Source organism: Gossypium arboreum, chromosome 7 (genome assembly GCF_025698485.1).
Source record: "Gossypium arboreum isolate Shixiya-1 chromosome 7, ASM2569848v2, whole genome shotgun sequence".
Classification (NCBI taxonomy): domain Eukaryota; kingdom Viridiplantae; phylum Streptophyta; class Magnoliopsida; order Malvales; family Malvaceae; genus Gossypium; species Gossypium arboreum.
This window is the reverse complement of record NC_069076.1, coordinates 2,148,282-2,292,460: the sequence shown is the minus strand read 5'-3', so window position 1 is coordinate 2,292,460 and position 144,179 is coordinate 2,148,282. Positions and strand designations below refer to the sequence as shown.

The window sequence follows — 144,179 nt, the reverse complement described above, 5'->3', positions numbered from 1 at the left end:
ACAAACCAACTTTGCATGTGCAGAATCATACTCCACAAAACTCATAAACATTAACTTCTCCTAACCAGAATACCAACTTTATATTTACAGAGTCCTTGATGGAAACTAACATAACTGTTGATATATAACTTATCTAATAAGAATCACAGAATATGCAGAAAGTACCTGAGTATTTAGTATCAAGAGAACCATGTATTCAAAGGAAAAGAGCCAAAAATTGATCAATGTATGCAAAACTTGGTCTATATTTCAAAACTGGAATAAAACTTTCATCTAGTACCAAATACATACATATATAGAGACACAAACACATAGGCATACATCTTCCATTACCTAAATCTGTTTCTTGAAAATAAAAGTTAAGTACGCTTCAACAGGAAACTTAACGAAGGAAGCCAAATCGAGACAAAACACAAAAAAGAGTGGATGAAATAAGCTTAAAAATTTAGGAATGTAATTAAAATGTTAATTAAATGTTAGGAAAAACATTAAAACTTTAGGAATGTAATTAAATGTTAATTAAACATTGAAAACATAAAAGGAAAAACATGTTGAAAGAAACATAAATGTTAGGAAAAAAATGTTACCTTGATTGAAATGGAAATGTTTTCTTGAGGGTTTATTTAGAGATGCTTGGGATTGATCTCTAATAATGTTGAGAGACTTCCCTACTCGTTGCATTTGAAGAACAAAAGTCTGTTTCTGGTCGACAAAACAATCAAATGAGTTCTAAAAATAAACAACATTTAATGATTGGTATAATATTAATTATATTGCATAATAACAGGTGGGAATAAACAAATAAAATGATTACAAAAAACAGCTAGCAATATGGTATAACATTAACAGGAGAAATAGGACCAAGCTCAATACCATTAAAAGACAGTAAGTTACATTGTATACATATTAAAAGACAAGAAGTCGTTGTTGCTCCAAAGAATTTGAAAGCTGTCCATATATTTGGGAACATAGTAGATCAAATATATATAAGTACTAACAATATTATCATTAATGCCAAAGACCGTTTTTACTCTCCGTGAGAGGAGCTGATCCTCAAACACCAAGTTATCCACAGTTTGTCAGAGAGAAAAGTGAATAACAGGAAAACCAGAACCAAATGAAGACCAAATATAATTCAAAGCAAAGTCTAAAACGAATTCCCGATTCCTACCAAAATTGGTCAAAATATCACCTTTGAGCTCATTGTATATAGGTTGAACAATGAAATGGCAAACATATGCATTAGTCATAATAGGATAACTATTAGTAAATCCAAAATTGCCATTTTCGATCCAAAATCTAGGCTCCTCCTTGGAGCCTCTATCTTCCTTCAATAAGCTTAATGAATGCAACAAACAAAGCAAACCACAATTAAAACAACAATGAGAGCTATCAAGCGACCAAAGTCATGCTCAATGAATCAATCCTATCTAACACGCAAAGTGGAGCAAGAAAACAACCATAACAACCAAAACCAATAACTTCCTATGATCCCCAAAACTAGTCCTAACCAACGATCGAGAACCCCAATATGACGAACCGAACCGGACATAACATCACCCGGACATTACGAACCGAACCGGTCCTAACCACGATCGAGAATCCCTAAAACAAGCCCTAGAACCTTCATAGTAGCAGGTAAAGCCATGATTCCAACACCAATAATTGTGGTGGTTCAGTTCAAAATAGCACCAGAAACACCAGACCCGGTATTGGGTTTACTTAAAACAAGGGTATAATCATCGAGATCAACATTAACATCAGTATCAACATCATTAATCTAAAATCCCAAAAAAAATAAAAGCCAAGTAATACAGTAACTACACATTAATCTAAAGGGACTAAAAACTAACCATTTAAAACCCATGAACCATCGACCGTCGACGAGAGGAAAGGAAAACAAGTAAGGATTTGGGAATGGGGAACAGATTAAGGGAAAAAAGGGACTTGGGGAAAATGTTAGGGATTTCGGGTTTGGGGAATTAAGGGATGATTTGGGGAAAAAAAGAGAGGTTTTGTTTTAGGGATTTGGGGAAGGAAGACGAGATGGGGGAAAAGGACTTAGCAAAAAATGAAACCGATTTGGGTAAAGGGCATAAACCTCGGAGAGAAAAAACGACGCTGCTTCAAATAAGCAAAATTTGTGGCCTTTTTAGCAACGCGCCGCTAATAAGACCTTTTGCGGCGTTTTCAGCAAAGCGCCACTAATACCTATTTTATGTACATAATAACACGACGCCGTTCTAATACGCTTTGTGGCGTTTATTATAGAAATGCCGCTAAAGCCACTACTATTCAGAGGAAACGACGCCGTTTTACTGTAATGTATAATGAAATTTTGTGGCGTTTTCTAAAAAACGCCGCTATTTTCTATCTTTTATGCGTTTTATGTATAAACGCCGCTAATACGAATAGTTTATAGAAATTGATCAAAATTTAAAACTATATATTTAGAATTTCTTTTAAAATATATATAAACCCTAAAACCCTAACTATAGTTGAAACTTTAATTTTGATTTAATACATATTTTAAAATACATATTATGTATGCATATAAATTAATTAATTAAATAAAAACATGATCTTTGTTTATTATATCAATAACGTGTAAATTAAAATTTTATAAATCTAGATCAAATTACAGTTCATGTACACAATTGCACACTAAACCACTTTCCATATATATATATATTTATATATATTTTAAAATAATATTTTCTATATATTTATCTTATATACATTTATCTTCTAAATTAAAATCCAAAATTATACTCTAAATTTGAAACCCTAAACCCGATACTCTAAACCCTAAACCTTAGACCACAAACAAAAGACCACTCACCCCAAACTTTAAACCTCAAAACCATTCGGTAACCCCTAAACCAACCATAACTCCTGGACCATAAAGCCCAAACTATAAAGTATATATACTCTTAAAATTGTTAACCCTAAACCATAATAAACATATTTTTGGGAATTCGTGGCCAATGTTAATGTAGTACAAATTAAAACACACACACATATATATATATATATATATATGTTTATATTCTTATATTAAATAATATTATGAGTACGTATATACAAAATAACATGAATCTTAGTAAAATCCAAATTATGTTCTTCGATTAATATCTAGCTAATAGTATCATTTCCTTAAACCCTTCTAAACTTAATTTTAACATATTTTATTTCAGACATTCTATTTAATCTAAATATATTTAAACAAAAAAATAGATAATTAAAAATACACAATAGCATTATTATTTATATAAAGTTACATAACTTTAATAAAACAATTAATTCTCTATTGGAACACTCTAGTTATAATGTCCACTCTGTAAGATATTTCTATGTTATATAAGCTTGGAATTTATACATAGTTCAACAAATGCTAATTCCACATTCAAAATCACCCTTATATAGCATCCCAAGTAAGAATCTGGAAAGGAAATTATCTCTTAAGAAGATAATAATAATTGTCCCACTCTAAACTTTAACCCTAATTAACCTTTAAACCCTAAATCATAATCCATAAACCCCGAATTCATCATAAACTTTCAAATACTAGTTAACTCCTAAACCTTAAACCATATATAGTTAACGATCATAATTGAACCTGCTTAAACCATAAATCTTAAACCATAATCCTTAAAATATAATGATAATTAATTTAATATTTTAAATTCAATACTATCTCTTTTATGATTATATAAGAAAATATTCAATATATTGTATAATCATAAATTTTAATAATTATTGTTTTAGAGGTTAGAGATTAGTGTTTATGATTCTGTTTGAGGTTTAGGGGTTATGGGGTTTTTAGCGGCGTTTTACCTAAAGCGCCGCTAATGCTCTGCTTATTAGCGGCGTTTTACCTAAAGCGCCGCTAATGCTCTGGTTTTTAGCGGCGTTTTTTTTGGAACGCCGCTATTGCTCTGAATTTTAAAATTTTGGCGGCGTTTTTTAATAAAACGCCACTAAAAACGCCGCTAAAGCCCTATTTTCCTGTAGTGAGGTCATTGTACTAGGACTTGGATTGCATTTTGTCCCATGTACTTAAAAAAATGAGAAAATTAGTACATGTACATTAGATCAAATAGTAAATTGGTCATTTTGTTAAAAATCACATCCACTTCTATTGTTATTGGTCCTTGTACGTTAACATAAGGTGCATTTTGCACGTCACATAACATTGTTTGGTTATTTCGTCAATCATGCCAGTTTTTAGCAGTAGAAATGGATGAAATTTGTAATATAAAGTACTAGTTTACTCTTTAATCTAATGTTACCGAACTAATTTATATATATTTTAAGTAGACCTGGAGGAATGCAATATAACAGTTAATACAAATACCTTCATGATATTTTTACAAAAAATAGTCCAATTTAAAAAGGAACTGTTTTATTACTTCATTTTAACAATTGGCTTTCCCCCGCTAGCCTAGATGATTCACTCCTACTCAAGAACCATCTTCGATCTCGCTCGAGCTCTCCTTGGGGAAGAAAGGATAGGATTGTTAAGGTCTATAGTTCTGCCTCTAAATCAGATGTGGAACATCCCTCTGACACTGATTTTTTTGCGTCCTGTACTGCCATCTCAAGTGTTAAACTCTTGTAGAAGGGTCCAAGTCTATAGGAGATGGACTATGTAGATGACCTAGAATGGATCAACATGCTGATTTCCATGTTCAGAACAGGTAGAATAGAGATTCATCTCCATGGCGAGATCCCTACAGCCTAAGTGTTGAAAGCTAAGTCGTCAATTGAGAAATTCAAAACCTGTCTAAACTCTTTCATTTTTCAAGAGAAGGAGAAATTTCTTTACAAAATGGAGCTGCTACGATTCCTGCTGTTGGAACCAAACAAGGATGCAATGAGATTTGTGACCGTTACCAGATGTGCGAATGTCTAGACTGGAAATATTGCAACAAAATAGATAATAAATAAAATAGTGGTGTCTACAAATATAAGGGTCAAATTGTAATATAGAAAAATGTTGCAACGAAACACTTCGGGAAGTATTCCAAGGATCATACCTAAGGGAGGTTGAATTAAACTTAAATTAATTTTTTACACTAATAGGGCTAAATACTAATAATCTAAAATTATATTACGAACAACCAAACTAGAAGTGATTAACCAAAATAACATAAATTGTCTAAAATTAAGACAACCAAATAACAATAGAAATTAAATCCAATATAAGCAATCAGAAGATTAACTCACTTCAGTGTTCCTAATTAACTTTAGAACTCGAGTTTTATCGAGTTAACTATTAATTAACTAGTTATTACCTCTCGACTTCTAACTAATCAACTAATCGACCAATACATGTTTATCTCTTGACCTCACTTTCTTGACTCGGATAAATTATGATTTACTCAGTAAACTTATCGCTCGATCTCGTTTATCCTAAATGACTTCCTAGGGTTTAATCAAACATAATTTAAACCAACTAACTCAGGTCTAATCCCTAATTCATCCATTAATTATTCACACATTTGCTCGTTAATCTCCCTAAGCAATCTAGCCATTCATGGATCTAGATGTAATTATCCCTAGTTTCGTATTTAAACATACAAAGCAGTAAATTAAATACGAAAATGGCATAAGAAAATAAATTCGTTTTGATGTCAATTTGCGCGCGAAAGCTAGATTTCCTTTAACAGTTATGAAGATAACTTCGATTGCAATTGGAAATAAAAAATAAATAAATAAAAACTATTTAATTAAAAGCTTGGATCAAAATTGAATCCAAGTTAAATAAGAGCAAAAATTGTTTAGGACTCAATTGAAAGAAAATAAAAACCCTAAAACTAATTAGGTGGCTCACTTGATCAAGCCTCCCAAAATGAGGATAAACACACACATTTATAGTCAAAATTGTCTGACCTAATTAGGTTAAATTAATAGCCTAAAATTGATAAATATACATCGTGCAGACTAAAATGCCCCTGATTAAGTTAGGCATGTTCGTTGTCTGGTGTTGGAACACCATAGGACCAGTGTCGCAACATTGCATTTCGAGGCTAAATTTCTTGGCTTCGAAGTCTAGTGTTGCAACAACTTGATCGCCTCCAGATATACTAACATCTAGAGTGTGAATACTGCTACAAAAGATATAGAATTGAGGCGGTGTCCACAAGTATACAGGTCAGGTTGTAATGTAGTTACAACAAAGTAGGTAAGTACTCCGAGAATTGTACCCAAGGGATTGCAGTTTGTGGAAAACTACTATCAAGCCAATTACTGGAAATAATTATTAATCTACTTGAGTTCACAAATTAGTAGTGTTAATATAGAAGCAAGATAATGATAATATTAATAACCTAAATAAATTGAATTAAGTCTAAATCTACTCCTAAGTTCATGTATTGGTTTCTCCTATCCCTTGTTTCGACGATGCGAGTTCCATTTGCCTAGATCCAATTGCTTTACCTAATTAATTATTAGTGTAGGGCTTAATTCAACCAGCTAGTCATCAATATAGTTGCGCCTTTCGGCATTCAACTAACCTAATGAGTTGGCAATAACTACTTATCTCTCAATCTTACAGTTCAGACTGGTTCAGGGCTAAGGTGTTTACGGATACATCATACTAATTTTGGGTTTATTCCTACCTAAATGACTTCCTAATGTCGTCAAGCCTAGGGTTTATTCCTTTGTGCTAGCAGTGTCCAAGCCGAGCTATAGGCACTCAAAGATGGGCTCCAACTAGCTAGATCGCTCAACCTCAATGACCTTGCGATTGAAGTAGATGCTACTACCGTTATTTCCTTCATTTCAAATAATTACTCTACTAATTTGATTTTATCTCCCTTGGTTGATAAGTGTAGGATGCTCCTGCAGTCTTTGACTACTAGACCTGTGCAACATGTTTTTCGAAAAGGAAACAAATGCACTGATGCACTTATCGGGTTAAAGAGTAATTTCCAGTTTAAGTATCCTTCAGACAGGGTTTTTAATATTTGTAATAATATTCCTAATTGTTTGGAACCTTTACTTGTATTTTGTATTCAGCTTGACTCTTTTTAATCGTTTATGAATATAGTTGCTTTCATAAAAGGAAGGTGGGTATGGAATTGAAATGTGTTGGCGGTGTGGCCGAACAGTCACCATCAAACCGGTTATCATACAACTGGATTCTATCGAGATTTGTGATTGATGATTTTGAAAAGAAAAAACATACAAAATAAAAACTAAGCAAAACTGAATTGAAAAAGACAGGAAAGCGTAGGCAAAGCAACGCTGTATTTGGCGCATCTCTCGCCCATCACATGACGAATCAAATTCGTTTCAACGCGGCGCAATGCTATTTAATGGGCCCAACCCTATTTCAAACCCTCCAAATTATTGTTTTATTTTTTTAAGGTTAATCCCTTAACTTTTGCAATAACTTCATTCTCATGTTTATATCTATATATTTTTTAAGAATTATATACTTATATATTAAAAGAGTGTTCATGGCATTTGCAATGAGACACGTCTATTTTTTTTATTTTGAAATTTGAAGGTCTATGATGTTTTTCCTTCACAATATAGGAAAATGTTAAATTTTAATTTTAATTTCTAATATAATTTTATCATTATATTTTTATAACGTTATCGTTAATTAAAATAATTAATATAGTTAATTTCTTAATTAAAACATTACGCGGTTATATAAGATTTGAATGTCTTTAATAATTGACACATCTTTTAAGTTTGTTTTGCTCTCTTTTTTATCAATATAAGACGATGGTAAAATTTTAATTTTGACCCTATACTATGTTGAAACTTAGATTTAACCCTTATATTTTAATTTCTGACATAATTTGGTCCATTACATTTATAATGTCATTAATTAGTTTAAATAATTAATGTTGTTATCTATTTCAATTATAATGCTAATGTTATTCTTTCTTAAAAGCATTGTTCCAATAAACAAATTATTTTATCATAACGACTTGAGATGAGTGATTTTAAAAATAAAATCCACATAAACTTTTTAACATTATTTTTTACATCACTAACAATTGATTTTTTATTTTAAAATTTCACACTAGTGAATTTGATAGAATAATTTTTAACAAGGGTAACAACTACAGTTGAATTTTTAAATTTGAAAACTGGAAAGATTAATTTTAAAATGTACGACCTATATAGGGACTTAAAACATATTTTAACCTTCAAATTTTTACTCTATAATTTGGTACAAACAAATAATTAACTTAATGCTAAGTATGGGGAATCATACTAGTGTATTTTTATTTTAATACTTATTTGATAATTAAGTCTATTTTAGTATATGAATTTAATTTTTGAAAAATGTGATGATGTAATACTAAAAATTATATCATGTCATCACTTGAAAATTAAATATATATAATCTAAAAATTAAATAATTATGTTTCTTTTATATTTCAAGTGATGATGTGACTCCACACTTTTACATAATTCAAGTTTAAAATCAAAATTAACTTATCTATCAAGTTTAAGTAACAAAATAGATATAAAAAAATACAAATATCAAAATGGATCAAATTATCAAATCCAAAGGTCAAAATTTATATTTGGATAATACTAGTAATATCACATGTGTATACATGTGGAAATCACGTATTTAGATCGCATATGTACTTTACAAATAACATCTAATAAACAATGAGACATGTTATTTGAAACTAATAATAACAACAACACATATGCAATATGTACAAAATTGAAATAAAACAAATTAGTCTAAATTGTGAGTGAAAATAAATTTAAATAAGTAAATGCAAGTGATTAAGAATATTAAATATACTCCAATTACTTTCTAACTCATTTTGTCATTTTTTATAGAATATTAAAATGTTAACATGTTAAGTAACACTATTTAACATGTTATCAAATATGTTAAAATGTTATCGTATTGCTTTGGTTGAAGAAGTAAAGTTGAGGTTTTATGCATGCCGATGGTGTGAGTCTAAATCTCATCATTTGCAATTTTCTATTGATTTTATTTAAAATGTAAAAAGATAGTGCTCCTTTGTAATAATAATATAATTTACTTAAAAAATATAAAAGTAGTTTAGTAATTTACCCAATTAAGTTGATGTCTGGTTACTTGTGACATTAATTCAATTTAAAATTTGAATAATTGTATACATGATTTTGATTCACTCCTTCAATTTAGAAAAATATTTCAATATTTATTTATATTAAATTTAATAAACATATAATATATATAGTCGGTCTTCTCTATAACCATCACCCACTGTAATAACATTTCGCTATAACAGTTAAGTTTCTAGAATAATCGATTGTTTATATTTTGTTTTAACCTCTATAATAACTTTTCACTGACAACAACATTCATAGTCATGAGGTACATTCTTTATTAAATTAGTTTTCTATATCAACATATGGTCTAAATTTTTAAGTAAAATTGTAATTATTTCATATAAGTAAACCTATTAATTATAATTTATTAAATGAAAGTGATCTCAATTAAAATATTATTTCAATAAAATAATTAAATTTCACTAATGAAATTTATTAATTATATTTTATTAAGTGAAAATAATCTTCAATGAGTAGAATTAAAGACATCAATTTAAGAAATTATTAAATTCTTTAATTAAATACTCTACTATGAATTTGGAACATCATAAACTTATAAATTGATTACTTGAATTTAATAACTTATGATAAATTAATTAATATAATTTGATAACTCATATTAACCGAACTTATTAGATTTATGAATTTTACAATTAATCATGTGAAAGAATGTAAAATAAAATATGCATAAAAGCAATAATACATGTATCATTATCGTCTTTTACTTTTGTTGATTTGGTTCCCACTTTCTTTCTTTTTGAACGTAATTCTTGCTTTCTTTTTTAATGAAAATTCATGATATAAATTTTATTGTAAGCTTACAATGATTATCTATCTATAGAAGATCTAAAAATTATCCCAATGCATGGTATCGTTTTATTGAAGCAAATAAGGGTATTTATGATAAAAATGAATATGATAATTAATTTGAGAGTTTATTTATATTTTTTGAAATTAAAAAGAATTTATATAATACTTCATCTCTTATTTGAATAATTATAATTTTTATTTATAGGCTTAATACATAATTTGGTATTTGAGTTTTACATCTTTTTATATGTGTGTGTGTGTGTGTTTTTTTTCAAGGTGATACTTGTATTTAATTAAAGTTATACATTAATAGTGTTAAATTTTTTGGTCAAATGAATGCATTTTCTCACCATACACAAGAACTGACTTAGAAACTTTTTTTTTAATTATTATTTAATTGATTATAATTAAATAACTAGAGTTTGAAGTGAAAATTATATTAATTAGTTGTCACAATTTTAGTGAACAAGATAATTAAATTCATTACTCGTAGATCCTACTACAATAAAAACAACATGACCTATATGGAAATAGAATTGGGTTGAGGAAATAATTCAATAAGAAATTAATTAATTTTTTTATAAATTAATAAATAAAATTTTAGAATAGAAAAATAGTTATTAGGTTGATAAAATTATATGAGTTGGTTTGATGATCAAATAATACATATAATTATACCTAATATGAGAGATAGGTTGTAACCTCCCCAACGAGCCTAGATGTTGTGGCTGAATCGTAGAGGCTACATTAGCCATTGGAATGGCTAATGATAAAATGTTGCCTAACTCGTCAAATTTTCGGAAAATCGTAGTTGTGATTAAGTTAAAATGTTCTTTTTGTAAGTTATTCCATCTTAAGAATTCATTGTATTAATAAAAGTAAGTAACTTTGTAAAACATTTTGCCGACAACTCTTCTTGTAAAACCATGATCACACACTTTGCAGTGGAAATAAATCATGTCAGATTTTACTTAGTCCAAATAGTATGCATTTACCAGTTATTAAATCCGTGCTATTTGAGTATATGATGCATGCATAAGATATTTCTCCAAAATAAAAGTTACCAAGTCACAATCCAATTTAATAATTTACAGTCCAAAAACCAGTAGAAGAATTATAAAGAAAATAAATATTTATTATAAAACAATCCGATGTCTGAGAATCGCCCAGATGCCAAGTCCAATCCTAGTTTTGAGCATTACCTGAGAAGTAAGAAACTAAAAAGGTGAGCTTAAGAAAGCTTAGTGTGAGTCTAACCAAAAGTAGATATGCAACAAATAGAATATCTATCATCACAGTAAACAAAACATACAATTACAATTTATAAATGCAGATAGTGCGAGTTAAAACTCGATGTGGTTAAACCACCAGTAACCATAATGCAGATTAACTGCTAGAATAAATGCAGATAGTGTTGCCAATGTTGTGGTCAAGCCACCAACAAAGCAGGATAATACGTTACTATTAGTTGTGAATACACAACAATTTATGCAGATAAAAGTGGTCAGTAAACGCGATTCAGTCGTCCAATCTCCTCAGTACTCTGGTGTAGTACGCTAACAACAATAATGCAGGTGTTAACTACTGTCGGTACTCCAAGGAACTCCTTCATCACCCAACAAACCCAACCATGTGTAATGCATAATTGAATATCAATCATGTAGCATATCATGCTAAACAGTACAATATCGGTAAGAAAATCATATCAATCATGTAGCATAGCAAGCTAAACAGTACAGTAACAGTAACAATTGTTTAATCAACATAATTTAGTATAATAGTTTTGGAGACACGATTTTTATATAATCACTATTAACAATAGCAATCAAGACATGTTTATATGCAACCAATTTCATATCAATCACGATCATATAATCAATTAATCAGGAATAAGGACTTAATCATGACTTTAGGGCTCTAACATGTAGGGAATTATTCATGGACTAAAATGAAACATATCGTAAAATAGTGGAGTAACAGTGGAATAGGGGCTCACACGACTGTGTGGGGAGGTCGTGTGAGGCGGTTTAGACTATGTTACTAAGTTACACGGCTGTGTAAACCATGTGCAAATAAAAAAAAATTTCCCAAAACAAACCCAACCACATGTAATGCATAATTGAATACCAATCATGTAGCATATCATGCTAAACAATACAATATAGGTAAGAGAATCATATCAATCATGTAGCATAGCAAGCTAAACAGTACAATAACAGTAACAGTAATAGTAAAAATTGTTTAATCAACATGCTTTAGTATAATAGTTTTGGAGACACGATTTCCATGTAATCACTATTAACAATAGCAATCAAGGCATGCTTACATGGAACCAATTTCATATCAATTATGATCATATAATCAATTAATCAATAATGAAGTCTTAATCATGATTTTATGGCTCTAACATGTAAGGAATTATTTAGGGATTAAAATGAAACATCTCGTAAAATAATGGAGAAACAGTGGAATAGGGCTCACATGGCTGTGTGAAGAGGCCGTGTGAGGGGGTTTGGACCGTGTTACTGAGTTACATGGCCATGTAACTCATTGTGACCATGTGCAAATAAAAAAAATTTCTCAAAACAAACCTAACCATGTGTAATGCATATTTGAATACCAATCATGTGGCATATCATGCTAAACAGTCTAATATAGGTAAGAGATTAATATCAATCATGTAGCATAGCATGCTAACCAGTATAGCAACAGTAATAATAATAGTAACAATTTTTTAATCAACATGCTTTAGTATAAAAGTTTTGAAGACAGGATTTTCATGTAATTACTATTAACAATACCAATCAAGGCACGTTTACATCCGACTAATTTCATATCAATCACGATCATATAATCAATTAATCATGAATGAAGTTTTAATTATGATTTTAGGGCTCAAACATATAGGAAATTACTCATTGACTAAAATGAAACATATCGCAAAATAGTGGAAAAACAGTACAATAGGGGTTCACACGGTAGTGTAGGGAGACTGTGTGGGGGGTTTAGACCGTGTTACTGAGTTACATGACCGTGTAACTCACTATGACTATGTAAATCATTGTGACCATGTGCAAATCGAAAAAAATTTCCCAAAACAAACCCAACCATGTGTAATGCATAATTGAATACCAATCATGTAGCATATCATGCTAAACAATACAATATCGGTAAGAGAATCATATCAATCATGTAGCATAGCATGCTACATAGTACAGTAACAGTAATAATTGTTTAATTAACATGCTTTAGTATAACAGTTTTAGAGACACAATTTTCATGTAATCACTATTAACAATAACAATCAAGGCATGCTTATATGCAACTAATTTCATATCGATCACGATCATATAATCAATTAATCAGGAATGAAATCTTAATCATAATTTTAGGGCTCTAACATGTAGAGAATTACTCTAGGAAAAAAATGAAACATATCGCAAAATAATGGAGAAACAATGGAATAGGGGCTCACACGGTTGTGTGGGGAGGCCGTGTGAGGGGGTTTAGACAGTAACATGGTCGTGTAACTCACTTTGACTGTGTGCAAATCAAAAATAACTTTCCAAAACAAACCCAACTACGTGTAATGCATAATTGAATAACAATCATGCAGGATATCATGCTACACAGTAAAATATCGGTAAAAGAATCATATTAATCATTTAGCATAGCACGCTAAACAGTACAGTAACAGTAACAATTGTTTAATCAACATTCTTTAGTATAACTGTTTTGGATACACGATTTTCATGTAATCACTATTAACAATAGCAATCAAGGCATGCTTACATGCAACCAATTTCATATCAATCACGAACATATAATCAATTAATCAGGAATGAAGTCTTAATCATAATTTTAGGGCTCTAACATGTAGGGAATTACTTAGGGGCTAAAATGATACATATAGTAAAATAGTGAAGAAACAGTGGAATAGGGGCTCACACGGCTGTGTGGGGAGGCCGTGTGAGAGGGTTTAGACCATGTTACTCAGTTACATAGCTGTGTAACTCACCGTGACTGTGTGCAAATAAAAAAAATTCCCAAAATAAACCCAACCACGTGTAATGCATAACTGAATACCAAACATGTAGCATATCATGCTAAACAGTACAATATCGGTAAGAGAATCATATCAATCATGTAGCATAGCACGCTAAACAGTACGGCAACAGTAACAATTGTTTAATCAATATGCTTTAGTATAACAGTTTTGGAGACACGATTTTCATGTAATCACTATTAACAATAGCAATCAAAGTATACTTACATGCAACCAATTTCATATCAATCACAATCATATAATCAATTAATCAAGAATGAAGACTTAATCACAATCATAGCGAATTACTCAGGGACCAAAATGAAACATATCGCAAAATAGTAGAGAAACAGTGGAATAAGGACTCACACGACTGTGGCGGGAAGCCGTGAGAGGGGATTTAGACCATGATACTGAGTTACATAGCCGTGTAACTCACTGTGACCGTGTGTAACTCGAAAAAAATTTTCCAAAACAAACCCAACCACGTGTAATGCATAATTGAATACCAATCATGTAGCATATCTTGCTAAACAGTACAATATCAGTAAGAGAATCATATCAATCATGTAGCATAACGTGCTAAACTGTACAGTAACAGTAGCAATTGTTTAATCAACATACTTTAGGATAACAGTTTAGAGACACGATTTTCATGTAATCACTATTAACAATACCAATCAATGCATGCTTACAGGTAACCAATATCATGTCAATCACGATCATATAATCAATTAATCAAGATTGAAGTCTTAATCATGATTTTAGGGCTCTAACATGCAGGGAATATTCAGGGACTAAAATGATACATATCACAAAATAATGGAGAAACAATGGAATAGGGGATCACACAGCTGTGTGAGGAGGCCGTGTGAGAGGGTTTAGACCATGTTAGGAGTTACACGGCTAAGTAACTCATTGTGATTGTGTGCAAATCGAAAAAAATTTCCTAAAACGAACCTAACCACGTGTAATGCATAACTGAATACCAAACATGTACCATATCATCCTAAACAGTACAATATCAGTAAGAGAATCATATCAATCATGGAGCATAGCATGCTAAACAGTATAGTAACAGTAACAGTAATAATTGTTTAATCAACATGATTTAGTATAACAGTTTTGGAGACACAATTTTCATGTAATCACTATTAACAATAGCAATCAAGGCATACTTACATACAACCAATTTCATGTCAATTACGATTATATAATCAATTAATCAATAATGAAGTCTTAATCATGATTTTAAGGCTCCAACATGTAGGGAATTACTTAGGGACTAAAATGAAACATCTTACAAAATAATGGAGAAACAGTAGAATAGGGCTCACACAGCTGTGTGGGGAGGCCGTGTGAGGGGGTTTAGACCGTGTTACTGAGTAACAGGGTCGTGTAACTTACTGTGACCGTGTGCAAATAGAAAAAATTTCCCAAAACAAACCCAACCACTTGTAATGTATTTTTGAATACCAATCATGTAGCATATCATGCTAAACAGTACAATATAGGTAAGAGATTCATATCAATCATGTAGCATAGCATGCTAAACAGTATAGTAACAGTAACAGTAATAGTAACAATTGTTTAATCAACATGTTTTAGTATAACAGTTTTGAATGCATGATTTTTATGTAATTACTATTAACAATAGCAACCAAGCCATGCTTATATGTAACCAATTTCATATCAATCATGATCCTATAATCAATTAATCACAAATGATATTTTAATCATGATTTTAGGGCTCTAACATGTAAAGAATTACTCATGAAATAAAATGAAACATATCACAAAATAGTGGAGAAACAGTGTAATAGGGGTTCATACGGTTGTCTTAAGAGGCCGTGTGAAGGGGTTTAGACCGTGTTACACGATCGAGTAACTCACTGCGACCATGTGCAAATAAAAAAAAATTCCCAACATAAACTCAACCACGTGTAATGCATAACTGAATACCAATCATGTAGCATATCAAGCTAAATAGTACAATATCGGTAAGCGAATCATATCAATCATACAGCATAGCATCCTAAATAGTACAGTAACAGTAACAATTGTTTAATCAACATGCTTTAGTATAACAGATTTGGAGACACGATTTTCATGTAATTACTGTTAACAATAGCAATCAAGGCATGCTTACATGTAACCAATTTCATGTCAATCACGATCATATAATCAATTAATCAAGAATGAAGTCTTAATCATGATTTTAGGGCTCTAACATGTAGGGAATTACTTAGGGAAAAAAATTATACATATCGTAAAATAGTGCAGAAACAGTAGAATAGGGGCTCACACGGCTGTGTGAGGAGGCCTTGTGAGGGGGTTTAGACTATGTTACTGAGTTACATGGCCGTGTAACTCACTGTGACCGTATGCAAATCGAAAATAACTTCCCAAAATAAACCCAACTACGTGTAATGCATAATTGAATTACAAACATGTAGCATATCATGTTAAACAGTACATTATCGATAAGCGAATCATATCAATCATGTAGCATAGCATACTAAACAGTGTAGTAACAGTAACAGTAACAGTAACGGTAACAATTGTTTAATCAACATGCTTTAGTATAACAGTTTTGGAGACACGATTTTCATGTAATCACTATTGACAATACCAGTCAAAGCATGCTTACATGTAACCAATTTCATATCAATCACGATCATATAATCAATTAATCAAGAATGAAGGCTTAATCATGATTTTAAGGCTCTAACATTTAGGTAATTACTCAGGGACTAAAATGATAGATATCCTAAAATTGTAAAGAAACAATGGAATAAGGGGTTTATACCGTATTACTAAGTTACATACTCGTGTAACTCACTGTGACCGTGTGCAAATCAAAAAAAATTCCCAAAACAAACCTAACAACGTGTAATGCATAATTTAATACCAGTCATATAGCATATCATGCTAAATAGTACAATATCAGTAAGAGAATCATATCAATCATGTAGCATAACATGCTAAACAGTATAGTAATAGTAACAATTGTTTAATCAACATGCTTTAGTATAACAGGTTTGGAGACAAGATTTTCATGTAATCATTATTAACAATAGCAACCATGGCATGCTTACATGTAACCAATTTCATATCAATCACGATCATATAACCAATTAATCAAGAATGAAGTCTTAATCATAATTTTAGGGCTCTAACATGCATAGAATTTTTTAAGGACTAAAATGATACATATCGCAAAATAATGGAAAAACAGTAGAATAGGGGCTCATACAGCTATGTAGGGAGGCCGTGTGAGGGATTTAAACTGTATTACTGAGTTATATGGCTGTGTAACTCACTGTGACTGTGTGCAAATTGAAAAAAAAAATCCCAAAACAAACCTAGCCACTTGTAAGGCATAATTAAATACCAATCATGTAACATATCATGCTAAACAGTACAATATCGGTAAGAGAATCATATCAATCATGTAGCATAGCACGCTAAACAGTACAGTAATAGTAACAGTAACAATTGTGTAATCAACATGTTTTAGTATAACAGTTTTGGAGATCCGATTTTCATGTAATCACTATTAACAATAGCAATCAAGGCATGCTTATATGCAACCAATTTCATACCAATCACAATCATATAATCAATTAATCAGGAATGAAGTCTTAATCATGATTTTAGGGCTCTAACAGGTAGGGAATTTCTCTGGGACTAAAATGATACATATCCCAAAATAGTGGAGATACAGTATAGTAGGGGCACACACGGCTGTGTGGGGAGGCCGTGTGAGGGTGTTTAAACCGTGTTACTCAGTTACATAGCTGTCTAACTCATTATGACCTAGTGCAAATCAAAAAATATTTTCCAAAACAAACCCAACCACGTGTAATGCGTAATTGAATAACAATCATGTAGCATATCATGCTAAACTGTACAATATCGGTAAGAGAAATCAATCATGTAACATAGCAAAGTAAACAGTACTATAACAGTAACAATTGTTTAATCAATATGCTTTAATATAATTGTTTTAGAGACACGATTTTCATGTAATCACTATTAACAATATCAATCAATGCATATTTACATGCAACAAATTTCATACCAATAAAGATCATATAATCAATTAATCAGGAGTGAAGTCTTAATCATGATTTTAGGGCTCTAACATGTAGGGAATTACTTAGGAACTAAAATGATACATAACCCAAAATAGGAGAGAAACAGTGGAATAGGGGCTCACAAGCCTGTGTGGGGAGACCTTGTGAGGGGTCTAGACCATGTTACTCAGTTACATAGCTATGTAACTTACTATGACCGTATGCAAATCGAAAAACATTTCCCAAAACAAAACCAACCACGTGTAAGGCATACTTGAATACCAATCATGTAGCATATCATGCTAAACAGTATAATATCGGTAAGAGAATAATATCAATAATGTAACATAGCAAGCTAAACAGTACAGTAACAGTAACAATTGTTTAATCAACATGCTTTAGTATAACAGTTTTGGAGACACGATTTTCATGTAATCACTATTGACAATAGCAATTAAAGCATACTTACACGCAACCAATTTCATATCAATCCCGATCATATAACCAATTAATCAAGAATGAAGTCTTAATCATAATTTTAGGGCTTTAACATGTAGGGAATTACTCAGGGACTAAAATGAAACATATCGTAAAATAGTGGTGAAACAGTGGAATCAGGACTCACACGGCTGTGTGGGGAGGCCGTGAGGGTGGGTTTATACCGTGTTACTAAGTTACATGCCCGTGTAACTCACTATGACCGTGTGCAAATCGAAAAAAATTCCCAAAACAAACCCAACAATGTGAAATGCATAATTGAATATCAATCATGTATCATATCATGCTAAACAGTACAATATCAGTAAGAGAATCATATCAATCATGTAGCATAACATGCTAATCAGTATAGTAACAGTAACAATTGTTTAATCAACATGCTTTAGTATAATAGGTTTGGAGACAAGATTTTCATGTAATCACTATTAACAATAGCAATCAAGGCATGCTTACATGCAACCAATTTCATATCAATCACGATCATATAACTAATTAATCAGGAATGAAGACTTAATTATGATTTTATGGCTCTAACATGCATGGAAATATTCAGGGGCTAAAATGATACATATCAAAAAATAATGGAGAAACAGTGGAATAAGGGCTCACACAGCTGTGTAGGAAGGCCGTGTGAAGGGTTTAAACTGTGTTACTGAGTTACACGGCTAACTCACTATGACTGTGTGCAAACTAAAAAAAAAATTCCCAAACGAACCCAACCACATGTAATGCATAATTGAATACCAATCATATAGCATATCATGCTAAACAGTATACTATCGGTAAAGGAATCATATCAATAGTGTTTCATAGTATGCTAAACAATACAGTAATAGTAATAGTAATAATTATGTAATCAACATGCTTTAGTATAACAGTTTTGGAGACACGATTTTCATGTAATCACTATTAACAATAGCAATCAATGCATGCTTACTTGCAACCGATTTCATATCAATCACGATCATATAATCAATTAATCAGGAATGAAGTCTTAATCATAATTTTGGGGCTCTAACAGGTAGGGAATTACTCAGGGACTAAAATGATACATATCGCAAAATAATGGAGAAACAGGGGAATAGGGGCTCACACGGCTGTGTGGGGAGGCTGTGTGAGGGGATTTAGACCGTGTTACTCAGTTACATAGTTGTGTAACTCACTATGACCGTGTACAAATCGAAAAATATTTTCCAAAACAAACCTAACCACGTGTAATACATAATTAAATACCAATCATGTAGCATATCATGTTAAATAGTACAATATCGGTAAAAGATATCAATCATGTAACATAGCAAGCTAAACAGTACAGTAACAGTAACAATTGTTTAATCAACGTGCTTTAGTATAACAGTTTTAGAGACACGATTTTCAAGTAATCACTACTGACAATAGCAATTAATGCATGCTTACATGCAACCAATTTCATAACAATCACGATCATATAACCAATTAATCAATAATGAAGTCTTAATCATGATTTTAGAGCTCTAACATGTAGGGAATTACTCAAATGATAGATATCCTAAAATTGTGAAGAAACAATAGAATAAGGACTCACACGGCTGTGTGCGGAGGTCGTGAGAGGGGTTTATACCGTGTTTCTAAGTTACATACCTGTGTAACTCACTGTGACCGTGTGCAAATAAAAAAAATTCCCAAAACAAACCCAACAACGTGTAATGCATAATTTAATACCAGTCATATAGCATATCATGCTAAACAGTACAATATCAATAAGAGAATCATATCAATCATGTAGCATAACATGCTAAACAGTACAGTAACAGTAACAATTGTTTAATCAACATGCTTTAGTATAACAGGTTTGGAGACACGATTTTCATGTAATCACTATTAATAATATCAATCAAGGCATGCTTACATGCAACCAATTTCATATCAATCACGATTATATAGCAATTAATCAGGAATGAAGTTTTAATCATGATTTTAGGGCTCTAACATGCATGGAATTATTCAGGGTCTAAAATGATACATATTGCAAAATAATGGAGAAACAGTGGAATAGGGACTCACACAGCTTTGAAGGGAGGACGTGTGAGGGGTTTAAACTGTGTTACTGAGTTACACGGCTTTGTAACTTACTGTGACTGTGTGCAAATAGAAAAAAATTCCCAAAACAAACCTAACCATGTGTAAGGCATAATCGTATACCAATCATTTAGCATATCATGCTAAACAGTACAATATCGGTAAGAGAATCATATCAATCATGTAGTATAGCCTCCTAAACAGTATAGTAACAGTAACCATTGTCTAATCAACATGCTTTAGTATAACAGTTTTGGAGACACAATTATCATGTAATCACTATTAACAATAGCAATCAAGGCATGCTTACATGCAATCAATTTCATACCAATCACGATCATATAATCAATTAATCAGGAATAAAGTCTTAATCATGATTTTAGGGCTCTAACTTGTAGGAAATTACTCAATGACTAAAATGATACATATCGAAAAATAGTTGAGAAACAGTGGAATATGGGCTCACATGACTGCGTGAAGAGGCCGTGTGAGGGGGTTTAGACCATGTTACTCAGTTACATAGTTGTGTAACTCACTATAACCGTGTGCAAATCGAAAGACGTTGCCCAAAACAAACCCAACCACATGTAATGCATAATTGAATACCAATCATGTAGCATATCATACTAAACAGTATAATATCGGTAGGAGAAATCAATCATGTAACATAGCAGACTAAACAGTACAGTAATAGTAACAATTGTTTAATCAACATGCTTTAGTATAACAGTTTTTGTGACACAATTTTCATGTAATCATTATTGACAAAATCAATCAAAGCATGCTTCCGTGTATCCAATTTCATATCAATCACGATCATATAATCAATTAATCAAGAATGAAGTCTTAATCATCATTTTAGGGTTCTAACATGTAAGGAATTACTCAGGTACTAAAATGAAACATATCATAAAATAGTGGAGAAACAGTAGAATAAAAAGTCACATGGCTGTGTAGGGAGGCCGTGAGAGGGGGTTTATATCGTGTTATTGAGTTACATGCCCGTGTAACTCACTATGACCGTGTGCAAATCGAAAAACTTTTCCCAAAACAAATCGAACAACATGTAATTCATAATTGAATACCAATCATGTAGCATATTATGCTAAACAGTACAATATCAGTAAGAGAATCATATCAATCATGTAGCATAGCATGCTAAACAGTATAGTAACAGTTACAATTGTTTAATCAATATGCTTTAGTATAACAGTTTTGGAGACATGATTTTCATGTAATCGCTGTTAACAATAGCAATCAATGCATGCTTACATGCAACCAATTTCATATCAATCATGATCATATAATTAATTAATTAAGAATGAAGTCATAATCATGATTTTAGGCCTCTAACATGTAGGGAATTACTCAGGGACTAAAATGAAATATATTGCAAAATAGTGGAAAAACAGTGGAATAGTGCTCACACGGCTGTGTGGGAGGCCGTGAGAGGGAATTTAAACCGTGGTACTGATTTACATGGCTGTGTAACTCACTGTGACTGTGTGCAACTCGAAAAATTTCCCAAAACAAACCCAACCATATGCAATGCATAATTGAATACCAATCATGTACCATAGTATGCTAAACAGTATAATAACAGTAACAATTGTTTAACCAACATGCTTTAGTATAACAGTTTTGGAGGCACGATTTTCATGTATTAACAATAGCAATCAAGGCATGCTTACATATAACCAATTTCATATCAATCACGATCATATAATCAACTAACCAGGAATGAAGTCTTAATCATGATTTTAGGGCTCTAACATGTAGGGAATTACTCGGGACTAAAATGAAACATATCACAAAATAGTGGAGAAACAGTGGAATAGGGGCTCACAGGGCTTTATGGAGAGGCCGTGTGAGGGGGTTTAAACTGTGTTACCGAATTACGTGGCCGTGTAACTCACTGTGACCTTGTGCAAATCGAAAAAAATTTCTCAAAATAAACTTAACTACGTGTAATGCATAATTGAATACCAATCATGTAGCATATCATGCTAAACAGTATAATATTGGTAAAAGAATCATATCAATCATGTAGCATAGCATGCTATACAGTACAGCAACAGTAAAAATTGTTTAATCAACATGCTTTTGTATAACAGTTTTAGAGACATAATTTTCATGTAATCACTATTAACAATAGCAATCAAGGCATGATTACATGCAATCAATTTCATATCAATCACGATCTTATAATCAATTAATCAAGAATGATGTCTATACATGATTTTAGGGCTACAACATGTAGGGAATTACTTAGGGACTAAAATGAAATATATTGTAAAATAGTGGAGAAATAGTGCAAATAAAAAAAGTTTTCCCAAAAGTGGCCACACGGCTGTGCACCATGCCGTGTAACCCTCTCTAGGTTGTGTGGCCCTACATTTACCCTAACGAGATAATGGCACACGACCGTGCCAACCGCTCGTGTTCGATACATGCTTGTGTGGGCATGTCATGTGGTCCACAACCCACACTCAATTTGCTTGAAAAATTAAAACGCACAGTGAAAAAGATATTTGCTTGAAAGCTAAGAAATGAGATTGCCTAACTCAAACTATCAAATTTCAATAATGTTAATTACTAAAAAAGAAAGATTTGATGTGATTATCCAAAACATAAATACACTAATAATTACATCGTAATTTTCTATTTCATGTTTGGTAGTGTAAATTGTAATTACACAACTATATAATTTTAAATTCTAAAAAATTTAATTATTATCAATAATACTTGAGAAAAAACACTCTCAACAAGTAACAAAGCCTAATATCAAATAATAGTATTTAATACATTAATCCAAGAAAGTATTTGACATTACGATTACTACTAATAAGAAAAATAAACATAATGTGCAATTTTATCTAATTGCTCCAAAGATTCCATATTTATTTAGTTATTTTCATTAAGAAAAATTTAAAATTATTTAAATGAAATTAGTAAAAACATATAAGTATATATTTTAAAATAAAATATATATCCTAAAATTAAAATATTATTATATAAAAATAATTTTAAATCTCGAATCATTGTAATGGACATAGTTAGAAAGTCATAGAGTAAATGAATTGTTTTTAATTACTTCAATTGTCATCCTCTCCTTAAAAATAGGAGAGTGTAATTGGATGCTTTAATTACACTTAGTTCAGTGAGACCCGTTGATTATAGTAATTACCTAAACATGTCTCGTCTATATAATTACGAATAACTATACCAAAATTAAATTAGTAGATGAACCAATGGTAGAGCCAGGGGTCTCAACCTCCTCTAAAATGAAAAATTTTCTATTTAGGCTCCTTTATAATTTATTAAAATTAAATTAGTAATGATAAAATTTTACTTTGACCCCAAAAATAATAAAAATTAATTTAATCCTTTAAAATTATAAAAATATAAACTATTAAAATAATAAAATTATATTTTACTGTCATAAAATATATAATTTAATTTCTAACCCAAAACAAATTTTCTAGCTTCCATCTCAAAACATGTGGATACTAAAAGTTTTAAAATTAATATAAAAAAGGTGAAGCGAGTTTGAGTTATTTATGCGAATTTAAATAGGATTTGAGGTTGAATTCTGAATTTCTTTGCTAATGTATACAGAAGAAGCAATAAGATAAGGCCACATGGACACACTGCAAACAATAATTGAACCTAAAGTCCAATTTTGCATTTCTTGGAAAGAAATTTAAATCTTCACCTGAATTTCCCTTTTCAAGGAATTCAATGCCAAATATTGTATTTTAAAATAGAAAATATGTCCTCATAACAATTCATACAGTATATTAATAAAATATAAATGTTAGCATGTAAGTAAGTAAACCACATGATGATCCTTTCTATTTGCCTTCCAAAATCATGAAAAAGTTAAAATAAAGATCAAAACCCCAAATATTCCATTGAGACCATAACATTAAAAAGAAAAACGAAAATCAAGTGCATGTGGTTGTTGGTCCCTACTGAAAGCTGGGTTTTGTTTATGTGGACATTGAACCACAGCTCATATTCCCATTTCTGCCATTCAAAATACAGCTAAGACATTGTCCATTGGTTATGGCCCCCACTTTCTACAACCTATCACCCTTGATTTTATTGCCATCTTTAATCACCTCAACCTAGTTGTGATGATCATGTTCATGTTCATGATCATTTTCTTGTTTCAACTTTCAAAGTTGTATGTACTAAAATAATGGGTTTTTAACAAAGTTTCAAGACTTTCAATCTATTTTTTATATATATATATATTGAATTCATAGAGAAGCAAAGAGAAATAGTAGCCTACATTCCTCTTGACATTCTAGAAAATGGATGAAGTTGGCTCTCTTTTGATATCATTTTTATAGATTTCATTTTTGTTCAAAAGTCTCGACTTCTTATTTGGGATAAATTTGTATTTTCATAAAATGTTTATTAAAATATTTGTATTTCACAAATAATTAATGTATTATCTAAATTATTAATATATATTTTATTATGGTACATGTATTTTCATAAAAAAATTCAATGTGACACTCGAATTATCAATATATATTTTATTATAGTACTTGATGTTAACAATGTTAGTGAATTGCTAAATTAACTAATGAAAATTGATACGTAGAATATTTTTTCAATTCATAAAGTCCACATAAATAATATAACATTATGTGTAAAATAAATTAAATTAAAAAAAATTATGGTTAATAAAAAAAGTAAATACTAAAGTTACATGAAAATACTACTTTCATGGATAATAAAAATATTATGTAAAAATCAATTAAAATATCATTTTAAATTGAAAACTCTTCAAGAAGATAACAATTTACTTGAATGGAGAAGATGGTGGTTTAATATTTGCTTCTTTCTTATTAATTAAAAGAGCAGATATAATAAGAACCTATAATGAGATTAAAGTTTAAAAAATTATAAAAGTTATATATAGTATTCTATTATATATTCATTTACTTTAATCTTTCCTTTCAAAATTTCTTAAAACAAATTTTATTAAAAATCATAAAATTTATAAATTAATGAATTAATTGTAGATAAACCTATTATATTTTAGTTAAATTAATTAATTTTATTTCTATATTTATTAATTTTAAATAAATTAAAACGACATACTTAAATACAAAAATTAATTAATGAAAGTTTCACATTTAGTTTTTAAATTATAAAATATACTAATATCACGTGACTTTATTTTAAAATAGTTATTGATTTAGGTTTAATGATAAAAGAAAAACCTCTCCAATCCTTTAATTTTGAAAATGAGCAATTAAGGTTAATTAATCACGGTGTTAATATCTTTAGTCAATTGTGCATAATTTTGATTGGTATAAAACAAATTTAACCATTGATGTTTACATATTTTGTTACTTTGGTATTGATTTTAAAAAATTCAACAAATTTAACCTCAACATTTATACATTTACAAAAATATTTCGGGCAAAATTTGTTAAATCATGACCAAATTGATAGAATGTGTACAATATGATAGTTAAATTTGTTATTGTACCAGATAAAATTATGTAAAATTGACTAAAAACATTAACTCTATGATTAATTGTCCTTAGTTGCTCGCTTTCGAAATTGACAAGGGTTAAATTGCTCTTTTTTTTAGAAAAACCAATTTGCTCAATATTGAAATTAAAAGGGACTGAAGAAATTTTATTACCTAAGTTTAGCATATTTTTTATAATCAAATTATGTAATTATTTAGTAATTGCTAGTACAATCAAAATAGTTTACCTATTACATATAAATTAATTCCAAAGCCCAAAACCTATTACCCCTTTATTCATTACTCACAAGTATACAAAATAGTTGTCAAGTAATAAATTACAATGAAATAATTGTGTTGATAAAAACATTTCGGGTGTTAAACTTACAAAGAAATTGGACTAACTACAATTAATAATTAAATAGCACAACTTAAATAATCGAATAAGTTAATTACTATTCTAAGATTATAAAGAAGATTTTTATTAAATTAAATTAATCTAACAAAATAAAGAAAACAAAGTAAATTATTTATAGAGTAAATTGTGTTGATATTCTCAAAGATAGAAACGGTGAAGTAATATTCAATTAATAAGAATTATTAATTTATTTTAATTATTAATGGATTTAGTGTTTATAATTAAGATGATCATCAAGATGTAGATACTTGAGTTGTGTAGAGCTTATAGGTGTCTAGAGAATTCCTAAGTTGGTGTGTGGCTTTAAGAATTAACTAAACCATTGATCATCACTATCATCAATTCCCCACTATTATAGTTGGTGTGTATCTTATAGGTAGCCTTACGATTGGTGTGTATCTTAGTGAGTTGGGTAACTATCCAATTAGATCGCTAAGGTTAAGCCAACATCTCATCGCACACTTTCTCAATTTATTTCTTAATTATGAAGATCAAATGGATAGTTAATCTAGCCATAATACTTACATTTAACATAATTCAATTATTAATCCATTAACCTACGATTCATTCACCACCACTTAGACAATTAGTTCATATCAGGAATCAAATCAACTATAATCAATAATAATATAAACATAAATAACGTGTAACACCCAAACCTCAATAAACCCAAAATTAAGAATGAATAAAAGATTGAATTGAAAGAAACCGCAAGCTAATAGCCTATATTAGAAGAAACGGGAAAGCTAAAAACTGAATTGGACATGGTTGAGATTCAATTCTTGTTCGGTTAGGATGAAACTTGTCTGTTCCTTAGTAGGAGACATAATAATTAGTAATGGACAGTGCTCATGAGGTTGGGAATAGAGCGGGAAGGGCTATAAATAGTTGGGATATGGCTCCCAGGGTTGATTTTCTTTGCAATTTTGTTTCAGTTTCTCCCGTTCTTCATCTTCTTTGGTAGCTTAAAGAAGGTGTAGCCATGGAAGGCTCTGTATAGAGCAGACTTTGTAAGGATAGAACTGGAAAAATAAGGGAATCAGCAAGTGTGTAACACCCCAGTTCTGGCGGATATAAAGTTTTGGGCGTATAGCAGTAAACAGTTTGTCTATCGTGGTGTTAAGTAACCGCTACTTGAGTTAGTAAGAATTTGATTTCATGATATTCTACTATATTAAGGAAATGTTCGTGTTAAAAGATAAAAGGGAAATATGGGATGAGTATTCGCCGAAGGTATAGTATGTTTAGTTTGTATGGAATACTATGCTAGTTAGACTTTAAGTAATCTGGTTATAAACCAACTGTATAGTTTAGCCCTGATAAGTCTAGTGAAGGGAACTTATTTATCTTATCCCTCGAAAACTGTAGGCCAATAAAAAGGCAAGTTCTGATACGTATGACACTTGTTATATTCCACTAAGCAAGATGAGTCATATTCATATGTGAAAGTATGTTCTGAAAGGGGTTCTTCTTCCTCTTCCTTAAGTGGAAATTACTGATACCTTCCTTAAGTTTAGATGTATATCTTTATTGATAATCTAGAAGCTAAGGTTATGTTATGATCAATGGCTACTTTATTGATATGTAAGTATTATTATTCTGCATGTTAAATTCTAAAAGAGTAACTTTGTAAGAGGTGCATAAACAGTAAGATGTAAGTATAAGGCTTTGCATGGGAGTTGTTAGTGCTTGAATTGATGGTAAATTATATACGAATGAGTCTTAATGATGTTCTTATGTTCTGAAAGTAGTGGTTGTTACTGGTTCAAGATTAATATCTGGATCTGGAGTTTTGCACTACCGTTAGTAAGAATTAGATTAGTTCTATACTGACTCCTGCATGTATACTGTTCATATCAAAAGATACCTATAGGAAATTAATTGAACTATGAATTTGAAACTATGAAAAGTATAGTATGTATATGGGTAGTGAATCTGATAATTTCAAGTATGTGATGGTTGGTGTATAAATACTGATACGTTGAAGTATGGTTGTAAGTATTATATATTTCTAGAATATATACAATGATATGTATGTTTTGTTGGATGTATGTTAGTGCATTAAAATGTTGGGCTTAGAGTGTGTCAGTGCATGAAAAGTCTGTAAAGTGAGTCTGTGTTCAGTCACCGCGATGGTATCTGATGAAATCCGTCATGACAAAAAACATGAATTCTAATATGAAACTCTGAAGGAAAGTCCATGGCCATGGCACTCTCTGAAAGAGAACTAAAGAATGGTGATTACCTAATGAGGTTCTCTATGTGTCCCAGAACAATGATGGGCAAACATCACGTATTGTGAGTTTAGGCAAATCCATATCGTAAACACGATAACTAAGAATAGCCTTTGTGGCGAACTTTGAAAGAAATGCCTTTGTGGCAAATTTTGAATGGAACGCCTCGGTGGCGTACTCTATATGATTGCCTGTGTAGCGTGTTCTGTTAGGCCTATGTGGTGTAAATTGTTAGGGATGTCAGGTAAAATCTGAACCTGAATGTCTATCTCTATTGTAAGGTATGAGTAAATTCTTTTAGTTTTGTCATAATTAAAGCTAAGGTGAAATATTGATATGTTCTGGGTTATGAGGGACTAAGTCTTTAGGGCTTTCCATGAAAAAGAGATGTGTATCTATATGTCAAGAAGGATATCCGTTATTATGATCTATAAATATGAAAAGTGTGGGGTATTTTATCTTCTTCTAAAATTATTTTGAATCAAAGTTAATGTTATCTTGAATTATGGGATTTTGATATATCACGTCATGGAATTTGTCAAAGTGGTCTATGCAATGATTTATCAGTAAGAATATGTGTGGTACTAAATTCGGATATGACTAAGTATGAATTGATAGTATTATATTCTATGTAAGTATTCTCCAAGCATATATAAGTATCCATCCGTTATAAATGTCAGTGAATAACTGCTTGAAATAAGAATATGGGTTAAGGCATGGATTGTTGGAAGTGTTTTCTGAGGGTATATTGTGTTAAAAAAGTATTAATAAAGATTAAGTATAATAAGGGTATGATAATTGGCATATATAGGAGTGATAAGACCGTATGGTATCAGTCGAAGTAAATGATGCAGAGTAGTAGTTGACTCATAGAAATTCCTACAAGATTGCAAAGCATCCATCAAGGTATGGTTCATGAGCTCACTAAGTACTCTTGTACTTACAAAATTTGTTATTTCTTTTCAGGTAATTGAGAAAAGACTTCGCCTAAAGGGGTAACGCCAGGAGTGTGTTAAGATGGTGATGAAGTGGGCTATTATGCATATTAGTGGAGTTGTGGCATAGTCTAGAAATACGCCCTTCTAGTCTGTGATAAATAAATTTCCATTTTGTAATGATATAATTCGAGTCTGTTGTAATTAAATTTATTTTAAACATATCCCTTATTTATTGTGATAAGTTTTTTATTAAATTGCCACAGTACATGTTTAAGAAATAGGTAATTGTAAATTGTCATTGTTAATATGTGAGTTTTGTGTGGTAAAACCCAAACCTGAACTCGATGAATTAGGTCGGTAGAGAGCATTACAAGTTTGGTATTAGACCTTAATGAGTAGTTAAATCAAGAAAATCGTTAATTCTAGTATATGGACTAAATTAAAAAGGATAGAAAGTTTTTTTTATTTCTAAAAAAAAAAAAGAGGATAGCAAGTTAGGTAATAGAGAGGCACTTATGTAGCAATTTGGCTTGACTCTAAAATCAACTAAACCAAAATTAATTTAGTGGCCAACATTTAAGTGAACCATTAGATTCCATTAATTGTTTTCATGAATGAATATTAACTATTGATATTTAATTATTAAATTTTTTAATTAAATAAAAGTTATAATTATAAGCTAGTGGACGAGAGACACAATAGTTAGCTTCGTTAATCTCATCTCTTCTTGTAACACCCCCTAACCCCAAACCGTCGTCAGAATGAAGTTATGAAGCATTACCGGACATATTAGACAACTTACGAATAATTTACAATTAATATAACTTTCATAGTATAATATAATAATTAAGTCCCTATCTTGGACTCTCGAAGTTCAAACACATATTAAAAGTAGAACGGACATGTTCGAGTATTCCAAATTTTTTTTTATAAAAATTCGCAAGATTTCGCTTATTTTTACCTAAACCTCCCGCAAATTCAAACCAAAATCACCAACACCAATGTTTCACATTCATATAACTAATATTTATATCATTAACATAATTTTAACTTAATAACTATCATAGCATCATTCAAAATTGATTATAAATTTCATTCATTTAACAACTTAATGTTCATGTATCAAAATATCATGTACTTTCCTTACCATTTCATTTAACCATCTAAATCTTATAATTCATCCTTCACTACTCAAAGTAATATACATATTCAAGTGACTAAACAACACCTATGTACATGCCACCTTTACCCAAAAGAAAATATACATCACCAAGTTTGTGTTGGAGTCGGGATTGTTCGGATGTTGAGTAGGACACTTGACTTCTACTAACTCACAAGACGGAAACAATGTGACGCCGAGTATGGATATACTCAATTGGTATTACTATAAATCAAGACTATTTAACATTAATAAATTACAAACATCAACCATAAATTTTATAATTATTTAAACTACTTTTATATATAATTATTTTACTTCATAAATCTTAAATTCATAATTCATTTTCTCATACTAACTCAATTCATAATTTAATTCATACATTCTTTCTCGTATTTTTCAATAATGCTAAAACAAATAATCTCATTTTCAAAATTTCATTTCAATTATTTACCCTATTAACAAAGCTCGGACTATGATAGATACGCGGATTTCCACCCAAACACACCCAGAATATTTTAAATCCTCCATAACACACCAAGAAGGCATTAATTGCCTCTTCGGATAAATCAAGTATATAATAATGAAACATCTTCTCTAGAACTACAATCTCCTCATCACATCACAAATCCAATGGCATGCCATTTGTATCAAATCTAGTCCGACAAGTTAATAGGGTATTATTTTACTTTTTCTAATTTTAATTTAATTTACACAAAAATTTCAATACTCATTCAATTCAAATATCTATTATCTTAATTCATATACAAATTAATTTTCACAAAAGTGTATACCATCAACACCATACAATTGTCACCATTTATTTATTTTTCAATCAATACACTTTTCAAATAATCACATACTTACCTCAAGTCTTACTTACTATACATAACAATTAAAATTTCAGCAATCAATAATAATTAAAATTTGAGTTATAGTAATACACACCGTAATTCTCCGCTTTAGTCCTCGATGACTTTCTCCTTTCCTTTCGATGCTGACGTTTCAGGTTCTTTGTTGGCTACTGAAAATAATAGTAATTTATATTATTATTTACAACATTAATTATAATAAATAATTAAATTTCTAAACAATTCCTACCTTATTCCCAATTTAATCCTAACTAAACTTAATTATTTTCTTAATCCAATTCACTCTCTTTTTCTATTCAAATTTTGTCTAAACTTATATTTAACTATAAAATTTCCATCATATTTCCCTAATTTCGAAATTTCTTCAATTTAGTCCCTTCAACATAAAACTTATAGCCTAGTTTACAATTTAATCCCTTAATCAATTCTAACTTAGAATTCATTCAATTAAATCCCTAATTCCATAATTTATCCAACATGAACCATATTTGGAAACATATAAACTCTTTAATTATCAACTTAATTTCATCAAAACTTGTTTTAAAGCTTCTAAAATATCAAAATTAAGAGAAAATGACTTAATTAAGCTTACCAATTAAACTTGAAGCTTTAAAATCCCAATTTCCCTTTTTATTTTCTTTCCCTTTTTCTTCCCCTGTTTTCGTTTTGTTCCCTGCTTCGTTTCTGTTTCTTTTGTTTTGTTTCTTTGTTTCCTTAATTCTTTTTATGCTTTATTATTTTATTAACATAATATAATATTAATATCATATATTAAAATATATTTTACTTTAATATTAAGTAAATTAATAATTATATAACAAGTGTACATATTTATATTATTACAAATGTCATTATCTAATTTGCTTATCAAATAAAAATCTCATGATTTAATTAATACAATTAATAATTATAAAAGATCTTTATGCTTAAATTATAAGTAATTAAATATTTAAATTACAATTGTACCAATACAATTCTTACACATGTATATTTTATTACCATACAATTGTCTTCTATTTAATTTATTTAATAATAATGCTAATAATAATAATCTAATATAAAACCATAATGTTAACTAATAATTATAATAATTTAATATAAAACCATAATAATAATCATTATAATATATAAAACCTAAAAAATCTTTGATTTTATTTCACCAATATGTCCTCATTTGTAGTCAATGGCTTAATTGCCATTTTAATCCTTTTATTTTCTATTGCTTTATAATTAAACTTTTACCCTTTATTCAATTTAATCCTTTTATTACTTACTCTAAATTAAGCTAAATTCACCTAATTAGATCCTAATTAGACACACCACTAGGCTCATAAATATTTTTAATAATTATTTTCGAACTTATTTCACTAAGACGGAGGTCCTATAACTCACTTTTTCGGTGCCCGTGAATTTCGGGTTATTACACTTCTCTACTGGTTCTCTTAAGGAAATAAAAGAAAATTTTCTCCTAAAACATTTTCACCAATGTCGTAAGCTTCCAAGGCTAGATTGGTAAGTTTCTTTTTCAATTCACGGTGAATTATTAGATTTAAGTAGTTATTACTCAAGACCTAAGTACTTTTTTGAAGAATTACTAATATTTAGTTAAGTTTTATTGATGGAATTCATGATCGATTAGTAAAAGAACAAAAGAAATTTGGATGAAATTGAGTTATAATATTAGTAAAGTAATGGGTGTTGTAAGAATAAGCTTGAATTTAAGCTTAAAGACTCTGAAATTATTGTTAAACATTAGAGACCAAACTGAATAAATTGAAAGATATTAGAAAATAATGTCAATGATTGGAAGTTAGAGGTACCTAGTAAAGAAATATAAAATCGATTTCTGATTTGATAAAGAGAACAAAGAATTACAAGCATTTCGGATATTAGAGCTTATAAGGACAAAAATGAATAAAAATGCATTCATGTCTATGTTGTTATGATCTATGTTTGAATTGCATGATTGATGAATTTTTTGTATTCATATTTTAGCTGAAGACGATGTAGGACCTTTACGGGACAAAAGGAAATCTAAATCCGTTGACGAATAATCACTTCTGATTTGTACTCTCATATTTCGAGTTCAATAAATAATTGTGTGTGTTTAACTTGTTAAGTGGACAAGGATAGTAAACTGTTGATATAGATGTATTTGAAAGGTACGTATACACCTTATTATGCTATATGTGATCATTGGTATATTGATTGAAAATGTATATGATTGCTTAATAATAAATAATAATTAATAATGGAAATTTCCCTATTAACGTTGTTGAATAGAGTTGCGAGTATGGTTGACATGCCATAAGATCTGTTTTGATAGGTGAGAGATTCAACGCTATGTGTGTATATATATTGTGATAGTTCTCTAATTCACTTGGGGTTGAGAACATAACACTAGCTCAAATTCTCTGAAGGTATGAGTGTATTCTGATGTGATTGGTGGGATTGGTGCATTTATGCCTGATCAGCATTTCGGTCCGTATATTAGTGTGATGGTAGATTGATCCGAGTATCTGTCCTTAAGCTCGATTATGTTAATAAGGATTAAAATGTAAAAATTATATGTTGAATGCTTATATTATTGAAATGTGATAATGATGTCTATATGATATATGACATTGTTATGGTAAAATAGATGCAAATACCCTAAGATGCATCGAAACTATGTGATTTGAAAACAAGTAAAATGTTGATATAAACATGATCGAATGTTAAATGGTTTTGAATCTTTTAAGGGTCTAATGGTTCTCAAGTGTATACATATTAATGATGATAATATTGAAATAGTTATTGATTATCATATTTAATCTTGTTATTTAGTTTGTTTATTTGATTCTATTCAACTAAATATACATTACTCAATATACGGTTATGTTTGTTTCCGTGCACAAGTCTTGGACGAGAGTAATAGTAGATTAGAAGTCATAAAGTATCCAACTCGGTAGCTCTGCAAGAAAATCATTTTGTGCCTATTTTGTATGTATACATATGTTTCGGTTAAATGGCATGTACCTAGGTTGGTTTGAGCATGTTGCTCATGTTAATGTTTTAGTACTTTTGGTATCATGACCTACAATGTCTTGAGTGGTGAGTTTCGATCTTTCGTTTTAAAGATAATTATGCATGTTTATAAGTATTCAGTTGCATAATTAATTTGATTATACATTGATGAAATGGATGTTAGGATTTGTTAGTGATTGAATGTGTTTCTATATGTTGGATTGATGATTTTGCATTGGTGTAACATTTAGGTATGTTTTAGGTACAATTTGGTATGGCTTAGATGCTTAAAAATGTGCATTTAGGGTCATTTTACCATTAAGTCTAGAGACAGTATGAACATCTCTCGAAACCATTAGAACAAAATTTACCATTTGGTGCTTAAGGTCTTGAAACTTACCAAGCAAATCTCAAGACAATTCCACTTAGGTCTCATGACAAAGTGGCCTTTGTCTCTAAACAAGGGCACATCGAAGATAAAATAGTTTTGTCCTATTTCAGGTCTAGAGACAATTCTTGTCTCGAAACAACCAAACATCGAAGCTAAAATAAGAAAACAGGAGAGGTTTCTCTCGAGATCAGTCTCGGGACTTGAAAGGTTTTATCTCAAGACATAAACCCTATGGTCTCTGACCGCCTCCGGGCGTACAAACATCCAGAGTGTAAATACTACAATTAAATATATGAAACTGAGGCAGCATCCACAAGTATACGGGTCAGGTTGTAATATACTTTACAATGAAATTGGTAAGTACTCAGAGGATCATACCCAAGGGAAGTGAGTACTAAATTAATATTAATCTAAACATAAATAAAAATAATTATTACTTTAGATAAATTATATTACAATAAAACATAAAGTGGAAAATAGTTTTGGGTTTTATACTAAAATAAATAATCATGCAAAATAAAGTGAACACAGAAAACTAAGATGTAATTCAACCAAATCTAAGCATGGGTGATTAGCTCACTTCGGTGGTCATAATTAATTCCTATTTTAGGTCTTTACTCAATCAACTAGTCATTACCCTAGAAGAATCTCTTGATCTCCCACTAAGCTAACAAGTCGGGAAGAATTACTTATCTCTCGACCTCATAATCCAAATCGGACGGGGATAAGGGGTTCACAGATAAGTAATATCAATTTTGGTTTAATTCCCACTTAAATGACTTCTTAGGGTTGTCAAGCCTAGTGTTTAAGATTTTCCTATCTCAAATAGTTGATCCGCTAAGAAAACCCAACCTAAAACTTAATTAATCACACTTCCACTCACTAATCCCCTATAAGAGGATTAGTTCCTCATAGATTTCATAAACAATGTAAAGTTGATAAAATAAATAAGCATTATGAACGAATCAAGAATAAAAGTTTAAGAAGAAATTCTGATTGTATTGAATATTTGAAGTGCAGAATTCCATAGAGTTTATGTTGAATCTACAAATCAGCTCTTCTGATTAACACGAATGAAAATAAATGAAAATAAATCGTAAGTCTAAAAAGAACTAGAAACTGAAAACTAAACTAAAAAAATAAAAATTCTAAGTTACAAAAGAGGTCCTTTCTTAAGTGTCTTATGAGTCTATTTATAGTGTTAGGGTTCGTCGTCGTCCTTAGCCTTAGGTCAATTGATGTTTTTATGTTAATTTCCATTGTGTAGACCAAAACACCCTCAGTTGGTAATTTCTTCCCATGTAGGGCCAGTGTCGTGACATCTAGTACCTGTGTCGCGACATTGAATGTAGTTTGCTTGGCTCAAGTTTAGATTCAGGGATATGTCACAATATTTATTGGTTGTGTAATGTCGCGACACCAAAGGCAGTTTTGGAATTTCAGCACTCTATTCACCATGTTGTGACATTGAACTTTTGTTTAGCAACATGGCTACTAGCCTCGAGCTCTCATACCTTTGAATGTTGTCTTGCACACTCACTAAGTACATTAATCTTCCTTTAGGCCTCTTTCGGCCCCTAAGGTCATAAAATGACTCAAATTACAATTTTTATTATATTAAAATTAAAATGGAAAAACTAAATAAAATATAGAAGTATTGTTTAAATTCAAGCTCCTTAAATATGAAAACTAGTTTAATCTGGTACAACGAATTACGACAGATCAAACTCCCCCACACTTAAGTCATCGCTTGGCTCAAGTTTAGATTCAGGGGTGTGTCGCGACACCGAAGGCAGTTTTGGAATTTTGGCACTCTATTTACTATGTTGTGACATTGAACTTCCATTTAGCAACATGGCAACCAGACTCGAGCTCTCATACCTTTGAATGGTGTCTTGCTCACTCACTAAGTACCCTAAACCCTCCGTTTCAAGACATGAAAATTCCTGGCTCGAGACACTATGTTGAAATTTGATAAAAAAGAGTTAGATTCGAATCCCAACCACGTTATAACCTCCATACATCTTCTGAATACATAGCATGGGATTAATGTGCATGCATTGAATTAATTTGTGTATACACTGATAAATTATTTAATTGAATGTCATGTTACTTATCATTCGTGATTTAGTCAGATTGAGTTGCTGTGACAACGTAATGTGATGCCAAACATTTGGATTTGACAACTGGGCTGGGTGTGAGGTGTCACACAATGTGCACGTCTTTCATTGGATACTTTGCATTTCCTTTATATTTGCTCGCTCATTTCGCCTCCATTTGTGTATGATCGTGCGTTTCAAGCTCGAATTAACCTCAATAAAAGTCATAAACTCATTTTAAAATTATCTAATGCTAAAAAAAAGAAGAAGTAAAAACTAGTAAAAATGCATAAAAGTAAATACAATCAACTCTCTCAATAATAGTAATCCTCTATAATAACATTTTGTTATAACAACCATGTTTATTCTAAAACCAAAGTTATTGCATTTTATTTTTACATTATATAACAGCTTTCTTAGTGATAGCCACAAAGTATGAAATACATTATTTATTAAATTAATTATTTATAATAGTTTTTGTCTTAAATTTTAGTAAAATTAATTTTATTCTTAAGTGAATTAAAATAATAAATTTTAATAAAGATATTATTTTTAAATTTTATATAAAATATTTATTAATCATATTTTATTAAATAAAATAATATTTAATAAATAAAATTAATTTTATAAATTTTATTAAAGTGCAGTCTAAGTTTTATTAATTAATATTATTATTAACTTATTATAGTTATTAATTTGAAATTTTAAAAGTTTCAGAGATGATGTAAATCTTAAAAGTGCTATAGGTGCATCATATGTCTTTAACAAGCCTATAATAACCACTTCTTTAGAACATTAAAAAGTTGGACAAACTGTTATATAGAAGATTTACTGAATGATGCAAAATTAGGTTAAATGGATTATACTTCACTCAAAAATCAGAAGTCTACTAAAATCTAAGTGAAAAGAGCTATTACATTTTGGATTATTCACTGCAATGCATTGTGGTATTTGCGAAGTTATTATTATCTCTACTGGTATAAGTTAACTGAGTGCCAGACACCCACTAGCATACTGCTGAAATTTACAGTTCCTAATGAAATCTGTCAATGGTGAATTATGGAAAGGCTCAATAAGCATCTCATACTCTTTCCACCATTGCATAAAACTGCTACCTTTCAAGAAAATTTCAGAAGACACTGCATATTTCTTGATTTGTTCCATAACATAAACCTCAAATTCCATCAGTTTCTGCCTCAAACACAGTCTCTCTGAGATCATACCAACATCAGCTGTCTTCAATGTTTTGCACCATTGCCGGGCTTCTTCGACATGAGCCCAAAAGCAAGAATCATCCGTTAGAATAACATCCACATTTTGTTTCTTGGTATCGATCCGAAATCTGCTTTGTTTCTCGTCTTCTTCAAGCCATTGCTCTAACTTGATATAATGATGTGATCTGCCATTAGTCACATAGTTGCTTCCACCATCTCTGTAGTAGTCAGCTATGTCGAGTGGCTCGACCATTCTCCGATAGGTTGTACCAGCATACAACCACCGTGATCGGAGGTAAACCAGTTGTTTCTGAGGTTTCCTCTCGTTTTGTGCAACGACTTCTTTCCAGTAGTTTGTGAGGAACTTCTTGTGCTTGATGATATCGCGATCCCGTCGACTGAGTTGCTTCTTGTAACAATCATAGTAACCTGTTTCATTAGCCTTAGCAACTTTCTTATACCATTCTAGTTCAGCCATTTTTATTTTTATGACATTTAATTTCTTTGCAGGGTCAAATGCTTTTCCCTTGTTGAACATACATATCTCTTCCAATTCCTCCAGTTTCTTGATCAACAGCTACTCCAATTCAATGCAAGTTCAGATCATAGACAGTATGTCACTCGGACTAGCATATACATAATAAATAAAGATATGCATGAAGATCGAAACAAGTTTGTATGCATGAAGATCGAAACAAGTTTGATCTACCTGTTCATTTCGGATTCTAATTGCTTCTATTTGCAAAGTTGTTCCAGCTCGAAGTGAATTCAGAATTGGTTCATTAACCTGTGAGATACCTTTCCGGACTATCATCGACTCGAGTTGTTCAATAATCCTGCTGTAAACATTAATTGTCCATTCTTCATTACCGGTATCTTCCGTTTCTACTGCCATTAGTAGCTCAGAGACAGCTTCAGGGTTATCAGACCAAGTACATCCATCTTCACAACATAAAAGAAATGTACCAAAAGGCTTATAATCATCAGGTTTTGAATCTAAATCCATGGAGTTAAGATCATGGGGAGCAATGAAAAGTCTTGGAATGGAATCTTTGCTTGTTGCAGCAACATGGAGGAAACAAGAATTCCATGCAGGATGTTGTGAAATGGCTTGTTGAAACCCTTTATCACCGACTAGCGGTGAGCCAAACGTGAGACAAAGGGGTCGTTTAGCCAACGATATATCGAGGCTTTCGAGCAGCCATAAGGTGAAGAGTGAAGCAACTGATCCTCCTAAAGAATGTCCAGTTACAATTAAGCTATTGGAATTCCTTCCACACTGCATCAATTAGAGATAATAACTTGGAAATAATTAAAGCCTAGAATAGATGGCAAAACTTTGATTTATGATCATGTAGTTCCTCTACAGCAGATTAATATTAACAGTCAACTTGCAAGACTTATAAAATTGAACTTATAACCAGTAAAAGTACCTCTGTATTATAAAATTGAACTTGCATTTTGGTCCCTCTACTCAAAAAATGAGTAAATAGTCTCGTAACATCAGATCAAGCAATAAATAGTCATTCTATTAAAAATTTCATCCATTTCTACTGTTAAAAATTAGTCAATCAGCAACTCAGTTTTTAATAGTAAATGGATGAAGTTTTTAACAAAAATGACCGGTCTATTTTTTATCTAAATATAGGAATTAATTTAACCATGTTTGAGTAAAAGAGGCAAAATGCAATCTAATTTTTCATAAAAAGGTTTCCATAGTACTTTTTGCAACTTATAACATGCTAGCTAGATTGCCTCTTGATTTTTCTTGAAGTACATGGATATGGATACGGAGATATGGCCTTTAAGCGGAAAATTTAGAAAAATATAACCAATTTAAGAAGGACTATATAGAGCAAGAATTAAGGAATTAGAACGACACTAACCTCAGCTTTCAGTTGCAAGAGCTCATGAAAGTGATCAGCAAAGAGAGCAATCGCTGCTTTATGAATAGAGAAAGAGTTGCCATTGTTGCAGAGGAATTCAAAGACTGGAAAACTCTCCTTAAAAGCTGTAGAAGAAACCAGTTGTTTTGAATCTTGAAGATGAGATTTGGTACAAATAGGAGAAGTGTTGAAAACAAGGATGTTAATATTAGCTTGTTGATAAGCTTTCCATTTTATTGATAACCCCAAATTTTGGAGCTCATTTAGATTGAATCCACCATAACAGTCTAAGATTCTAGCCCATGAAAGTTTGAGCAACCCAGAGCTGACCACGAAATTAGCAACCTCTAATCCACTGCAGAATCTGTAGTTTCAGAACACAAAATAAAGTTAAACAATCCATCAAAAACACAAGGAAAAAATAGGAATGAAAATTTAGTTACAATTGGTTCATCTTGCTTGCCATTGACTTGATCCTTGCTTAGTATAATGGGAAGAGAGACCTTTATTTGAGTGAGTAAATAAAATAATCATATTATATTAACTGAAGTCTACGGGTCTTGTCCTTTTGGGGTTTTCGTGGTCAAAGTTGAGCAGCTTCCTGGATGTTAAGTCCGGTAAAATGGCAATGTCCCCATCAACGAAAATGCTATGAAATTAGTCTGCAGTAAACGTTTGTTTTTCCATTCTAGTTTCTTTTGAGGGTCATAGTTTTGATCCCAACACTTTTTCTTGTATGCACAAATAAGTTTTAGTTTGATGTGCTTTATGGTCTTCCAGTTCAATTTTTATTTTTAAAATAAAAAATTGAATTTGACTTTGGTGTTGTTTGGTAGAGATGCAGCAGTAAAAGTGTTATAGAAGTTTATGTATTTAGATTCAAATTGTATTTTACTCTTTTATTTATAAAAATGAGTAAATTTTATAAGTTAGATAAAAAACAATTCGATTCCTACTATTGAAAGTGTCATCTTATTTTATTATTAAAATTAACATAACTAGCAAAAACTATAAAGTTATACGTCACAGAAATTTCAGTACATATAACAACAAAATACAATTCAATTTTAATATAATAAACTCCATAATATTCTAAATATTAAATGTTGAAGTTGGTTGAGATGAATTTTATTCTTAATCATAATATAAAATAAATCAAATTCATTATTTCTTTTAAACGAATCTTTAAATTTCAGGTGTCCCCATGTGAGCACTTTCACACGGTCTGCTTTATGAATTCAAAGATTCCAAATTTTCTGGCCACATTAGTTTCAACCAAAAATATCTGTTTAATGATGCAATATTTAATATAAAAATAAAGTGTTACAATTTCAAATTTCATAAATTATAATTATAAATTACTTTTTACTGGTTCGACTATTACCTGTTCTAACATACTAAACGGACCAGATAAACCATAGTTCTTGCTGACACAGTTCAATTGGTTCATGTTTAAAACAATATAAGTGTCATGAAACTCTTTATACTTAAACGGCTTCACTATCACAAGCTAACTTCAATTTCGAAAAAAAAATGATTCAATATCAATGAATGGGAAGAACTTGGAAAATCCCATGAATCTTATTTTCTCAAAGCTAACAGCAAGCATATTGTGAAATGGAAGAAACAAAATTTTCATCCATGGCTGATGAACCAAAGGCCTCGAAAGCCATAGAACCTGAGAAACTAAATGCTTTTACCTTGCAAATAAATTTGGCTAGCTAATTATAATGCTAATGAGTTCTGGTTTCTTGTGAATCACATTACTTTTCGGGAATCTCGACTCCCTGATCTGATTTCGATGTCTTTTGTGTATATATTTGTGAGAGCAAAAAGTAGCAGCACAAACACAACTTGGGCACTCATGATTCCGAAATGGCTAATGCTATTACCAATTTCCATCCAGCTCCCCGTGTTCTTCACCTGTTGAAAACCCGATTACCAAACCAGTGAGGCCCTCAGGAAATAACTATAACCACAGGTGATTTCACATAATTTCCTTACTTTCAAGCAAAGCAAGGTTCAAAAATGGCTAAAATATCAATCAATAGAATCGGCTACGCCAAACTTTATTTCTGAAAAAGTTTAATACCAGAAAGAAGAAGTGGATTGTCATCACGTCTGAACAGAGAATAACGAGGAAGTAGCATCCTATCCTTGGAACTTCAAGTAGTTTGGTTATTGCACTGAATGCACATCTGTGTTTCTCAAAGAACAAACAGAACCATGTTTATAGTTAACTACTATATTCCAGCATATATCGATATGAACTTGCATTCTTTACTAGTGACATTGTTGTATAAGTTTAACTTAAAATGGGAAACCGAGACTAAATATGTCACCTTAACCGATGATCATCTTTATAGCAGATTAAAGACGATTCACTCATTCGGTGTTTCAGGGAGTTTTGAAACCACGATGAAGTTTCTAAAGCTAAGGTGCAATAGTTAATGAAACTTCATAAAAATGTGATTGAATGTATTAATAGCCCATAGATGCAAAAGTCGCATAGCATCATGGCTAAAAACTGATGGTCAAGCCAGTTTCGTTGAAGCATGATTGATCATTCTAACATTTCTTTTAAAATCAAAAAACTTACATAACAAGCAGGAATGGTATGAATAACTTGAAGATGAGGAGTGCTGCCATCAGAAAAGGCTGCAATTGGAAGTAATTCAGTTTGGCTTACAAGAAGAAACAGTAAAAGATGTATAGGTAGTTTAACCGTTACTTACACTAAAAACAGTGATGAACCTGTAGACTGATGAAATCTCGAAACTAGCAATACTTGCGAAATTTCCCGTCCCAAAGAAGGCCACGTTAAATAAGACCATCTACCAAAGACAGTTCATCAGCACTATGTAAATTACAAACCATAAAATCCTCTAGACTAAGCAAATCTATGTTGCTCCAACTCTTTATTTTTCTTTAAGTATCCATGTTTATGACTTGTGTCTGATATATGGGTACAGGGACACAACCTCTAAGACCCTCTATATATATAAAAAATAAATAAAAAAACTTGACCATACCCATGTCAAATACATATCATAGTCAACACTCACACACAAGTATGAGTAACATAAACTGCCTATAGCAATCAGCTCCTTAAAAGAAATACGGAAGAACAATAAAACAGATAGAGAAAGATGACTTACAAAGGTTAAAGGTATTCTCATATCAGACAGCTGCAAATACCTAGTATCATTTTCAAGGAAGGCATGTTCCCCCAAGTTCTTTCCAGAAGCAGAAGATTTGTTCACCTTATGCACATAGAGAAGCGAGTTTTCAAATAGTATCCATGCAATTAGCACAAGACCAAGTGCACCATAGAAGACAGCTTCATATCTGCACGGATTTGAAAACAAAGGGCAATAAATCATAACATGCCTCAATTGAGCATTATGATGACATAAGTTTAAGATGAGATCTACCCAATAGATAATAGAAGGAATGGTGGTGCAAAACCAAGAAATATAGAATTGAGCCTGGACAAGAGGCCATTTTCTGAAAACAATGGGAGAATCATCGAGAAACCTGAAAAAAAAACAAATATTTTAGGGACACAATTGATGGAAGATAATGTAAGCTTTTACTAATGCATGATTCAATGTAATTTGTGTCGTTATGACTTAAGAGTCAGCAGTTTCAACTTGCGATATTATATAACCAGCGGCCATTGGCAAGCACAAGATCTATGGAAGAGGAGTGAAGCCCTCAATAGACGTATATGTGGGTGCATGTTACTCCGACTCTTTAATGTTGGAGTACTCATGTATGTCCAATACCCATGTTTGATGCATATCCGGACATGAGGTACAAGGATATAACCCTCCCAATACACAAAAAAAAGAAAAACATGAAAGAAAAAATTGAACATACCTGTGTCGGGCACATGCCTACACACTTGAGTCCAAGTAACACATGAAGATTATATATACTACAAAAGCCACGGTTTTTCGTTTTGGGAATTTAACAAAAATCAATTGTTTTCAGTAGCTACAGCCATTTAATCAAATGCCCATATACATCATATGCACAAGTTTGACGTGGAAACAACATTTGACCAAGAATGAGGTAGCATTTTGATGTATTTCAAACAGAAATTAAGAAACATAAAATTAGCATCAGAATGTGAGGAAGATGGTTTTAAAAGTCTCCAATTCAGGTTAAGAAACATAGTTTCTTTTGTACATCATAAAGGTTCAATGCCTTAAAGACAGCTCCACTGAAGAGCCTGAAAAAATAGCGAAAACAGAAGACTATAAAAGTATACCAGCAATGAACCAGTTCATCAACTGATGTATTGTGTGTAGTTCTTGCTTCTCTGTTCTGTGAGATGTAGATAAAAACACCATTACCGATGATAATCCAACGAAAAGAGCCTGATTTCAAGTAGTAAGAAAGCAGTTACTTTCAATTGTGTTAACAATATACACAAGCTTATCATTCCAGCAAAAGGTAGAGAGATATGTTGCCTACCTGTAATTGAAAGAGCATAGGGAACCTGGGTTTTCTCTTTTCATGATTACAAATGCCAAACCAGAATCTATTCACACCAGCTTTTAGGTCAAGCCACTGTCCAGTTAATCCTATTACAATAACCATCACTCCACTTGCATTTCTGCACACGTTCATGAGGCACAAATATAACCAATTAAAACATTGTAGATGATAGAATTATGTAAAGGGAACTGATACTATAATTTTCCATCAGTCTAAGGAATTAAACTTATCAACAAACAATAATTTTTAGAAACCTTAACTTTTGGGAATGATAGAGGTTAGAATATGTTTGTATTTCTATTGTCGAACCATTTCACCTATCTTTAAATAAAAGGAAAAATCACGATAAAGGAGGAACAAGGAAGGCAACTCACACCAACTTATTATTATCAGGAATTTCAGCAGGCATTAAAGTAAATAGAGACAAGAACCAACAAGTGAGACAAACAAAAACTGGAATTCCAGATCTCCATGGAATTGATTTGTAAAGATATATAGAAGCTATGGCTCCGACTATGAGGAAGCACCAAGTGTAGAGTTTTCTCTCAGTGAAGCTATGCACCTGTACAAGGTACAATAAAACACGGTTTAGAACATTAAAATATCACTTAAATAATCACAAAAACAACAGGATGTTGTACTAGCATACCAGAAGCTCAAGAATGATCACTGAGACCACACCAAGGGCCAGAAGTTTAATGACATAGTCGGATGTTCTCCCACATAAGTATCTCCAAAGTGCTTTTATAAACTTATATTCATTTAGTATTTGCGTCCAGAGAAATATCGTCATGGCAAAGTATGCATGGTAAAGTGGAGGGGAGTGCTCCAGAAATAGCAGAACACTGACTACTGCCATAAACAAACAGCCACAAAGCTGAGCCTGCCATATAGGATGATATATGTGAGAATGTAGCATCTAACTGGAAGAAACAAATAATTTATTCCCTATCCAGAAAATGCTCATTTGATGAAAAATAATACAAAAATGAGCAAGGAAAGCAAACAAACATGATATAAATATTGTAAACTAAGCATAATTGAAAAAAAGTTTGTGTCTGCAAAGAAACTAGGAGCACAACTAATAGAACCAAGTAGTTCTTGTCAGCTTTGAAGTATAAGGTAATTTTTTAAGAAACTAATTTACCACAAGGCATTTTGGCTTCAAACTTCATAAAACTCATGAAAAACATTTCCATTTGTTTTCCTTTTTTTTTTTCCCTCTGTCGTTAAAAGTAAGTTTAAAAGAGATTAAGCTTACATAGACATTACTTTTCCTGTATTAGATTTCTCGTGAACGGCTTCCTCCTTTCTAAATATATCTCCTGGCAATAAAGTATAAGCTTGCAGAACATGAAGAACAAGAAAGACCATCCAACCGATATATCCAAGAGTAATCGTGGCCATCAGCATCAGCAAATCATAAGTTTGAAAATAATGAAGTCCCTTCAGTGCCAAGCTTCTTAGATTTTCTGATAGCTGCATGGCAGCTTTATAGTCTCTAGCACTTAGCAATTCCTCAATTTGATTCAACATAGAGAAGTAAGACGCAAGTGGCTTGAAAGGCTTGAAAAACAGTGAATGTGATTGCTTTATTTCTAAGTTTGTCAAGGAAAAGAGTTACAGAATGCCAATCCATAATCCAGTAACACCTTCCACATTTTAACACGGAATCAAACAGAATATCCAATAATTGAATAAAAAACATGTAGATAAGAAGTAATAAGATTTCAGTTGGCCAAAATCAGGTAAATGTTTAAAAAAGTTACAAAGGGTATTTCTGAGTGAAAACATGAAACACAACATTCTGGTCAACAAATCTAAGTCCAAACTTCATGAGGAACAAAAGCTTCATGAGGAACAAAACTTAAAGATAGACAATGATCTTATGTTGTAATATAAAATCTTTTCAAGGAATTATGGAAAACAAATTAAGTACCGTACTGCATTGAACTAAAACTAGTTTATGAAAAGGATACGTGATTTGCGCAGAAACTGGTTCAGAATCTGTTTTGTGTTAGCTAGCACAGCTTCAACTTCTTCCTCCTGAACATTAAATAGTGAATATTTTTCATCAGTTTTCTATGCATTTATTGCAATGAAAACTTGTTTAGCCGCACCAAAATACCTAATTAGTTGATCTCCATCAGAGTATAAAATAGCCCATCCTAAGTTCATAATAGATCTCAAAATAAGCATTCTAATGAAAAATATTCAGACTCGCCTCTTTCATGTCAACATAACCAAGAGGTAAATTCCCGACTGAATTGACTGGACAAGGCAAACCAAGAAGAGTTGACTGCCACAAAAAGTAAGGAGCATCAGTTCAGTTGGGGGTTAAACATGTTTCAAAGAAATACTTTAAACAGGATTTTTTTTTTTTATCAACATTAAACAACCATGAGCGGTGCAATATCAGCTTGATTGACATCAACTCTTTCGATGCCATCAAGGTCCCATTCTTTAGGTGTTGGCGCGTCATGCAAATGTTGATCAATAAAACGAAGAACATGATCCGAGTGATCTTTTGCAGTGACTGGCCTGGGATGTTTTACGCCTGCTCCCCATACAACTAGAGGGGTATCAGTGTTTGAAGGATGCCCATCCCCATGACTTCCTAGTAATCAAAAGCTAATCATGTCAGAATCTGTAATTAGAAACGATCAAAGAAAACAAATAGAACTAGAGGAAGAAAGATAAAGTAGAAAACTAGTTTTGGTCTTGTAAAAAGTTACATGTTACAATGGACAAGGCATGGCCTAGTGGTAGACACACCTTACTACCTTACTTCCAAGGAGATCTCGAGCATAGGGGTCATATCAAAAGATTTTCAGTCATACAACCTAGAGCAAGATAACAAAAGTAAATAAGGTGAAGTATATAAAAGAGTTCCCCAACCTTTGTCGCTCATTCCATGATCAGCTGTGAAGATATATGATGTACGATTGTCCTTGTAGTAATTCTCAAGAAGACTATAAACACGTTCAGCAATATGATCAACAACCTTTACATTGTTGAGATAAATAGATGAAAAGGGACGATGTGCATGACCATTTGAATCACAACCAAGTAGATGCAGAAATACAACAAGATTATCTTGTTCAAGTAACCTTTTCAACTTTGGGTCTTCATTAGACCTATTCAGCAGGCTCTGAAATTGATCAAAAGACCATTCATCCAAAAAGGATGCATCTGCATTTACATCAATTGAAATAAGCATCGAACAAGAGTGAAAATCATAAAGATGAAATACAATCATTAGTAAGCATCATAATACAAGGATTTCAAGAAAGCCAAATATATAGATTGCTAATACAATTTAGTTGTAAACCTTGAAAGGTATCAACATATAAAGCATGTTCATATCAATGTAATCTAATTGGAATAGAAATAAACAAGGTATGATTGGAAGCAAAGAAGCAGTATCCAAAATTACTAGCAGAGGTATTTAATTAATAGTTCAAAAAAGAACAGTTTGATGAGAACCCTCTTTTTATTTTTTTTTTTCATTTTAAGCTTCTTTCTTTTCTTTGAGAACGATTTCATAATTTATAAGAGAAATTTGCCTTTCACAGAATTTTAAGCAGACCAGTAGCGAAGTCTTCAAACTCGTGGGGATATGTAGCCCAAGTGCTGTGCGGCAAAGCACCACAAAATATTGGAACAATATCTGGACTACCATAAGAAATTGTATGCCGGCTCCGATTAAAAACCGAATCAAATTCAACTGGATTAGCTTTCCATCCTGCAATCAAATGGAAAAGCTTAACAAAGGGGAAAATTTGTTGGTCGATTCCACCAAGGTGATGTAACAATGCTTAAAACATTAACCTTTTGTAACTGCACTAGGGTCCTCATAGAAACCAGCAATTATAGCAACATGTCCAGGCCTTGACTCTGTTGGAGGCCGAGCATGAGATACTCCCCATCGACCTTGATTCTTAATCACATTTCTTAAAAAGGGTGCTCTGAAATTCCCTTCCAAATCTGGCTCGAAAAATTTATCAGCACGTAAACCATCCGCTGCAATGATATGGTTTTACCAAAACGTAGCAATTAGTAATTACACTAAACATTAAAAAATGAGTAATCATTTCAGGAAAATGAAATGTTTCAAACATTAAACTGTAGATGCATCACAATAATCATGAACAGCCCATCATTGAGTTCTCCATTTTTCATATAAAAAGCTTAGCCTTTTAGTACAAAGCTAAAATAACTAACATACCCAAAAGGTTCTTTGTTTCTATTTAGCAGAATTGCCAGATTTGCATCAAACTCAACAAGCCATTTCTCACTATCAATCTTATTCAACAAAACCAAGGGGGGTTGAACCCTAAAAAGAGAAGAAAGGTGGGTTTACCAACAAGAAGAACAAGGCGTTTAGCAGGAGGAGAGAAGCGAGGGGAGACAAGATCCATGCCATGAACAATGGGGGTCTTGAAGTAGATGTCGAAGATGCTTAACATGTAAACGGCATGGAGGATGACACCAAGTATAACCAGCCATGTTTCTCTTCTTTTAACCCATTGTCGTCTCCTGGGTATGCTTGATTTGCCTAGCTTCGAATCTCTGTTACCCAAGATCCCATCTACATCCATCTTTTTCGTTACTTTGGTTTCTCTGTTGTAACCCAAAATTACTTGGTCTCACCTCTCTATAAACTCTTGCAAGAAAACCAACAAGAAACATAACTATTACATCTTTATTTTTTCATTTTCATTTGTACAAGAAAAATACTAAAATAGTTTTTTTATTGGAAAATTAACTTTTAATACATCAAAATATATTGTTTTAGGTGAGGTATAATAAAAATAAAGTTAACTTTTAGTATTTAAAAACATCATTTATTATTTAAGAGAGCCGACATTTTTAAAGCTTATATAATTTTGCAAATAAAATCTTTTATTTGAAATTAAATAACAATTGAAAAATAATTTTAAAATATGTTGATTTTGTTATAAATTGGACTTATTTGATTTTTTAAAATAGTATAAGAATTAAATTGATGGATTAATTAGATATAGTCTCAATAATTAGTGAATCTTTCAGTAAACTTTAATCTAACTAGATTTCGATATTAATAAAATTGTATCAATTTAATTCTACTCATCAGTGAAAACAAAGTGAATAGTTTGTGATTTCCTACTAAAATATATTTTATAGCTTTTATAATGTTTTAAGGATGTGTTTGGGCTTTTCATAGTAACTAAATGAAAATTTTTAATAAAATATAATTACATCATAATTTTCTGTCATGTTTAATTTTCTGTCATGTTTAATTTTCTGCCAATTAACTCTCTATCTTTGGTGCCAAAATTTGTCCTCCCTTGCTAATCTTTCATCGATATCTTTTTTGAGTTTTTCAATCTCCCCTTTTCTTTCCTCCCAATATTCTCGAATTCCTTCCCAACACCTTGGAATTTTAGAGCTTCCAATTTCTCCATGATCCATCCATGTCCCAAGTCCTCTCCCAAATTCTTTCATTCTTCATTTATGATATTCTCACATTCATTGCTAGATTGAAATTGGAAGGTCTTTTCTCCATTTTCATTCTTATGATCCCAGCCTATAGCACCATTTGCCAACCCTATACTACAGTGGAAGAGGATACTCCACTTAACATTTCCAAGGATGCCATCTAATTTCTCATTTATAAATTCGTCCCCCTCAGATACTAATATCCTCACCAATGCAATACCAAGTACTTATCAAGCATTTCATCAAATCTCAAAGGTCAAATTCTACCATTAGACCTTGTACTTTGAGTAAATTATAGATTTAGTACATGTACTTTTAGAATTTAAAAATTTTAATCCTAACCAAATAATAACTATTAAGGTTATTTTTAAAATTTGATGTGTCAAAACATATTATCACATATTGGCCAAATTAGAGTTAAAAGTACTAAACCCACAATTTATACAAAGTACAAGGTCTAATAGTAAAATTTGACCAATCCCAAACCTCAACTCATCCTTCATTCTAAGGACACCCAAATAATTTTCATTTTAAGTCTTCCAAGGCTCTATTTGTTGAGGGTTCGATGGATTATTTGATGCTAAGAGCCTAAGAAATATCTTCCAAGGATGATATGCCTAGAATTAAAACACAGTCATATTTATGCTACTCAGATTTATTATTTATTTCTCAATGTTTAAATGTAAACATATATTAGGCTTACATTCTGCTTAGAACATAAAATTTCATTAACGAGAACAAAAGGGAACTTAATATATACTACTTATTTATCTTCAGTTATATGTTTAATTAAAACTATTTGACAAGTTCATAGCTTCTAGGATTACAAACGAAGACACTACAAGAAATCCATCCATTTCCTCTCTTCTCACAGAACTTATTACTGCAAGCTTTTCAGCTATTACAATATGAAAAACACATACTCAAGAAGTGTCGTTTTTTGGGGGCTTTGGTTGGGTTTTTCAAGGACATTTGTGCTTGTTGCGGTGGGTTCTCATATCAGTGTAACATTTGCCACACATTTCTCTGTTGCCATATGTCCCTGGTGGGACACATTTGCATCTGTCACAGCATGTCATGCAAGCTCTCAAGCATAGGTTAGTCCTCGAGTGTAATTTGCACCTTTGTCCACATAATGGGATGCAATCTGCCAACAAAGTTGTCCAACAGGTTGTTGTCAGAAAGATAACAGATAAGTTCCTTGAGTTTTGGTAAGTAAAAAAATGATGTTTTCTTTACCCTTTTTTGTCCTAACAGGCGGCAATGGTGGACTTGGTGGCTTGTAAGGCGGTGCTGGAGTTGTTGGTGGCTTAACTGGAGGTGTAGGAACTGGGGGCTTATATGGGGGAGTTGGTGCTTTAGTTGGGGGTGCTGGAGCAGGTGTTGGGGGCTTATATGGGGGTGTAGGGGCCTTGACTGGAGGTGCCGGTGCGGGAGTAGGGGGTTTATATGGGGGAGTAGGAGCCTTGGTTGGTGGTGCTGGTGCTGGGGGCTTATATGGTGGAGTAGGAGCCTTGGTTGGTGGCGCAGGAGCTGGTGGTTTATATGGTGGAGTGGGGGCCTTGGTTGGTGGTTTATATGGTGGAGTGGGGGCCTTGGTTGGGGGTTTATATGGTGGAGTGGGGGCCTTGGTTGGGGGTGCTGGAGTTGGGGCCTTGTACGGCGGTGCCGGAGTGGTGGGAGACTTAACGGGTGGAGCAGGAATAGGTGCCTTCACTGGAACAGGAGCAGCATACTTAATCTGAACAGTGATATGCAACAAATTTAGCAAAGTTCCATTTACAGACTATGGTCTTATGCACCACAATGGCTAACAGCATTCAGTATGAAAAAATACAAGAAAGACATTATCCAATAAAAATAAAAATAAAACAAGAATCAGATTGTTTCAAAAGAACCAAGTTTTAAATTGTTACAACCTAGACAAGACAAAACAGTAAAATAAATGTTTGAAAAATCACCTCAGTCTTCTCTCCCACTTCATTGGAAGCAACCTACAAAAAAAAAAAAGAGAGAGAGAGAGTTGGATAAACATCAAGAACTAAAAACTCTGTGGTTAAGTCAAAAGATGAGAAAGGAAGTAGTCATACTGTTGTTGAGACGAGCAGAAAAGTGGCCAATAGTAACAGCAGCAGAGCTTTGAAAGCCATTGGTGAGAGCTCACACTACCCCTTGGTGCATTGGTCAGACACTGGGTTGTGGTTTAAATAGAGATTGCAGCTGCTATTTACTTGGTCCAATAAATGCTACTTGCCAGCTTCACCAGATCACTGACGCCTTAGTTAAAGAAGGTATTTGGTAATTAAATTGAGTTAAAATTCAAATTTTATTTAAAAAACATTAAAGTTTTTATTTTATTCAATTCAATCCAACCACCCTTGTTAATTTAAAAGTTAGCCCTCTGCCCAAGGACTGTGTCTGCTAAAGTGGTGCTTTATCAAATAAAACACAGCCATTTCATATCAATATTTAATTAACCGACACACAAAATCCGACCATTCGAGACTTCGGGTCATAAGCTTGCCTGATTATGTTTAAGATTATATAATATGATATCCATGTATTTACTAACTTGAATGAAGTGGAAGTTCATTTATTTCTCAGATTAAATTTAAAATGTGGAGTTAAAATTTTAAAAAGTTTTATCCGAATATTATTTAGTTAGGATATAATTAGGTTTATCTGTCGTAAAATGGATATAGACACTTATAAATATACGAATAAAAAGATGTTAAATTTTTTAAATTTTATATTAAGTAAATTAATTCCTCTAAAAAGACTGAAACAATTTAATCTCTACCAATTTAAAAATGAGTACTTAGAGACAATTAATGACATCATTAAAGTTTTTCATCATTCAAAAACTGAAGTTAATTTTCAAAGTTTAAACATCTTCTTTATATATATATATATATATATATATATATATATATATAAAAGATAATTATATATTTAAAATTAGGATCAATTTGATAGAATCAGTAAATATTGAAAGCTTAATTTATTATTATATCAATAAAAAATTATGTACAATTAATGAAACACATTATTTATCATGATTGATTATTTTGATTTTTGTGAGAGATCAATTTAGGGTTTTTACATTAATAATATGAAAACAATTAATTATGAAAATGGGGCAAAAAGCAAACTATTCATGATAATAGATTATTTTAAATAGTAAAATGCGGTGTTGTCAATGTATTAGTCGACACCACCTCTAAAAATAATATTTTAATAAAAATAAATAAAATAACAATTAAATAATAATATCTTAATTTCAAAAGGAGTGGTATCCAGTATTTTAATTTCAAAAGGAGTGCCGCCAAACAAGTAGCGATACCTTTTTCACATGTACTTTGTTTTTGTATTTTATACATTTTTAAATAAACTTTATTTTTTAGTTTTATAAATTTGTTTTATTTAATAAAAAGCTAATTTTTTTCAATTTCATTTGCTAATTTTTTCAATTTCATACTTTTTTAATATTTAAAATAACGACTAAATTGGTAAAAAATTTGGATTTATTATTTGAAATTTCTATTATTTTAGGAACTGTACCACTTAACCTAGGACTTAAGTTTTACTTTTATATAATATGCATGATATTTAATTTATTTTTCTTAAATTTTGAAATATGGATTTTATATAAAATAATATTTTTATTGACTTTTAGAGATTACCATCCATAACATCCGTTAACATTGTTAAAGAATTGGTAAGTGCCTTCGTATCAATAATAGGATTTCATATTTATGGATTATTGCAATTTAACAATAATCTTTCATCCGATTAATCAATCTTTTACGGTTGCTTGTCGAATTCTTGAAAATCTTGGCAAATCTTGATTCAATTGTTAATTCAAGCATATTTTCCGTTGAAAGACAGAATCTAGGTGAATTGGATTGAGATCGAACGTGAGGAAAATCTATCAAACCCTCGCTGAAAGGTGTGTATTCTTTTACAATTAAATCAGAGCAAATCGTATCTAGAAATAAGGCCACACGAATGGACGACACAACCCTCCACACGACTATGTACCCTGAAAACCCTAGTGTAGTTCGTAAACCACACAGCTTGCCACACGACTGTGCCTTCCTTGTAGCTTAATTTTGCAATTTCCACACGACCACAGTCTGCTACAATTTTGCCTAAAATTTTATGTTATGTTTATTTTAGTCCCTGTTTGATCCCTGAATTGTTCCTAAAAGTTTTCGTGCACTTAATTGATCCTTGAAATAGTGTTTATAAGGAAATCTATAATTTATATTTTCAAATTACTATTGTTATAACGTGTTTACTGATATTGCTTAACTGAATCATTATAGTGCTATGAATAAACATGTGAAATTAATCATGTCTACTTTCAAATTGTTATTGATAAATTGTAAGTGTTAATACTGTTATCGCCCCCGCTAAATACATGATGAACATGTCTATTGCTAGTGTTGAACGGAATAAGTGTTAAGCATGCCTATGGATGTTTGCGTTATTATGTTATAAAGTATGTCATATTGCATTGCATGGGGCAGGATGATTTATACGGAGGAAGAGTGACAGTTTAATAATCTGTAAAGAAGTGGTGACTTGTCCACAAACCAAGTGGCAATTTGTTTAATTTGTAAATATGTTGTGCACCCACAACAAGTGACAGTAACTGCAAATACGTGGTTTGATCTCGAACCAAGTGGCAGCTTGTCTGTAAATGTTTTTATCTAAAAATATTAGTGGTCCTCTACTCATAATTTTTACAAACCTAGTGTCAGTTTTTACCTACAATTACGTTGTATATTCACAACAAGTGACAATTTATTTGCAAATCAACAGTGGTTCATCCACAACCCGCAGTGATATGATATATGAGTTTTTAGGAACTCACAAGTGAGGTGTGTAGCGGAGTTGGGTAGGACTCCTTCTGACAAATTGAGATTGCACTGCCATTGATTAGCATATGCATAAAAAACTGTGATTTCTAAGATAATGTAGTGAAGTGATGATATGAAAAATCGTCAATTTGAAGTGCTTTATGATTGTGATTATTCTCAAAATTATTAAAATTGTAACACCCCGAACCTGAGACCGTCGCCGGTGTCGGACACGAGGGGTTAACAAGCCAAAACCACTTATGGCACCGACCAATTTGACATTCCCAGGCAAGCTGGAAAACTGCGTCGCTGTCGCCTTAAAAAGCATATCTCGAGTTTCACAACTCGGAAACTGATTCCGTAACTTTTCCCTGAATTTAGACTCATATATCCATCCATGGATTTATTTTTAGGATTTTTGGTCGGGCCAATTGGTACAGTTTATTAGTTAAAGTCACCCATGTTACAGGGGTCGACTACACTGACCTTCGCGCTTTACAACTTGAATATCTCTCTGTACAGGGTTTCAATACTGATGCCGTTTGATTCTAATGAAACTAGACTCAAAAAGGAATCTGGACATATAAGGCATGACTTCTAATTCATTCTGGATAATTTATGGTAAATTTTCAAAGTCGCGACAGGGGACCCAGAAACCGTTCTGGCCCTGCCTCACGAGAACTTTAATATCTCTCGGTATACTATTCATATGATCGTTTCGTTACTTTCATATGAAAATAGACTCGTCAAGGTTCGATCGCATAATTTATTCACTATTTAACACCATTCCTACAAATTTTGGTGATTTTTCACATCCACGTCACTGCAGCTGGCAGCCTCTGTTTTTAAGGTAGGCTTTACCTATATTGTAGTTCCCATGGACCAACTATAGTCTAGTCATACTTAGGTCCACATATGATCATATTTAGCCATTCCAATGGCTGATCATGTGACCAACTCTCTCATTCCAAACCATAATCACATCATGAAACCAAATATAATTACAAACCACATATGGTCAAATTCCATACTCCACTTTTACGAACCATTTTCGCATGGCCGCACACATATACATCACAAAGTACTTAAAAACAACCGAGGGTAGTCCTATACATGCCATATCCAAAACTCAACTAAAGGAGTACCAAAAAGGGCTTTGATAGTGTGGTTGACTTCAACTTCTATGATCCCGAATCCGATTGCTAACGAGCAAAATCTATAAACAGAGAAACAAAGAAACGGAGTAAGCAATTTATGCTTAGTAAGTTTCAAGCCATAATATACACACAACCAAAGCATAGCATTCAAGTAGCTAAACAATAATTCATATGCACAATTTCTCAAAGACATGCTTACTTCACAATCCCAACTCTTATATTCATACACTAATAACGGCTTAGTCAAGGCCGATAACTCATTTATCATTGGAGCGAATACGCACATACACTTACTCATAGTGTGCAAAGCACACACGAAACGTACCTTGTTGTTGGGGATTTCACAAGCGTATTAACTGAAAATTTTTACAGCAAGTTCAAAGTTCTCGAATCACATACCTTCGGAGTTTATCCGGATATAGCTACTCGTTCAAACACCTTCGGGACATAGCCCGGTTATGATAACCCGCACAAATGCCTTCGGGACTTAACCCGGATATCACAACTCGCACAATTGCCTTCGGAGTTTATCCCGGATATCATAGCTAGCACAATTGCCTTCGGGCTTAGCCCGGATATCACAACTCGCACAATTGCCTTCGGGCTTAGCCCGGATATCACAATTCGCACATTCATACCCATCTTTGTTTCAATTTCATAACAAACTTTTGTGCACAATTTACTTAATCAAGAATATCATTTCGGCTCAATGGCCACATACAAGGGCACAATTTCGATTGCTTATTACTTCATTCAATCGAATCAAAATCTAAGTTTCGATACTCGAAAACTTACCTCGGACGTGGTCGAATGATTTCGACGGCTATTCGACGACTTTTTCCTTCCCTTTATCGGATTTAGCTCCCCTTTGCTCTTGAGCTTAATTTAACAAATAAATTGGTTTTATCATTTGAGCATCGAAAGAGGAATTCAAGATACCTAGCCAATATATATACTCATTAGGCATCAAAGTCGCATATGTACGAAATCATGAATCGAACTCAACACATTAGTTAATATTCCTCTTAGCCGAATTTTCTAAGCCAAGAATAGGCATCAATATGCTTGCCTCTAACCGAATGCATGCACACCAATTTCCCCTCATGTGGCCGAACATACATGTCCATGTTGAGGCCAATTATACACTTAATACCACACAAAAACAGCATACATTTTACTACTAACGCATTACATATCGTAGCTCAATGCACATCTCTCATTTACTTCATAATCGAGACATCATCACAAGCAAATATACACCTCGAAATAGCATATATGTCACACCAATACATCCTGTGCAAACATATATATACATATAGGTGCAAGGCCGAATCTCAAGGTGCTCATAACCATCCAAAACACAAATTTTTACCAATCATATAACAAGCATAAATCATGCTCATGAACGCACCATGGCCGAATACATCACAACCATACCCCTTTCAACTTCGGTCATGGTTAAACAAAGAATTCAATGTCTTACTCAAGAATGCTAAAAGAAATTTCAAGAGTAGTCAATCCATCATTACATGCATCATCAACAAGCTTCACATTTAGCATGTAATGGCTTTAACACAATATCAACCTTGGCCAAATACCATTTTCATGGCATAACAAGGATTTGAACCATGGCTAACATGCACATCAAGTTAGCAACCAAAACAAGCATGAATCTCATGACACAACCTCAAACATACCTTAATCTTGATGCAAGTATAGCCAAATCTCCTTCTAGATCTCTTCTAAACAAAAAATGGAGCAAAAATCCCTCCTTCTTCCTTAGTTTTGGCTCAAAGAAAGGATGAACAAATTTTTTTCTTTCCTTCCTCTACAACTCACGGCAATGGGGGGAGATACCACACTCACACACATTTTTTTTTCATTCTTTTCTTACCCATACACTTTTGTTTATTATTTCTCCCTAATGCACCAACAAAACATGTTTCATGACATGTTTAGCCCATCCTCTCTTGCCATGGCCGGCCACCACCTATAAAAAGGGGGGTATTTGACATGCAAGTCCATTGTTTTGCATGCATGCTTTACTTAGTCATCACACATTTCCCTATCATACTTTCAAAGTTTACTACTAGGCCCTTTCTAGTGAAATTCACATTTATAACACTAAATCAAATCATAAAAAATGTCACACACAATTTAACACATATCATGGCATCAAAATAAATTTTAAATTATTTTTATGCCTCGGTTTTGTGGTCCCGAAACCACATCCCGACTAGGGTCAATTTTGGGCTGTCACAAAACCCATATGTTTTTCCTATTGTTTTGTTCTAGTTTTCTTGTGACCGAACTCACACTGAACTTCTTAAGCTCACTCCCCCTTTTTATTTCCATCTTTATAGATAACCTACCAAGTTAGGATGCAGACTCGGCATACTGAAGACTCGGTTTGGATTGTTTTTTTTTTTAAGAAGTATTTTGGATTTATTATTTGAAATTTCTATTATTTTAGGAATTGTACCACTTAATCTAAACTATGGCATGAGACTTAGGTTTTGATTTTATATAACATACATGACATTTAATTTATTTTTCTTAAAAATTGAAATATGGACTTTAATTAATTATGCGTGAAATATAGATTTTATTAAAACTAAGAAAATGTCACTTTTTTGCTGCTAAATTATAAATAAATTTTGAAGTATTGGTTGAATTGAAAATTAACTAAAATTTTCTTCTAGAGATAATGAAAGTTTAAATACGAATGTTTTGTAAAACTTCGATCATACTAGGTCATTTCAGTGGCCGATGTAATCTCTTGAATTGGGTCTAACGTTTAGGCCAGGTTGAAGAGGTCACATTTGGTGGTATCAGAGTCAAGTTTACAAAACTCGGACTGTGCAAATTCGAATGAGTCTGCATGCATGTATTGAAAAGCGGTATTTTGGGAAAATCATGCCATAAGTTTTTGAAAAATTAATTTTCTGAAGGAAATTAAATCCGAGACTTTGATGCCGGTCCTACTCTAGTTATTGTTACTTTTGAGACTTTAGATGAACTGAAATCCTTAGACTGCAGATATACTTTAGCTAATGCTTGAACTTTTATGTGAAAACTGTAGATATACTTTAGATCTTAAATTTTCGAGAATATAATGAACACTCAAGGTAGACATGGTAGGGGTAGACCGTGTAAGGCTACACTTGTAGAACCACCCACTTTTCAGAGAGAAAACCCAATCCTCGAGGAGGAATATAAAAATGAAAAAAAATATTTGGAGATTGTTTGTGAGAATTTATTTTATCTTAGATGCAAAATTGTGGGATATTCAATATGGTTTGGAGATTGCTTGATATAATATATGTTGATAATGACAATAGGAATGATCACAAATCAATAAAAAAGAAAAATAAGAACATATAGGTTTTTACGTGGAAAACCCTTATTGGGAAAAACTACGGCAGAGGAGGAGAAATTCACTAATATTGAAAAACCACAATATACTAAGTTTTCAACGATACACATTTTAAGGATTAAATAACTCTGTTATAATTAATGTCTAATAGAAGATGTATAGTCCTATACGGATTCAACTTGTGCGACATGGCCCATACTTCACCCCTACAGGTTCCCTATTTTGCCTCTCTATTTTATTTTTTCAACAAGTGAGTTGCACCTCGAACTTTTCAGACCAGATCAAATGATATTCGAGTCACCCAACTCTAACATTGCACTTGATAGAGGATTTGACAGATTGATTATTTTATCAAACAATCAAGAAGCTGTACAAGGTTTACAGGGCAGTGCTACAGAGGTGTCGCATTCCGCATTGGTTAAAAGAATAAAAAATGTTATTGGCTAAAATGGTGCATTAATCGATTTATCATTCTTCCATAAATTATAATAAAGTGGTTGATAATCTAACTAAAATGTCTGTTAGTAATAATAATGATATCCAACTATTCGAAACTCCTCCAAATAATCTTGGATGTAATTCTAAGTAGTTACTTGTAATATTTTTTTATTAGAAAAAATGGAGAGGAGAAATATAAAAATGAAAAAAAAAATGTTAGAAAATGAGTGAATGAGCTGAAAAGCTAAAAATGAGGTCACTTTCATGAGCTGAAAAGCTTCAAAAGGGAAAAGTGAGTTATTTTACTCATTGTACTACCATTTTTATTGATTGAGGATGAACGTGGATGCATTCTTTTACATAAAATATAGCATGTGTTTTCCCTATACCCTCATTTCCATTTAACCACATTTTCCAAAGTTTTCATATAATCGGGACCGACTATTTAATTTTTCATTACTCATATATGAAATAATTTTATCTAATTTCTCATATATTTATTATTTATTTTGACTGAAGAAAAAAAATCATATTTGTTTTATTTATATAGTTTTCATATTTTTATATTATATTAGTATAATAAAATAAAATAATTAAAATATAATAATTCTATTAAATTATAACACATCCATGATATGTGAATAAATTATGTAATAAAAAGTTTATATAATTAATAATTTATATAATTAATAAACAGTAATCTATTAATAGCATATTCCTCTTTGATCCAAATCCAATGGTTCTGGAACTTGACGGTATCGTGATGTGTGGTTTTTATTGGGAGGATTATTTTATTAATAAAACTATTTTTATTTAAATTTAATTATAAAATATAAAATATTTTTAATTTTTCAAATTTTTATTAAATTTTTGTATCATTTTGAAATTAAAAAATTTATTTGGTAGTAATATACATGAATCTAAATAATATTAACAATTAAATTTTTATTTTTAAATTTGAAAATATAAAATAACTAAATTCTTAAAATAAATCTAGAAAGACAAATTCAAATTTATGAAAAAATACAGGGACTCGAACCATATTTTAACCAAATTAGTACTATCAAACCGCAAGGGTCAAAATGAAAGATAAAAATGGAGTGGGATAAGGTAATGAAGATTGCTGGAAAAGATGGCATCCGATGCTTTATATTTGGTGCTTTATATTTGGTGAGAGGCTGACTCCGAAGAAGGGAACGAAGGAATAATGAATGGCACTTGTTTGGTAATGCGACAATAATCTATCAAATCTTCCTGTTTTAGGACCCTGTTCTCAGAACTTGCCTCTTGTGTGGATCTTAAGTTATTGCCAAATATTTTATATTTAAGGCCTTTTAACTTTTTTCAATGTGCAATGTGGTAATTTTAAAAAGCAAATGTTCGAGTTGATACATGTACTCCGCATCGTTTAAATTACATATTAACTTGACAACAATGAATAAATGAATATTGCATCTTATTATATGATTAAATTTGAGTTTTGAATATGATATTTTTATTTTTAAACAATACACGAAATTAGAAAGAACCCTAAGTCAACCTATAATTATTTTAAACTTTTTGGTACATTAATATTTGGCAAAACAATATAGGTGCCAAGTTCGATATTTTCTTTGTATATGTATCACATTACACATTTAATGAAAGTTTAAAAATTAACGGTTGGTAAAAGTATTATGAATGCCCTTATATTAAGAGTCAACATATATTTTGTTTTCTCTACTTAAAAATGAACAAATTGATCATTTTGTTTAAAAATTCATTCTTTTCTACTGTTCAAATGGTCAATGTATGTAATATGAAATACACGTGACATAACATGTATAGCTGTCCGATTATAATTCTATAGTAAAAATGAATGAAAATTTTAACTGAATTAACAAATTATTTTTTAATTTAATGTAGAAAATTAATTTATTTATTTTCAATAAATTTAACTCTTAATAAAAAATATCTATAAAATTTTTACCACCGACATTAACCTTGTATATAATGTTGTGAATGATTGACTGAAATTTTTAATTACCACTAAAAACAGTGTCTTGGTGTGGGCTCTCCTGCCATTGAAGCTAACTGCATTGGTAATGTGATGAAAGCTTATTTTTTAGGTTATTTTTTTTTAATATATATTAGTAATTTTATTTTGAATTTTAAAATTTTTATTTAAATTTAATTTTTTAAGATGAAAATATAATATTAAACTATTAGACAAACGATATATATGACATCACTGAAAATTATGATTATGATTGATGGTTAGATCCATACTTTTTCATTTTTCTACAATGATAAATATTATCTCAAACAGTGGGGAATGGTGTTCATAATGACCATGCTTTGCCCCACTTAAAAATTACAAATAATAAGACAAATGAGTACTAGAAACATCATTTGTACATGTCATGTGCCACATTTGAGGTCGAATCTACCACTTTTTTTTTTCTCTTTTTGCCACTTATCCTAATGAACCTGCATAGATGGCACCCATCTTTATCTTTACACTTTTATTAAACCCATATCTAAATCTAAATATAAAAATTAAAATAGTTCAATATATGCTAAATTACATCTTTCTCTTTTCGTATCAGTTGTATCAATCGGATTTTTATTTTTTTATAGTTTAATTTAAAGTATATTTTTGTACTTATTGATAAGTATTAATTTACTATATTAATTATTAAATTATCACTTAAAATTCACTGATAAAATTTTAAAATAAGTTTAATAATTTAATAATTTAAATAAATATTAATTTATTAATTAAGTTATAATTTTTTATCAAATGATCAAATAAAATTTACCCATTTATTAATGAATAATAATGATAATTTTCCTTAAACCAAAGAATTAAACATGGCCTTAGCATTAAATTACAAATGAAGACGTTGATGTGATATTTCAAAGAAATCCTACAGTATGTGTGCAGGAGGCAGAGGCTCTTATATTGAGAAGAGGCCAGCTTCATCGTTAATTCCTAGGTAAGTAGCTGCCAGCTACTACTTTGCTGTTCTGCTCCTGCTGCCAACTATCTATCTTCACTTTCTTCTCACTACGTTTCTATACCAAGGAAGACAAATTTGAATAAAATATCTTAGCTTTTTATTTTTAAATTTATATTTTTAAATATTTTAAAATAAATGAAAACTTAATATTGTCAATAAATATATTGAATTGGAATGTGAATGATATGTAAGTATTTAATTTATTTTTAAATTTAAATATTTTAAAATAATTTTAAAAAATTATTAAAATTATATAAAAATATAAAAATTATATAATTTTTTAAAATTAATTAAATACTGATATATCATTTACATGTCAATATAACTGTATATCATGTCAATAAAATTAAAAATATTAATTTTTTATTTATTTTATGACAATTTAGAGAAAATAAGATTAAAATAATTTTTAAATAGAAAAGATAAAAAATCATTAACTTGATATGAAATTCTGCAAATAGTCAAACCCTTCATTATGAATCTCTAATTAAAGAAACACAATCTATAATCGCAAATTCAATGCACTTCCTTCTTGTTTGCTGTGTTAGATATGTTAAAGCAAGTAGCTAATTGCAAGGTGGTAGGTCCAAAAGCAAATGGATTTTGAATTATTTGAGTAATTTTATTTATTATAATAGTTTAAAATAATATTTTCATTTTATTTGTTGAAAATAATTTAAATATATCAATTTATTTAAATTTTTAAATATTATGATAATTTTAAATTATAATTAAAACATTTTTATTATATTTAATGTATAATATAGTTTTATTTTATATAATTAATATAACATAAAATTATTCAATGAATAACTAACATATATGCATTATTTTATCATTCAAAATGGTATTAATAGAATTTTTAATAATTATAAAAATATTTATACAAACTATACAAATTGATATATTGTAAAAATCTTTGCTAATAATTTTAGTTTAATTTTATTTTCTTAATAATCTATTTGTATATCTGGTGGCCAAAACCTTACCCAACCCTTTATAAGAGGTCTCTAACCTAAATCACTTTTTTCTGCATTAAAAAACCTATACTTGAGTGTATGTTTTGATCGTTGAATTTTTATTTAAGTCATTAGATTTTATTTTTTAAGTTTAGCTAACGAGCTTCAAGCCGATTTAACAATCGATATAATTGATCAATACCTGTTAATGAGTAGAAAAACATTTAGATCCAAGTCAACTTGACAGTTAGTGTCAAAGATTTGAGAAGAAGGTTATTGGATTTTGGTTTGCAGATTCATGAAGTTTAAAATTATTTCATGAAAAAAAAAATAAGTTATAGAAGAAAAGGAAAATGAGAGCTTTCGATTGATGCAAGAGGTGCGAATGTAGAAGACCATACAATAGTGATTTTAACATCCAGTGACAAAAGAAAATTTTTGAACAATACAATTACTAATTTGTAACTTTTTGAAGTTGAGTGAGCAAAATATAAACTTATAATTTAACGACCTCGGGTGTAGTTTACCCTTAAAAAAAACCTAACTTTCATTCAACATTTTATTTCATTTTCAATTTGTTATTTATAATATTATTTATAAAGGAGTTTTTCAATTATAGGATAAATATCAAATTTATAGATGAACTTTGCTCGATATAAAGTTTGATATATGAACTTTGATTTGGTGTAATTATGCACATCAAACTTGAATAACGGTTCAATTGTATACATAAAACTTTGGATTTGATTCATTGTACACATTTAAAAAAAATTGAACATATACATTTATTTTCATTTTGAATTAATATAATTGTTTGTGTATGCAATATATCAACATAAAATGGTGGTAATTCAATAATATTTTTGTGATTTGTAAACATTTAATCAAATTAAAGTTTCATATATAAAATTGCACAAAATCAAAATTCTTGTATAGTTTTTTATTTATTTCTTAATTATATTGTTATGTTTTATTTAAATTTGTTATTAATAATGTTTTTGTGCAAGATATATTTTTATTTATAATTTATAATATAGGAGAATATTTGGTATTCGGTAGTGTACTTTTATTATTCCACAAGTAATTTTAAAAAATTGACATGTGTCTTTTTTAAAAAAAAATTTATTATACCCATAGAATACTTGTCAGTCCCTTGACCCTACTTGTAAAGTTTAAAAGCTGCACTGGTAGTTTGCCAAATAATTTTCTTTGTAATATTAGGTTTTAAATGTTAGTATTTACAAGGCTAGTTAAATAAATTTTATATTTATTCATAATATCTATTATTTAAGTAAGTTTTATTTACGGATTTGTTTTTTTTAATTTATATGTTATGTTTTATTTATAAATTACAATATTATTATTAAAATGTTATATTTTTCAAATTAGTATTTATTTTATCTATAATTTATATAAAAGCATGATTTTAAATTTTTTAACTAACGATAATATCATTTATTTTATTATATTACTAAATTCACATTTTAAAATAAAACAAGTTAAAGTAAAATAGAAGTTGTGATAATTATACATTTCAAATATTTATAGTTTATGGGAATAAATTATATTAGGATAATCCGAAAAATATAGTTTTTAGGCACCAATAAAATAATGACACGTCATAAAATTTTAAAGATAACAAAATATTAAGCATAGTTTTTAGGCACCAATAAAATAATGACACGTCATAAAATTTTAAAGATAACAAAATATTATTATACACTCATCTATATCTAATATCTTCTCCAACTTAACTTTAATTAAATTACTTAAAATAATTAATTTTTAAATTATAAACAAACATCTTTTCTTCTTTTTCAAATTTTAATGTGCAATCAATTTTTTAAAATAAATTAGTAATTTTTCTGCATTTTTCCGTGTCATTAACATATAATTTTGGTGATTATTTTATCCTAAACCTCAAACCCAAAATCCCAAATCTTAAACTTAAACCTCGAACCCTGGGGTTTAGGGTTTTAGATTTAAGGTTTAGGTTTCGATTTTGAGTTTTGGGATTCAATGTTTATGTTTAGGGTTAAAAAGTTTGAGATTTAGGATTCAAGTTTAAAATTTAAAGGTTCGAGGTTATGAGTTACAAGTGTGGGGTTTAAGGTTCATGTTCATGGTTGAAAGGCTTTAGTGATATGGGTTTGAGTTTAGGGTTTGGGTTTAATCTTTCGGGTTCATGGTTTGAGATTTTAAATTTAGGGTTTAAGTTTTAATATTTTATATTTAGAGTTTAGGGTCTATTATTTAGCATTTAGAATTTAAGGTTACGTATTCAAATTTAGGTTTGGGGATTTAGGTTTAGTGTTTGTGATTTTAGGGTTTAAGATTTAGTGTCAAATTAAAAGTTTAGCATTTAAGGTTTGAGGGTTTGGGTTTCATAGTTTTGAGTTTATGGTATGAGATTTTCAATTTAGGATTCATGGATATTAGTTTAAGTTTAAGGTTTGGGTTTGGGATTTAAGTTTTAGAATTTAGGGTAAAAAAATTATCAAAATTATTTACCAATGACATGAAAAAAATTGTTGACATGTAAATGTTTATGTATCAAAATTATTTATCATTATTTTTGTAAATTTTTATCCTAAACCTTAGATAAAAAATTATAAACCCTGAACCCTAACCCATAAACTATAAACCAAAGTCGTAAATTTGAACCAATAACCTTAAACCTGAACCATAACCCGCAATCTCATAACTTGTAAATGGAAAACCTTAAACCTTAAACCTTAAACTCGAACCCTAAACCCTCAACTCTTGAACCTTAAACCCAAACCCTAAATCTCGAGGTTTGTGGTTTGAAGTTTAAAGTTTAGGATTCGAATTCAAGGTTCAAGATTTTGGGTTTGGGGTTCAGGGTAAAATAATTACCAAAATTATGTGTTAATAACATGTAAAAATTGCACAAAATTACTAATTTTTTAAAAATTGGTTGCACAAAATAAAAAATATTAAATTATGGGAAAGAAAAATGATTAAAATTTGCAAAAAAAAAAAGGAAGAGAAGAAAGATGTTTGTTTATAATTTAAAAATTAATTATTTTAAGTAATTAAATTAAAGTTAAATTAAGTTGGAGAATATATTAGATATAGATGAGTGTATATTAATACTTTGTTATCTTTAAAATTTTATGTGTCACTTTTATTGGTGCCTAAAACTATACTTTTAGGATCGATTAATATAATTTATTCCATAGTTTTATTAGAAGTTGAAGTTGTGTGAATTACACATTTAAAAATAATTATAATTTAATTTACAATTACTAGCTAAAAATGTTGTGCTAATTTTAAAATAGAGTTATTACTTGAATAAAATGTAACACCCCTAACCTCTCTCCGTCGTCGGATTAGACTAAGGAGCATTACTAACAAATCAAACAATTAATTAAATCATAATCAACATATAAACTAATTAATAACATTATAATATGCAGGGGCAAGTCACGACAATCTAATACTTTCATTCTAGATTCTTATACATTCGAATAATAAATTATGCTATGCATTTCTAAACTTGGTCTTCCACTGTCTACACTCTTATCACTATTTATCCATTCTTGAATGTCAGAATTCGGATACATACAAGACTATTCCAATTATTAACATCATTGTATTAGTTTATACTTTGTCTATGATTATCTTTTTAATTTATCTTCGATGATGTTATTGGAATACACTTAATTTAGGTTTGCTAATCCACCCCAGTTTAGAGTAAAAGTTACTCTTACAGCCCCTATTACGAGTTTATGGGACAATAAAAGTAGTTTAAATATAGACAGGGACTAATTTGAAACAATTTTGGAAGTTGAGGAAATAATTACAAAAATTTTGATTTCAGGGGTCACACACCCGTGTGCCTCACACGGCTGAGACACACGTAAGCGTCTCAGGTCGTGTAACTCTCTAACTTGGGTCTCACGGCCATGTGTGTTGCCCGTGTGTGACGTACGCTCGTGTAGGCCGTGTGCACCCAAAAGTACCTTAAAACTCAAGTTTACCATTTCCTATTTACTTGGACACTAAGCAACTCAATTACCAATCGTTTAACCTATTCAAAACACGATTAAACATGCCCAAAATACACCAAATTCATCACCTAATATGCCTAACCAATGTACCCTTATTGTTACCACATTTTATATGTTCAAATACGTCAACAACACATCAACATTCAAGACTTTCATTCATATCACACTTAGCAGATTTGAACTAACTTTCAAACTTCTAAAGTTACCAAATATGAAGCTAAGCACATACCAAGCATTATGCTAAGCTACCAAACTTTAAACTATCACATACCAAAATATAAACTAGGCTAGCATACCAACATAGCCTCAACCACAACCATATACACATTTAACCATCATTTCACTAGAAACTAAGTTAACAACATCTTATAAACGATATCAACAAAAGACTCCATAGGTACATGCCATTACAAAATGAAATATCACCACACTTGAACTCGGGATTTGTGATTTGATGTTGAGTCGGTAAAATTCGAACAATACCTAGCCTGTGCACGAAAAAAAAACTGCACGCTGAGTAAAACTTAGTGGTATTTCTATAATCCGAATAACATAAACTTGATATAAGTATTTAAAATGCAAAATGCAACAAGTAAGCTATGTTCATGTGTTTCAATTCAATAGTATAATTTTTGCTCATTCCTTATTCACATCTACTAAGATTTTCACATGTTCAAATATATAAGTATATATCAATGACATTTCATTTAACATTTGAATACATCATCTCATGCAATGGCATGATTCATATATTTGATCAATACTTGAATTCATTCAAGTTTCACACCTCAATTCATTAATTCATCATTTCATTTCTCATCTCATAATCATTTCTCATATTTGTCATTTCAATATTTTCTCATCTCATATTCATTTCTCATCTTTGCCATTTCAATATCAATCACATAAATTATTATTTTACTTCCCCTATTAACACGACACGGACTCAGATGGATACACGGATTCAACCAACACACCAATTTGACACCTAGTGCCTCATCAGATAAATCTGAAGTAATAATTGCGCCCATGCTACATAAATTAACACCCAGTGTCTCATCGGTTAAACTGAAGCAAATTGGCACCCAGTGCCTCATCGACTCGAGGTCGAAGTAATCCCTGATAATATTTTTTCGGTTCTTGACAAATCTTTTGACAATCTTGTCAAATATTGAAATCAACCATTAATTCTTATGTAAATATTGTTTAAATGATCTGATTTAGGTGAATCAGATCAGAATTGAGCGTGAGAAACGTCGATCGGACTCCCGACGAAAGGCGTGTGTTCTTTTACAAGTGAATCAGGGTAAATCGTGCCTAAGATTAGGGCCACACGGTCTGCCATACGAGCGTGTGGACTACACGGCCGACCACGTAGCCATGTGCTGTAGAAACCCTAGTGCAGTTCGTGTACCACATGACTGCGTCTCCCATGTAGGTTATTTTTGCATTTCCATCACTTAAAATCTGACTTAGAGCTTCTTGGACTACAAAATATCCTTTAGAAATTGTGTCTCGTCAGGGTCGTTGTCACGACATTAACACATTGGTGTTGTGACATCCTCAACAGACTATCATTTAACTCATTGAGTACTTTTATGTTACAACATTGGTCTTCAGTGTCACGACATTGTCCTCAGGCAGGTTTTGACTTCTGCATCTTCAGGGTTGTGGCTGGTGTTGCGACATCATTGACCTAATGTTGAGACCACAAGTGTTGGTGTTGTGACCTTGCGGGCAGTCCTCTTGATCATGCCATTCGGTGAACTCCAACTCCTTAGTTGATCCAAAAAAACGTTGGTGTCACGACCTTGGCTCTAGTTTAGGCTCATCTTCTCATTCTTGCATCAATTAAGTGCTTGAAATAAGCTCAACTCAACTATTAAGCTACTAATGGCATATACTTGTCATTTTATTCAGAAAAACATTAAAATGCGATAAAAACTAGAATCAAACATGAAATCTATAAAATGAAAAAAAAAAAACAACAAAAGATGCTACAAGCTATTCGAGAATAAGCTCTTTTAAGTGTTTAAAGAGCTTAATTTGACACGTATATATATACGGCAAATCAACTCTCGACATTAAAAATGTTACAAATGTTATGATCCTATTGCTCAACATTTTATTTCTGTTGATGTAACCTCCATATTTCTCCTCTACATCTGTATCCTAAAATGAAATTGTTGAAGCCCTCCCAGCTCCTTCCTTACCTATTAATAATACACCTTCCACTAATCCTCTTCAAGTTTATTCTCGTTGCGTCACTTCACATGCTCCTAATCTTCCTTCTACAAATTCAAGTCAGGTAGCTGTCCAAGTGACTCATCTCCTACACAAGCATCTTCTCCACCTCCGGTTTAGCCTCAAACGGAAGAACACACTCCACGTTTTGCTCTTAGAAAAGGTATTCGGTCATCTTGAAATCGTCATCCTATTTACAACTTTTTGAGTTTTCACCGTCTATCACCATCTTATTATGCCTTCACCTTATATTTATCCAATGTGTCTATACCTAATACAATTAGTGCAGGAAAGACTGATCATGGATGACAAAAAGCTATGGTGGAAGAAATGAATGCTCTTGATGCTAATCATACGTGGGATGTTTTTCCCCTATCACCAGGAAAGACTGTTGTTGGATGTCGATGGTTATACACAATTAAAGTTGGTTTGGATGGGAAGATAGACTGGTTAAAGGCACGTTTGGTTGCTGAATGGTTTTCACAGATTCCTAGTCTCGATTATGGGGAAACTTTCTCGCCAGTTGCTAAAATCACTTCCGTTCACCTCTTGATCTCCCTTGCTGCAATGAGTCATTGGAGTATTCATCAGCTCGACATTAAAAATGCTTTTCCTCATGGGGATTTAAATGAGGAAATTTATATGGAGCAACCGCCTAGATTCGTTGCTTAGGGGGAGTCTAGATTAGTTTGTTGATTAAGGAAATCTTTTTATGGTTTGAAGCAGTCGCCGAAAGCTTGGTTTGGACGGTTCAGTGTTGTCATTCAACAATTTGGGATGAAAAGGAGTGAATCTGATCACTCATCTTCTATCATCATAACACTCATGGTAAGTGCATCTATCTGGTTGCTTATGTGGATGATATTGCTATCACAGGTGATGATCAGGAAGGAATAATGCAACTCAAGCAACATCTTTTCGAAAATTTTCAAACTAAAGATTTGGAGAAAGCTGAACTATTTTATGGGTATTGAAGTGGCAAAATCAACCACAGTCATTGTGATCTCTCGAAGGATATATGTGTTGGATATATTAGAAGAAACAAGAATGTTGGATTGTAAACCTGTTGATACACAAATGGATCCTAATTTCAAGCTTATTCCAGGACAGGGGGAGCCACTAAAAGATCCTAGGCAATATCGAAGGTTGGTTGGAAAATTGAATTACCTTACTATCACACGTCCGAATACTTCTTTTTTCAGTGAGTGTGGTTAGCCAATTTCTTCAAGCTCCATGCGATAGCCATTGGAATGTTGTAATGGACATCCTTCGATATGTCAAAGCTTCTCTTGGACAAGGTATGCTGTACGAAAATAAGGGATATACACAGCTAGTTGGATATTTAGATGCCGACTGAGCAGGATCTCCTTCAGATAGGAGGTTCACTTCAGGATATTGTGTCTTTATTGGAGTAAATTTAACATCATGGAAAAGCAAAAAGCAAGATGTGGTTGCAAGGTCAAGTGCGGAAGTAGAGTATCGAGCTATGGCTTTAGTCACTTAACTTATCTGGTCGAAACAACTTCTTCAGGAGTTAAAATGTAAAGTTGACAGCCCAATGAAGCTAATATGTGATAATCAAGCAACATTACATATTATTACAAATCCGATGTTTTATGAAAGGACAAAACACATAGAGATGGACTATCACTTTGTCCGATGAAAAATCGAGTCAGTGTAATACGGCTAGTTTTGCCAATCCTAATGATCATTTAGCTAACATTCTCACTAAACCTCTTAGGAAACCTTGGATTGAGTGTTAAGATATGCTAAGATGATTAGCATAATATTAGGAATTGTGAATGTATGATTTAGCCCGTCAATTAGAATCATAGAGATTTCTTTCCTTATTCAGAATTACACTTCTTTTCTCTGTTTTATCAAACGACAACAACCTAAATTGGTAGCAGGCAGCAACAGTTTCTTTTCTTCTCTTCCTCTTTTCTTCTTAAATTAATAATCTCCGATCTCTTATACCGAATATCGAGCTTTGAATTACAAATTGAACTCAACCTTGTTATAGCATGAGGTCAACTCAATTACCCTTTGCCAAACCACAAACATCTGTGCATATTTCAACTTAAAGATGTTAAAGCAAAGGCTTATATTATCATTTTGAACTAATATTCTCTATCAAGAACATATGATCTTTTCATGTTTTTAACTGCCATTCTTGGATAGCAGAATCAGAAGAAAGGAGCAGAGGACTTCAAAGATGCAAGTTGTTCTCCATTGAAGTTTTACGAAATCAAAATACAAGATCTAGACAAGAATGTCTTCTTCATCATCAAAACTCAAATTCAATGTTTGTAACTTGAATCCTGCACCTTGTATGAGCTCCACCAAATTGGATGCTACTCCGGTAGCTTGAACCGTCGTCTGTTTCATTAACTGAGAAAGATAATAGAAGGGTCATTGCTTTGTTGTAAGTACTGCAATCCCTTGCCCAGTCATGAAGGCAGAATGAACATATAGAAAACTCGATGAATGAACCATGGGATCGTAAAAGAATGAACCATGGGTCTCATAATGAATACATGAAAAGTTTCATCAAGAACCAGCAAGGTAGAAAAAAAGCCTAATATTCGATCACAAATTCAAGTTTTATGACCGCATAGATCAAAGATGGTGGTTATAGGAAGTGATCTGAAATCGTAAATACGAGATATATCAAGCAGCAAGTAAAAAACACTCACCTCAACAGTACCAATACCCTCAAGGACTTGAACCTTCAAATCGGAAACACCTTCTGCTCCCTACAAGGAACAAATAAATCATCCTGTCAATTTAGATGATAGTTTATGGTCAAACAAAAGTAAATAAACAAAATTAAACAACCTGCCATAAAGATATCGACGGAAACCTAGTTGTGCCATTAAACAGACATATAATTAGATTTTTCCAGTTTTGTTTTTAGTGAGGGATAATACAAAAAGATTATGTAAAATATTTCTCTCTGCAATAAGCCATTCTCTAAGGGATTGGGGGAAACACTATACTAAGCTCGGGGCTCCGTATATAGAACAAGAATTTAACTAAGGGGTTGAGTGAAACACTAGACTACACTCAGGGTTCCGGACATAGAAAGAACAGAAATAAGAAGTTAGATTTCCCCCCTTCATTCAATCTGAAGATAAATCTAACAAGCTGCCTATCAAAATGATCATTTTGATACCTCTAATGCCTTGGTCACCTTCGGAATTTCAGCTTCATTCAACATTCCATCTGCCTTCAAAACAAACAAGATCAATTATCAGTTGCCTATTAATGAATAGTTCAAAGGGAAGAAATTCACAGACAAAAATACATATTAACCATATATACAATTTCAAGCAATACTAGTCAAATAGAACCGATTTTTTGCTTGGTTTCAAGAATCCAAACTCTGTGGAATACGTAACACAAAGATGCACCCCTAGAGACTAGTCCTTTCAGGGTTCGTGGCTGCCTTTCCCGACAATGTTGTCTCTAAGTTTCGAACTCAAGTTCGGGTGCAATGTGAATTAGCAGTGGAGACTTTTTTAAGTGCTATAAAACATTATACATATTTCCAGAATAAACTCAGAAAGAAGTTCAAGACCCAGCATCATCCATTTGAAAAACATAACAATTCACCATTACTTAATAAAAAACTAACAAAGCAATTTGAACTTTTACATAATTAAGTAGCAAAATAGAAGTTAGAACCCAAACTTATATCATCACTCAACCAAAACAATATTTCATTGCATCAAAAGAGGGACTTTGATAGTTCAATAATAAAAGAAGCGAACTCTGAACAATGGTTCAATTTTCCTTTTGCCAGACCAAAATAACATAAACATTATAATAATTGAAAAAAAGGAACATACCTGGAAGTACATTCTGAGAGTGTCTGAAGGAGAAACAGGAACAGAAACAGACTCTTGTTCGGCGACAGTTGTTTCTTCTTGTTCTTGTTCAACAACAGCTGTTTCTTCTTCTTCTGCAGACTTGAGTTTCCCAGTACCGTAAAGAGTTTTGCTGTTTTTGAAGGATAAGGTTAAGTTGTTGGAAGAAAAGGTGGAAAATTTTTTCTGAAAATGGATAGAATTTGGATAAAAGAAGAGGTTTTTGGGAGATTTAAAATGGGTTTTGGAGATTAAACGCAAAGGAGTTGAAAATGCTGAAATTGTTGCCATTTGGTCTTCAAAATTTGTGCTTTTGGATGAGAGAACCAAGAACTGTTAGTTGATTGTATTATATTATCCGAATTCTGATGAAGAGGGGGGTTTTGATTACTTTTTCTGTTGGGCTTGGAAAAAGGGTATTACTTCACTGAGCATGCTTGGACCAACCTTTTGGTATGAATTGGATGAGGCCATTACTCTGTTAGGTTAATATATGTCATAACTATCTCTAGTCTTCGTAAATTTAAAATTTAGTTTTATTCTTTTACGTGTTGCAGATTCAACAGCTTGTTAGTCGAACAAAAAGCTATTTTAACTTTTAAAATTTTTTATATAATATTATGGATAATGCAATTTAATCTTATAACAAGACAAAAATTTTAATTACCATCCCGTTAAGTCAAAACACCTAAGTTATTTTATATTTTGATATAAATATATATAATATTCGTTAAATTTTCATATTAACTTTTATTTCACGTTTAATTTTTTTTAATTTTTTTAAGACTACAATTTTATCTGTTACTTAACCCATTACTGCTGTTAATCCAAATTTTAAAACTAAAAGCTTATTATTGATCACCAATATTAGAAAATAATTTTCTTTTCCATTATTTTATAATTAGAAAAAGTTAAACTTTTAAATAAACCTAGATAAGGTGAATAAAAAGTAATTTATGTAACATATTTATAAAATTAAAAAAAAATCAAATGTGATTTTAGTTAAAATGGTAAAATTAAATTTATAAATGTAATGACATCTCAAGGTTCAAATATTTCATCATACACATGTATTTTTCTTTATATAAAAATTATAAAAAGAAACAATACTACTTCAGCTAGGCTGAAATGAGAAGAATTGTCATTCTACCTGCAACTGTAAGTGATGGAACCGATTGCAATAGCTATCAATCCGCAATATGATCGCCATTGACAGAAAACATTACGGCATGCTTACATGCGCTGTGCCGGCTTACAAGGAATGTCGAGTCCACAAACATTCCTACTCTCCATGTAGAACCATTGCATGTATACATAGTGTTATGTACAATGTCCGGGATCGTGGACTAAGTGGAGATAAGATAGTTAAGTTGAATTAGCCTACCGATCTGTCTTCTAGACATTGTAGAATAATAGTTTCCGACTTTAAGTTCTATCTCAAAGTCCAGGCATGCATGCTGCTCGTCAAAGACACCTATCAACTGGCAGTATCTTCATTAACTTAGCAAGGTCGTACGACTTGAAGTCCTTCCCATAACACAAGCTTAAATCCAAGGCAGTTTTCCCATCCTAAAATGCAGCAGCAATCATCAAATTTATCTAATGCTATGTTACTCTGGTTTTTTTCATGTTATTTGACATATATGGAGGGTATCTCCATACTAATGTCTAGATCTACATTAAATATAAGTGTCAAACACGATTACTTCAAGAAAAATGAACAAAAAGAATAAGTATTTCTAAGTTTTTCCTAAAAATATGTGTCCTGAACAAGTACTTTAAAGAACAAAGAACTAATAAACATAGGATCTTCCTGCATCCTCAAACAAATATTCAACAATGAACATGGAAGAGAAAATAGATGAGTTTTCATTTTTACTATATTGGTTACCTTGTTTTTTCGGGTCTTATCTGCACCATTGATCAACAAAATTTTTGCTATATCTCTATTTCTACTTTGAACAGCAACATGCAATGGGGTCCATCCATCCTGTAAGAAGGGGTTACAAAATAACTAAGAAGCAAAGCTACAAGAAAGATAAAATACGGGTCAAGAAAGTTTAAGAGCAACTCACTCGATCAGCAACATTGACATCAACATCGTACTTCAGCAATAATTTGACAGTTTGCAAAGCACCAACATGAACTGCGTAATGAAGTGGGGTAGCACCATCCTGATATCAGGATAAACAGATGAATTCAAGTTAATTATGTGTAAGAATGGAACAAGCAGTAACAGGTTTATGATAGGAAAATGTCACCTCACCTTATCTTGGACATGCGGATTTGCACCTTTTCGTAAGAGATGACTGATTACAGCCTCCCTTTTACCAATAATTGCCTTATGAAGAGCAGTGTGACCATCCTGTCTGATCATATCAAAATTAGATTTTGTATTCTCTAAACTGGCAAACCGAAAATTTAGATATGAATAAGATTTACCTTATCCACCTCATCGATGTTTAGCCCATCTTCAAGTAGCTTATCCATAGAATGTATCTGCAATGATAGCGCAAGAGTTTGAAGTGGCTTCCATTTGTCCTGGATATCCGGGTCAAAAAAAGCTAAATAATCAGTCCATAAGAAACGAATTTATGAAATTAAAATTATTACATAACGGAACAAGATGGAAAGTAATAGAAATTACAGTAGAGATCCTTCTCAGGTTAGGAGAGGCATTCTGCTGCAGAATTGCTTTTTCTTCGGGTCCCAAAAGCTGCTCAACCTCTGCAAATTATCGAACATCCTTATGTAGTTCACTTTGCTAAAGATAATATATATGAAAAGTACATAAAAAATAGTTATATAACAAGGATATCTGACAAATACAATGAAGAAGACAACTAGTGCAAATGAATTAAAGGTATAACTCCACATTTTCCTGGAAAATAATGCAGAAATTGGCTTATGGTCAATTATATTAGTTTGAAGACCTAAGAGTCAAGTTGCAACATAAGACATCAACCAACTAGACACCAACTGGTTTTATATGCAGACTATTAATTAAGACAAATATTATACCTTAACATTCAAAGGGAAAAAATCAAATTGATAATAAGAAATATACCATCTTGCAGTTGTTTTCAGATTCGTGAAAGACAAAAACACTATACATTTCCCTATCCAACACAAAGGATAGAAAGAAAAAGTTTCCCTTACGTTTTTACCAGACAAGAACCCTCTTATTCATCTTACACAAGGACAATATAATGCCTATGTAACTGGGACTCAGGTGTAAGTATTGGAGATGAGTACGGTATATTCAATTTCCATGCATTTAAAGGGTCCTTAGAGGATCATACCCTAATACCGATAATGCATACTTTCCCTCATGTGTAGCTAGAAAACACGTTACCTGAAAACTATCATCTAATCTAAAAAGTTACTAACCAGTAGCTCGTAATATCAAATTAATTATGAAAACAATCTAGATTCCCATCTAAAATCTAACAGGAAACATAAGTATTTATAGAAGTAAGTTCCTCTCCAATCAAAACACAAACCTTTGACAAGATCTTCCTCATACTGATTCATTGTATGGTTATCAACAACCCCAACAGGATTTCCTTGTTGAAAATCAGACCCATCATTCTCTTCCACTTCTTCTTTTTCATCATCATCATCATCATCATCCTCATCATCATATTCACTTCCACTTCCATCATCTGGGTCTTCCCAGATTCCTTGATGGGTATTTAAAGAAGTGGTCGAAGAACTTGAATTAACCACAAAAGGCCTTGAAAAGGTTCTACCTGAACTGCCCAAACTCTATAAAGGATTCGGAAAATCATCTTGTCAGATTTGATAATAACTTACTCAAACAATATTAAAGAACCTGCCATTAAGAATATCGACTGAAATATAGTTGTGCAGTTAAACAGATGTATAATTAGCTTTTCCTGTTTTGTTTTTGGTCAGGAATAATACAAAGCAATCATGTGAAATGTTCAGTGACATATGAATGAACAGTTCAAAGGGAATAAATTTGCAGACAAATATTCATGTAACCGTAGATAAAGTTTCAAGCAAAACTAGTAAAATGAAACCAATTTTTGCTTAATTTCAAGAAATCAAATTCTACATAATAAGTAATAGAAAGATGCAGCCCTAGTAAAGGTTCTTTAATGTCTATGAAAAACAATACATATTCCAGAATTCAATGACAAATATCTTCATCCATAGATAAATATTAAAGAACAAGTCCTAAAGAAGCTATGTTACTACTTAAGTTCAAAAGCCAGCATTAGCTAAAGCAACATTTGACAAATATAACAACAATTCTTCATTACTTGCTCAGAAACCAGTAACAAAATTGAACTTTAACATAATTATAAGTGACAAATAGAACTTAGAACATAAAACTTACATCACTCAACCAACAAAATTCCAGTACATCAAAAGAGGGGCTTAAATAGTTTACATTCAGTTTTCCTTTTACGAGACCAAAATAACATTAAGCTACCATAAACAGTATTGAAAAGTAAAAAACCCATACCTGGAAGTACATTCTGAGAGTGGATGAAGGAGAGACAGGAAGAGCTGCTGCTTCTTCTTCAGCAGAGTTCAGTTTCCAAGTCACACAAACAGTTTTTCTCTTTTTGAAGAATAAGGCTAAGTTTTTGGAAGAAAAGGTGCAAACTTTGGTCTGAAAATGGGTAGAGTCTGGATAAAAGGAGAAGCTTTTGTGAGTGTTGAAATGGGTATTGGGGATTAAGTGTAAAGGAAATGAAAATGGCGAGGAAGTTGCCATTTTTTTGTGCTATCCGAATTCGGAAGACGATGAGAGGGTTTTGATTTTGATTATGCTTTTTGTTGGGCCTTTTTCTCTCCATTGGAAAAAGGGTATTACTCTGGTCAGTGTCCATGTTTGGACCAAACTTTTGGTACGAATTGGACAAGGGCCATCCTTTCTTTCTAGTCTCTAACACATTAACCATTCAATCCTCTGCAGCCTTTTTATTTTTGAAACCAAATTGGCATTTTGATTTTGTATGTGAAAGTAATATATAAAAACAAGTTAACAGTGTCTCTAAAACAACCAACAACCCAACATCCCCATATTCAGTTAGAAAGGTCAAATGCAATTCAACAAGCATTTGGTTTATCATTATAATTTATGGCATATTTTTACAAAAAATTATTGAAGTTTTTAAAGGATTTTTAGCTGCAGTTCATTGTAAACAAATTGTGTAAGAATCAAGCTGTGATCAAAAGTTCCCTTATTGAGAAATTTGATCTTTAAAAAAATTTTATTTTTACTAAAAGCATCACGAAGGTCTCTATATTAAAAGTCAGATTATATTTTTCTTCTCTCCTAAAAAAAAGGACAAATTTATCTAGTTCAAAAAATATATTGGTCTTTCCTATTAAAACTTCATCTATTTGTATTATTAAAAATCAGTGTAGCTAATGAGATAACCATACAATGATCGTGGCATGATATTATACATGTTGATGTACAAAACTGATTTTTAATAATAAAATAAATTGTTTTTAATTAAATAATCAGTTTACTTTATTATTTAATATATAGGGACTAATTTACTAATTTTAATAGAAAGAGTAAATGAATTCTTTTTTCAATATTTTCTAAACCGAGAGCCCGCGTGTATGCCTCTATTAGAAATGTTCAAAGGTTTATTAAAAAAAGAGAGAGGGGGGCATGGTCAAAACATGGGAAAGCTAAGCCATGATTTACACATCCAGCACTTTAGTCATCCCCATCTGCTAGAGCTAACAAATATTCAAGCCCTTAACCTCAACCCATGTTCAGCCTGCAAGCTCCAATCCTCTGGATGGATGTACACTTGCAGACCCTGCAACTTCACCCTCCACACTTCATGCAGTCAACTGCCTCATTTGATCATTCATCCAGCCCATCCCGGCCACTCCCTCAGCCTCCTTCCGGCACCAGCTTACCCTGTTGGGTATTTCAACTGTGATGCTTGTGGTCGACGGGGCAATGGATTCAACTACCATTGTAACCAGTGTGACTTTGATATCCACTCCGTTTGTGCTTCTAAGCCATTGTCTATCCACCGCCATTCCCATCCTTGCCAGCTTCAACTCTTCTTTTACCCTCCTTATCAAACCAAAGGTTTCTCTTGTGATGTCTGCCACCAGATCGGGTCGACAGCAATATAAATAGAGAGTTAGATTTGGGTATCGCAACCACACCAGCTCAAACTTATATAGTAATTCCAAAAGGGCCTTTGATTGGCACTTGAACAGCTCAAATTTCATTTTTATAAACACTTCCAGCTTTTCCACCTGCTATTTAATATTAATCTTCTCTATCAGTTTAACAACAATCTTCAGTCCCATTCCTTTTTCTTCTTCCTCCTCCTCCTCCTCCTCCTCCTCCTCTTCCTATTCGATTGTAAAAGGTTGATATTTTGTCATCTCCTGAGGTGATGTAGATAAAACCCAGAATGCCGAAACACTGAAACTAATAAATTTACATATAGGCCAAAAGCCATTGCTTGAGAGTTTCTTTTTTCCTCTTTCTCTGTCTGTTGCCCTGTTTTTGTGTTATTGGTGGTTAAATTTCAGTATATAAAATAACACAAATCAAAGGCCCTTTTGGAATTGCTTGAGAGCTTCTTTTTTCCTCTTTCTCTGTCTGTTGCTCTGTTTTTGTGTTATTTTATATACTGAAATGTAACCACCAATAACACAAAAACAGGGCAACAAACAGAGAAAGAGGAAAAAAGAAACTCTCAAGCAATGGCTTTTGGCCTATATGTAAATTTATTAGTTTCAGTGTTTCGGCATTCTGGGTTTGATCTACATCACCTCATGAAGTGACAAAATATCAACCTTTTACAATCGAATAGGAAGAGGAGGAGGAGGAAGAAGAAAAAGAAGAAAAAGGAATGGGATTGAAGATTGTTGTTAAGCTGATACAGAAGATTAATAATAAATAGCAGGTGGAAAAGCTGGAAGTGTTTATAAAAATGAAATTTGAGCTGTTCAAGTGCCAATCAAAGGCCCAAATCTAACTCTCTATTTATATTGCTTTCGAGTCTCTCAACTGCATTCGCTTCCTTTCTTTTCAAAAAATAAAATAATTATTTTATATACTGAAAGCTAAGTTTGTTAATTCCTTTAATAATTTATCATGCCACGTCATTGAGACAATTGTTACACATGTTTCACTTGTTGCCTTGCCAACTGTAATAATAAATTTTCTTTCCAACTGTAAAAATTAAAAGTACCTAAATCCTAATTTTTATATTTGAATGAAAATCATTTTTTCATCGTATTTTTAACCTTCAAAACCATTTAAAACCCCAAACACCATTGAAAACGAAGGCCTTAGTGGTGTTGTGCGTCACTTGCATGGGATTCAAGATGAATTGCTTTTCTGTTGTTTCTAGGTTTTAAAGTAGTAACTTGGACTTGTACATATTTAGTACTTACAATTGTTTTTTTTAAAAAAAAAAAAAAAAAAAACAACTTAAAACTATCGTGGACTATGTCATTCTACACACTTAAAGCCCCAAACACTATTAAAAACCAAGGCCTAAAAACACATTTAAAACCCCAAACACTATTAAAAACGAAGGCCTTATGCAATTGCTTTTAGAGAACTTTTTATTATGTGGATCCGACGAGTAACCTTGTTATGCACTTGTGTCTTAGAATAGGCATGAGAGGAATCATAACTCAGCCTTAGGGTTTTCCCAAATATACTGGAATTTTAATCATCAAAAGCCAGCTCTATTTATTTTACAAGTCTCAAAATGGTTGTGTTTTTTCAATGAAATGTGATAGCACCTCCAAATCTGTCCATAACGCCTAGGCCGAGTTTGGAGTATTACATTTGGTGATATCAGATCTTAGGTTCAAAACTTGAGCTGTGATTTTTGGGTTCAATTTTGTATGAAAGTGTTTTGAACAAATTGTATTTCTGATTAATTCTGAGAAATGATTGTATGAAAATTCTGAGTCTCCGGCGTTGATCCTGTAAATACTTCTTGTTTAGCTATACTCTGTAGTTTAGAAAGACACTGTAATAATATAATCACTCTACTTTAGCTAAATACTATAATAATGTTGTAAAAGTTTTGATAAAATTTTCGACATAAGACTTCTAATAACAAACTTCAACTGATTCAAAAAATTCTGAAATTGTAGATAATATAAACATAATGAGCGCGCGCGAAAACCATAGACGAGGTACCTGTGGGCGTGGTGGGCGCCGAAGAGGAGCTTGAGTTGAGCCATCTTCGATGGGCATCATGCCCATTTTAAATATGAGCGAGACTGTTGGGATGCCTACTGTTGAGACTGAGTCTCGAGCTCAAACTATTGGGGACGACGCACTGTCCCAAGCTATGTTAAGAATGTAGGAGAGGGTAACTGGGGCCCATATTGAATCTAGTAGCCGTAGGTCAATAACTGAGTGAATCCAGTCAAATGGGGCTGAATTATTTAGGGGCGTTGCCTCGAATGTGGCCAAATATTGGTTGGAGGCCACTGAGAGGATCATGAATGATCTAAACTACACCCCCGAGTAGGAATTGAAGGGTGCGATTTCTTTGCTTTGCAATGAAGCATATCAATGGTGGCAAACTGTTGAGTAAGGCACCCAACTAGAACAGGTGACTTGGACCTTTTTTCGTAACGCCTCCAAAATAAGTATGTGGGGGCGAGATATATTGAGGCTCATAGGCTAGAGTTTATTGAGATAACTTAGGGGATAGATCTATAGTCGAGTATGAGGCCTTTTTCGAATCCTTAATTTTGGGATCAATAGAGATATACGACTTTGTCCTCCACCTCTGTTCCTCCTCATTCTACTCTAGCCTTTACCTTTTTTTTTTTATCGCAAATTTTTAAATCACCAAAGTAACTTTTAATCTATTATTTTTAATTAAAATAAAAAATAAAATTGCTTAGAAAACTCTCTATATAAAGTAAACTATTCGTATCTTTTTATTTTATTTTATTCTTTGTATATTTTAATAACTAAATTTTTAACCGCCAAAATATTCCTCATCTTTTGTTTATTGTAAAGCTTAATGTGGACGCCTCAATCGATACTCAAGCTGGAATGGTGGGCTTAGGCGTTATCGCGGGACATAGTAATAGAATTGTTGTTAGATGTAGTTCTTTATTATTGTTTTAGTTGAAAAGTGGTTTTCAAAAATATTTTTAGGAAAAGTATGGTTGAAAAGTGTGATAGAAAATGTTGTAAAAATTATAATTTGTTAATTTTAAAATTTTATTTATTGTCAAAATTACGAATTATAAGTAAAATGTTGTTTTTTAACATAATAATGGAAAGTTAAAAATCAATCCAGTTATATAATTTTAAATAATTTAATATAATGATAAATGAAGTATAAATATTGAATACCTTTCAAGTAATTAAAATACATTATTTATAAAATTAATGATACATATAATATTTTGGAAACTTAAATATAATAATAAATTAACATTTAAATAATTTAATATAAGGATACATAAAATATAAATTAATTTGATTTTTATATCTCTTTTAAATAATTAATTAAATAAGAATATTTTGATAAATTTTCTCCAACTCTAAAAATTAAAAGTACTTAAATCTCCTTTTTTATATTTGAATGAAAATCACATTTTTATCGTATTTTAACCATCAAAATCAGTATTCTTCATTGTTTCTACGATAAAAAAAAACACATTTAAAATCCCAAACTCCATTGAAAACGAAGGCCTTAGTGGTGTTGTGCGTCACTTGCATGGGAATTCAAGATGAATTGTTTTTTTTTTCTTTTAAAAAAATAGCTTAAAATTATTGTGGACTATATATCATTCTACACATTTAAAACCCCAAATACTATTTAAAACGAAGGCTTAAAAACACATTTAAAACCCCAAACACTGTTAAAAACGAAGGCCTTATGCAATTGCTTTTAGAGAACTTTTTATTATGTGTTGTGCACTTGTGTCTTAGAATAGGCATGAGAGGGATCATAACTCAGCCTTAGGGTTCGTTTAGTAGTGTTTAGAAAAAAAATAATTTTAGTTTCAAAATACTTTTAAAAGAAAAATTGTACTAAATAAATTTTTAAAAATACTTTTAAAAGCATTTTTGAAAAGTAGAAATTAAAATTTTAGTTTTTCTCTTCTAAAAGTATTTTTGGTACTTAATTACTTTTTACCTTTCCAATAACAAAGGATTTTTTTTCTTGGTGTTTAATTATAAATGTGTTAAAATTATTAATTAAAAATAAAAATATCTTTTAAAATAATACAAATGTGTTAATATCTAATTATAAATATTTAATTGTTATATTTTAAATATTTAAAATATGGTTTATATAATCTAATTAAAATTTATAAATAATTATTATTTATTATTTAAAAATATTTAAAATTTATATTTCATATATTAAAATATTAACAATAAGTTATAATAATTTTTTATATTCTTATTAAAATATAATAATATTAACTAATTTAAACATTATTTAAATACATATTTGTTAGTTGATAATAACATGTCTAAAATGAATATTTTATTTCTCAAAAAAACTTTTTAACAGTAATACTAAATACTCAAATCTTAAACCAAACTTTTCAAAAACACTTCTTAATAACACTTTTTCACAGCACATTTCAAAAGCTCAGTAACTAATTCTCCGCATTCTATAGACCTATTAAGGGGATAGATGCTGACCACGAATTCTAAAGCTACTCTATACTTAGGACGAGAATTGAACTTTCAGACTACTGATTAAGGTAGGAGAGACCCTTACCATTTATTATATGTTATTTATAAATATACTCATACGTTTTAAATTCGCGGATATGCATATGATAAAATTTTTAATATATTTTAAATTTTCTAAAAAAATAATTAAATTATTAAACCGTGGCAAAAGAAACGAACTACAATAAATAATTCACCCAGCAACTACTACCGTAGTTAAAGGAAGACTTTTTTTTTTTTTTCCTTCTTATTTATAGCAATAGATATAGAGGAAGACTTTTGAACTAATCCAGCTTTTTTTTTCTAATTATAAAATTGTGTTTCATTAAAAAATAGTTTTCTATACGAGAATATAAAAGAAAAAAATTGTTATTAGTCTCTGCATTATACATAAGGTATGTATTTAATTTTTATACTTAAGTTTGATTATTTTTAGTCTTTATATTTTAATTTCAATCATGACAAAATAATAGCTATTAAAATTCATTAAGTTTTGTTATTTTAAAATCTGATGTGACAAATTCTATAACCGAATTAATACTTCTTCCATTAATAACAATATCAGTTGGTTTTTCAAAAAAATTGATGTGACAAATATATTATCACATATGTAATATTATATTAGCTTACTATTTTTCATATATTACTCACAAAAAAGACAATTAAAACAATTATCGCTTATGTTAATATTGAAATTTCAAAAATTTTAAAAAGTACAGAACTAAGAATGATTCGATTGGATAACATTGATTAGATCTACAACCTTACTCATAGTATATGACTATTAGCGAAATGTAACTAAATAGACTTAATTATTACTATTTGATTTAGGACTAAAATGTCAAAATTCAAAAATTATAGAAACTAAAATTGACCGAAGACAAAATTCAAAATTTATTGGACTAAATTCAAAAATTAACCAAATTGTAGGTATATTGAGGTGGGTGTAGGTGCCATCATCTCACAAAGCAAATTCAACTAAAATGATGAGTTGATTGATAATTTCAGTAATTAACAACCAAGCTTATATTTAATATAAAAAATCAAGTTTTAAATAAAACAAGCATAATTATAGGAAAAGAAAATTAATAAAAGGTGTATACACATTCAACTTTTTGTTAAAAAATTAGATTATGTTTTTGTATTTTATTTGTCATAATTATTCTTTATTTATATAAAAATAAATAAGTTGAAGTTGAGTTTATGGGCATGGCAGGCAAGTTGCAAAACCATTGGCAGTTGCAGAAATAAGAAACTTGTCTTTCACATCAAACAAAAGATTTTCAACCCTTCAATACATGGCCTTAATGGCAAAATAAAGGATTATGCATTAAAAAGAAAAGAAACTTCTGAATGTTATTATTTTCTTCCTGTCTTGTGAATTCGCGATGATCATCCAGGTTTCAGACCATGATCAAGAATTCCCAAACATGCCACTCAAAAGAGAAGACCCAACATCAACCATTGATGCAGAAGAAGAAGAAGAGTTATTATCACCACCATTGTTGGAATCATCACCACCACCCATCAAACTCTGCACCAAATTCTGACCGACTTGTTGAGCTGCTCCTTCTACAAACCCTTGAACCGCAACTCCCATCAAACCATTCCCAGCCGCTGCTCCATTGTTTTGGTATTGATAGTTCATTGGTGCACCTCCATTTCTGTACTGCAAATTGTTTTGAGCTGACCCTGGAAACGAATCCCATGCTTGAAACTGAACATTTCCTTGTCTGGTTGTGCCTTTATATATGTTTGCAGCAGTGTTAACACAACTCATATGGACATCAAATTCACAAATACTACACCGATAAAGCCAATGATTCGACCCGATCTGGTGGCAGACATCACAAGAGAAACCTTTGGTTTGATAAGGAGGGTAAAAGAAGAGTTGAAGCTGGCAAGGATGGGAATGGCAGTGGATAGACAGTGGCTTAGAAGCACATACGGAGTGGATATCAAAGTCACACTGGTTACAATGGTAGTTGAATCCATGGCCCCGTTGACCACAAGCATCACAGTTGAAATACCCAACAGGGTAAGCTGGTGCCAGAAGGAGGCTGAGGGAGTGGCCGGGATGGGCTGGATGAGTGATCAAATGAGGCAGTTGACTGCATGAAGTGTGGAGGGTGAAGTTGCAGGGTCTGCAAGTGTACATCCATCCAGAGGATTGGAGATTGCAGGCTGAACATGGGTTGAGGTTAAGGGCTTGAATATTTGTTAGCTCTAGCAGATGGGGATGACTAAAGTGCTGGATGTGTAAATCATGGCTTAGCTTTCCCATGTTTCGACCATGGAAGAGAAAGACTGAAAGTAAATGAAGGGTTTCTCCATTGATTTTTTAGCTCAATAAAGAGACGAGGTGGTTGACTTTCATTGGCATATGATGAAGTCAATGGAACGCGTCCCCCCCTTTTAATAAACCTTTGAACATTTCTAAGAGAGGCATACCCACGGGCTCTCGGTTTAGAAAATATTGAAAAACAATTCATTTACTCTTTCTATTAAAATTAGTAAATTAGTCCCTATATGTTAAATCATAGAGCAAACTGATCATTTAATTAAAAATTAATTCATTTCTATTATTAAAAATTGGTTCCTGTACATTAATATGTACACATATCATGCCACGATTATTGTATAGTTATCTTATCAGCTACACTGATTTTTAATATTACAAATAGATGAAGTTTTAATAGAAAGGACTAATATGCTCTTTGAACTAATGTACATAGACAAATTTATCCATTTTTTGAGGAGAGGAGAAAAATGCAATCTGACACTAAGTAACGAGAGCTCCATGATACTTTTACCTATAATACCTCATTTGGTTACTAGTGTAGTGACATGAGTAAAAGATTTATTTATTAATTATGTATTACATTAGTTAAATATAGAATAAAGATTAGTTAATACAAATTTGAACTTGAAAATAGAAAAATAAAGAAAAACTCTTGTAAAAAATAAGACATTTTCAAAATAAGACAATAAATTCCTTCTCTTTTCTTAAAACGAGTCATGTGAGTGGCTAAAAATTACCAATTGAAATTAGTTTATTACTAACTTATGTATTAAAACACAATGAATAAATAAGACTCCTACCAAGCTTAGCATTTGTGTTTTATGTAAAATCTAAAAAAAATACACATAATATTTGAACCTAAGTGATAAGTGCTAAAAGTAACATGTTTTAATGTCATTCTTAATGGATTTTTGGGTGATTATTCATTGTTAATTGTGAATTTTATGCTCATAATCCTTTATATGCATGTTTTGATGCTTAATAGAGCAATTGTCGAAAAAGACTAGATAACATTAAAAACTAATAGAAAGATGAATGGTTACTTTAGTTGGAAGAATTGTCGAAAACTCGAAAAACCCATGTGAAGAAGATGATGAAATCTATGGAATTTTAAGTTGTTTTCTTGAAGGTTTATGAAGATTTAATGCTTTGGGAATGATAGTGTAAGAGCCCAAATTTGACCGGGCCTTGGAATCCAAAACCAAAATTAAAATAAATAAATGTTTATTGGTTAAACAGTCCCTTTACAGCCCAAAAGTTAAAACCTACACTCGGTAGCCCAAATACCATTTAAACTATCCCTTAACCCGTTTACACCCTTGACCCATTAGCTCAAATATACCCAAGGCCCAGACCTAAACTGGACCTGAATAACAGAGGCCCATAAAACCCAAAATTATCAGCTAGGGTTTTCAACCCTAACTCTTTCCCCTCGCGCCGCAATAGTTTCTGGAAGCTTCGGGGGTGTCGGTACAACTCTCCAGATTGAGGCCATCAATGCATACTGACGCGCCATCAATGCGTCCGTCCAAGCACCACGATCTCAGGCCTCCCTTCTAGCCTTGGCACCACCGTTAACACCGAGATCATTGGGATACCTGCAAGAAAAGGAAACACAGCAGATACGAAGAGCAAGAAAAGGAAACTAAAAGAATCTCAGCATATCAGTCAAAGATACCATAGACAAGAAATCAGAGATTTCTTTCCTTATGTAATAAATCAGTAGGCTATAAAATGCCTTTGTAACTCTTGTAACGATCACAGACACACAGATACTCATACAGAAATAAAAAGAGAATACAAGCAGTTTCAAAGAAAAGGTGATTTAACTGTGTTTTTTTTAGAATATGTGCATGTATGTACATTATTTTTAGCAAAATAGTAGCTTTTAAAAGGGAAGAGATTACTGTGGAAGGACGAGGATTTTAACCTCGGACCACCAGACAAAGGCGGCGCGTGAGCGTGAGGAGACCCTTGGATGAAGCTCAGCAGACTCGGATCGGCCCCGAATCCTCTTGAGAGGATTTTGTTTTTTTTTAAAAAACGGATGTTAAAATGATTTTTGGGGTGAAATTTGACTTATATAGTCTATTTGAAACGGTGTCATTTTACAACTATAGGATCCATGGCGTCGACCGATTACCCGGGAGGGTCCGCAGATTTTGAGAATTGGGCTAATTGCCCAATTGGTCCTCTTGCAATTTCTATACTTTTTATTTCATTTTATTTATTTGTTTATTTGGTATTAATATTTTACTTTTGTTTCAATTTGACCCTCCCAATGATTTACAATTGTATTAGGGGAAACGGTGACGTTTTGGGAATAGGGCTATTTGCCCAATGACTCCCTTTGATTTCGCAAATGTTTCAAATTGGGTCTCAATTCAGTTTTAGCTTTGTGAATTTGCCCCATAATTTTGTTAAACATCAAATTTAGTCCCATATTTATTATATTATTGTATTATTTGTTTATTTTAATTTTACTTTTATATTATGTATTATAAAATTGTTTTATTATGAGTATTATTTTTAATTATATATTATTAGTATTACTTATTATATATATTATTTTCCTTAAATTATTATTTTACATCTTTTCACATATATTATATTTATTACTTATATATATGTATTGTTTTATATGTTACTTTATATCTATTATTTTTCTTATATGTTTATATTACATTTCATTATATAATCCTTATTATGTTTTATTTTCACATTATTTATTGTTTTTTTATATATATGTTATGTATATCATGTATTGCAAATTATATTATTTTTCTAAAATGTAAAGCATTATTATTAAATCATATTTTTAACCCACACTATATACATATTTTTATTAACTATTTATTTATTTACTATATGTTATTTCTTTTTAAACTAATATTGTTATATTATGGAATCTCTTACATACTTCTAAACCAATATATACTACCATATAATTATTATTCTTTTATTATATTATTTATTAAATATTATTTTAAAATGGTTATGAAATGACTTGTTTTTTAATTGTATGTATATTTTGTTAGCAATCAATTTTTTTTATATATTAGTTTCTTTTCATATGTTTTATATTGTATGTATCATGTATGTGTTAAGTTTATTATAATATGCACTATATTTCTTTTATTTGTATACCATACATTATTTGATTTATGTTTTTATATCATGCATCATTTAAATATTATTTCGTGTGTTTATATACTTTGTTTATTCATTTTCAATACATGCTATACATATATCTTTGTTTGCATTTTTTTTGCCTCGTATGAATTATTCTTTATATCATAGTATACATTTTTATCTACCTAGTGCAATAATATATTATTATGATTTATAATGTAACACGATTTCCCATGCATCATCTTTAAAAAGATAAGGCTCCAAAATTTTCAAAAAGTTATAAAGGCAATACTTGGTGTTTGGAAATTTCGAAAAAGTAGTGCCCTAACTTATTGGGTTGCAACTTTTCTCGTTAAGTTCGAATAGTCAAGTACCCTTCTAAAGTTTTTAAAGGATTTCGAAATATAAATGACTGTCTTGGAATTGCAAAGTGATATGTCCTAACTTACTGGATGTAACATTTTGCTATTTTGAGATAGAGATTTCTAAGGGCTAACTTATAGTTGATACTTTGATACAAGTAAACCCAAATTTTCAAATATTTTAAAGAGGATTATATCTTAAAATTTTTAAATTTCCGACATTAAAGACATTTGATAATCAATTAGGTACCAATTTTTGGGCGTTACGAGGGTGCTAAATCCTTCCTCGTACGTAACTGACTCCCGAACCCATTCTTTTATTTCGTAGACCAAAACTAATGATTTTAAAACAAAATGTTTTAAAGGTGATCCAATCACACCTAAAAAGATTGGTGGCGACTCCCGTTTTCGTTTTTAAATCGATTTCCATTTTCCAAAACTCGATTTGAAAATGGTTTCGACAGCTTGGCGACTCCACTGGGGACTAATAAGAGAGTCAAGCCGTGTAATTGATTATCTCTTGTTTTAATGTCGGAAATTAAAAATCTTAAAATTTAATCTTCTTTGCATTATATGTGTTTGTGTTATTGCACGTGTTGCTATATTCTAATACGCATTACATTTGCATGACCGTTGTGGTCACACCCTTAAGTGGGAGTGAGAAGCTACGCCTTCGTGAGGTTTTTGCCTCCGTGCAGGATAGTGGATCACTTTCGGGATACATCCGTACCTATGGTTTCGTGAGATTTTCATCTCCGTGTATCCATAGGGAAATGTGTCCCCCTGAACTAAACTCGATTCAAATGAGCCTATAATGGGTGAGGATCGAGGAATCTGCTGGTTCAGGTATCTCAACTTTAGAACTAAACCACATATAGAAGGACCGTAAGAGCTCAACCTAGGTAGAATTATGCCATAATTATTACTCTTGCAGGTTATTTTTGAGTTCATTGTTATCATGTGATACTAATTATCTCCTTTCTTTTGTTGCATATCATTTTGCATTTACAAAGGTATCGATTCACGGTCAGTGTTTAAATTAGAGAGTTTTATTATGGAGAACGGACTTCTTGATAGAGTGGAGGGCAACGCCAACGTCCATAGATGGTCTGAGCAAACTCAGTTAGAAAAGGGAGATAGTATAGCTGCGGGATATATATCGGAGCTGCCAGAATATACTCGCATCAGTGTTACGCAGAATAATCTCCAAGAGCTTAAGGAGATTTGGGATCAATGGGGCAGCAAGACTAAACAGTTATTCTATGGTAATTACGGAGACTTACCTTACTTGCTCGATGTTCAAATAGATGAGCATTTGTTCCGAGCCCTGGCTCAATTTTAGAATCCAGCGTACAGTTGCTTTACTTTCGGGGAAGTAGACTTGGTGCCTACCGTAGAGGAGTTACTGCCTTGTTACGATGTCCCAGGTTCCAGGCGGATAGAATCTATTCTCGAGCTGTTAATGTCCCAACCTTTTGGAAGAAATTGATGGCTATTACAGGGATGAGTGAGCAGTGGATTACAGCCAGGATTTAAGAGAAAGGTGAGTGCAAGTGCATTTCATGAGACGCTTTGAAGGGCCTGATTTTGACGCATCCCGATGAAACAAAAAGGGTAGATGTATTTGCCTTAAGTTTGTACGGATTGATGGTGTTCCCTAGGGCTTTGGGATATGTGGATGAGGCAACCACAGATCTTTTCCATAGACTTAATAAGAGGGTCACTTCTGTCCCTGTAATTTTGGCAGAGACATTCAGGTCCTTAGGCGCATGTAGAAAAGCTGGTGCAGGCAGATTTGTTGGTTGTGCACAATTACTTCTAGCTTGGTTCTATAGTCATTTTCGGTCGATAAATAAGGTTGTTTGTCGGGTTTTCTTCGAGGATTACTCACCGCTGAAGGATATAGTTACTTCGACTAGGAAAGTTGATGTTCCAGAGGAGAATTGGATGGCACTACTGCAAAATCTTCAGCCGAAAGACGTTGAGTGGAGAGCTCCGTGGATGATTCCTGGTGAGATTCTTTACCGTTGCGGCAGTTTTGATTGGGTCCCTTTATTGGGAATTTGGGGTGCCATTGGTTATGCCCCCTTGCTCGTGTTAAGGCTTCGGTTTGAGGCAGTTCGTGCTAGCAACTCATGGGTTAATTCAAAGTGAGTTCGCATATAGAGGAGCAGATTACAAGAAAAAGGTCGGTGAGATCTCTAGCGCTTGGAACAAGACGTGTCGATTAAAAGGAGTAGTTATTGGCCCTGCTACTACTCCAGAATATGCTGAATGGAGAGGTAGAAGGATTAATGATAATATTCTTGAGCCAAATATGGAAGGAGCTCGACCAATGGAAGAATATCTGCAAGTGATGCCCTCGGAGTTAGAAATTATGAAACAAGAATTTGAGAGGAAAAATCTGGAGCTCGGAAAAAGGATAGCAAAGCTTGAAGAAGAAAAGATGTACTTGAGTTTAGATATTGATGTCCAGAAGATGGAGGTTGAAAAAGAAAGAAAGGAAAAGAGGAAAATTGAAGAGGATAGAGATGACTTGAAGGAACACTACAAAAGGCACGGTATCCTTGAGAAGAGCGAAAATAGGAGGGTCTTGGATCGATTGCAGAAAGAGGTCCAAGAAGGAAAGGCTAGAGTAATCGAGAAAAGAAGTTTCAGGAGATGTAATCACGAATTTGGCATTGGAAGAAGAGAATAAAGAGTTGAAGTCTAAAGTGGCGAGCTTGGAAGATCCTTCGTTGGCATCGCAACCAAGATCCTACAATCGAGTAAAAGAGCTAAAGATTAAAGTTGAAGATTTGGAAGCAGCATTACAGGAAGGTAAACTTCAGATCGAGCAACTCGAGATGCAAGGAAATTATTTGAAAGGAGAGCTTCATCATTCTAGAGGGCAGATTAGAGAAAGGGATCATGTTATGGAAGAAGCCATAGCTCAGATTCGAGATGTTGCTGAATATGTGCAAGACTTGGCTATACGAGCCGATGTATTGAGTATGATGTGTGGGACATCGTCAGACATAGGAAGAGAGTTAGCCCTTTTATTAAGTAGAGTTAAAACTTTGGGCATTAGGGCGAAAGCGTACTTGTAATCTATTTATATGTAAAGATATTCTTTTTCTAAATAAAGTTTTCTAAATGGGATTGAATCGAGATTGATGCCTTTGTTGCATTCATACATTTTGCATTACATCATATCATATGCATTCAAGGTTATAGAAAGACCCTAATTAGTTAAAGTTTCTTTATAAAGGTAGAAAAGAAAAACTGGAAATTACACATCCTTACGGCACTCGCACTAAAACTAAGAACATGGATCAAAGGTTTGAGCGAGTTGCAAAAGGATATGCAAGACCGATTGCAAGAACGATTGGCTAAAATGCGAATGAGATGAGGAGCAAATGATGGAAGCTCAGAGGAATATAATGGCGAAATGGCTCGATTCTTGAGGGCCACTGAGAAAGGAAAGGCTCCTATGGCCATTACTGAAGAGGAAAATGAGGGTCCTCCTCCTGGTTTTACACCGCCGCATATATCATTGCAAACTGAAGCACCCCCTAGAAGGCCATCTACTATTGTGAGACCTCAGCATGGGCCGATTGATGCTGGCGTCCCTGTGAATTTCCCGATTGGTTCAGGACTTAATATGGGTGACAATCTTACTAATCCTCTTGTTCCCGATCTAGATATGGTGGAAAAAGAGGATTTGAAGGTCGAAGCTGCAAGGCAATTGGATGAATGCTGCAGATGGTTAGAAGAAAAGTTCAAGGCTTTGGAAGGCACTGGCAATAATCACAGGGTTGATGCCAAGGACTTAAGTCTAGTCCCAAACCTAGTGTTACCTCACAAATTCAAAATGCCAGAATTTGAAAAGTACAATGGCACTACTTGCCCAGAGGCTCACATCACAATGTTTTGCAGAAGGATGACGGAGTATGTAAATAATGACCAGCTGTTGGTCCATTGTTTTCAAGATAGTTTAATAGGCGCAGCAGCCAGATGGTACAATCAGTTGAGCCGGGCTAGAATAAGTTCATGGAGGGATCTTGCACAAGCCTTCATGCAACAGTACAACCATGTAACAGACATGACCCCTGACAGGATTACCTTACAAAACATGGAGAAGAAGCCTAATGAGAATTTTAGGCAATATGCACAGAGGTGGAGGGAGGTAGCGATGCAGGTCCAACCACCACTGTTGGAGAAGGAGACCACTATGTTATTTATTAATACTCTGAAAGCCCCATTTATTACTCATATGATTGGAAGCACTACTAAGAGTTTTGCGGACATAGTTATGGCAGGAGAGATGATAGAGAATGCCATAAGATGGGGAAGAATTGAGGGGGAAGTAGCCAAAAGATCAGCCCAAGAAGAAAAGACAACAAGGTAAACAATACAAGTGATTTCAATTCAAAGGCAGTCACAGTTAGCCAACCCAAAGTAGCCACAGTTGGACAACAAGGCTCTCAAAAGCAGGAATCCAACACTAGGCATGAGAGGATGCAATTTACACCCATACCTGTGACGTATAGAGAGCTCTATCAAAATCTATATGATGCACATGCTATAGCCCCTTTCCATTTAAAACCATTACAACCTTCGTATCCTAAATGGTATGATGCAAATGCTAGATGTGAGTATCATCTTTGGAATATCGGGCACTCAATCGAGAATTGTCTTGGATTCAAGAAAGCCGTAGAAAGGTTGATCAAGAATGGGGTTTTAAAATTTGAGAATACCTCAAGTACGGAGAATCCTTTACCAAACCATGACAATCAGGGAATAAATGCCATTGGTAAAGCCGGTGAAATAAGGGAAAAGAAAAATGTTGAGGAGATAAGGATGCCTATGAGGGTAATCTGGGAGGAGATGATGAAGAGAGGTATGTTGACTTCTAAAAATGCGAGGGACTACGGTGAGTTCTGTGAAGATTGCGAGGAATTCAAAGTCTTGGTGCAAGGCTTTATGGACAACAAAGAGTTACAGGTTTATGAAGGTAGCTCTAGTGAAAAGCAAGTATGTGTGCTGGAAAATGAACAGCAAAGAACCAGTAAACCGAAGATCATTATCTCCCTGCCAGGGAATAATGAAACAGGGACACCAGTAGCGCCCAAGGTTATTATCCATACACCTACTCCTTTCCCTTATAAAGATAGCAAGAAAGTATCATGGAGTTATGACTGTAGCGTAACGGTGCCGGGAGAAGGAAACATAGCCAGTACATCTAAAGATGTACAAGATGAAGGTTCCCATATGCGGAGTGGGAAGTGTTATGATATGGGAGACGTCAGAGTAGAGCCCACAAAACCCAAGAATGTTGAAATTAAGAAAAAAGATGAAGTACCTGTTAACGAGCCAGTAGGGGAGGAAGAAGCTAAGGAATTTCTAAAGTTCCTTAAGCATAGTGAGTACAGTGTGGTCGAGCAGTTGCATAAACAACCAGCACGCATATCGGTTGTAACCTTACTGCTAAGCTCTGAAGTACATCGAGAAACGTTGTTAAAAGTACTCAATTAGACATATGTCACTCATGATATATCTGTCAATAAGTTGGACCGGTTGATAAATAACATTAATGCTGATAATTTCATCTACTTCAATGATGATGAAATTCCACCCGGGGGCATAGGGTCAACTAAGGCTTTGCACATCACCACTCGTTGTAAAGGATACACACTTCTAAGTGTACTTGTTGATAATGGGTCCGCTTTGAACGTCCTTCCATTATCTACATTGAATAGATTACCCATTGACAGTTCGCACATGAAGACGTGTCATAATGTGGTAAGAGCCTTTGACGGAACTGAAAGGAAAGTAATAGGGCGAATTGACATCCCTCTGGAAATTGGACCAAATACATATGAAGTTGACTTCTTGGTAATGGATATCAAGCCCTCCTATAATTGTTTGTTGGGGAGGCCATAAATACACTCAGCAGGAGTGGTGCCTTCTTCATTGCACCAAAAATTGAAGTTAGTGACAGAGGGACCCTTGATAACCGTCAATGCAAAGGAGGACATCATAGCAGCTGTCACTAGTAAAGCCCCTTATGTGGAGACAAATGAGGAGGCTATCGAGTGTTCTTTTCGTTCCTTGGAAATTGTTAACGCTACTTTCATTTCGGAGGGAAGTAATGTGCCGCTTCCCAAAATATCTAGAGCAACAAAGATGGCCTTGCAAACAATATTGGGGAAAAAAGCATTGCCGGAAAAAGGACTAGAGTTGCAAGGAGGGATTCAAGTCCAAAAATTGATAGAAAAGAAGGATCGCTTTGGTTTGGGTTTTAAGCCAGACTATAAACAAAGGAGACAAGAGATGGAAAAATGTCAAGCGAGAAGGAAGGCGGTTTGAACGGAGGAGAAGTGGAGTGGGAACTGATGATATTCCCACCTATATCCAAAACCTTTAAGTCAGGAGGGTTGCTGGTAGAAGAGAGCCATCAGATCAATATTGTACATAGTGAGTGGTTTGGACAGGAAAACCTCGAGAGTATTCGCCCTTACGAACTGGGGAGCTCTCTAAACAATTGGACTGCGGAAGATCTTCCTGTAGTCTTTAGAAATTTTTCAGAGTAATTCTCGAAACATGTTTATTACTCTAGAGCCTAGGAGTAGTAAGGTTACATTTGTGAAGATAGGCTTATGTTCATCTATTATTATTCAAATAAAGCATAACTTTTACCAATTTAAAAGAGTATTGTCTCATTTTTTATCAACCAATATTCCTTTAAATTCTAACAACTTCTATTCTTTTATTCATAGCACATAAACAATCATTCTCAAATTCATTCATTCTTTGTATATTCTTTCATACCCCTCACAAGTCTCTAGATATCAATGATATGAGCGCTAATACTGCCATTCCTGATTTCTCTTGTGAGCAAGACATGTGTTTAGAGGAGTCTCAGGATTTTAAAGATGTTCAAGATTGTGGCGTATCTCTCGATCTATTAAGAATGGTAAAACAGGAGGAGAAACAAATCATGCCACATGAAAAAGAGGCAATAGAAAATGTAACCTTAGAGGAAGGGAAGGAGGTGAAAATTGGAACACTGATTGCTAATAACACAAGGCGTAGCTTGATTGAGTTGCTTCAGGAATTCAAAGATATCTTTGCATGGTCTTATTAGGACATGCCCGAATTGAGTACTGACGTTGTAGTACATCGTCTTCCGATAAGACAAGAATGTAGACCGATACAACAGAAATTGCGAAGAATGCGGCCAGACATTGTCCTGAAAATAAAAGATGAGGTCAAAAAGTAGTTTGATGCAGGATTTCTGCAGGAAGTGAAGTACTCTGAATGGGTAGCTAATATTGTACCAGTCCCTAAGAAAGACGGGAAGGTACGAATGTACGTTGATTACAGAGATTTAAACAAAGCAAGCCCAAAGGATAATTTTCCTCTGCCACACATCGACACTTTAGTAGACAACACGGCGGGATATTCGTTGTTCTCTTTCATGGACGGCTTCTCAAGATACAATCAGATAAAGATGCATCCAGAGGATATGAATAAAACTACTTTCATAACATTGTGGGGCACCTTTTGTTATAAAGTAATGCCATTTGGGTTGAAGAACGCAGGGGCAACATACCAACGAGCCATGGTAAACTTATTTCACGACATGATTCATAAGGATATTGAGGTATACGTTGATGATATGATTGCCAAGTCGCGAACAGAAAAAGAGCACATTGAGGTCTTGAGAGGATTGTTCTTAAGATTAAGAAAATTTCAGTTGAAGCTCAATCCAGCAAAGTGAACCTTTGGAGACAGATCAGGGAAGTTGTTAGGCTTCGTAGTCAGTGAAAAGGGAATTGAAGTTGACTCAGACAAGGTCAGAGCCATACGAGAGTTGCCTCCACCACGTACTTAAAAAGAAGTTCGAGGATTCCTAGGAAGGTTGAATTACATTGCTCGGTTCATTTCACAATTGACTGAAAAATGTGATCCTATCTTTCGTCTCCTCAGAAAGCACAATCAAGGTGTTTGGGATGAAGAATGCCAGAATGCTTTTGAAAAAGTCAAACAGTATTTGTTGAATGCTCCAGTGTTATCTCCGTCTAGTCCAGATAAACCATTAATATTATACTTGTCAGTGTTTAGCAATTCTATGGGATGTGTGCTTGGTCAGCATGACGAGTCAAGAAAAAAGGAAAAGGCAATTTATTATCTCAGCAAGAAATTCACTGACTGTGAAATGAGATATTCGTCAATCGAAAAGCTGTGCTGTGCGTTGATTTGGACCACACGGAGATTGAGGCAGTACATGCTATACCATACAACTTGGCTCATCTCAAAATTAGATCCATTAAAATACATGATGGAATCAACGGCTTTAAATGGAAGAATGGCTAGATGGCAAATTTTGCTTTCAGAGTTTGATATAGTCTATGTAAGTCAAAAGGCTATCAAAGGAAGTGCTGTGGTAGACTTCTTGGCCAGTAGAGCTTTGGAGGATTATGAGCCATTGAACTTTGATTTTCCAAATGAGGAGTTAATGTGTATAACAGCAACTGAAGATTCTCCATGGAAGTTAAATTTTGATGGGGCTTCTAATGCAGTCGGAAATGGAATTGGGGCAGTCTTGGTATCCCCGGATGGTCACCATTACCCTTTCACATGCAAGTTGGATTTTGACTGTACAAATAATATGGCTGAATACGAAGCATGCATCATGGGGCTCCAAGCGGCCATAGAAAGAGGCATAAAAACCCTAGAAGTATATGGAGATTCTGCGTTGGTAATCTATCAGCTAAGAGGTGAATGGGAGACAAAAGACCCTAAGTTGATCAATTATCGGAGGGTAGTTTTGGGGTTACTAAGAGAGTTCAATGATATCACCTTCAACTATCTCCCACGAGATAAAAATCAGATGGCAGATGCTTTAGCAACCTTGGCTTCAATGATTAAGGCGAACAAAGAGGAAGAGATGAGACCAATTCAAATGAGTGTCTATGAATTTCCAGCTAGCTGTTGTAACCTTGAAGAGGAAGAAAAAGATGATAATCTTTGGTATCTAGACATATTACGATATGTAAAAGATCATAAATATCCAGCACAGGCATCCGAAAATGACAAACGAACCCTGAGAAGATTAGCTTGTGACTATATTTTGGACGGGGAGATTCTGTATAAGAGAAGGAAAGACCAAGTACTTTTGAGATGTGTCGATGCCGTAGAGGCCAAGCTAATTCTAGAAGAGGTCCATGAAGGTGTATGTGGTACGCATGCAAATGGATTCACGATGGCAAGACAAATCATGAGGTTTGGCTATTACTGGGCCACTATGGAAGGAGACTGTAGCAATTATGCCAAAAAATGCCATAAGTGTTAGATTTATGGGGACAAAATTCATGTACCACCCTCACCTTTACATGTCATGACGTCTCCATGGCCATTTTCCATGTGGGGCATGGATGTCATTGGACCAATATCGCCGAAAGCTTCGAATGGACATTGGTTTATTTTCGTAGTTATTGACTACTTTACAAAATGGGTAGAGGCTGCTTCGTACGCAAATGTTACTAAGACAGCTGTAAGTCGATTTTTGAAGAAGGAAATCATTTGTCGGTATGGAATGCCTGAGAGAATCATATCCGATAATGCGTTGAATTTGAACAACAAAATGATAGCAGAGGTTTGCGACCAGTTTAAAATTAAGCATCACAACTCTTCACCCTATCGTCCAAAGATGAATGGGGCAGTGGAGGCTGCCAATAAGAACATTAAGAAGGTCGTGGGAAAGATGACTGAGACTTATAGAGACTGGCATGAAAAGTTACCGTTTGCACTCTTAGCATATCGGACATCTGTTAGAACTTCTACCGGGGCAACTCCGTTCTCGTTAGTTTACGAGATGGAAACAGTTTTACCTATTGAAGTGGAAATACCTTCTCTCCAAATTTTAACAGAGATAAGGTTAGATGAAGCTGAATGGGTTCAGTCTCGATATGACCAGTTAAACTTGATTGAGAAAAAGAGGCTGAAGGCTATCCGACATGGTCAGATGTACTAGAAGCGTATGATGCGAGCTTATGATAAAAAGGTTCGTCCAAGGGACTTCCATGAGTGGGACCTTGTGCTAAAGAAAATCCTTCCCATTCAGAAGGACTTTAGAGGAAAATGGATGCCAAATTGGGAGGGGCCATACGTCGTGAAGAAGGCTTTTTCTGGTGGTGCATTGATTTTGACAGAAATGGATGGAAAGAGCCTACCCAATCCGGTGAACTCAGACTCAGTCAAAAAATACTTTGTCTAAAAGAGAAAAGAATCTAAGGTGAAAACTCGCAAAGGGCGCCTTGAATTTTGAAAAAAAAAAAAAAAGGGGAGAGGCTAGGGTGAAAACCCACAAAGGGCACCTTGAGACCAAAGGGATTTTAAGTTGAAAACCCGAAAGGGCAGCTCAAATTTTGAAGGACACACAGCAACCTTATTTGACTTAACAGAGAGTGAGGCACAGTGTAAATTGGGGCATCAACAAAGTACTTTGGATCTTTTAAACACATGTCGAACAAAAAAGAGGGCTTCAGGGAGCTAATGTATAGATGCTCAAGCGGCGATATTTAGAGCATCTGATTTTATCCTATTTGCTATCTTTAGATTCTATTTCTTCTTGAAGATATGCTATCAGACTTATTTCCTTTGTACTGTTAACAATTCAAATCCAATTATTCTCAAAGATTCACTCATCTCCCGATATTTTTAAAGTATGTTGCATTGAAATAATGATAGATGAACTAAAATATTTTTACAAACAAAGTTTTGCACATTACTTTGGGATTTCTAGATAATGGAAAAAACTAAAACAGGACAATTGTTCGAGAAATTCACAAAAGTAAGGGATGAAGGAACTCGAGGGATTTCTTTTCCAAAACAAAAAGAAATGAATGATTCAATTCTTACAGATATCCTCAGTAGATCATAGCATTGGATGAAGGCCTACAGAATAAAATTTTGAGAAAGACAAATGAAGGAATGAATGATGACACCTGAGATAGGGGTCATATTCCCAGCACTTTGCATCATAACATGTTAAGGACATTCGACTCATTCCAATCATAGCATACTTAGGCATAGACACATACTCATCTTACAGGTCATATCCTCTAGGGGACAATGAAGATTAAAGATTTCAACATGGCATCCCTGTGCTTATGGGGAACAAATTGAATACAGCAGATCTAGACTTCAGACATTTATGCTGAAGTAGATCCAAGATGATTTGGTATTCAAGAAACAAATCGAGGACGTTGCAGATATGACTCTCAAATATTCTCAAATAGACTCAAGATGATTTGACATCCTTGTACTTACAAGGAACAAATCGAGGACATAGCAGATTTGACTCTCAGACGTTCTCAAAGGCAGCAGATCTAGACTTCAGATGTTTATATTGAAGCAGATCCAAGATGATTTGGCGTCCTTGTGCTTATAAGGAACAAATCGAGGATGTTGCAGATATGACTCTCAAATGTTCTCAAATAGATTCAAGATGATTTGGCATCCTTGTGCTTACAAGGAACAAATCGAGGACATAGCAGATTTGACTCTCAGACGTTCTCAAAGGCAGCAGATCTAGACTTCAGATGTTTATATTGAAGCAGATCCAAGATGATTTGGCATCCTTGTGCTCACAAGGAACAAATCGAGGACATAGTAGATTTGACTCTCAGACGTTCTCAAATATAGCAGATCTAACCTTCAGATGTTTATTTGAAACAGATCCAAGATGATTTGGTATTCTTGTGTTTATAAGAAACAAATCGAGGGCGTTGCGAGATATGACTCTCAAATGTTCTCAAATAGACTCAAGATGATTTGGCATCCTTGTGCTTATAAGGAACAAATCGAGAACATTGCAGATATAACTCTCAAATGTTCACAAACAAATTCAAGATGATTGACATCCTTGATTCAATATCTCTCGGTGTCTCGTGATGAGCAGATCAAAGATATCAACATAGCAATCGTCAAAAGGGATTGAAAAACGCGTAAGGCCGGTCATATTTGGTCTTTCTATAAGTCTTTGCTCGATTCCTGTTACACAGCAATGAGCAAAGAGGGGCAGCTGTAAGAGCCCAAATTTGACCGGGCCTTGGAATCCAAAACCAAAATTAAATTAAATAAATGTTTATTGGTTAAACAGTCCCTTTACAGCCCAAAAGTTAAAACCTACACTCGGTAGCCCAAATACCATTTAAACTATCCCTTAACCCGTTTACACCCTTGACCCATTAGCTCAAATATACCCAAGGCCCAGACCTAAACTGGACCTGAATAACAGAGGCCCATAAAACCCAAAATTATCAGCTAGGGTTTTCAACCCTAACTCTTTCCTCGCGCATAGCAGTTTCGGAAGCTTTGGGGTGTCGGTACAACTCCCCAGATTGAGGCCATCAATGCATACTGACGCGCCATCAATGCGTCCGTCCAAGCACCACGATTTCAGGCCTCCTTTCTAGCCTTGGCACCACCGTTAACGCCGAGATCGTTGGGATACCTGCAAGAAAAGGAAACACAGCAGATACGAAGAGCAAGAAAAGGAAACTAAAAGAATCTCAGCATATCAGTCAAAGATACCATAGACAAGAAATCAGAGATTTCTTTCCTTATGTAATAAATCAGTAGGCTATAAAATGCCTTTGTAACTCTTGTAACGATTACAGACAGACACAGATACTCATACAGAAATAAAAAGAGAATACAAGCAGTTTCAAAGAAAAGGTGATTTAACTGTGTATTTTTTTTTAGAATATATGCATGTATGTACATTATTTTTAACAAAAATAGTAGCTTTTAAAAAGGGGAAGAGATTACCTGTGGAAGGACGAGGATTTTAACCCTCAGACCACCGTACAGGGCGGCGCGTGAGCGCGTGAGGAGACCCCTGGATAGAAGCTCAGCAGCTCCGGGATCGGCCCCCGAATCCTCTTTAGAGGATTTTTGTTTCTTTTTTTAAAAAAAACGGATGTTAAAATGATTTTTAGGGGTGAAATTTGACTTATATAGTCTATTTGAAACGGTGTCGTTTTATAACTATAGGATCCGCGCGTCGACCCGATTACCCGGGGAGGGTCCGCGCATTTTTGAGAATTGGGCTAATTGCCCAATTGGTCCTCTTGCAATTTCTATACTTTTAATTTCATTTTATTTATTTGTTTATTTGGTATTAATATTTTACTTCTGTTTCAATTTGACCCTCCCAATGATTTACAATCGTATTAGGGGAAACGGTGACGTTTTGGGAATAGGGCTATTTGCCCAATGACTCCCTTTGATTTCGCAAATGTTTCAAATTGGGTCTCAATTCAGTTTTAGCTTTGTGAATTTGCCCCATAATTTTGTTAAACATCAAATTTAGTCCCATATTTATTATATTATTGTATTATTTGTTTATTTTAATTTTACTTTTATATTATGTATTATAAAATTGTTTTATTATGAGTATTATTTTAATTATATATTATTATTATTACTTATTATATATATTATTTTCCTTAAATTATTATTTTACATCTTTTCACATATATTATATTTATTACTTATATATATGTATTGTTTTATATGTTACTTTATATCTATTATTTTTCTTATATGTTTATATTACATTTCATTATATAATCCTTATTATGTTTTATTTTCACATTATTTATTGTTTTTTATATATTTGTTATGTATATCATGTATCATAAATTATATTATTTTTCTAAAATGTAAAGCATTATTATTAAATCATATTTTTAACCCACACTATATACATATTTTTATTAACTATTTATTTATTTACTATATGTTATTTCTTTTTTAACTAATATTGTTATATTATGGAATCTCTTACATACTTCTAAACCAATATATACTACCATATAATTATTATTCTTTTATTATATTATTTATTAAATATTATTTTAAAATGGTTATGAAATGACTTGTTTTTTAATTGTATGTATATTTTGTTAGCAATCAATTTTTTTATATATTAGTTTCTTTTCATATGTTTTATATTGTATGTATCATGTATGTGTTAAGTTTATTATAATATGCACTATATTTCTTTTATTTGTATACCATACATTATTTGATTTATGTTTTTATATTATGCATCATTTAAATATTATTTCGTGTGTTTATATACTTTGTTTATTCATTTTCAATACATGCTATACATATATCTTTGTTTGCATTTTTTTTTGCCTCGTATGAATTATTCTTTATATCATAGTATTCATTTTTATCTACCTAGTGCAATAATATATTATTATGATTTATAATATAATATGATTTCCCATGCATCATCTTTAAAAGATAAGGCTCCAAAATTTTCAAAAAGTTATAAAGGCAATACTTGGTGTTTGGAAATTTGAAAAAGTAGTGCCCTAACTTATTGGGTTGCAACTTTTCTCGTTAAGTTCGAATAGTCAAGTACCCTTCTAAAGTTTTTAAAGGATTTGAAATATAAATGACTGTCTTGGAATTGCAAAGTGATATGTCCTAACTTCTTTGGATGTAACATTTTGCTATTTTGAGATAGAGATTTCTAAGGGCTAACTTATAGTTGATACTTTGATACAAGTAAACCCAAATTTTCAAATATTTTAAAGAGGATTATATCTTAAAATTTTTAAATTTCCGACATTAAAGACATTTGATAATCAATTATGTACCAATTTTTGGGCGTTACGAGGGTGCTAAATCCTTCCTCGACGTGAATCGACTCCGAACCCATTCTTTTATTTCGTGGACCAAAACTAATGATTTTAAAACAAAATGTTTTAAAGGTGATCCAATCACACCTAAAAAGATTGGTGGCGACTCCCGTTTTCGTTTTTAAATCGATTTCCATTTTCCAAAACTCGATTTGAAAATGGTTTCGACAGATAGAAATCAATTGAATTAAGGTTTGAAAAACAAAAAGTGGAACTGAGAAGCTTTGGGAGCAAGGGATGGCTAAAGCATGAAGATGGAGAAGACTAACATGAAAATACAACTATAAATGGGGTTTTTAGGTTGGATTTTAAAATCTAGTCTAATTTTTAGAAACCCTAAGTTTTGACTTTTTTACAAACCAGTCATATTTTCAAAATTAAAGGTATTTAAAACTCATTTTTAAAAATTGATTTAATTTTCTAAAAACCATAGTAAAAAACATTACCGAGAAATCATGTTGTGAAATTCCAAACACTCTACGGCTAAAATCCCTAAAATACTCCTAAAACTTCTAGGCCCTATTTTGGAGTGTTACAAAAAACCCTACTATCGGTGTCACATGACCATGTGGAACATATGGTCTTAGTTGTTTAGGCCGTGTGGGCCACACGGGCTGGCAATTTTTGGTCATGTGGGCCACACGCACGTGTGGGCCCAATTTTTAAAATTTTACCCTAGGACCGTATTTGTCGTGCTCAACAAATTTAGCCTTTCCATAAGGTCCGTATGTTATAAATATGTCTATAAATCATGATTTCTAATGCTCTGTCTCTGTAAAATGTGACTTGTGAATGCATGAGATGTATGTTATATGAATAGTATGATGTGTTAATGCTAATATGATCTGAATCTGATGTATATAACATGTATGTCATACACTAATTTTGTATGTGCATTGGGATAGGATTATGATTGCGAAGAAAGTTTTGGCAATTTAATCTATTTGCCTTATCTGGTGGCTCAGTCATGTATATTTATTTTTGGCGAGTTACCGCGTATTGTCCTGGCAGCTAGACTGTAATTTTTCTGAAAAGCGACATACGATCACTTAGTGGTGTGTGGGGTTGGATGGGTATTTAGAACCCTAGTTGATGTGTAGGGATGGTCAGAGATAGTGTGTAGCGGATAAGGGTAGGATCTGATCTGTATCTGTTATGCATTTGTCTCTGTATCTGTTTATGAAATATATCCGAATGGTATCTGAGTGTGTAATTGCTACATTATTTAATGAACCATGTTTTGCTAATTTATTGTTTGAATTAAGTTACACACTGAGCTCGTAAGCTCACTTTCTATTTGTCTACTCTTAGGTAATTCAAAGACATAGGAAGGATCGATGCGACGGAAGCTCGGTTATATACATTGTTGTTGCTTTCTTTTTAATCCGTTTTATTCGGTGGACTGTTTATAACCTTTTGGGGCTGTTTTTTGTAATTCTGGATTTTATTTTCCGTTTTAAATTGTTTTAATGTTTTTAGATCATATTAATTCTATCTGCATAATGTTGAATTTTCAAAACCAAATCACGTTTTCTAAAAATTTATTTAATTAAGGACTTTCGCTGCAAGCCTAAGGGGTTTTATAAGTATTTATCCACTAAATTTAATGAAACAATTAGGAAAGTATTTTCCCAAATATATTAGAATTTTAATCATCAAAAGCCAGCACTATTTATTTCACAAGTCTCAAAATGGTTTCGGGTTTTTCAAATGAAATGTGATAACACCATCAGATCTGTCCATAACGTCTAGGCCGAGTTTGGGGTGTTACATTTGGTGGTATCAGATCCTAGGTTCAAAACTTGGGTTGTGATTTTTGAGTTCAAATTTTTTATGAAAGTGTTTTGAACAAATTGTATTTCTAATTAATTCTGAGAAATGAATGTATGAAAATTCTAAGTCTCCGGCGTCGATCCTGTAAGTACTTCTTGTGTAGCTATACTCTGTAGCTTAGAAAGATACTGTAATGATATAATTACTCTACTTTATCTAAATACTATAATAACTTTGTAAAAGTTTTGATAAAACTTTAGACATAAGACTTCTAATAACAAACTTCAACTGATTCAAAAAATTCTGAAATTGTATTTAATATAAGCATAAAGAGTATGAGCGAAAACCATAGACGAGGTCTCCGTGGGCATGGTGAGCGCCGAAGAGGAGCTCGAGTTGAGCCATCTTCGATGGGCACTATGCCCATTTTAAATACGAGTAAGACTGTTGGGACGCATACTGTTGAGACAGAGTCTCGAGCTTAGACTACTGGGGATGATGCATTGTCCCAAGTTATGTTAAGAATGTTTGAGAGGGTAACTGGGGCCCATACTGGATCTAGAAGTCGTAGGTCAATAACTGAGTGAATCCAGTCAAATGGGGTTGAATTAGTTAAGGGCGTCATTGGGGTCGCCTCGATTGTGGCCAAATACTTGTTGGAGGCCACTGAGAGGATCATGAATGATCTAGACTACATCCTCAAGCAGGAATTGAAGGGTGTGGTTTCTTTGCTTCACGATGAAGCATATCAATGTTGGCAAACTATTGAGTAAGGCACCCAACTAGAATATGTGACTTGGATCTTTTTTCATAACGCCTTCCAGAATAAATATGTGGGGGTGAGATATATTGAGGCTCGTAGGCTTGAGTTTAATGAGATAACTTAAGGGGATAGATTTATGGTCGAGTATGAGGCCGGATTCTTGAGATTGAACAAGTATGCTCGAAGTATGACTGAGAATGATTATGAGAAGAGTGTCTGTTATGAGAACAGACTGAGATATGACATAAAAGTTTTAGTAGCTCCACAGCAGGAGCGAGTCTTCGAAACTTTGGTAGAGAAGGCAAAGATTATGGAAGAGATTAAGTGCATGAAGCGAAAAAAGAGGTACAAGGAAAGGGGCCAGAATAAGTCTAAGAGGGATACAGGTTTTTCTAGCTCTATTAGCAGCTTAAGAAACGGGTCAAGGTTGATAGGTCTCTGTAGGTTGAGGCACCAATTACTTTTGCTGGGATTCAGTTATGTGGGGACTGTGGTAGGCGCCATTCGGGCAAGTGTTAGAGGAGGTTGGGAGCTTATCTAGGATGCGGGTCTATAGAGCTCCGCATTAGGGATTGTCCGCTTCAGGTTGATCAGGTACAAGCTCTAGCTTTGGGTTTGGTTTAGTTTCAAAGGGTGGTTCAGTAGTCATCTAGGGGCCATGGTCAGGTCGTATGTGGTAATGGTATGGGTAGAGGACAGAAAGCACTAGGCAAAGGTGTTAATCAGATTGAGGCGAGACAACCTACTTTGGTTTGTGTAGTAAGGCTTTGCGAGGATAGAGATGCCACTGCTGTGATAGTCGATACATTTTATATTTTTTTATATTTGGCATTTTGCATTGATTAACATTGGTTCATCTCACTCATACATAGCTAGTACTATTTCTGTTAATCTAGGAATTCCTGTTGAGAGTAATTCTAGTGAGATTTTTGTAATTAGTCCATTGGGTCAGTCAGTGCGAGTTAATAAAATTTATAGGAGGTGTTCGCTGGAGATATAATGTGTTACATTTCTGGCTAATTTGATGGAGTTACCATTCGAAGAGTTTGATCTGATACTGGGTATGGACTGGCTTGTGGAGCATAAAGTCAGTTTAGATTGTGCTATAAAGAGAATAACTCTGAGATTTGAGTGCGTTTCCGTAGGGAGCACTAGTTCTTTTCCTGAAAAAGAAAAATGGAATTATGAGGATGTGTGTAGATTACCGCTAGTTGAATAAATTGATGGTAAAGAATAAGTACCCACTTTCAAGTATTGATGACTTCTTCGATCAGTTTCGTGGGGCATTTGTATTTTCGAAGATTAATCTTCATTCTGGGTATCATCAGTTAAAGGTTAAAGAGGCAATGTGCATAGACCGCCTTTAGGACTCATTATGGGCACTACGAGTTCCTTGACATGCCATTTGGTTTGATGAATGCTTAAGTTGTTCATGAATCACATGAATTGGGTTTTTCAGTCATATTTGGATCAGTTGGTCATGGTTTTCATCAACGATGTTCTGGTATAGTCTAAATCTAAGGTGGATCATGATGAGCATCTTTGACTGGTTCTGCAAATACTCTAGGAGAAAAAGCTCTACGCTAAGTTGAGAAAGTTTGAGTTTTGGTTAAGGGAGGTCACTTTTGGGACATGTGGCTTTTTTTGAGGGTATCCTTATAGACCCTAAAAATATTGAGCCTATTCTTGAATGGAAACAACCTAGGAATGTCTCTGAAATATGAAATTTTCTCGATTTATTAGAGATTTGTTAAGGGGTTCTCACTAATGACAACTCTCTTGACCAAATTGTTACGTAAGAATGTGTCGTTTATGTGGATTGATGAGCAACCATCGAGCTTTGAAAAGCTCAAATCTGTTTTAACTCAAACACCTATTTTGATACAGCCTAAATTTGGTAAAGAGTTTGTTGTGTACAGTGATGCTTCTCACATTGGGTTGGGTTGTGTTTTGATGCAGAGTGGTAAAGTAGTGGCTTACGCATCTCGACAACTTAAGTCACATGAAGGGAACTATCCTACACACGATCTTGAGTTGGCTGCGGTAGTCTTCGCTTCGAAAATCTTGAGGCATTATCTATATGGTGGAAGGTATATTATCCACACTGATCACAATAGCCTCCAATATCTTCTTACTCAGAAGGAGTTGCATAGTAGGCAATGTAGATAGATTGAGTTGCTTAATGACTACGACTGCACCATTGAGTATCATCTTGGTAAGGCCAATGTTGTGGTCGATGCTCTTATTCGTTGATCAATGTCTGATTTGAGAGTGATGTTTGCACGCCTAAGTCTATTTGATAAAGGTAGTCTGTTAGTCTAATTGCATGTCAATCGAACTTGTATTGATCAGATTCGGGATAAACAGTTAGTGGATGATTATCTGATTCTTCGATTTCAATAGATTAAAGAGGGTAGGGCATCTAATTTTGTGATGAATAGTGAGGGTGTTTTGGGTTTCAGAGGTTAGGTTTGTGTTCCTAATGATTTCAAGTTGAGGCAATCCATATTACATGAAGCGTATAGTAGCCCTTATGTTATGCATCCCGGTGGAAATAAGATGTGCTAAGATCTCCAAGAGTTATACTGGTAGCCTGGTTTGAAACGACAGGTAATTGATTTTGTTTCTCGTTGTTTGACGTGCCAACAAGTTAAGGCTAAGCACCAACTGCGTTCGGGTTTACTTTAACCTTTAAGATTCCTCTTTGGAAATGGAAGTGTGTGACTATGGACTTTGTTAGCGGGTTGCCCTTGACACTCACTAGGAATGATTTTGTTTGGGTCATTGTGGATTGTTTGACCTAATCTACTCATTTTTTTCCTGTTAGGATCGATTATTCTCTACAAAAATTGGCTTAATTGTACATTTTTGAGCTTGTTAGACTTTATGGGGTTTCGATCTTGATTATCTTTGATAAATACCCTTTATTTACGTCTCGATTTTGGAAAAAACTGTATGAGGCTTTGGGTACTTGGTTGGACTTCAATACTACATTTTATCCTCAGATTAATGGCCAATCTGAGAGAGTGCAGAGTTGTGTTATCGACTTCCATAGTAGTTGGGAGGAGTTTCTGCCATTGGTTGAGTTTGTATATAATAACTGCTTTCAGTCCAGTATTCAGATGGCACCTTATAAAGCTCTATATGGTCGTAAATGTCGCACCCTTTTGTGTTGGACTAAGTTAGGTGAGAAATGGATTTTGGGTCCTAATTTAGTTTATGATATTGATGATAAGGTTTAACTGATTTGGGATGGTCTTAAGGTAACTTCTGATAGATAAAAATCTTACACAAATTTGAAAATGAGAGATAGTGAGTTTGTTGTGGGAGATCAGGTTTTCCTTAAGGTATCTCCATGGAAGAAGGTCCTTCGGTTAGGACGTAAGAGGAAGTTGAGCTCTAGGTTCATTGGGCCTTATCAGATTCTGAAACAAGTTGAGTCGGTCACCTATCAGTTAGAGTTACCTTTAGAGTTAGATAGTATTCACAACGTGTTCCACGTTTCTATGTTGAGGTGGTTTTGGTCTAATCCAGCTCATGTTGTATTTGTTGAGGAAATTGAGGCAAGACTGGATTTGACTTTTAAGTAGGAGCCGGTTCAGATTCTGGATCAAGAGGTTAAGGTCTTGAGGAGAAATACCATTCTATTAGTTAAGGTTCTATGGTGGAATCATGGTACAGAGGAAGCCACTTGGGAACCTAAGGACTCGATTCGACAACAATACCCACATCTGTTTGAATTAGGTAAATTTTGTGGTCGAAATTTCTTTCAGGGGGAGAGTTGTAACGCCCCAAAATTTTAAGTTTATGAATTGTTTGTGTTGGTTAAGTAATTTAATCTAGTTCAGTGGGTTAGAGTTGTGCTTGTGTGTGTGAGGTCTCTAGTTCGAGTCCCGTTATGTCTAAAGCAAAATTTACTTTTATTTTTTATTTTTATTTTTCATTGTGAGCCATCTTAGTATTGATTTGCTGAATGAGTTTAAATGGTTAGTACTTGGATAGAATATTTAGGAGTTGATTGGATTTAATAATATTTATCTTGGTTAAAAAAAAAGAGAAATTATCTCAAAACCTTCCTTGCTTGTCGTCCCATGTTCCCACCTTTTTTATATGTTTCTTTTGATTTTTGACTCTTTGAAACTGCCAAGAAATTTCGTTTACTCATTGTTTCTGTTCCCTGTTACTTTTCCATTTTTTCTCTTTTTGTTCTTTATCATAATTTCTTAGGAGATTGTACCTTTTCCTTGATTCTCCTTGATTTTGTTAAATTGATTATTGGCCTTTGTATTGCCATTGACATTATGGTTTCGTGGTCTTGAGTAGGGGAGAGTAGTGCTTCGCAGTGTAAATACTATTGTCTGTATCTTCTGTATTTTATTCAATTAAATCATTTCCGCATGCAAGGTGGGTGAGTTTAATGATATGATAATCCATATTCTAATTGATTCGATAAATCTAATAACTAAAGGTTGTGGTTTGCATGACGTATTTCCAGCAAGTTAGTAGTTTCGGAGGACTGTTGTCTTCGTCTAGGTAAGTGATCGAACACTTAAAAAGTTAATTTTCAGTTTAGTAATACTTATGTTAGCATTTTTGACAGAATGAGATACTTGGAAAATTAGTAAATTGTTTCCAAATTAGTTGTTTAAAATGTTCTTTTAGGTTCTGGAAATCTTGTGGTTGAATTTGTATAAGAAATTATCCAAGTGTGTGTCTGGAATCCGTAAAAACAATGAACAACAGAAAGTCGAAAACCCCACTGTCAGCATCACATGGTCATGTGTCAGGCAATGTGCTAGGCTTTGTACCAGACTATGTAAATCACATGGTCTTAGTTGTCTAGGGCATGTAGGCCACACGAGCATGTGCAGGCCGTGTCGAATAATGTGTGGGCCACACAAACGTATGGGCTCAATTTCTAAAAATTTACCCTTAGGCCATATTTGTCGTGCGCAACAAATTTATCCTTTTCGTAGGGTCCGTATGGTATAAATATTTCTATTAATCATGATTTTTGATGCTCTGGCTCTGATAAATATGATTTACGAACGCATGAGATGTTTGTTATATGAATAGTATGATGTGTTAATGCTAATATGATCTAAATTTGATGTGTATAGGATGTATCCCATACACACATTTGATATCTGTTTAATTTTGCATGTGCATTGGGGAGGGATTATGATTATGGAAGAAGTTTTGGCAATTTAATCTATTTGCCTTATCTTGTAACACCCTAAACTTGGCCTAGATGTTATGACCAGATTTTGAGGAATTACATCAACTTGTTTAAAATTTTTTGTTTTAATCAAACTCTGAGTGCGTTTCAAAACATAAAATTTGGCAAAACCCTCACAAACATTTAGAAATACTTAAGTTTAGAATCAATTATTTCAAACCCTGAATTTGATTTCAAAAGCATGTTTTGAAATTAACAATTTTGGCAAATCTTTTCCACCTTTAAGGCAACATACGTTAAAACTATTTGTTTATTTTTAGAAAAACACTTATGAGGTTATTAATTTTGCAACGGTAAATTTTCAAAGTTTCAAATTTGAACACTAAATTTTAAATTGTTAACCTGTGTGATTTTGCAGTTACGGTGTTAAAATTCCAGAAAACAAGAAAACAAAACAAAAACCAAAAACAAAGCTCAAAACAAATTATTAACTAAGAAAACCGCCATATTTAAATTAACTAAAAAAATAATTTGAGCTTCCGTATGCCGACCAGTCCTAAGTCAGAAGTTTACCTGAAAATTTAGAGATCAAACAAAGGGGTGAGGTATAAAACTCAGTGTGTAACAAACTCAAACCAAGAACTCAAATAACACAACCAACAATTCGTAGAATCACAGAGAATTACATAACGATCATTTGAGCAAAACTGGGAATGCGTGCTTACGCCAATGTAATATTTTTCAGAAAACGTAATGCAGGTTTTTATTCAGAAAATATCCTACCTAACTCCGCTACACACCAAATAGAGTTATTCAGAACTCGTTCATCCAATCACACCAACATAATAATTGTGGTCCATGCCACCAAAGATCGCAGTTAAAACTGCCAAATTTGATATATGTGGACAAACCACTATATTGCAACTAAGCTACCAGAACAACATATGTGTGGTCGAGCCACCATAAATGCAGACAAGTTGGTAGACAAAAATATGGATAAACCACCAGATAAAGCAAATCATTAAATTGTCAAAACTTCCTCCGTACCATAATATCTCAACCCCATGCAATGTGACATGGCATGCATAAACTGAAACAGTGATAAGCATGTTGAACATGCATTCATATTCTTAACAAGAACCAATAAGCATGTGATTTCATGCTTTGCAAATAGATATATCAGAATTACAAATCACCTTAACTAGAAAACCATAATGTCAAATACATGGTCATAAAGTAGATTCAGAAATACAAATTAACTTAATCGTACATCATACACACATATACAAACATAGCGAATCAGGACATACCATCAGAACTATCAGTATCAGATCATACAAATATATTTCACATATCTTAAACATATTAACACAGAAGCATATTAACATATATCTTGTTTCCAAGCCTTAATTAAGCAATATGAGCCCTATGGAAAGTTTAAAAACGAATTTCAAAGTCAAACAAGCCTAGGTGAAAATTTTTAAAAAATGACCCCACAAGGCCCAATTGATTAGCCCATGTGGACCACATGACCTTACATACGCTTATGTGGCCCACACGACCCAATTGACCCAGACTGTGTGGCTTCAACAGTCCAGTTTTTGGCTTTCCATTGTTTACTTTTTTTGAGTTTTTCGATACACACCTGGTCGTTTTTCGATACTAACACCCCAGAAAAGATTTAAAAACCTAAAATCGACATTTAGAATGAACAATTTAGGAACAAAACACTAAATCCAATCTACTAATTTGGTGTAACCCCCTAACCTTAGGCCTTAACAAACTGAAGATCATCCTTTCGGGCATTCGACTACTTACCCAGACAGTAGCAGCAACCTTAATAACCCTTAGTTCACTGGAAGGCTATTAGTTATAGAAACATCACCTAAACCAAAGGTTTCAAAGAAAACAAAATTGCATTACACAAAGAAAATAGCAAATTAACTACACAATCGCGAAAACTCCACAAAATACGAGTCCTTACACAAATTCCTTACCACTCACCATCATGATTGTTAAAAAAACAAGTGATGAAACTGATCCTTGCCAAGACAGATTGGGAAAAAAAGGTAGCTAAAACGATGGAATAATGATTGTTAACAACAATAGAATAGCGGAAACTTACAGGAGCAAAAATGGAAAAAAACTAAAAGTAGTAAGTTTTTGGGGAAAAAAAAAACAATGGAACTATAGAACTAAGGAGAGTGGGAGAGAGTGGAGAGATTTTAAGAGTATTTTTGGGAAATTTTTAAAAATAAAAAATTTCAAAAACTACCCATTACCCCTACTAGATCTGATTAATTAACCATTTAGATTTTACCTTTAGAATTCAAAATAGAAAAAAAAAATTCTACTATGCACATATAGGGACTCGAGCACAAGATCAGAAGGTAAGTTAATACCTTATCACTGAACCAACAAATTCATTCTATTATTAATTGTGCAAAAATTAAATTTAAGCCAAATGACCAAAGGTAAGGATTGAGTCAAAATTTCAAAAAATTACAAGGGAAGGATTCGAACCCAAAAACTCACACATACAAGCAATACATTTAACCACTAAACAAAATTAATTTCCTTTACATAATTTTCAAAATCTTAACTTAAAATCAGGACATGACCACTATTGGTTTCACTAACTCAATTTATTCTAACCAGATTTTTAAGGTGTGACATATCTGGTGGCTTAGCCATGTATATCTATTTTTGGCAGGTTATCGCGTATTATTCTGGCAACTAGACTACAATTTTTCTGAAAAGTAACCTATGGTCACTTAGTGGTGTGTGGGGCTAGATGGGTATTTAATACCCTAATTGGTGTGTAGGGATGGTTAGAGATGGTGTGTAGTGGATGAGGGTAGGATCTAAATCTGTGTCTGTTATGAATCTGTCTCTGTATCTGTTTATGAAATATATGTAAATGATATTTGAGCGCGTAATTGCTACATTATCTGATGAACCATGTATGGTTGATTTATTGTTTGAAATAAGTTACACACTAAGCTCTTAAGCTCACTTTCTGTTTGTCTGCTCTCAGGTAATCCATAGACATAGGACGGGTCGATGCTACGGAAGCTTGATTATATATATTGTTGTTGCATTTCTTTTAACTTTGTTCATATGAATCCGTTTTATTTGGTGCACTATTTTCGGACTTTTGAGACTATTTTTTTAAATTATGGATTTTATTTTATGTTTTAACAATTTTAGATTATATTAATTCTATCTTCATAATGTTGAATTTTCAAAACCAAATCACGTTTTCCAAAATTATATTTAATTAAGGGCTTTCGCTGCAAGTCCAATGGGTTTTATAAGTATTTTCCCAAGTAAATTGGAATTTTAATCATCAAAAGCCAATACAATTTATTTTACAAGTCTCAAAATGGTTTTGGGATTTTCAAATAAAATGTGATAACACTTCCAGATCTGATCATAACGTCTGTTGAAATCATCTTTAAATTTTTAAAAACAAACGGGGATCGACTTTAAAAAATGAAAATGTGGAGCCGCCACCAATCTTTTTTGTTTAGGTGTGATTAGATCACCTAAAAATTTGGTTATTTTAATAAAATATTTCTTTTTACTAAACCAACGATTTTGGCCTACGTAAATATGAGAAAACGGGTTCGGGAGTCGGTTACGTATGAGGAAGGATTAGCACCCTCATTACGCCCAAAATTCGTACCAAATCGATTAAATACCGTCCTTGTGTCTAAGATTTAAATTTTTTTTTTGAAATGTGGTTCCTTTTATAAACATTTGAATAGCCCAAGTTGGTCATCAAAATTCTCTTGTTTCGGAGGAATACATCATCACATCCAGCACGATAGGACACGATCCTTTATACCCCCGAAAACAACGATAAATTTTGACTTCCGAAAGTTTATACGTTGAAAATTACAAAAGGATGCCCAATTATTCAGTCCAACGAAAAATCAAAACCCAGCACGATAGAGCACGATTCCCTGAATTTTCAAACTTTGAACATTGCCTTATTTTAGAATTTAGAAAACATGAGTGAAATTCTAAAGGGATATTCGATTGTTTTGAACAAACGGGAAATTGCAACCCAGCACGATAGGGCACGATTCCCCGAATTGCCGTACATCAAACATTGCCTTCGTTTTAAAGAATTTTTAAATGAATAATTATAAAACTAGCTTAAAACGCATTAATTTGACTTGAAATAGAATAGAATAATTAGTTAATTTTGTTTTTTAAAAGAAGAAGTTGAAAATCATAATGCGACATTTGTAGACTAAAGGAAAAATAGAACTTGGGGTAATATGCACACATAAAATACAATGCCAATTGACAAACTAATAACTAAGCATAACTGATCTAAAAAATATAATCAAACTCGCAAGCATGGATGACAAACAATTAATATAACAAATAAAACAATAAATAAATGATATACAACAATGTATGGCACCATATAAATCAATCCACAAAACATGTACAAAACAAAATAACAATGTATGGCACCATATAAATCAATCCACAACATGTACAAAACAAAATAGAATTTAGAAGTTAATGTGGTATAAGACATTTTCCAACATAATGATGAATTAATGAACACATAACTTATAATATATGAATTGATGAATTTAAAATAATTTGTAAAAACAAACTAGAGATATACATACATAATTGTTAAAATACGTGTTATAAAATAAATGTAGACACTCAATTTTGCCCGGTCCATTTCAGTATTTAAAATAATAAACCCCCCCAAAAAAAACGAAGTCCAAGTTCAGTCCAGAATTACAAATATAATTTGGCCCGATCGGAATGGCCCATTACTTGAAAAGATTTAAGGTCCATCTACAAGCTTGACTCATATGGAAATATAATCTTCAATGATATGTAATCTTAGATATGATACAATCTTAAATATGATTGCAATATTAGATATGATACAATCTTAGATATGATAACAATCTTAGATATGATACAATCTTAGATATGATTGCAATCTTAGAAGATATGATTTTGTAATCTTGGAGATTTAATTTGTAGATATCCTTTAATCTTAACCGTTGATGTAATTGATCTGTACCGTTGGATTTGGGGAGGCTCAACTATAAATAGAGGCCTCTCCCTTCATTGTAAAGACTGGAGTTTTGGGAAGCAATAAGAATTCTTGAAGAGCATTCACTCAAATTTGTCTCCCTCTTGCGTTCTTACTCTCTGTGGTTTGTTCTTATTTTATTCTTCGTCTATCTTAGTTTTTCAACTCTTTTATTTTTAATTTCTTCATTTTTCAAATATGTATATTTTTCCTATCTTTTATACATTTGATTATGTATTTTATATATCATAATATTTAACCTTTTATATAGTTTATTTTCAAATATATATTTTCTATGCATGTATATATATTATATAATCATTTCATTATAAATATAAATTATTTTACATATTTGATATTTTATACATTATTTTTCTAAACCAATATATTTTATATTTTTATATAATTATTATTCTTATAAATATATTTTTATTATATATTATATTTTAAATTTATTATTAAATATCACATTTTTTTATATGCTCATTCTATTTATCAATTGTTTATATTATACATATATTTTTAAAACTTATGTTTTTTATTATTATACAATATTTGTTTTACTTTAGCATTAATGTATTATTGTTATGTTATGTATTTCATATGTTATGTAATATCTTAGACTTTTATAATTTACTTTCAAATGCATATTTTTATATATGTACATTGATATATTGTATTATATGCATCATTTTATTTATTAATCCATTCATGTATACATTAAATTATTGGATTTTATATTTTATGTAGATTCTATTTATCCATTTGCTATGCATGTCATCTATTTTTACTCATACATATTTTACACATTAATATTTACCATATTTTTTATATTATTTAATGTTTTATTTATGATATATTGTATATAATTAGTGCATTTATTATGTTTTCTTTTGGTATATTCCTATTTGCTTAGCATGATTATTTTTATTATTCTATTTTACCCTCTATATAGTGATTGCATTTATATAAAGTGTTATAATACTTTATAATATACGCTATTTGAATATCTATGTTTCATAATATAGAATTGTCACTCTAAAAGGTCATTTAAAACAATATTTAAAAGTTTTATAAAATAAAAAAGGCAATGCTTAGTATTTGAAAGCTTGAGAAAAGTAGTGCCCTAACTTATTGGGTTGCAACTTTTCTCGTTGAGTTCGAATAGTCAAGTACCCTTCTAAGTTTTTTAAGATTTTCAAAATACGAGCAACTGTCTTGGAATTTCAAAGCGTTGTATCCTAACTTATTAGATGTGGCGATTTGTCGTTTCGAGATAGAGATTTCCAAATGGTTAACTTAGTGTCAATGTTTTGATACGAGTGAACCCAAATTTTCAAAATCAAAGTATTTTAAAGAGGATTATATTTTAAAATTTTTTAAATTTCCGACATTAAAGACATTTGATAATCAATTAGGTACCAATTTTTGGGCGTTACGAGGGTGCTAATCCTTCTTCGTACGTAACCGACTCCCGAACCCATTCTTTTATTTCGTGGACCAAAACTAATGATTTTAAAACAAAATGTTTTAAAGGTGATCCAATCACACCTAAAAGATTGGTGGCGACTCCCGTTTTCGTTTTTTAAAATCGATTCCCATTTTCCAAAACTCGATTTGAAAATGGTTTCGACAATAAATATTTTAAAATCAAATAATGTACAAGGTGTCAAAATATTTTAAAAAGTACATACAATAAAGGAGAACTTAATAATATATAAACATGAATGGGTGGCCAAGATGCATGATAAAATAGAATTTTAGAAAATACACACAATAGATTTACAAAACATATGCTTAAATAGATTAAGAAATAATTATTTGTAACAAAAACTTGTACTTAATAATGTATTTAAGATTAAATTAATTTTATTATAAATTATATATGATAGATTTAAGAAAATACTTATATATAAAAAAACTATATGTACAACATGCATGGGTTTAGTAATGTATATAGATTAAACATAGGCATCAATAAATATATATAAGTATATAATAATAATTTAAAAGATATATTATGTAGGATTATGTAATACAATATAAGAAAATTTAAAAGAAATTATATGTATAAAATAATATAAGATTAATAATATGCATAAAATAAGATTAACTTTATTATAAAGTATATATATATATATATATATATATATATATATAATAGTGTAAAAAAGAAGCATTACAATAGTGGTTTTGCAATCATTAAAATAGCTTAAAATGTAAATAGTAAGTAAACAAGGATCAAAAAGATGTTGAATGTATCTCAAAAAAAATGATAATGAACCACAAAATAAATAAATAAATAAATAAGGAAACTCAATTAAAATAGAATTAAAATGGAAGGGACAAATTATAAATGTAATAAATTGTTAAAAAATAAAAAAAGGACCAGCGTACAACATGTGCAAATGCGCAGGGACCGAATCTGGAAATAATCCAGACCCCAAAACGCAGCGCTGAAGCACGGACCAAAGTGCAAATACGCGCAAGTTACAGGGATAATCTAAAAAAAACAAAGAAATACAAATGTAAGCTGATTGAGAAGCAGTGCAAAAGGGGGAGGGCCAGTCTTGCAAATAACCCTTCACCGCAAAAACACGCGGGTCCTGAGGGTATTCGGGAACGGATTGGGTCGGGGCTCCTACCAAACGACCTCATTTTTGAACCATTTAGATTGGTTGAAACGGTGCTGTTTTTGTTTCCTTAAAAAGGCCAAATCATGCCTTCATTCAGCCGAATCTCTTATGCAACCCTAGCCTTTTCTTTTTCCCCTTTAGCCGAACCCTAAGTCCCCTTCTCAAGCATCAAACTGCCATCAAGAACTGCGCCTCGTGCTTCTGGCTTCGACTTGTCGCTCTTTGGCCTCAAAATCCCCCCTTTAGCTTCGATTTTGACGAAGCAAGGGAGGATCAATGGCGGATTCGCAAGGTAAGGTCTCATTTTCCCTTTTCTTTTGTTTTTAAATGCAAAAAATGAGAAAGTAAAAAACGAAGGAAGCATATAGAGAAAAAACGCAATAGATCCAGAAACTCAAAACGGAAATCACCTTTCTTTGCTTTTTTCTATTTTATCGTTTCGTATGCGTAGTGTGTCTATATTTCTTAACCCCTTACAAAGATTAAAAATCTTGGCTTTATAGTCGAAAAGAAAGAAAGAAAAAAATAGATAAAAAAATATAATATTTGTTCTTTGTTTTGTTGTGTGTTCGTCCTTTTTGCAAGTATAGGTGTACGTGGCGTGAGTACTGGGTTTGTCTTTGGCGTCTGAGGATGTGGGCGTAGTTCTTTGAATATTTGGAGCGTCTGGCGTTGTCTGGTTGCGGCGCAAGCATTAGGCTAGGGTTTGCCCTGGCTGAGATTTGGTTTAGGCATTGGGCCTATTGGGCCATCAGGGTTTTAGGTTAGGGATTTGTAATTGGGTTAGTTATTTTTTTGGGTTTTGTTATGTAATTGGACATTTAATGGACTGTTTTGGTTTTTTTGTTTCTTTATTTGGTCTTGATGTGAACCTGGACGAATTTGCCTGCTTACAACGTCTACGCTGGATTTGGGGTCTTACATTTGACCATTCCAAACTATACACAATTTTAACTTCGTCATTTAATGTAATTGCATTTATCACCCTCGAAACTTTTGACATGGGGTTATATTTTACGACAAATATAATATTCTTCTTGTTTTGGTCATTATTATATTGTTTCTTAATACAACAATAAATTATCTTTTAAATTTATATTCGAATTAATATGATAGATACCAATATTAATGCTTTCCTTAGAATGAAAAGAATGTGGATTTCTTCCTAATAACACATTATGTATAACAAATAATGCATTACCAATATTTATTTCTTAATATTAATAGAAATTATTATATTCTAAATAAATTGATTATTTTAGTTTTCTTAATACAAATTTTTCTAAATTGGATCCATTCATTAATGTTACATTTCCATTCAAAGTCTATACAATATTTTTTGAATTTCTTTTCGAATAAAGAGTGAAGTTAAAAATACGAGGATTCAAATACTATATTAGTGTAATCGTATTCTTCCTAATAAATTATAGGAAAAATTGAAATAAATCTAACAATTTAATATGAATTCATGTTGGTACGAAAGCTGTAATTTTATTTTGTTGATAGATTGTTTAATTTGAATTTTTTAGGATATATTGGTATTTATATTTTATATTCAATTTAAGAAATAAATTATATTTTAATGCTTTATTAAGAAAAAATATGTAAAAAGAAACTATGTTGAATACTACTTCATTTGGGTTATACAACTATCTATAATTTATATTTTTCTTAAAATTAATATGACATGAAGAAATAACTAAGCTACGACCGCTTGAAAAGGACATGAAAGATTAATGTATGTAATAAGTAATTTAATTTGTTGATTATTGGTGAATCAATATTGTTGTTCGCAAAAGAAATTGGATAAAAAATTTCACCATCAAATTGATTCTAAAAGATAGGATATACAAAAGTAAGAGAAATCATAATATTCCTGGATTAACTTGCCTTTAAAAGCACTCTTTTCCTATAAAAAGAACAAAGCCCTTGATCAACTCAACCCTATAAATATGGATTTTATTCAACCCTTCACTTTGCACAATAAAATATAACGAAAATAACACTCGTAAAAATAAATCAGATACAATATTGTGTGTTGTAGTCATGGGTGCAAAGAAGATCATGGCGATAAGCTTGATGGTGTTGATGATAATGGCTATGCTAGTAAATGAAGTGCGAGCTATTGAAAATTTAGATGTTGAGCATGGTGTAAAAGAAGGGATAGGCTCCTGTGCTAAAGAGTGTGCACTTAAATGCCTTCCTCAAATCAATCCTCGAAGTATTGTAATTTGCACGGCTCTTTGCATAATAGCATGCAAACTTAATCCCCCACCTGCCATCTTCGATTGTACCACTGGCTGTGCAAACTCCATAATCAAAACCTACAACCCTACTGGTATATATATTATTTTTTATAAATACAATAACATCTCTCAATATAACATTTTAATGGATTTTCAATTGTTTTTGTATTGCAGACGCAAGAAAGATAGAAAACATTGTCGATTCTTGCTACGAGACTTGCAAGAATAATAATTAGTAGGCTCGGAGCTCCTATATTCAACAATGTTATTTTTACTCTCGACTCATTTTAGGATTTAAATGGTTAAAAAAGCATATTAAGGATTACTGTTTTGCTTTTGTAACTAGCAATCAATTTGAATAAAAAATATTTTCATTTTAAGCTCTTAGTATATTTGTTTCATATCTTACAGCATGTATTTTGGAATTAACTGTATCTCTTAATTTTCTCTTAATCATTTTTCTTAACTCGGTTAAAGCTAAATAAATTGAACAATAAAATTGTTGAGTAATTGAATAAAAAAATAAGTTTAAGGTTATTCCAGAAAATGTAACAGCCTATACCCGGCTCAGTCGCCAAGCCTGAATAACAGGACGCAACACCAACATCACATCATCACACATTACTCTGTGTCTTATCGGCATACGAACATCATCAGAATCAAACAATTACAGGAGGTTTAAGTCTAAAATACCTTGATTAGGTTAAAATTATTAAACATAGATTAAACGACCTTATAACAAGTTAGAAACATGCTTAAATAACACTTAATGAAAATTTCCAGATGAATCACATAGGTATCGATACTCACTCGCTAGTATCGATATTTCTCATAATGGGTATTGATACCGTTTAGAAATCGGTTCCTTCTTGGTATCCTGTTTCTTAGCAAAATTTAAAACCTAGCAATTTATCGATACAATTCAAAAAATATCTATATTTTTCCCCCGAGTATTGATACTCGAGAATTGGTATCGATACCAAAATGAGTTACTAACTTCCTGCACATATGAAATAATATGGAGGTATCGAGATTAAATACCCGATTATCGATACCTCTACATAAAACAAAAAAAAAACCAAAATAAGGCATTTAATTCAATCAGACATATACCACTTCAACAAGTTTATAAAACCTCAATATTCATCAACAACACGTCCATATTTACAGTTCAATGCGTCATCAATAATTTAAGCTAAGCATACCAATGAACTAATATCTAACATCCATAAATTTTATGAGTAATAAAATCAAGCAATCATCTAAACCATCATGGCAATAATCAACCAACAAATCTACCACTCCGCCTTATTCCCACAATCCAAAAAAATAGCTATAAAATCACCTATTCAATTACTAAGTTTAACTTGGATCACTTCTTTGGTATTTTTGCATCGCTCATACTACAGCGCTAACTATTTGCAAATGTTTAAAAAGAGTAGATGAGATTAAACAAGCTCAGTGAATGATCAAAACAACCACAAAAATAAACATGAATTCACACATTAAATGGAAATGACCAAAGCACAATTACATATACAATTTACTATGATGACATACTAAATATTCATGTAATATTTACCAACTCATCTAGCTTATTAAACACATATTTATGCATACATCACATATCATAATATTTCATTTAATGATGAACTGGCACTTGAGATTATGAAATATAGAAATGAACTCAACCACCACACATTGGATACTTGGATCTCCAACAAACCATTGACTCGATAAGTCAAACATATCCTAAAAGCATAGCATTTAACTAACATTCTCCAACACACCAACATATCCCAATGAATGGAGCTGAGCTCACATTTCCTTATCTCTCTAAAACTGTCCCCGGCCTTAACTCCCCAAAAATACAACACAAAGGGGTGAGTACTCACAAATCCTATAGCATGCCAACTGTATCTAACGATCCCAAAGATTATAAGGGCAAAATATCTACAATTATTCATACATTTTTACTTACCATTTTTTGCACTCTTTTACTGCACATCCACATTATAAGCACAACATTATCACTGCCAATTGGTTTGTATAACATACCCACAATTAACACATTCACAATATCCATTACTGTAACACCCTAAATTCGGCCTAGACATTATGGAAAAATCTGGAGATGTCACCATAAATCAATTGAAAACCCAGAATTTAATGTTTTTGTAAAGACATCATTGTTAGCTTTTGATACATTAAAATATGGTTGTTTGAAAGCATCTCTTTCTTATTTGATTTGTGAAACTATTGCATGTTTACATTTTCCAAAATGTCTAAGTTAGCAGTGGAAATATTTAGCACGATGAATTTTGGAAGCATTTTTTGTTGCTTAAAAATCCATTGCTTTGCAGGAAAACCGAGTGTCATCAATAAAAACAGTTAATCAATTTTGAGCAAAAAAAGATATTAAGTCCAAAACCAAAATAGTCTCAAGTGTCCAAACAGTCCAAAATTTGCAAAACACCTTAATTCCAAATTTAAATAAATCAAATATACTAAAATATTATAATCGAGCTCCTGTCACACCGATCCGCCTAAGTCTGAGGGTTACCTGAAAGTGACAGAACAACAGAGAGTGAGTTTTCAAAACTTTGTGTGTAACTTATTAAATCAATACCACAGATTACATTCAGACAAAACTCTTAACAGAGCAAATACAAAACATATATCACATACAGAAACATAATCAAATGCAAATTTACAATCTTACCCTCATCCGCTACACACCATATGGAGTATTAAATACCCATCCAACCCTACACACCACTTCGTGCCGGTATGACACTTTTTAGAATATTTGTAGTTTAGCTGCTGGATCATTAAACGATTTATCGCTGTTTATAGATATATGTGTGGCTGAGCTACCAAATACGACTAGTTATTATACTGCCCACACTTCCTCTATATACACAAATCCCATTCCAAATGCACATACAAAAATATAAAATGCTAGATATGTATATGGCATACATGCTCAATATCCAACTTAAGTCATGCTTATTAGATAACAAGTCATACATAATAATTTTCAATTTGTACACAACATATTACAGATTTTACTTATCTTATATCATTTCAAATATGGTATTTTTATTTAAGTTTACATTAACAAATGGTTAAAATTTGTGTCTTACAGCTTATTCTATAACATACCGACCCTACAAAAGGCCTACGATCAATCCAAATGATGTTTACGACCCTAGGAAAAAATTCAAAATTTTGGGCCCACACAGCCTAACACACGGTCTCACACATGCCTATGTGGCCCACACGGCCTAGCACACGACCATGTGACGTCGATAATACTAATTTTTAGCTTTCGCTATTCGCTGATTTTTGGGTTTTTTGTTACACACCTGGTTCGATTTTGATGTGGATGCAAACATGAAACTCCCGAAACCTAAATACGAATTTAAGACGATCAATACTAGTAATGAAACACAAAATTAATCAAGAATCGAACATAACCAACTCATTTATCACTACCAAAAGCACATTCGTATGCTTACCGTTAGAGGAACAACAACTACATGAAACTCAGGTTGCTGGAGGAACACCCAACTGCTCTCGATCTTCCCTTAAAACATATCAGATTAATTAGCTAACATATAACACAGATTTAACAACACAACTTTGCAACTCCAAAACCCTTAAACCAAAAGAACACTCTCAACAAGAAAATAGAGAAAGAACAAAGAACCCTCACCTACCAAGATTGAAGCCAACCAAGCCAAAAGAAGAAATAAGATAGAATCAAATAAGTAGCAATCCAAAACCGAATGATTAGAGGACGAAGATTAAAGAAAGGGAGAAAAATAGAGGATTAGATTTTACAATTTTTTTACCGGAAGAAACATAAAATAATGAAGGGGGAAAAATAGGAAAAAGTGGGAAACAAGGGATTAAGGGGGATTTGGGAAAAGGAAATAAAATAAGATAAAAATAAAAAATATATATATAAAAACCAATTCTAAAGTAACTCCATATTCTGATAACATATCAGATTTTCGCTCAGATAAGGATTCAAACACATGACCTGAGAGGAAGCTAATGCCTTACCATTGAACCAGCAAGCTCATTCTAACACAAATTTAACGAAAATAAAATTTAAGTTACAAAGACCAAGATAGGGATAGAAACAAAAATAATTGAATTTTCCCAAAAGAAAATTTTAAACCCATGACCTCTTACACACCACCAAAGCCCTTAACCACTGAAGTAGATATGTAAATATGATAGAATTTAATAAGTCAGATATAGATATGTAAATATGATAGAATTTAATAAGTTAGATATTCAAATTTTGGGGCGTTACAATCATAAACATATATCACATGTCACATTATTCCATATTAATTCTCAATCCACAACACACAACTACATATTTTGCAAATTAAACGAGGGGTATAAGAAAGCTTACATTCGGAACTTAGAGTAGGGGTTTAAGCTACTCCTAAGATAGGGGTATAAGAAAGTTTGGTTGAAAATTCGGAAAACCCACAAGTTTGAACGATAACAAAATTAATAGTGTCTTTGGTGTTTCACTTTGAATTTGGGAGGGATTTCATGTTTGGGATTTGATAGAAATCAAAAGAATTAGAGTTTGGAAGATCAAAATAGGTGAAGAGTATATGATGATTTCAATGGGTGACACAAATAGGTGAGGAGCGCTCTTCTTATTTTAATCGTCAAAATAGGGTGAAAAGGGGGAAGAATTAGGCTGATTTAAAACTTGGTGCATTTAATTTAAAACTACTCTTAAGCTAACCCCATTTTACAAAACAATCCTCTTTTCAAAATTGAAGATCTTTTCTACATTAATTCAAAAATTGGTTTAACTATCAAAAAGCCATAGATGAAGACATTTTTGGTTTACCATGCTTCAAACTTTTTGAGCTAAAATCCCTAAATTGCCCTCAAAACTACTAAGCCCAATTTTAGGCTGTGACTATTTTATACTAAGAAAATGGTAGAACATGTTAACATGCCAACTAAAAAATTGTAAATAGAATTTTACATAAGTTATTCATCTAAAAACATAAAAATGCTTTTGCCTATTTTTATAGTTAACAATATCAAAATAAAAGTTTTAGCTTAATTTTGTTTCTTGTTATTTGTGTGCATTTATATTTTTTGGCCATTTTGTTTTAGGTTGCGTTGTTGTTCCATTGTGCTTACATGTTTACTCATTAAATTTTTTATCAATTTATTTCTTAATTATTTTAGTCACTAAACAAAAATATTTTTATATTTACGGAAAAATAATATAATACTATTCTTATTTATTAAATTTTTATCCAAAATAAGAAAGAATATTTCTTTTATATAGACTTAATAAAGAATATTTCTTTTATATAGAGTTAATAGTATGATACCATAAACCTTCAACTACTCATATAATAGACATATCGAAAGGACCAAATGAATTAAAATTTATATCCTTATAAAGCAAATTTTATAATATTGATATATAGATTAGAAGCTATTACAGACTCCTCAACGTTTGGAGTTCGAGTGGAGTAAGGTATGTAATATCTCCTTTCTGAGTATATAGTTAATTTAGGATTGGGGTTTATAGGTAGTTTTCTAAATTTAAAAAAAAAAATCGTTAAAAAAGAGTAAACTTTATGTTCTTTGAAAATACTTATATTAACGAAAATTAGATTTGATAACTCTCCTATAAGCAACTGGATAAAAAGATTCCAATAGATAAATCCATATTTTGCCAGAATTTCCATAGTTATGATATTTCTCCAGATTAGGTATCAACAAAAGTTTTAGTCCTAGGAGGAGTCACTCCAACCGATGCTCATTTTTAACTTTGTCATTCAATGTAATTACATTTATCACCATCAAAACATTTGACATGGATTTATATTTTACACAAACATAATATTCTTCTCGTTTTGTTCATTATTATATTGTTTCTTAATACGACATTAAATTATCTTTTAAATTTATATTCGAATCAATATGATAGATACCAATATTAATGCTTTACTTAGTATGAAAATAATTTGAATTTTTTCCTAATAACACATTACATTATAACAAATAAAGCTTTCTCAATATTTATTTCTTAATATTAATAGAAATTATTATATTCTAAATAAATTGATTATTTTAGTTTTTCTCAATATATTTTTTTCGAAATTGGATACATTTTAAGTCTATACAATATTTTTTTTTTGAATTTCTCCTCAAATTGAGAGTAAACCTCAAGAAACATGAGGATTCAAATACTACATTAATATAATCATATTCTTCCTAATAAATTATAGGAAGATTGAAATATATATAATACGAATGTTGGTACGAAAGCTATAATTTTATTTTGTCAATAGTATTGTTTAATTTGAAATTTTTAGATTTTATTGGTATTTATATTTTATATTCAAATTAAGAAATAAATGATATTTTAATGCTTTATTAAGAAAAAATGTAAAAGAAACTTTGCTGAATACTGCTTTATTTGGGCTATACAACTATCTATAATTTATATTTGTCTTAGAATTAATATGACATGAGGAAATAACTAAACTACGATTGCTTGAAAAGGACATGAAAGATTAATGTATGTAAGAAGTAAGTAATTTAATTTGTTGATTATTGGTGAATCAGTATTGTTTTTTGGATAAAAAAATTCATGATCAAACTGATTCTAAAAGATAAGATATACAAATGCAAAAGAAATCATAATATTCCCAGATTAATTTGCCTTCAAAAGCGCTCTTTTACTATAAAGTACAAAGTCCCTGATCAATTCAACCCTATAAATATGGATTTTATTTAACCTTCACTTTGCACAATAAAATATAACGAAAAAAAACACAAGTAAAAATAAACTAGAGACAATATTGTGTGTTGTGGTCATGGTTGCGAAGAAAATGATGGCAATAAACTTGATGGTGTTGATGATGATGGCTATGGTAGTAAATGAAGTGCGAGCTAGTGAAAATTTAGATGTCGAGCGTGGTGTAAAAGAAGGGATAGGCTCCTGTGCTAAAGAGTGTGCACTTAAATGCCTTCCTCAAATCAATCCTCGACGTATTGTAATTTGCACGGCTCTTTGCATAATAGCATGCAAACTTAATCCCCCACCTGCCATCTTCAATTGTACCACTGACTGTTCAACTTCCATAATCAAAACCGACGACCCCACTGGTATATATATTATTTTGTATAAATACAATAAAATCTCCAATATAACATTTTAATGGCTTTTCAATTGTTTTTTTATTGCAGAGGCAAGAAAAATAGATAGCATCGTCGGTTCTTGCTACGAGACTTGCAAGAATAACAATTAGTAGGCCTGGAGATCTTGTGTTTATTAATGTTATTTACTCTCGGCTCATTTTAGGATTTAAATGGTTAAAAATATATATTAAGTATTACTATTTTGCTTTTGTAACTATCAAGCAATTTGAATAAAAAAATATTTTCATTTTAAGCTTTTAGTATATTTGTTTCATATCTTGTGGCATATATTTTGGGATTAATTGTATCTCTTAGTTTTCTTTTAATCATTTTTCTTAACTTGGCTAAAGCTAAATAATTTGAACAATAAAATTATTGAGTGATTGAAGAAAAAAAAATTAAGTTTAAGGTTATTCGAGGGAAAATGAAAATTTACTCATTTTTTACGCTAGTATAAATCATTGAAGCTATTATAAACTCCTTGACATTGGGAGTTTGAGTGGACTAAAGTGTGTAATATCCCCTTCTTAGTTTAGGATTGGGGTTTATAGGTAGTTTTTTAAATTTAAAAAAAAATCGTTAAAAAAGAGAAAATTTTATGCTATTTGAAAATACTTATGGTATTAATAATTAAAATCTTTTAAATTGACCATGATGCTGCACTCGAGAAGATCAATAAATTAAAATTAGATTTGATAACTCTCCTATAAGCAAGTGGATAGGAAGATTCCAACCAATAAATTCATGGTTTGTCAGAATTTCCATAATTATGATATTTCTCCGAATTAGATACCAACAAAAGTTTTAGTCCTAGGAGGAGCCACTCCAACCCATACACATTTTTAACTTCGTCATAACTGCATTTATCACCATCGAAACATTTGACATGGGTTATATTTTACACAAATATAATATTCTTCTTGTTTTGCTCATTATTATAATGTTTCTTGACACAATTTTAATTTTTTTAAATTTATATTCGAATCAATATAATAGATACCAATATTAATGCTTTACTTAGGATGAAAAGAATGTGGATCCTTTTCCTAATAACACATTATGTATTACAAACAATCCCTTATCAATATTTATTTCTTAATATCAATAGAAATTATTATATTCTAAATAAATTGATTATTTTAGTTTTTCTTAATACATTTTTTTTCTAAATTGGATCCATTGATTAATGTTACATTTCCATTTTACGTCTATACAACATTTTTCTAAATTTCTCCTCAATTAAAGAGTGAACTTAAAGAAACACGAGGATTCAAATACTATATTAGTGTAATCGTAATGTTGGTACGAAAGCTGTAATTTTATTTTGTTGATAGTATTGTTTGATTTGAATTTTTTTATTATATTAGTATTTATATTTTATATTCAATTTAAGAAATAAATGATATTTTAATGCTTTATGAAGAAAAAATATGTAAAAAGAAACTATGTTGAATACTGCTTTATTTGGGTTATACAACTATCTATAATTTATATTTGTCTTAGAATTAATATGACATGAGGAAATAATTAAACTACGACCGCTTGAATTGAATTAGAGACTTATTTTGACTGACTTATAAGCTTTACTTTGACTGATTATTGATATTTTAACGGATAAATTGTTGATCAGATTTATTTCAAATAAGAGACTTATTTTCCAAGAAGCTGATCAAGATTTACTTCAAGTGAGATTGAATTTGTTGAATGTTACATACCTATCATAGTTCGACTTCGAATAAAATTGTACAAAGCTTATTTAAAGGTTACCATACAGGAACAACAGGGGTTTTCTTTTGGAGTGTTCTCTTATTGAGTATTTCACTATCTTGTACTAAGTATTTTGGCACATTTTTCTTAGGCATTCTTTGTGGAGTTTTTTTTATTGTATTGTGGGGTTTTGGGAGAATGATTATAATAATTAGGTGCAAGTGGTGTGAGGGTAGATTGGGCTTAAATAAAGATTTCTATTGAGTTAACCGATGAATAAAATCATTCTATGAACGAGGCACCACAAACATAGGAGTGGTGAATCTAAATTATGGAAGCTATTAAAAACTCCTTGACATTGTGGGGTCGAATAGATTTAGGTGTGTAATATATTCTCATTGGCATATACTTAGCTTGGGGTTTATTGACAATTTTGTAATTGTCAAAAAATTCCTCAATAACGATTAAATTTTATGTTTTTTGAAAAGATTCATGGTACAGACAATCAAATCATTCAAATAGACCATGAATCCTCTCGAGAGAATATAAACAAACAAAAATCAAATTTAATATATCTCTTATAAGTAAGTAGATAACAAGATCTCAAAGGATAACTCGATGTTTTTCCAAAATTTCCCTAGTTAGTTATGATATTGCCCTGAATTAGGTACCAAATCAAAATTTAAGTCCTTGCACATTTTGAACTTTGTCATTGAATGATCACCATCGATATGTTGGACACTATTATATTCTTCTTCATTTTTGCTCATTATTGTATTTTCTTAATAAAGAATTAAATTATCTTTTATTTTTAAATTTGAATCAAAATAATAGATACCAACATTAATGCACTACTTAGAATGGAAAGAAGGTTTTTTTCTATATTTTATAATCATTTTAAGAAATAAATGATATTTTAGTGCTTTATTAAGACAAAATATGTGAAAGAAAATTATGTTGAACGTTGCTTTTTTTAGGTTATACTAGTATATAGTATTTTTTAATATTGCTTTATTTAGATTATCCTGCCTTTCAAAACACTCTTTTCCTATGAAAAAACAAAGTGCTTTATCAGCTCAACCCTATAATTACAGATTTTATTCAACCCTTCACTTCACACAAGAAAACATAAGGAAACATCATACGCAAAAATAAACAAGAAACAGTAATGTGCTTTGTAGTCATGGCTGCAGAGAAAATAATGGCGATAAGCTTCATGGTGTTGATGGTTATGGCTCTGCTAGCAACTCAAGTGCGAGCGGTTGAAGAATCAAATATTGATGGTGATGTAAAAGGAAGGTTATACTCATGTATTGTAGAGTGTGAACTTAATTGTCGTCCTGAAACCAGTACTTCACGCTTTGCAGCTTGCATGGCTCTTTGCATGATAGGATGCGAACATTCCCCACTTCTTGCCTTCGATTATACCACTGGATGTGCAAACTCCATAATCAAAGCTTACAATCCCACTGGTATATTTTTTAGTTCATATAAATACAATAAAATCTTTATCTAAGAAATATTCCATTGTTTGCTCCATATAACATTTTTAGTGGGGTTTCATTTGTTTTGATGCTGCAGATGCTGGAAAAGTTGGTAGCATTATCAGTTCTTGCTACAAGACTTGCAATAATAACAACTAACAGGACTGGAGCTCTTGTAACTAACAATGTTTTTTTACTCTCTACTCCTCGTTTTAGGATTTAAATGTAAGAACCGTAAAAATAAATTTAAAATAAAGTTTAATAAATCCGGATTTATCATGTAAAATTATCAAGAATAAATTAAGAACAAAATTAAATGAGGAAGCGTAAAAACCATTAGAAAGTAGCTGCTCTCTCTTTTCTAAAGATGAAATATTAGAAAAGTTACATTAGTATAATTTGTAGATCATAACATTAATATATAACTTTTACACGTTAAGTCTAACTTCTAATCAGCCCATCATTAAATAGAAATTGGTTATTATTATATACATATTTGACCCATACTTTATTTAATAACTAAAATCCAATAAATTTTAACTAAATTATATTACTTTTAATTACTCTTATTATAAATGTGATGTCAATATTTTCCAACAATCTCTCACTTTGACCACATATATATACCAATTACCTTATAATTATATATATGTCATTATATAACCTTATGAGTTCAAATCCTTGCTATCATATTCAAAAGAATTTTTCAAATTTTAATTTTAATTTTAATTATTGCTTCAAATATTCAATTATTTTTCTACTAACTAACAAATACTTACGAAGTTTCAGAAAATGAAAACTAAAAATAAAATCCATACCATAATAAACAATTACTAAAAGAGTCCTAAAATTTTCTAAATTGGATAAACAGAGCAACTAAAAGTTAACTTAAGATGATATGATCATATATTAAAAATCCTCCGAGAGGGTTGCTATTAGGATTTGGGTGGCACTGCAAGGCTGCTCAGAACGATGCTGCATCGATGATAAAGTCCAGGAACCTGGTTGGGAATGAGGCTGCGTACGATCACATTGAAGGACTTGTCGGATCTAGGAAAAGAAACAGTGGAAGTTGTTCGGAATGAGACTGCACCATTGCTTGTTCATCATAAGGCCACATCTCGCTTATATCTGAAAGACTTGATTGATCTAGGAAAATAATTAGTAGTTCTTGTTCCTCATCCTGACCTTGTTCAGCACAAGCCTGTCCGGGAAGATCGATAGACGAGGCCGTTTTGCAATCTGATCGCGGTTTTCCTTGGTGCTTAAGTTCCGTTTTCATCAATTCCAGTTCTTTCGTTGTTATTCACTTTGATATACTTGTCGATTGATTCAGGTTCCATTGGCTCAACAACATCACCATCTTCCAACTTGGTGATCGAAACTTGTTCGCTATCATCTCCGATCTCGACCTGTTTAAGCTTGTTTTCGATCACCTTCAACAGAAGCGTACTCTTAATAACTTTTGAATATCTGGATTCGGAATCAAGTCGAATTCTTGTAATTTGGCTTCAAACTCTGCACCATATTGCCTTATAATTGACTTGAATTGGTTCAAGTGTTGTTCAATAGTAGCTTTGCTGAATGAATCATCGGTTTTTAAATCAACCCATTCACCCATATCCTGTTTGTTTGATTCAACAAACTCCATGTAAAAAATCTAAGTACAAATATGTAATCTAATACTGGTTTTACCCTAAGCTTTCACTTGGACCCTGTTCAAGCTTATAGATAATATATTAGAACAGTGTAATTAAACTTCGTGAAGGCTTAAGAGTTCTAAGTTACTTTATATGTTAATCTATATGAAAAATTATACTACTCACCCTACCTTTCTCTAATATATATATTTTTACATTTTAAATTTAATAAAATTCACGAAAAAATAAATTTATTTACATTATTTGTCAAATCATCTCAAAATGAATAGAAAAATTAATCTCTGTCAACTTTATTAATCACAATATAATTTCTATTTTAATCCAAATTCAATATATATATATATAAAATTGACATTTATTTACAATATCATATATATTTAGGTACGAATATACAAATACTAACTTCCAAAAAATTTAAAAATAAAAAAGTTATGTGCGACACCGACACCAACCCGGACTTGGAAACAACACTATTGCCTACAAAACATAAAGGGAGAAGAGGAGTGAAATGTAAGCATTATTTGTTTTGTTGATATAATTCAGCTATTGCGAATAAGAGGGGTCTTTTGGTGGGATGATTCCAAGCCACAAACTTCATTTTCCAACATGTTCTTTTCATTGGCTTGTCCCCATATCACTGTGTAGAATCCCACTAAAATGATTGTTGATCCAATCACACTGCATTCAAACAACTCATTTTTCAACATATCACACCCGAATTCAAATAAGATAGATGGAGTTGAACCAGAGTATGAGATACCTGCCAAGAAAAAGAGACTCGCCAAGAAATATGACAGTGAGGGCGACTGCAACAGCAATCCCTAAGGGCTTGAACATGGAAACATACACAGGTCCCTTCTTTTCTAAGCACCATGTATGAATTGAAATCCTGTACAAACTTCCAAATAGTGCCTGCAAAACAAAATGTTGGTTCTAAATAACATTTGTGAAACTATGTTACTTGAATTTGAACGTTAGTTTTGGAGAAGATATGTATTTGATATGATTATATTAGTTGAGAGGGGCTGACTTCTGGGGAAGCCTTTGAAATGTCATCCACTGAATATGATTAAATCTCCAACAACGGTCAGTATTATTACCGGGTCGTGTGTGGGTTTTGTCTCCCACTTTTTCCGAGAGCCAGCTTGCCATGAGCAACCGGTTTCACAGAGGGAAGTGCCTCGAGGAATCAGGCCACACGTGGGCACACTCAAGTAGTACCATATCTCTTTTTGTTAGAATTAAGTGACCCAAATTCTTATTTAAATAAAATACGATAGAAAATAAAATAAAAGTAAAATCCATATAGAGCTAGACTTCTTTTATTTTATTTTAGAATAAGGTTTTAAACCTTATTAAACTCCATCTATTTTATATTGATTAGGATAAGGTGTTTCAATCCTACTAGAATATGGCTTTGCAAGCCTATAAATAGACACGATCTATTCCTCTTGTATTTGAGTAAAAATTTTTCGACATAGTGAATTTTCTTCTCCTCGCCTGTGGTTTTTTTCCGAAAGGGTTTCACGTAAAATTTATGTGTTCTTTATTTTATTTATTTTATTCTATTTTATTTTTCACAAATTTTGGTATCGAGCTTAGGGTTATTCATCTCGATCACGGTAATGGCGTCTTTGAAGTATGAAATTCATTGTTGGACCGCAACACAGATTTGCGTTGTGGCAAATTAAGATGCAAGCGTTCTTGCACAGATGGATCTAGAGGATGCCCTGCTAGGATAGATAAGATGCCTTCGACATTAACAGATGAAGAGAAGAAGCGTAAGGATCGAAAGGCATTAACACAATTACATCGCATTTGTCCAACGAAATTTTGCAGGATGTGATGAAAGAGAAAACCGCCACGCATTATGGAAGAGGCTAGAACAAATATGTATGTCGAAAACTCTAACAAGCAAGTTGCATATGAAGCGGCGTCTTTATGCTCATCGTTTGGAGGAAGGTGCGTCGTACACGAACACTTAATGATGTTTAAAGAAATTCTCTCAAACTTGGAGGCCATGGAGGTTCAAGATGATAAGGAAGATCTAGGGTTGATTCTACTTTGTTCGTTGCCCGTCTTATTCAACCTTTAGAGACACGATTTTATATAGCCGCGAGTCTCTCACAGTTGATGAGGTTTATGATTCTTTAACCTCGTATGATAAGATGAAGCATCTTGTGGTTAAACCCAACTCTCGGGAGAGGTCTCATTGTTCGTGGGAGACAAGACCGGAATGTTGATGATGATCGTGGTAGAACACAGAACGGAATCCTCGTGGTAAATCTAAGGGTAGATCGAAATCTTCAAACAGAGGTAAAACTTGCAACTTCGCAAGAAGAAAGGGCACATTAAATCTGAGTGCTATAAGCTACAAAATAAGATTAAAAGGGAGGTGCGAATCAAAAGGAAAACAAAGAAAATTCCGGTGAAGCCGATGTTGTAGAAGACTACAATGATGGTGAACTTCTAGTTGCTTCATCAATGATTCTAAAGTAAGCGAGAGTGGATACTTGATTCAGTCTGCACCTTCCACATGAGTCCCAATCGGGATTGGTTTACAACTTATGAAACAAAGATTCGAAGGTGTTGTTTTGATGGGAAATAATGCTTCATGTAAAATCGCAGTGTTGGAACAATTAAAGTTAAGATGTTTGATGGAGTTGTCGAACACTTAGTGACGTGCGGCATGTTCCGAATTGAAAAGAAATTTAATTTCGTTGAGTACTCTTGATTCAAAAGGGTACAGATACACGGTGAAAGTGGGGTTTTAAAGATTTCAAAGGGTCCTTGTTGTGATGAAAGGGCAAAGAAAGATTGCCAAGTTATATGTTTTGAGGTGGTCTCTATCATATGGTGATGCAATTGCGCTTCCTCTTCCTTGTCGATGATGATATTACTAAACTTTGGCATATGCGCCTAGGGCATATGAGTGAGAATGGCATGGCGTAATTAAGCAAAGAGGACTTCTTAATGGGCAAGGAATTTGCAAAATGAATTTCGTGAGCACCTGTGTTTTGGGAAGCAAAAGAGAGTTCGATTCACTAGAGGAATCCATAACACGAAGGAAACGTTGGAGTATATCCATTCGATCGTGGGGGTCGCCCAGAGTGCCTTCGAGAGGTGGAGCTAATTATATGCTAACCTTTATTGATGATTTTTCCGAAAAGTTTGGGCGTTCTTCCGAAGGTAAAAGCGATGTGTTTTCCACATTTAAGTCTTGGAAAATTATGATTGAAAAGCAGACGGAAAAGCAGATAAAATACCTCCGCATGCACAATGGCTTAGAGTTACGCTCGATGAGTTTAATAGATTGTGCAAGTCGGAAGGATCATGAGACACTTGACGATTCGTCATACTCCACAAAGAAAGCGGCGTTGCAGAAGCGAATGAACGAGCGATCATGGAGAAGGTTCGATGTATGTTGTCAAATGCCAACTTACCAAGTCATTTTGGGCGTAGCGACCTCTCATGCATGTTTTTGATCAACCGATCTCCATCCGCTGCCATTGAGAAAAAGACTCCACAAGAGGTATGGTCCGTAATCCCGCTAATTATTCGATTTAAAGATTTTTGGGTGTCCTGCGATGCTCATGTTGATAATGGAAAATTGGAACCGAGATCCATTAAATGCGTTTTCTTGGTTATAAAGTGGTGTAAAAGGCTATAAGTTATGGTGTCCTGAAAATAGAAAAGTTGTGATTAGCAGAGATGTTGTTTTTGATGAAACTGCTATGCTACCTAACTTATCTATTAAAGACTCTTCCAATAAAGAAAACCAAAAGCAGGTGGAGCATCAGATTAATCCAGAATCAACTCCTCAAGCCAGTACAAAAATTGAGAATAGAGTTGCTTCTTCACCGCAATACTCTATCGCCAAAAACAGGACAAGAAGAGAAATTAAACCTCCAAAGAAGTATGCCGAGGTTGATCTAGTTGCTTATGCTTTAAATGTGGTGAAGATATAGATGCGAATCAAGAGCCATTTAATTATTCGAGGCGATTAGTTGTGAAGACTCGTAAAAGTGGATGTTTGCTATGCAAGAGGAGATGGAATCACTCCACAAAAGCAGAACATGGGATCTTGTAAAACTTCCTAAAGGTAAAAAGGTTGTTCGTTGTAAATGGGTGTTTAAAAGAAAGAAGGGACTCTGGAGTTGAAGAACCGGATATAAAGCAAGGCTTGTTGCAAAGGGTTACGATCAAATTTCGAGTGGACTTCATGATGTGTTCTCTCCGGTTGTTAAGCATAGTTCGATTCGAGCTTTGCTTGGTATTGTGGCCATGCATGATTTGGAGCTTGAGCGGTTAGATGTAAAAGCGCATTTTGCATGGAGAACTTGAGGAAGATATTTACATGCAACAACCGAGGGTTTTATAGTCTCGAAAAAGAGGACTATGTTTGCTTGTCAAAAAGTCCCTTTACGGTTTGAAACAATCACCAAGACAGTGGTATAAGAGGTTTGATTCCTTTATGACTTCTCATGATTTCAAAAGAAGTAGTTTTGACAGTTGTGTCTACTTTAAGAAAAATGTTGATGGTTCTTTTGTGTATCTACTTCTTTATGTTGATGACATGTTGATAGCAAAGAAAAGATAAAGAGAGATAAGAAAGGTTAAAGCCCAACTAAGTGAAGAATTTGAGATGAAAGATTTAGGACCAAAGAAAGAAGATACTTGGTATGGAGATTCTCGAGATAGAAAAGCAAGTAAATTGTACCTAAGTCGGAAGGGTACATTGAGAAAGTTCTTTCGAGTTCAATATGCAGAGTGCTAAGCTTCGTTAGTACTCCTTTAGCGATTCCATTTCGGACTTTCATCGGCCTTATCTCCTCAATCGATAATGAGATTGAGTACGTGTCACATGTTCCATACTCTAGTGCGAGAGGATCTCTCATGTATGCTATGGTTTGTTCACGCCCGATTTATCATATGCGATCGGTGCGGTTAGCGATACATGGCGAATCACGGTAAAGAACACCGGAAAGCGCTTCGATGGATTTTAAGATACTTACGAGGCACTACTAATGTTTGCTTACGTTTGGAAGAACTAAAGATGGAGTTATAGGGTATGTTGATGCTTGATTTTCTTTGGAGACCTTGATAGAAGAAGATCTCTCATGAGTTACGTCTTTACAATCGGAGGTTGTGCAATTAGTTGGAAAGCCACTTTGCAAACTACATCGCTTTGTCTACCACCGTTCGAGTACATGGCGATTCATCGAGGCTTGTAAAGAAGCTATTTGGTTGAAGGACTATTTAGTGAACTCAATGAAGACCTTCAAATCAAAGACAAGATTTTGTGACAACAGAGTGCCATCTTTCTTACAAAAGATCAAATGTTTCATGAGAGAACAAAACACATTGATATTCGGTATCATTTTGTTCGTGATATTATTGCCCGTGGTGATATTGTTGTGAGCAAAATTAGCACTCATGAAAATCCTGCAGATATGATGACTAAGTCACTTCCTATAACCAAGTTTGAGCATTGCTTAGACTTGGTTGGTGTTCATTGTTGAAGTTAAACCCTTAAGGGTTTTTTGGAAGAGGTGAAGAACTTGTTTATTGAAAGTTCGCGATGAAGAACTTGTTCATTGAGAATTTGTGTCAAGGTGGAGATTGTTAGAATTAAGTGACCCAAATTCTTATTTAAATAAAATACGATAGAAAATAAAATAAAAGTAAAATCCATATAGAGCTAGACTTCTTTTATTTTATTTTAGAATAAGGTTTTAAACCTTATTAAACTCCATCTATTTTATATTGATTAGGATAAGGTGTTTCAATCCTCTTAGAATATGGCTTTGCAAGTTTATAAATAGACACGATCTATTCCTCTTGTATTTGAGTAAAATTTTTCGACATAGTGAATTTTCTTCTCTCGCCTGTGGTTTTTTTTCGAAAGGGTTTCCACGTAAAATTTATGTGTTCTTTATTTTTATTTATTTTATTCTATTTTATTTTTCACACTTTTAAGTGATGAACTATATACCATAGGTTAGGGATTCAAACCCCACCAAGGGTGAGACAATTACATCCCCTTAGTGGGTGGCCGTGCGCTCACAAACAGTCTGATTCCTCAAGACACTCCCCTTACGTGAATCCAGGCGGTGGCAGGAGACAACCCCGGCACAACCTGTGAACCATATCCACCATTGTTGGGGGCCTGATCAGCTTTCTGGCGGCCAACATTTTAAATCTTCTCTCAAAGGATTCGGCCCGCTAAACAGTATTCAATCTCTCTAAATATTTCTCCTGAGGGTCCGTGTCATATTCCTAAACTGTTTTATCACTTAACAAACTTATTAACATCATTTAAGGGTCAATAACAGCAAAAACATGATTGATGGTTTTAATGGTCTGTGCTTTACCGAGCATAAAATGGCAGCTACTTCTTCATTAGACTTCAATCTCCATGCAGTTGGATTTCTTTCCAAAATTACAGAGAAAACCAAAGATTGGATAGCTATAAAGAACGTAAAGAAGAAGACAATCGTCATTTTATCTGTATATTCCTTAACAGTGGCTGCCTGAAAAAACATGAAAATCATGTCAATTTCTCAACCTTGATAATATATGTACATACATGATCACAAGCATGTTACAAACAACCTTGTTAATATATGTTATCCAGATTCTTCATTTACAGACATAACTATCTCCAAATACAAGAAAAAATAACGTTTTATCTACAACTTTCGGACACATACTTGTATCAAACACTCAGTTTCAAGTCGAAGCATACGTCGCGAGTATCTAACTCATATTCCAACATGACTATGCGAGTATTATCCTCAAAATACATAGAAAAACTTACCTGAAGAACATTCCATGTTGCAGATGAAAGGCAAACCAATAAAAGAAGAAAGCCTCCAATAATCCACTTAGATTGCTCTGAAAGGCCTCCAATAATCCACTTAGATTGCTTTGAATCAAAAGGGTGATGAAGAAAATCTGAAGGAGATGAAGACATTAAAACTGGAGGACCCTTATAGAGAGTCACTACGAATGCTCCTGTTACAGCTACAATGGCACCCAACAATTTAGCTTGACTGCTTGATTTTCTCATTTCTAACTTTTCCATCCTATATAAATAAATCCCAAACCATCATCAAACACTTATCAAGCATAAAAATGAAATAAATTCTTAATAAAGTCAAATCATATCACATATACATTTTTTTTCATGAAATACCCATATTCGATACAACATGGATACGAGGATGTGATCTGTAAAAACTTCGTATATATGAAAATCTTGGGGGAAAAATAATCTGGGTTTGGTCTCACATTCAAGTCCGAGTAATGTAGTTACTAAATATTGGAATTTTAATGAAGAAATTAACTTAGAACATTGTTCATGGTACCTAAATATGACTGCAAGCAGGAAAGTGAAAATGGGGATAAGGTTTACTAAAGCTGATGAGAGAGTAGGGGAGCTAAATTTGACTCCAGTAAGAAATATAATCTGTCCTGAGCTTCTGAAAATTAATGAACAAATATGTCAGCTGTCACAAATTTATTCCTCAAAAATAGGAAACAAAATTCCTAAAGAAATTAAAAAATAATAATAGTTATATGAAATTAAACCCTATCAAGCCTAAGAGGAAGAATCTCCAAAGCAGTGAGAAAGTCAAAGGAGCTTGCTTATCTCTGCAGGGGAAAAAAACCACAAAAACCATAAAAATCTCTTTAAAAAAACATCAAAGTATATTAAACTGTAGATTCAATACCTGCAAAAGATGAAGTATGGAAGAAGGATCAAAGTACCCAAAGCATTGAAATAAGTAACTGAAACAACGTTGCTCATTCCTTTACTCAAAGCTGCTTTACTTATCACTGATATACCCACATCTGTGCATTCCACTGTAATCATTGCCATAAAAGGGAGTGCATTCCATAGGTAAGAACTTAACCCCATATTTTGGCTAATTGCAAAACCTGCAAATGCAGAGAAATATGTGGAGATGTTTGGTTTTTCAACAAAGGAAAACTTGATTTTATATGTATTATATATGTATTGTCCCTATCTTGAAAGCAACAACTTAGCTGCAATTTGTTTACAAGCAGTAGTGTGTTTCAAAATTAATATCACCCCAAAAGACAAGCCTCACCATTATTTTTATCAGCCACTTGCATTATACAATAACCTACAACATTTAATGGACTAGATAATTTCCTCTCATATCCACCTTGATTTTAAAACTTTAATTTTATGATTGAACTCTTTATTTTTATCATTTTTTCTTTATAATTACAGTTTTTACTTAATTTTATATTTAAGCAAATTTATAATATATATTTAAATATATAATTAAGCTAAAATGGCAATTTCAAAGAGAAAAGGAATTCATATTAAAGTGGACCAATGAAAGTCAAGAGGCACTAAAAGTGACATGGCATGGGGACATGTCTCAAATACAAGCACCAATTGAATTCAAGAATCATGCTCCTTAGGAAATGGAATAATAATCAACCACAAATTTAACACACTTCTTGCTGCAATTTTGTTTTTTAAATCAATCACTGTTTTTAATATTGTTGATAGCCATCATCATAGTACCATACTTATAGCGTAATATGAATATGTGGTAAATCGATATGTCTTCATTAATTTCTTTTAACCATGTCACTTTCTTTAACATTCTATCCTCTAATTTATATTTTTGTCTGCAAAAGAAGAACAAGCAAATAACCTCGAGAATATAATAAAGCATAACTATCAAAATGACTGTCTACGTTTTACATTGACGAAATTAGCCCACTAGCTTTGAGTGAAGCATAACAAAAATATCAAATTCTATAATGACTCCTGTATCAATTCTTTATAGAACAAACTTTAAAAAATTGGAAGATGGAGGAGAATAGATAAACTTTTTTTCTGAATTTTTGGTACATCTTGGTATGTCTTACAAATGAAATTCATCTATTATTTATAAAAGTTATCATGTTAACTATCAAAATGGATAGTCACATCTTTTAACAATATACATAATAATTCAAT

General features: G+C 32.4%; 10 protein-coding genes across 11 annotated transcripts; 3 read left to right on the top strand and 7 right to left on the bottom strand.

The window, feature by feature from the left end:
- Positions 1–38,057: 38,057 nt before the first annotated feature.
- LOC108488581 (senescence-associated carboxylesterase 101) lies at positions 38,058–41,032 on the bottom strand. Its single transcript, XM_017792872.2, has 4 exons — positions 40,735–41,032; positions 40,292–40,655; positions 39,115–39,684; positions 38,058–38,982 (listed from the first exon to the last, which is right to left on the bottom strand). Exons 1-4 carry the CDS (start codon positions 40,755–40,757, stop codon positions 38,176–38,178), a joined length of 1,764 nt encoding a protein of 587 aa, XP_017648361.2. The 5' UTR covers positions 40,758–41,032; the 3' UTR covers positions 38,058–38,175.
- A 739-nt stretch (positions 41,033–41,771) lies between these two features.
- Positions 41,772–49,536, bottom strand: LOC108458427 (uncharacterized). Its single transcript, XM_017757819.2, has 18 exons — positions 49,161–49,536; positions 48,629–48,820; positions 48,387–48,542; positions 47,696–47,989; positions 47,197–47,414; positions 47,022–47,096; positions 46,777–46,843; positions 46,070–46,395; positions 45,447–45,680; positions 45,172–45,359; positions 44,774–44,915; positions 44,568–44,676; positions 43,726–43,828; positions 43,450–43,639; positions 43,027–43,125; positions 42,891–42,949; positions 42,384–42,489; positions 41,772–42,214 (listed from the first exon to the last, which is right to left on the bottom strand). Exons 1-18 carry the CDS (start codon positions 49,396–49,398, stop codon positions 42,050–42,052), a joined length of 2,961 nt encoding a protein of 986 aa, XP_017613308.1. The 5' UTR covers positions 49,399–49,536; the 3' UTR covers positions 41,772–42,049.
- Positions 49,537–50,917: 1,381 nt separating this feature from the next.
- LOC108466302 (gibberellin-regulated protein 14) lies at positions 50,918–52,553 on the bottom strand. The gene is made up of 4 exons (XM_017766637.2): positions 52,369–52,553; positions 52,240–52,272; positions 51,518–52,019; positions 50,918–51,425 (listed from the first exon to the last, which is right to left on the bottom strand). The coding sequence occupies exons 1-4, from the start codon at positions 52,426–52,428 to the stop codon at positions 51,241–51,243; spliced, it is 780 nt and encodes a 259-aa protein (XP_017622126.2). The 5' UTR covers positions 52,429–52,553; the 3' UTR covers positions 50,918–51,240.
- Positions 52,554–72,426: 19,873 nt separating this feature from the next.
- LOC108469742 (uncharacterized) lies at positions 72,427–74,604 on the bottom strand. The gene is made up of 4 exons (XM_017770762.2): positions 74,205–74,604; positions 73,529–73,582; positions 73,050–73,109; positions 72,427–72,744 (listed from the first exon to the last, which is right to left on the bottom strand). The coding sequence occupies exons 1-4, from the start codon at positions 74,511–74,513 to the stop codon at positions 72,616–72,618; spliced, it is 552 nt and encodes a 183-aa protein (XP_017626251.1). The 5' UTR covers positions 74,514–74,604; the 3' UTR covers positions 72,427–72,615.
- A 614-nt stretch (positions 74,605–75,218) lies between these two features.
- Positions 75,219–79,126, bottom strand: LOC108468312 (ankyrin repeat domain-containing protein EMB506, chloroplastic). Its single transcript, XM_017769204.2, has 8 exons — positions 78,718–79,126; positions 77,726–77,990; positions 76,870–76,949; positions 76,665–76,763; positions 76,489–76,587; positions 76,298–76,396; positions 76,114–76,212; positions 75,219–75,791 (listed from the first exon to the last, which is right to left on the bottom strand). The coding sequence occupies exons 1-8, from the start codon at positions 78,970–78,972 to the stop codon at positions 75,687–75,689; spliced, it is 1,101 nt and encodes a 366-aa protein (XP_017624693.1). The 5' UTR covers positions 78,973–79,126; the 3' UTR covers positions 75,219–75,686.
- A 7,040-nt stretch (positions 79,127–86,166) lies between these two features.
- LOC108485618 (uncharacterized) lies at positions 86,167–87,334 on the bottom strand. The gene has a single exon (XM_017789477.2). It carries the CDS (start codon positions 87,209–87,211, stop codon positions 86,342–86,344), a length of 870 nt encoding a protein of 289 aa, XP_017644966.1. The 5' UTR covers positions 87,212–87,334; the 3' UTR covers positions 86,167–86,341.
- A 35,515-nt stretch (positions 87,335–122,849) lies between these two features.
- On the top strand, positions 122,850–123,491 carry LOC128295137 (uncharacterized). Its single transcript, XM_053030348.1, has 2 exons — positions 122,850–123,203; positions 123,286–123,491. Exons 1-2 carry the CDS (start codon positions 122,912–122,914, stop codon positions 123,345–123,347), a joined length of 354 nt encoding a protein of 117 aa, XP_052886308.1. The 5' UTR covers positions 122,850–122,911; the 3' UTR covers positions 123,348–123,491.
- Positions 123,492–129,927: 6,436 nt separating this feature from the next.
- LOC128295227 (uncharacterized) lies at positions 129,928–130,573 on the top strand. The gene is made up of 2 exons (XM_053030502.1): positions 129,928–130,287; positions 130,369–130,573. The coding sequence occupies exons 1-2, from the start codon at positions 129,996–129,998 to the stop codon at positions 130,428–130,430; spliced, it is 354 nt and encodes a 117-aa protein (XP_052886462.1). The 5' UTR covers positions 129,928–129,995; the 3' UTR covers positions 130,431–130,573.
- Positions 130,574–133,148: 2,575 nt separating this feature from the next.
- Positions 133,149–133,857, top strand: LOC128295215 (uncharacterized). Its single transcript, XM_053030487.1, has 2 exons — positions 133,149–133,499; positions 133,609–133,857. The coding sequence occupies exons 1-2, from the start codon at positions 133,196–133,198 to the stop codon at positions 133,668–133,670; spliced, it is 366 nt and encodes a 121-aa protein (XP_052886447.1). The 5' UTR covers positions 133,149–133,195; the 3' UTR covers positions 133,671–133,857.
- Positions 133,858–135,480: 1,623 nt separating this feature from the next.
- On the bottom strand, positions 135,481–143,325 carry LOC108469855 (WAT1-related protein At5g40240-like). 2 transcript variants are annotated; one of them, XM_017770928.2, is made up of 7 exons: positions 142,909–143,325; positions 142,766–142,828; positions 142,543–142,656; positions 141,993–142,260; positions 141,547–141,705; positions 135,933–136,084; positions 135,481–135,850 (listed from the first exon to the last, which is right to left on the bottom strand). In XM_017770928.2, exons 1-7 carry the CDS (start codon positions 143,094–143,096, stop codon positions 135,712–135,714), a joined length of 1,083 nt encoding a protein of 360 aa, XP_017626417.1. In that variant the 5' UTR covers positions 143,097–143,325; the 3' UTR covers positions 135,481–135,711. The 2 variants fall into 2 exon arrangements, with proteins under 2 accessions (XP_017626417.1, XP_017626435.1); XM_017770946.2 differs by lacking the exons at positions 142,543–142,656; positions 142,766–142,828.
- Positions 143,326–144,179: the final 854 nt, after the last annotated feature.

Bases quoted from the DNA above. Each gene is read 5' to 3' on its own strand.
- LOC108469742 (XM_017770762.2), bottom strand. From the start codon at position 74,513: ATGGCAACAATTTCAGCATTTTCAACTCCTTTGCGTTTAATCTCCAAA. The intron at 73,583-74,204 runs GTATGTTCCTTT...TTTGTTTTGAAG, and splicing joins CTCTCAGAATGTACTTCCAG to GCAGATGGAATGTTGAATGA. The intron at 73,110-73,528 runs GTATCAAAATGA...TGTTCCTTGTAG, and splicing joins AGGTGACCAAGGCATTAGAG to GGAGCAGAAGGTGTTTCCGA.
- LOC108458427 (XM_017757819.2), bottom strand. From the start codon at position 49,398: ATGGATGTAGATGGGATCTTGGGTAACAGAGATTCGAAGCTAGGCAAA. The intron at 46,396-46,776 runs GTATCCTTTTCA...TGACAAACTTAG, and splicing joins CCAGTTTCTGCGCAAATCAC to AAATAAAGCAATCACATTCA. The intron at 42,215-42,383 runs GTATTAAACTTT...GGTTTTCAACAG, and splicing joins CAATCCACTTCTTCTTTCTG to GTGAAGAACACGGGGAGCTG.
- LOC108468312 (XM_017769204.2), bottom strand. From the start codon at position 78,972: ATGGCAACTTCCTCGCCATTTTCATTTCCTTTACACTTAATCCCCAAT. The intron at 76,950-77,725 runs GTTTGTGTTTTG...GATAATTTGCAG, and splicing joins TGAGGAAGATCTTGTCAAAG to AGGTTGAGCAGCTTTTGGGA. The intron at 76,397-76,488 runs GTGAGGTGACAT...TCCTGATATCAG, and splicing joins ATCCGCATGTCCAAGATAAG to GATGGTGCTACCCCACTTCA.
- LOC128295227 (XM_053030502.1), top strand. From the start codon at position 129,996: ATGGTTGCGAAGAAAATGATGGCAATAAACTTGATGGTGTTGATGATG. The intron at 130,288-130,368 runs GTATATATATTA...TTTTTATTGCAG, and splicing joins CAAAACCGACGACCCCACTG to AGGCAAGAAAAATAGATAGC.
- LOC108488581 (XM_017792872.2), bottom strand. From the start codon at position 40,757: ATGGCAAGCAAGATGAACCAATT. The intron at 39,685-40,291 runs GTTAGTGTCGTT...TAATTGATGCAG, and splicing joins TCTTGCAACTGAAAGCTGAG to TGTGGAAGGAATTCCAATAG. The intron at 38,983-39,114 runs GTAGATCAAACT...GAATTGGAGTAG, and splicing joins TTAGAATCCGAAATGAACAG to CTGTTGATCAAGAAACTGGA.
- LOC108485618 (XM_017789477.2), bottom strand. From the start codon at position 87,211: ATGGGAAAGCTAAGCCATGATTTACACATCCAGCACTTTAGTCATCCC.
- LOC128295137 (XM_053030348.1), top strand. From the start codon at position 122,912: ATGGGTGCAAAGAAGATCATGGCGATAAGCTTGATGGTGTTGATGATA. The intron at 123,204-123,285 runs GTATATATATTA...TTTGTATTGCAG, and splicing joins CAAAACCTACAACCCTACTG to ACGCAAGAAAGATAGAAAAC.
- LOC108466302 (XM_017766637.2), bottom strand. From the start codon at position 52,428: ATGGCTTTCAAAGCTCTGCTGCTGTTACTATTGGCCACTTTTCTGCTC. The intron at 52,273-52,368 runs GTATGACTACTT...TTTTTTTTGTAG, and splicing joins TTCTGCTCGTCTCAACAACA to GTTGCTTCCAATGAAGTGGG. The intron at 51,426-51,517 runs GTAAAGAAAACA...CTTTGTTGGCAG, and splicing joins GCCTGTTAGGACAAAAAAGG to ATTGCATCCCATTATGTGGA.
- LOC128295215 (XM_053030487.1), top strand. From the start codon at position 133,196: ATGTGCTTTGTAGTCATGGCTGCAGAGAAAATAATGGCGATAAGCTTC. The intron at 133,500-133,608 runs GTATATTTTTTA...TTGATGCTGCAG, and splicing joins CAAAGCTTACAATCCCACTG to ATGCTGGAAAAGTTGGTAGC.
- LOC108469855 (XM_017770928.2), bottom strand. From the start codon at position 143,096: ATGGGGTTAAGTTCTTACCTATGGAATGCACTCCCTTTTATGGCAATG. The intron at 142,657-142,765 runs GTTTAATTTCAT...ATTAATTTTCAG, and splicing joins TTCCTCTTAGGCTTGATAGG to AAGCTCAGGACAGATTATAT. The intron at 136,085-141,546 runs GTAAAGCACAGA...TTTGTTTTGCAG, and splicing joins TAGCTGCCATTTTATGCTCG to GCACTATTTGGAAGTTTGTA.